Source organism: Oncorhynchus mykiss, chromosome 2 (assembly GCF_013265735.2).
Source record: "Oncorhynchus mykiss isolate Arlee chromosome 2, USDA_OmykA_1.1, whole genome shotgun sequence".
In the NCBI taxonomy this organism is placed as follows: Eukaryota; Metazoa; Chordata; class Actinopteri; order Salmoniformes; family Salmonidae; genus Oncorhynchus; species Oncorhynchus mykiss.
Genome location: NC_048566.1, coordinates 4,104,984 through 4,227,067, shown reverse-complemented (window position 1 = coordinate 4,227,067; position 122,084 = coordinate 4,104,984). Strand labels below are relative to the sequence as shown.

Genomic DNA, 122,084 nt, shown 5'->3' with positions numbered 1-122,084 from the left:
TATAAACAAAAAGCACCATAAATTATTCTCCTAAATATTATTTAAAAAAATAATTGTGCTGGAGGGGCCCGGGGGTACGGAGGTTGGTCAAAAGGCCACACCTGTCAGGTTATCTTGGCAAAGGAGAAATGCTCACTGAGAGGAATGTAAACAAATGTGTGCACAATTGAGAGAAATAAGCTTTTTGTGCGTCTGGAACATTTCTGGGATCTTTTATTTCAGCTCATGAAACATGGGACCAACATTTCACATGTTGCGTTTTATATTTTTGTAAAGTATTCAGACCCCTGGACTTTCTTCACATTTTGTTACACCATATTTTAAAATGGATTAAATAAAAAAATCCTCAGCTATCTACACACAATACCCCATAATGACATCACAATACCCCATAATGACATCACAATACCCCGTAATGACAAAGTACAGTTTTTTTTTTGTTAATTGTATCTAATGTATTAAATAGAACTGAAATAACTTTAAGTATTCAGACCTTTCGCTATGAGACTTGAAATTGAACTCGGGTGCATCCTGTTTCCATTGTTCCGTGATGTTTTTACAACTTGATTGGAGTCCACCGGTGCTAAGTTCAATTGATTGGACATGATTTGTAAAGGCACACACCTGTCTATATAAGGTCCTACAGTTGATAGTGCATGACAGAACAAAAACCAAGCCATCTGGTCAAAGGAATTGTCTGTAGAGCTCTGAGACAGGATTGTGTTGAGGCACAGATCTGGGGAAGGGTACCAAACATCTGCAGCATTGAATGTCCCCAAGAACAAAGTGGCCTCCATCATTCTTAAATGGAAGAATCAAGACTCATCCTAGAGCTGGATGCCCGGCCAAACTGAGAAATCGGGGGAGAAGGGCCTTGGTCGTGGAGGTGACCAAGAACCCGATGGTCACTTTGACAGAGCTCTGAAGGTAATCTGTAGAGATGGGAGAAACTTTTAGAAGGATAACCATCTCTGCAGCACTCCACCAATCAGCCCTTCATGGTAGAGTTGCCAGAAGGAAGCCACTCCTCAGTAGCAGGGACTGGGATCAAGGCAAAGATGAACGGAGCACAGTACAGAGAGATCCTTGATGAAAACCTGCTAAGGACCTCAGACTGGGGCGACTGTTAACCTTCCAATGCAGGAGTGGCTTCAGGACAAGTCTCTGAATGTCCTTGAGTGGGCCAGTTAGAACCCGATCGAACATCTCTGGAGAGACCTGAAAATAGCTGTGCAGCAACGCTCCCCATCCAGAGCTTGAGAGGTTCTCCAGAGAATAATGGGAGAAACTCCCCAAATACAGGTGTGCCAAGCTTCTAGTGTTATACCCAAGAAGACTCGATGCTGTAATCTCTGCCAAAGGTGCTTCAACAAAGTACTGAGTAAAGGGTCTGAATACTTATGTAAATGTGATTAGTTTTACATTTTTAATAAATTAGCAAACATTTCTAAAAACCTATTTTTGCTCTGTCATTATGGGGTATTGTGTGTAGATTGAGGGGGGGGAAACTATTTAATACATTTTAGAATAAGGATGTAACATAATATGGGAAAAGTGAAGGGGTCTGTATACTAGAGTTGGCTTTAGAGGCACTTATAAAGTCCACAAGCAACAGAACACGCCCCGTGACCCCTCGGCCAATCAGAACAATGAGACTTGGAGCCCCCCCAGACTTCTCGGCCAATCAGAGCAATGAAAGAGACTTGGAGCCCCCCAGACTTCTCAGCCAATCAGAACATCCATAGCTTACACATGACATTGGATTCTTACCAAGTCCAATCCCTACACCTACCATGTGCTGGAGGAGTGAGTGTAGCGCCCCCTAGTGTCAAACATAATGTACACTTTGAAATTGGACTTGGATATGGTCAGTCCAAGACTACATTTATGTCAAAATCAAATTGTATTGGTCACATACACATGTTTAGCAGGTGTAGTGTAATGCTTGTGTTTCTAGCTCCAACAGTGCAGTAATATATGACAATTTCACAACAATACACACAATACACACAATACACACAATACACAACAATACACACAATACACACAATACACACAATACACAACAATACACACAATACACAACAATACACACAATACACACAATACACACAATACACACACATCTAAAGTAATGGAATGGAATTAAGAATATACAAATATTTGGGCGAGCAATGTCGGAGAGATGTAACGGATATGAAACGGCTAGCTTAGTTAGCGGTGCGCGCTAAATAGCGTTTCAATCGGTGACGTCACTTGCTCTGAGACCTTGAAGTAGTGGTTCCCCTTGCTCTGCAAGGGCCGTGGCTTTTGTGGAGCGATGGGTAACGATGTTTCGTGGGTGACTGTTGTTGATGTGTGCAGAGGGTCCCTCGTTCGCGACCGGGTATGGGCGGGGGGACGGTCTAAAGTTATACTGATTCAGAGGCATAGACTAAAATACAGTTGAATAGAATACAGTATATATATATATATATATATATATACATATGAGATGAGTCATGGAAAATATGTAAACATTATGAAAGTGACTGGTATTCTATTATTAAAGTGGCCAGTGATTTCAAGTCGACAGTATGTATTTAGGCCAGCAGCCTCTAACGGGCTAGTGGTGGCTATTTAACAGTCTGCTCCCTCTGCTGTTTTCTGAAGTCCACGATCATCTCCTTTGTTTTCTTGACATTTAGTGACAGGTTATTTTCCTGGCACCACACTCTGAGGGCCCTCACCTCCTCCCTGTAGGCTGTCTTATCATTGTTGGTAATCCGGCCTACTACTGTTGTGTCGTCTGCAAACTTGATGATTGAGTTGGAGACATGCGTGGCCATGCAGTCATGGGTGAACAGGGAATACAGGAGGGGGCTGAGCACGCACCCCTGTGTTGAGGATCAGCGAAGTGGAGGTGTTGTTTCCTACCTTCACCACCTGGGGGCGGCCCGTCAGGAAGTCTAGGGGACATTTGCATAGGGTGAGGTTCAGACCCAGGACCCTGAGTTTAACCCTGAGCTTGGAGGGTACTATGGTGTTGAATGCTGAGCTACAGTCAATGAACAGCATTCTTACATAGGTATTCCTCTTGTCCAGATGGGATAGGGCAGTGTGCAGTGTGATTGCATCATCTGTGGATCTATTAGGGTGGTAAGCAAATTGAAGTGGGTCTAGGGTGTCAGGTAAGGTAGAGGTGATATGATCCCAGGCACAGGCCTGGATGTGACATCCAAAACCCAATTTTTCCATCCATTCCCATATCTATTTAAAGTTAAAGTCGAAAATGGCTCTAAAAGTCCTAACCTAACCTTAACCCTTACCTTAACCGTTTTAAATGTAAAATTCAATGGGTTAGGGACATACCGAGGAACCAAGATAGCACTGACCGAATTACAACCGGTTTCCGCGAGAGATTTTTTTTGTATTTGTAAAATGGCTATGTCGTTAATATTCATGAAAACAAAACTTTTATGTTTGGTCTTAATTTAAAGTTAGGGTTAGGTATAAGGTTAGCAGTGTGGTTTAGGTTAGGGTTGGTTTTAACATCTAATTTTAAGAAGTTACAAACAAGTAACCTAGTGATTGGAGCGTTGGACTCGTAACCGAAAGGTTGCAAGATCTATTCCCGAGCTGACAAGGTAAAAAATCTGTCATTCTGTCCCTGAACAAGGCATACCTGTTCCTAGGCTGTCATTGAAAGTAAGAATGTGTTCTTAACTGACTTGCCTGGATAAATAAAGATACAATTAAAATAAATTAAAAAGTTAAATTGTCGAAATGGGCGGGGTTTACGACTTTGTGTATTTGGTACGTAGTGACGACCGCTCAACAATCACAACACTTCGATCAGGAAAGTGTAATGGATTTACACTTCAGTCCAGCTGGTGGCGGTAATGCGCCTTTTGGTTGTCAACCGCCATTTTAAAATCACAAAACATGAAGAAGAAGAACTTTGAGCTGTCGCTCAGACGGAGAGGATATAGTTTCATGTTTTTGGAGCTCAACATTGACAAAAATGCTCATTTGAAACATAAATTATTCTTGCAAAGCTGAATGATAGTCTTTGGTAGCGTGCATATCTGGAAAAGGTGTTTGAGACGCTGATTGCATTGCACAGACAGCCGGCGGGGAAGAATGGCTGGAAGTGTTGTGTTAACTGGCTAACTGGCTAACGTTAGCACTAGTCAACTGACTGACTAGCTAGCTAAATCGCCACATTCGCTGCGCATGAACTCATTGCATTGGGATTTATTAGGACTGGAAATATATATATGTTTTTTTGTGGATACAGGAAGAACTTTCCAGTCCACACGACCATCGCGTCAAACCCGTAGTTCACGAACATGATCAAATTCATATACCGTATCAATGCATGAAGTCAAGATGAACAGGAAGAAGGACAAGGGATTTGAGAGCCCGCGGCCTTTTAAATTATAAGTCTTTTCTATGACCTTTGGCTTAGTTAGCTTTGCCCACACGTTTGTCCTTAAGTTATTACTTGGCACAGTATATAATACTGTATGTAGCGCCGTTATTCCTCAATGTGTTAACCTGTTATGTCATGTTTATTCCCACACGACTCACCAGGTTGTCTGCATCAACAACATCAACTTCCAAAGAAAGTCTGTGATTGTAAGTATATCGTAGTAAATATATTCGTTAACTATAGTTCCCCCAAGTACCAGCAATAAAATGCTAGTTATATCCCTGTTGTATCTGTAGAACCTAGCTGTAGGCTATATCCCTGTTGTATCTGTAGAACCTAGCTGTAGGCTATATCCCTGTTGTTGTATCTGTAGAACCTAGCTGTAGGCTATATCCCTGTTGTATCTGTAGAACCTAGCTGTAGGCTATATCCCTGTTGTATCTGTAGAACCTAGCTGTAGGCTATATCCCTGTTGTATCTGTAGAACCCAGCTGTAGGCTATATCCCTGTTGTATCTGTAGAACCTAGCTGTAGGCTATATCCCTGTTGTTGTATGTGTAGAACCTAGCTGTAGGCTATATCCCTGTTGTTGTATCTGTAGAACCTAGCTGTAGGCTATATCCCTGTTGTTGTATCTGTAGAACCTAGCTGTAGGCTATATCCCTGTTGTTGTATGTGTAGAACCTAGCTGTAGGCTATATCCCTGTTGTATCTGTAGAACCCAGCTGTAGGCTATATCCCTGTTGTATCTGTAGAACCTAGCTGTAGGCTATATCCCTGTTGTATCTGTAGAACCTAGCTGTAGGCTATATCCCTGTTGTTGTATCTGTAGAACCTAGCTGTAGGCTATATCCCTGTTGTTGTATGTGTAGAACCTAGCTGTAGGCTATATCCCTGTTGTATCTGTAGAACCTAGCTGTAGGCTATATCCCTGTTGTATCTGTAGAACCTAGCTGTAGGCTATATCCCTGTTGTTGTATCTGTAGAACCTAGCTGTAGGCTATATCCCTGTTGTATCTGTAGAACCTAGCTGTAGGCTATATCCCTGTTGTATCTGTAGAACCTAGCTGTAGGCTATATCCCTGTTGTATCTGTAGAACCCAGCTGTAGGCTATATCCCTGTTGTATCTGTAGAACCTAGCTGTAGGCTATATCCCTGTTGTTGTATCTGTAGAACCTAGCTGTAGGCTATATCCCTGTTGTATCTGTAGAACCTAGCTGTAGGCTATATCCCTGTTGTATCTGTAGAACCTAGCTGTAGGCTATATCCCTGTTGTATCTGTAGAACCCAGCTGTAGGCTATATCCCTGTTGTTGTATGTGTAGAACCTAGCTGTAGGCTATATCCCTGTTGTTGTATGTGTAGAACCCAGCTGTAGGCTATATCCCTGTTGTTGTATGTGTAGAACCCAGCTGTAGACGATATCCCTGTTGTTGTATGTGTAGAACCTAGCTGTAGGCTATATCCCTGTTGTATCTGCAGAACCCAGCTGTAGGCTATATCCCTGTTGTTGTATGTGTAGAACCTAGCTGTAGGCTATATCCCTGTTGTATCTGTAGAACCTAGCTGTAGGCTATATCCCTGTTGTATCTGCAGAACCCAGCTGTAGGCTATATCCCTGTTGTATCTGCAGAACCCAGCTGTAGGCTATATCCCTGTTGTATCTGTAGAACCCAGCTGTAGGCTATATCCCTGTTGTATCTGCAGAACCCAGCTGTAGGCTATATCCCTGTTGTATCTGTAGAACCCAGCTGTAGGCTATATCCCTGTTGTTGTATCTGTAGAACCCAGCTGTAGGCTATATCCCTGTTGTTGTATCTGTAGAACCTAGCTGTAGGCTATATCCCTGTTGTATCTGCAGAACCCAGCTGTAGGCTATATCCCTGTTGTATCTGTAGAACCCAGCTGTAGGCTATATCCCTGTTGTTGTATCTGTAGAACCCAGCTGTAGGCTATATCCCTGTTGTTGTATCTGTAGAACCTAGCTGTAGGCTATATCCCTGTTGTATCTGTAGAACCTAGCTGTAGGCCATATCCCTGTTGTATCTGTAGAACCTAGCTGTAGGCCATATCCCTGTTGTTGTATGTGTAGAACCTAGCTGTAGGCCATATCCCTGTTGTATCTGTAGAACCTAGCTGTAGGCCATATCCCTGTTGTTGTATCTGTAGAACCTAGCTGTAGGCTATATCCCTGTTGTTGTATCTGTAGAACCTAGCTGTAGGCTATATCCCTGTTGTTGTATCCGTAGAACCTAGCCACATGACTGAGAACCAAACATATTTCTACTGCGAGACATTGAAAACAACAGTAGAAATATGTGCAGTCTTAGTCATTTGGCCATGTAGAACCAGTCTAGTTTCTCATCCATGTCAACGGACACACCCCTCTATTTGACAGGGCTTTGTGGAGCTGACCATCTTCCCAACTGTGGTCAACCTGAACCGGATCAAACTCAACAGCAAGCAGTGCAGGATCTACAGGGTCCGGGTCAACGACCTAGAAGCACCATTCATTTACAATGACCCTACTCTAGAGGTCTGCCACCACGAGTCCAAGCAGTAAGTCCTCATACACACACGGTCAGGTATTCATAACTCTCCATGAAGGAAACAGAAAACACCAGTACATCTCCATCCTCCAGTACATCTCCAACAGTACATCTCCATCCTCCAGTACATCTCCAACAGTACATCTCCATCCTCCAGTACATCTCCAACAGTACATCTCCATCCTCCAGTACATCTCCATCCTCCAGTACATCTCCAACAGTACATCTCCATCCTCCAGTACATCTCCATCCTCCAGTACATCTCCATCCTCCAGTACATCTCCATCCTCCAGTACATCTCCAACAGTACATCTCCATCCTCCAGTACATCTCCAACAGTACATCTCCATCATCCAGTACATCTCCATCCTCCAGTACATCTCCAACAGTACATCTCCATCATCCAGTACATCTCCAACAGTACATCTCCAACAGTACATCTCCATCCTCCAGTACATCTCCAACAGTACATCTCCATCCTCCAATGTTCTCCTTGGTTCTTTCTGATGTTTTCTCAAGAAACAATGAATGGGATGTGTGGTTGTTTTATCTACCTTAGTGGAAGGCACACTTAAGTTGCTCTGGATAAGAGTTCCTGCTGAATGACATAAATGTGTGTAAAGTCGAGTGAGGAGGACAGGAGGAATCAAGGCGAAGACTTGAGATTCACCTCCTTGTATTACACAACTACTTTCAGAACACTGACCTGCAGTAAGTCCTCACCTCCTCCTCCTCTCTGCCCTGTCCCTTACAGGAGGAACCTGAACTATTTCTCCAGTGCCTACACAGCAGCAGTCAGTGCTGTGGACCCAGATGCAGGACACGGCGAGCTGGTCATCAAAGTCCCCTCGGAGCTGTGGAAGCAAGGAGACGGTAAATACAGGACCTCGTCTTGTTCCAGTCAAATGTTGTCTCTGAATCGGGTTCATCTACGTTATGACCTTCTTTGGTGAATGACTGGCCTCCGTTGCATCTGACTTGAGTCTTGGGACTTGAGTCTTGGGACTTGAGTCTTGGGACTTGAGTCTTGGGACTTGAGTCTTGGGACTTGAGTCTTGGGACTTGAGTCTTGGGACTTGAGTCTTGGGACTTGAGTCTTGGGACTTGAGTCTTGGGACTTGAGTCTTGGGACTTGAGTCTTGGAACTTGAGTCTTGGAACTTGAGTCTTGGAACGTGAGTCTTGGAACGTGAGTCTTGGAACTTGAGTCTTGGAACTTGAGTCTTGGAACTTGAGTCTTGGAACTTGAGTCTTGGAACTTGAGTCTTGGAACTTGAGTCTTGGAACTTGAGTCTTGGAACTTGAGTCTTGGGACTTGAGTCTTGGGACTTGAGTCTTGGGACTTGAGTCTTGGGACTTGAGACTTGGGACTTGGGACTTGAGACTTGGGTCTGTAGTTTGACTATAAAGGTTCAAGGTGTATTCTGATAGCCCGGTTGGTCCTCGATCTGTTTATATAATACCAACACACCAGGAACCAGGCTAATGTCCTGCGATGCTCTCAGCTTAATGCATATAGCATCAGGAAGCTTTACAGTATTGTTTATGTACAATTGAACTTAGTGCCCTGTAAATAAATGACTGTTTCTATGTCTTCAGAGATGAATGTGCTGAAGGTGTACATAGAGTTCTCTCTGGACCAGCCTAAAGGAGGCCTTCACTTTGTGGTGCCTGACGTAGAGGGGAGCATGGCTGAGAGAGGAGCACACGTCTTCTCCTTCGGATACCAGAACTCCACGAGGTGGGGAGGGAGACATGGATTGATGTCATATTGAGACTTTTATTCTCTGTGCTGTCTAGGCTGGCCTGGTGTATCTCTCTGTCATTCTCTCTCTCTTTCTCCCTCTCTCTTTCTCCTCTATCTTCTCTTTCTCTGTCATTCTCTCTCTCGCTCCCTGTTCTGTCTCTCTCTGAACTCTGCCTCTCTCTGTCATTCTCTCTCTCTGTCTCCCTCATTCTCTCTCTCTGTCTCCTCTCTCTTCTCTTTCTCTCTGTCATTATCTATCTCCCTGTTCTGTCTCTCTCTGTCATTCTCTCTCTCTCTCATTCTCTCTCTCTCTGTCATTCTCGCTCTCTCTCTCTGTCATTCTCGCTCTCTCTCTCTGTCATTCTCGCTCTCTCTCTCTCTCTGTCATTCTCGCTCTCTCTCTCTCTCTGTCATTCTCGCTCTCTCTCTCTCTCTCTGTCATTCTCGCTCTCTCTCTCTCTCTGTCATTCTCGCCCTCTCTCTCTCTCTGTCATTCTCGCCCTCTCTCTCTCTCTGTCATTCTCGCCCTCTCTCTCTCTCTGTCATTCTCTCTCTCTCTCTCTCTCTCTCTCTCTCTCTCTGTCATTCTCTCTCTCTCTCCTCTATGTAATACTATCAGATATGTTGTCACAAGCCTCGTCCTTTCTTGCTCCTTGACTCTACTTACACTCTTGTCCACCGGCCTTCCTCTCCCAGGTTCTGGTTCCCCTGTGTGGACTCGTACTCTGAGCTGTGCACCTGGAAGCTGGAGTTCACAGTGGATGCCTCTATGGTAGCTGTGTCCTGTGGGGACTTGGTAGAGACTGTCTATACCCATGACATGAGGAAGAAGACCTTCCACTACGTCCTCCCCATCCCCACCGCCGCCTCCAACATCTCACTGTCTGTCGGGCCCTTTGAGATCCTGGTCGACCCCTACATGCATGAGGTACTGTGTGTGTGTGGAAAAGCATTGCATAGAAACCCAGCATTACCCATCACAATGGATTTAGTTGATGCCAGTAGAGTAGTGAGTTCTGAAAGGAGAATGGATTTAGTAGAAGCCCGTAGAGTAGTGAGTTCTGAAAGGAGAATGGATTTAGTAGAAGCCCATAGAGTTCTGAAAGGAGAATGGATTTAGTAGAAGCCAGTAGTGTGTTCTGAAAGGAGAATGGATTTAGTAGAAGCCCGTAGAGTAGTGTGTTCTGAAAGGAGAATGGATTTAGTAGAAGCCCGTAGAGTAGTGTGTTCTGAAAGGAGAATGGATTTAGTAGAAGCCCGTAGAGTAGTGTGTTCTGAAAGGAGAATGGATTTAGTAGAAGCCAGTAGTGTGATCTGAAAGGAGAATGGATTTAGTAGAAGCCCGTAGAGTAGTGTGTTCTGAAAGGAGAATGGATTTAGTAGAAGCCCGTAGAGTAGTGTGTTCTGAAAGGAGAATGGATTTAGTAGAAGCCCGTAGAGTAGTGTGTTCTGAAAGGAGAATGGATTTAGTAGAAGCCCGTAGAGTAGTGTGTTCTGAAAGGAGAATGGATTTAGTAGAAGCCAGTAGGGTGTTCTGAATGTATTTAGTAGAAGCCAGTAGTGTGTTCTGAAAGGAGAATGGATTTAGTAGAAGCCAGTAGTGTGTTCTGAAAGGAGAATGTATTTAGTAGAAGCCAGTAGGGTGTTCTGAAAGGAGAATGGATTTAGTAGAAGCCAGTAGTGTGTTCTGAAAGGAGAATGTATTTAGTAGAAGCCAGTAGGGTGTTCTGAAAGGAGAATGGATTTAGTAGAAGCCAGTAGTGTGTTCTGAAAGGAGAATGGATTTAGTAGAAGTCAGTAGGGTGTTCTGAAAGGAGAATGGATTTAGTAGAAGCCAGCAGGGTGTTCTGAATGGATTTAGTAGAAGCCAGTAGGGTGTTCTGAAAGGAGAATGGATTTAGTAGAAGCCAGTAGGGTGTTCTGAATGGATTTAGTAGAAGCCAGCAGGGTGTTCTGAATGGATTTAGTAGAAGCCAGTAGGGTGTTCTGAAAGGAGAATGGATTTAGTAGAAGCCAGCAGGGTGTTCTGAATTGATTTAGTAGAAGCCAGTAGGGTGTTCTGAAAGGAGAATGGATTTAGTAGAAGCCAGTAGGGTGTTCTGAAAGGAGAATGGATTTAGTAGAAGCCAGTAGTGTGTTCTGAAAGGAGAATGGATTTAGTAGAAGCCAGTAGTGTGTTCTGAAAGGAGAATGTATTTAGTAGAAGCCAGTAGGGTGTTCTGAAAGGAGAATGGATTTAGTAGAAGCCAGTAGTGTGTTCTGAAAGGAGAATGGATTTAGTAGAAGTCAGTAGGGTGTTCTGAAAGGAGAATGGATTTAGTAGAAGCCAGTAGGGTGTTCTGAATGGATTTAGTAGAAGCCAGCAGGGTGTTCTGAATGGATTTAGTAGAAGCCAGTAGGGTGTTCTGAAAGGAGAATGGATTTAGTAGAAGCCAGCAGGGTGTTCTGAAAGGAGAATAGATTTAGTAGAAGCCAGTAGGGTGTTCTGAATGGATTTAGTAGAAGCCAGCAGGGTGTTCTGAAAGGAGAATGGATTTAGTAGAAGCCAGTAGGGTGTTCTGAAAGGAGAATGGATTTAGTAGAAGCCAGTAGGGTGTTCTGAATGGATTTAGTAGAAGCCAGCAGGGTGTTCTGAATGGATTTAGTAGAAGCCAGTAGGGTGTTCTGAAAGGAGAATGGATTTAGTAGAAGCCAGCAGGGTGTTATGAAAGGAGAATAGATTTAGTAGAAGCCAGTAGGGTGTTCTGAATGGATTTAGTAGAAGCCAGCAGGGTGTTCTGAAAGGAGAATGGATTTAGTAGAAGCCAGTAGGGTGTTCTGAAAGGAGAATGGATTTAGTAGAAGCCAGCAGGGTGTTCTGAAAGGAGAATAGATTTAGTAGAAGCCAGTAGGGTGTTCTGAATGGATTTAGTAGAAGCCAGTAGGGTGTTCTGAAAGGAGAATGGATTTAGTAGAAGCCAGTAGGGTGTTCTGAAAGGAGAATAGATTTAGTAGAAGCCAGTAGGGTGTTCTGAATGGATTTAGTAGAAGCCAGCAGGGTGTTCTGAAAGGAGAATATATTTAGTAGAAGCCAGTAGGGTGTTCTGAAAGGAGAATGGATTTAGTAGAAGCCAGTAGGGTGTTCTGAATGGATTTAGTAGAAGCCAGCAGGGTGTTCTGAATGGATTTAGTAGAAGCCAGTAGGGTGTTCTGAAAGGAGAATGGATTTAGTAGAAGCCAGCAGGGTGTTCTGAATTGATTTAGTAGAAGCCAGTAGGGTGTTCTGAAAGGAGAATGGATTTAGTAGAAGCCAGTAGGGTGTTCTGAAAGGAGAATGGATTTAGTAGAAGCCAGTAGTGTGTTCTGAAAGGAGAATGGATTTAGTAGAAGCCAGTAGTGTGTTCTGAAAGGAGAATGTATTTAGTAGAAGCCAGTAGGGTGTTCTGAAAGGAGAATGGATTTAGTAGAAGCCAGTAGTGTGTTCTGAAAGGAGAATGGATTTAGTAGAAGTCAGTAGGGTGTTCTGAAAGGAGAATGGATTTAGTAGAAGCCAGTAGGGTGTTCTGAATGGATTTAGTAGAAGCCAGCAGGGTGTTCTGAATGGATTTAGTAGAAGCCAGTAGGGTGTTCTGAAAGGAGAATGGATTTAGTAGAAGCCAGCAGGGTGTTCTGAAAGGAGAATAGATTTAGTAGAAGCCAGTAGGGTGTTCTGAATGGATTTAGTAGAAGCCAGCAGGGTGTTCTGAAAGGAGAATGGATTTAGTAGAAGCCAGTAGGGTGTTCTGAAAGGAGAATGGATTTAGTAGAAGCCAGTAGGGTGTTCTGAATGGATTTAGTAGAAGCCAGCAGGGTGTTCTGAATGGATTTAGTAGAAGCCAGTAGGGTGTTCTGAAAGGAGAATGGATTTAGTAGAAGCCAGCAGGGTGTTATGAAAGGAGAATAGATTTAGTAGAAGCCAGTAGGGTGTTCTGAATGGATTTAGTAGAAGCCAGCAGGGTGTTCTGAAAGGAGAATGGATTTAGTAGAAGCCAGTAGGGTGTTCTGAAAGGAGAATGGATTTAGTAGAAGCCAGCAGGGTGTTCTGAAAGGAGAATAGATTTAGTAGAAGCCAGTAGGGTGTTCTGAATGGATTTAGTAGAAGCCAGTAGGGTGTTCTGAAAGGAGAATGGATTTAGTAGAAGCCAGTAGGGTGTTCTGAAAGGAGAATAGATTTAGTAGAAGCCAGTAGGGTGTTCTGAATGGATTTAGTAGAAGCCAGCAGGGTGTTCTGAAAGGAGAATATATTTAGTAGAAGCCAGTAGGGTGTTCTGAAAGGAGAATGGATTTAGTAGAAGCCAGTAGGGTGTTCTGAATGGATTTAGTAGAAGCCCATAGAGTTCTGAAAGGAGAGTGGATTTAGTAGAAGCCAGTAGGGTGTTCTGAAAGGAGAATGGATTTAGTAGAAGCCCATAGAGTTCTGAAAGGAGAGTGGATTTAGTAGAAGCCAGTAGGGTGTTCTGAAAGGAGAATAGATTTAGTAGAAGCCCATAGAGTTCTGAAAGGAGAGTGGATTTAGTAGAAGCCAGTAGGGAGTTCTGAAAGGAGAATGGATTTAGTAGAAGCCCATATAGTTCTGAAAGGTGAATGGATTTAGTAGAAGCCAGTAGGGTGTTCTGAAAGGAGAGTGGATTTAGTAGAAGCCAGTAGTGTGTTCTGAAAGGAGAATGGATTTAGTAGAAACCCATAGAGTTCTGAAAGGAGAGTGGATTTAGTAGAAGCCCATAGAGTTCTGAAAGGAGAATGGATTTAGTAGAAGCCAGTAGGGTGTTCTGAAAGGAGAATAGATTTAGTAGAAGCCCATAGAGTTCTGAAAGGAGAATGGATTTAGTAGAAGCCAGTAGGGTGTTGTGAAAGGAGAATGGATTTAGTAGAAGCCAGTAGGGTGTTCTGAAAGGAGAATGGATTTAGTAGAAGCCAGTAGGGTGTTCTGAAAGGATAATGGATTTAGTAGAAGCCAGTAGGGTGTTCTGAAAGGAGAATGGATTTAGTAGAAGCCAGTAGGGTGTTCTGAAAGGAGAATGGATTTAGTAGAAGCCAGTAGGGTGTTCTGAAAGGAGAATGGATTTAGTAGAAGCCTGTAGGTTGTTCTGAATGGATTTAGTAGAAGCCAGTAGGGTGTTCTGAAAGGAGAGTGGATTTAGTAGAAGCCCATAGAGTTTTGAAAGGAGAATGGATTTAGTAGAAGCCCATAGAGTTCTGAAAGGAGAGTGGATTTAGTAGAAGCCAGTAGGGTGTTCTGAAAGGAGAGTGGATTTAGTAGAAGCCCATAGAGTTCTGAAAGGAGAGTGGATTTAGTAGAAGCCAGTAGGGTGTTGTGAAAGGAGAAGGGATTTAGTAGAAGCCCATAGAGTTCTGAAAGGAGAATGGATTTAGTAGAAGCCCATAGAGTTCTGAAAGGAGAATGGATTTAGTAGAAGCCAGTAGGGTGTTCTGAATGGATTTAGTAGAAGCCAGTAGGGTGTTCTGAAAGGAGAATGGATTTAGTAGAAGCCAGTAGGGTGTTCTGAAAGGAGAATGGATTTAGTAGAAGCCAGCAGGGTGTTCTGAATGGATTTAGTAGAAGCCAGTAGGGTGTTCTGAAAGGAGAATGGATTTAGTAGAAGCCAGTAGGGTGTTCTGAAAGGAGAATGGATTTAGTAGAAGCCAGTAGGGTGTTCTGAAAGGAGAATGGATTTAGTAGAAGCCTGTAGGTTGTTCTGAATGGATTTAGTAGAAGCCAGTAGGGTGTTCTGAAAGGAGAGTGGATTTAGTAGAAGCCCATAGAGTTTTGAAAGGAGAATGGATTTAGTAGAAGCCCATAGAGTTCTGAAAGGAGAGTGGATTTAGTAGAAGCCAGTAGGGTGTTCTGAAAGGAGAGTGGATTTAGTAGAAGCCCATAGAGTTCTGAAAGGAGAGTGGATTTAGTAGAAGCCAGTAGGGTGTTGTGAAAGGAGAAGGGATTTAGTAGAAGCCCATAGAGTTCTGAAAGGAGAATGGATTTAGTAGAAGCCCATAGAGTTCTGAAAGGAGAATGGATTTAGTAGAAGCCAGTAGGGTGTTCTGAATGGATTTAGTAGAAGCCAGTAGGGTGTTCTGAAAGGAGAATGGATTTAGTAGAAGCCAGTAGGGTGTTCTGAAAGGAGAATGGATTTAGTAGAAGCCAGCAGGGTGTTCTGAATGGATTTAGTAGAAGCCAGTAGGGTGTTCTGAAAGGAGAATGGATTTAGTAGAAGCCAGTAGGGTGTTCTGAAAGGAGAATGGATTTAGTAGAAGCCAGTAGGGTGTTCTGAATGGATTTAGTAGAAGCCAGTAGTGTGTTCTGAATGGATTTAGTAGAAGCCAGTAGGGAGTTCTGAGAGGAGAATGGATTTAGTAGAAGCCCGTAGAGGCAGGCAACCATGTTGGATAAAATATGTTGACATATACACTGAGTGTACAAAACATTAGGAACACCTTCGTCGGGACATGGACTCTACAAGGTGTTGAAAGTGTTCCACAGGGATGCTGGCCTAGGTTGACTCCAATGCTTCCCACAGTTTTGTCAAGTTGGCTGGATGTCCTTTAGGTGGTGGACCATTCTTGATCCACACGGGAAACTGTTGTGTGTGTGAAAAACCCAGCAGCATTGTAGTTCTTGACACAAACCGGTGCGCCTGGCACCTACTACCATAACACCGTTCAAAGGCACTTAAATCTTGTGTCTTGCCCATTCACCCTCTGAATGACACACATACACAATCCATGTCTCATTTGTCTCAAGGCTTAAAAATCCTTCTTTAACCCCGTCTCCTCCCCTTCATCTACACTGATTTGAAGTGGATTTAACAAAGTGACATCAATAAGGGATCATAGCTTCCACCTGGATTCACCTGGTCAGTCTATGTCATGGAACTAGCAGGTGTTCTTAATGTTTTGTCCACTCAGTGTATATTTAAGCAGATTTCCTTTCCACCTACGACCACTAGGTGGAGAATGACTCCTTATACTCTAAGTTGAAGCAGCGTCAAGGATGTGTGAATCAGTCTAGGAAACTCTGCGTGCGATGCTGACATATTGTCCAAGATGGTTTCTCTTCAAATATACGTTTGGAGAGAATAGAATACAACAGAAACAGAATAAGTGTATTCCCCCCCCCCCCTCGCTCGTCGGTAACCTAGGAGCTCGTCGGTAACCTAGGAGCTCGTCGGTAACCTAGGAGCTCGTCGGTAACCTAGGAGCTCGTCGGTGTTACTTGGATTTGTTTCCTAAGAACAGCGTGGTAACTGTGGGTTCTTATCCAGATTTCTAGAAGTCTGGTACAGAGAGATTATTGAAATGATATTTCATCATCGTATTCAGTACCAGGCATAAATTGAGCAAAGCTTTGGCATAGCTGAGAGTGTCTCAGAGGGAACCTCTGTAGTGTTGCTCCGTGGACACCTTTTTAAAGATATTTTTCCCTTTTCCCAGGTCACCCACTTCTGTTTACCCCAGCTCCTGCCCCTGTTGAAACACTCCATGTCCTACCTGCATGAGATCTTTGAGTTCTACGAGGAGATCCTGACCTGTCGCTATCCTTACTCCTGCTTCAAGACTGTGTTTGTGGACGAGGCCTACGTCCAGGTGTCCTCCTACGCGTCGATGAGCATCTTCAGGTGGCTACAGTCTCTTGTGTCTAGTCCTGATGCCGTTCTTCATGTGGCTTTTACTCTCCCATCAACAACACATTTTTACTTCGGAACGATGTTGCACAACGTTTGGATGTTTACATTGTATTGTGGAAACTTCTCACTGTTTGTTTTAACGTTTTACGTTTTCCCACGAGTTTGTCACTGAAAATATTTAGATTAGGAGGTCCAATTAAATTCTGATTTATTACGTCAATATTAAGTCGGTTAAGACCGTCACCTCAGGTGCTTTAGCAGTTTCCCTCGGTGACAAAGAACAGCTCTCCTCAACCATTCACTTCTCACTTTCACTTTTCATAATGCTGACTTGTTTTGGCACAAGTCAAACTGAACATGGTTTTTCTTCTCCCTTACCCCCTCTCGCTTATCCCGCTCTCTCTCGCCCTTCTCTCTCTTCCCCTCTCCCTTGCCCCCTCTCCCTTACCCCCTCTCCCTTATCCCTCTCTCTCACCTGTCTCTCTCCCTTACCCCCTCTCGCTTATCCCTCTCTCTCTCGCCCTTCTCTCTCTTCCCCTCTCCCTTACCCCCTCTCCCTTATCCCTCTCTCTCCCTTACCCCCTCTCCCTTACCCCCTCTCCCTTACCCCCTCTCCCTTACCCCCTCTCCCTTACCCCCTCTCCCTTACCCCCTCTCCCTTATCCCTCTCTCTCGCCCGTCTCTCTCCCGTACCCTTCTCTCTCTTCCCCTCTCCCTTACCCCCTCTCCCTCATCCCTCTCTCTCTCTTGCCCTTCTCTCTCTTCCCCTCTCCCTTACCCCTCTCTCTCTCTTGCCCTTCTCTCCCTTACCCCCTCTCCCTTACCCCCTCTCCCTTAACCCCTCTCCCTTACCCCCTCTCCCTTACCCCCTCTCCCTTATCCCTCTCTCTCGCCCGTCTCTCTCCCTTACCCGTCTCTTCCTCTCTCCTCTCAGTACTAATCTGCTCCACAGTGCCATGATCATAGACCAGACCCCCCTGACCAGACAGTGTTTAGCTCAGGCCCTGGCCCAGCAGTTCTTTGGCTGCTTCATCTCCAGGATGTCCTGGTGAGTAACGTACTGAGTAATACCTGACGGAATATAGTGGAGTGGTGGAGCGGCCTACAGACACCACACACACACACTCTCTCACACACACACACTCCCTCACACACACACGTCAAACGTAAGAAGCACTCCTGGTTCAACCTAGGAGCTCGTCGGTGACCTTGGAGCTCGTCGGTAACCTAGGAGCTCGTCTGTGGCCTTGGAGCTCGTCTGTGGCCTTGGAGCTCGTCTGTGGCCTTGGAGCTCGTCTGTGGCCTTGGAGCTCGTCTGTGGCCTTGGAGCTCGTCTGTGGCCTTGGAGCTCGTCTGTGGCCTTGGAGCTCGTCGGTGACCTTGGAGCTCGTCGGTGACCTTGGAGCTCGTCTGTGGCCTTGGAGCTCGTCTGTGGCCTTGGAGCTCGTCTGTGGCCTTGGAGCTCGTCTGTGGCCTTGGAGCTCGTCTGTGGCCTTGGAGCTCGTCGGTGGCCTAGGAGCTCGTCGGTGGCCTAGGAGCTCGTCGGTGGCCTAGGAGCTCGTCGGTGACCTAGGAGCTCGTCGGTGGCCTAGGAGCTCGTCGGTGGCTTTGGAGCTCGTCGGTAACCTAGGAGCTCGTCGGTAACCTAGGAGCTCGTCGGTGGCCTAGGAGCTCGTCGGTGACCTAGGAGCTCGTCTGTGACCTAGGAGCTCGTCTGTGGCCTTGGAGCTCGTCGGTGACCTAGGAGCTCGTCGGTGACGTAGGAGCTCGTCGGTGACCTTGGAGCTCGTCGGTAACCTAGGAGCTCGTCGGTGGCCTAGGAGCTCGTCGGTGGCCTTGGAGCTCGTCGGTGGCCTAGGAGCTCGTCGGTAGCCTAGGAGCTCGTCGGTAACCTAGGAGCTCGTCGGTGGCTTTGGAGCTCGTCGGTAACCTAGGAGCTCGTCGGTGGCCTAGGAGCTCGTCGGTGACGTAGGAGCTCGTCGGTGACGTAGGAGCTCGTCGGTGACCTTGGAGCTCGTCGGTAACCTAGGAGCTCGTCGGTGGCCTAGGAGCTCGTCGGTGGCCTTGGAGCTCGTCGGTGGCCTAGGAGCTCGTCGGTAGCCTAGGAGCTCGTCGGTAACCTAGGAGCTCGTCGGTGGCTTTGGAGCTCGTCGGTAACCTAGGAGCTCGTCGGTGGCCTAGGAGCTCGTCGGTGACGTAGGAGCTCGTCGGTGACCTAGGAGCTCGTCGGTGGCTTTGGAGCTCGTCGGTAACCTAGGAGCTCGTCGGTGGCCTAGGAGCTCGTCGGTGACGTAGGAGCTCGTCGGTGACCTTGGCGCTCGTCGGTAACCTAGGAGCTCGTCTGTGGCCTTGGAGCTCGTCGGTAACCTAGGAGCTCGTCTGTGGCCTAGGAACTCGTCTGTAACCTAGGAGCTCGTCGGTGGCCTAGGAGCTCGTCGGTGGCCTAGGAGCTCGTCGGTGGCCTAGGAGCTCGTCGGTGACGTAGGAGCTCGTCGGTGACCTAGGAGCTCGTCGGTGGCTTTGGAGCTCGTCGGTAACCTAGGAGCTCGTCGGTGGCCTAGGAGCTCGTCGGTGACGTAGGAGCTCGTCGGTGACCTTGGCGCTCGTCGGTAACCTAGGAGCTCGTCTGTGGCCTTGGAGCTCGTCGGTAACCTAGGAGCTCGTCTGTGGCCTAGGAACTCGTCTGTAACCTAGGAGCTCGTCGGTGGCCTAGGAGCTCGTCGGTGGCCTAGGAGTTCGTCGGTGGCCTAGGAGCTCGTCGGTGGCCTAGGAGCTCGTCGGTGGCCTAGGAGTTCGTCGGTGACCTAGGAGTTCGTCGGTGACCTAGGAGCTCGTCGGTAACCTAGGAGCTCGTCTGTGGCCCTGGAACTCGTCGGTAACCTTGGAACTCGTCGGTAACCTAGGAGCTCGTCGGTAACCTAGGAGCTCGTCGGTGGCCTAGGAGCTCGTCGGTGGCCTAGGAGCTCGTCGGTGACCTAGGAGCTCGTCGGTAACCTAGGAGCTCGTCGATGGCTTTGGAGCTCGTCGGTAACCTAGGAGCTCGTCGGTAACCTAGGAGCTCGTCGGTGGCCTAGGAGCTCGTCGGTGGCCTAGGAGCTCGTCGGTGACCTAGGAGCTCGTCGGTGACCTTGGAGCTCGTCGGTAACCTAGGAGCTCGTCTGTGACCTAGGAGCTCGTCTGTGGCCTTGGAGCTCGTCGGTGACGTAGGAGCTCGTCGGTGACCTTGGAGCTCGTCTGTGGCCTTGGAGCTCGTCGGTAACCTAGGAGCTCGTCGGTGGCCTAGGAGCTCGTCGGTGGCCTAGGAGCTCGTCGGTGGCCTAGGAGCTCGTCGGTGGCCTAGGAGCTCGTCGGTGGCCTTGGAGCTCGTCGGTGGCCTAGGAGCTCGTCGGTAACCTAGGAGCTCGTCGGTAACCTAGGAGCTCGTCGGTGTTACTTGGATTTGTTTCCTAAGAACAGCGTGGTAACTGTGGGTTCTTATCCAGATTTCTAGAAGTCTGGTACAGAGAGATTATTGAAATGATATTTCATCATCGTATTCAGTACCAGGCATAAATTGAGCAAAGCTTTGGCATAGCTGAGAGTGTCTCAGTATGATGAATCTGTGTATGTGTTTGGCAACGTGTCTACAGCTGGGGGGGGGGGGGGGGGGTGGGGGGGGCTCTTGGCAAAAGTGCTGCTGCTGTCAGTTGGGGAGGCTGAGGTTTCACGACGTCTTCAAAGGATCACTGCAAACAATGGACCCCCTGTCTTATTAAGTGGTTGAAACTAAGTCAGATGTGGAAGCTCCACTTAGTCTTATTTATTTTTCTTGTAGAAAAAAGCCCCAGTTGTGTAAGACCTCAGAGAAGTCGAACAGGCCTTTCTCTTTCTGATACAAAGACCCGTCAACCTGCTTGCAATTCATCTTGTGGTTTCATTTCTTTTCAAGCCTGCAATTGAAGTCAGCTTGTTTTCTGAAACTGCGCTCGTATCCAGCTTGTAAAGAGAGAGGTTTAGCACTTTCTGTGTGTTACAGATTTTCACATGATTTCATCTCATTACGTGAAGCTACGGCCAGTATTCATTAAATTAGTCTGAGTTAAACCACCAGGGTTGAATAAAGTATATTGTTTCTCTCTCTGTGTGTGTGTGTGTGTGTGTGTGTGTGTGTGTGTGTGTGTGTGTGTGTAATAAAAGGTAAGTTAGTAAATGCCTGCCAAACGGGTTAAAATGAAGACATTGTGTGTCGTCTGGCCCGATCGCCTTACCTGTTGTCTGGTCTGTGTTCTGTAGGGCTGATGAGTGGGTGCTGAAGGGGATCTCTGGCTACATCTATGGTCTGTACCTGAAGAAGACCTTTGGAGTGAACCAGTACCGCCATTGGATCAAAGAGGTAGGGGGTGGAACCAGTACCTCCACTGGGTCAAAGAGGTAGGGGGTGGAACCAGTACCTCCACTGGGTCAAAGAGTTAGGGGGTGGAACCAGTACCTCCACTGGGTCAAAGAGGTAGGGAGTGGAACCAGTACCGCCATTGGATCAAAGAGGTAGGGAGTGGAACCAGTACCTCCACTGGGTCAGAGAGGTAGGGAGTGGAACCAGTACCTCCACTGGATCAGAGAGGTAGGAAGTGGAACCAGTACCTCCACTGGATCAGAGAGGTAGGGAGTGGAACCAGTACCGCCATTGGATCAAAGAGGTAGGGAGTGGAACCAGTACCGCCATTGGATCAAAGAGGTAGGGAGTGGAACCAGTACCTCCACTGGATTTAGAGACACTGCATCTCAGTGCAAGAGGCGTCACTGCAGTCCCTGGTTCGAATCCAGGCTGTATCACATCCAGCTGTGATTGGGAGTCCCACAGGGAGGCGCACAATTGGCCCAGCATCGTTAGGGTTTGGCCGGGTTAGGCTGTCATTGTAAATAAGAATTTGTTCTTAACTGACTTGCCTCGTTAAATAGAAAATATACTGGTTATGCTGGTCCCACTGCTAAATAAACACACAACTATATTGGTTATGCTGGTCCCACTGCTAAATGAACACACAACTATATTGGTTATGCTGGTCCCACTGCTAAATAAACACACAACTATATTGGTTATGCTGGTCCCACTGCTAAATGAACACACAACTATATTGGTTATGCTGGTCCCACTGCTAAATAAACACAACTATATTGGTTATGCTGGTCCCACTGCTAAATGAACACACAACTATATTGGTTATGCTGGTCCCACTGCTAAATGAACACACAACTATATTGGTTATGCTGGTCCCACTGCTAAATAAACACACATATGAAGTGTGATTTTTCTCTCAGGAACTGGACAAGATGGTGGAGTACGAGCTGAAGATGGGAGGAGTTCTCTTACACCCGACCTTCGGCGGAGGAAAAGACAAGGACAAGTGAGAGCAGCTCCCTGTTGGTTCCGAATGGTCATTTAACATGGCTGATGTATTGCATGAGAACCACCTACTTTCAGTGTCAACACACTTTGATACGTGGCTCCAATGAGGGTGATGAATCTGTTTTTTAAACTGGGTGGTTCGACCCCTGAATGCTGATTGGCTGACCCGTATCCCACGGGTTTGACAAAACGTGTATATTTACTGCTCTAATTACGTTGCTGTCCAGTTTATAATAGCAATAAGGCACCTCAGTGGTTTGTGGTATATGGCCAATATACCACGGCTGTGTCCAGGCTCTCCGCGATGCGTTGTGGTCAAGAGCAGCCCTTAGCCGTGGTATATTGGCCGTATACCACACCCCCTCGTGCCTTATTGCTTAAATCACCTCTTACTTTCAGTGTCAACACACTTTGATTTGTGGCTCCAATGAGGCTGATGAATGTGTTGTCTGTTCTACCAGTCGAAAACCACCTAGTAGCGAGTAAATGACAGGTTAGACATTCCTGTTGCTACTGCTGTTGAGGGTGTTGGTCTATAAACCTGTATCTCTCACAGAGAAGTGGTGTTCTAGGTTTTAATTAAAAAACGCATATGCCGATGTAAAGATTTCCATCTCCCAACGCTGCCGGAGAGTAAAACAACAAGTGAAGAGTGGAGTTTATTCATTCCAGCCCAATAAACCGCTGGCACACTCTCAAGTGTTTGTCATAAATCAGACCTCTTTCTCTCGCTCCTTGAGTGGGCTTGGAGAGCTATCGACACGTTATGCCAACACGTACGCCTGTCTGTGTACCGCCTGTCAATGACTTGGCTAGTAACTTCACGTTGTAGTTTATCTTAAAGTTGCTACAGTTTACAAGCTGAGGAGAAGGAGGGAAGATGGAATGAGTTGTTGTTGAGAAGTAGATTTTATTTTCTGATTTTAATCTTCCTCTCTCTCTTTCTCCCCCCCCCTCTCATCTCTCTCTCTCCTTGTCCCTCACTCTCTCCCTCTCATCTCTCTCTTTCTCCCTCCCTCCCCCTTCTCATCTCTCTTTCTCCTCATCCCTCACTCTCTCCTCTCTCTCTCCCTCCTCTCTCTCCTCTCTTTCTCCCTCCTCTCCCTCTCTCCCCCCTCTCATCTCTCTTTCTCCTCATCCCTCACTCTCCTCTCTCTCCCCTCTCTTTCTTTCTCCCTCCTCTCCCTCTCTCCCCCTCTCATCTCTTTCTCCTCATCCCTCACTCTCTTCCCCCTCCCTCCCTCTCGTCTCTCTCTCTCTCCCTCTCTTAGCCCTACCCCTCACCTCCACTTCTCCATCAAGCACCCTCACACCCTGTCCTGGAAGTACTATAAGATGTTCCAGTGTAAAGCCCACCTGGTCATGAGGCTCATTGAGAACAGGATCAGCATGGAGTTCATGCTGCAGGTGAGCGATTTTATAATCAATTTAATAATCCATCCATCATCTAGTATGCAGGCTGGTTCTGGTAAACATCTGGCCACACGTGAAGTCTAGTTGTTTAAACACTAATACCTACAGGGATTCAACACTGGAGTTTATTAATACTACACTACAATGCAGAGTCTGGGTCATTCCAGTTCAACTACTACTTTCATGGAGGAAAGCATTTTCAATCCTCAAATCATCCGATCCCAGCTCTCCATCAGATCCCAGCACTCCATCATATCCCAGCACTCCATCATATCCCAGCACTCCATCATATCCCAGCACTCCATCAGATCCCAGCACTCCATCAGATCCCAGCACTCCATCATATCCCAGCACTCCATCATATCCCAGCACTCCATCATATCCCAGCACTCCATCATATCCCAGCACTCCATCATATCCCAGCACTCCATCATATCCCAGCACTCCATCATATCCCAGCACTCCATCATATCCCAGCACTCCATCATATCCCAGCACTCCATCATATTCCAGCACTCCATCAGACCCCAGCACTCCATCATATCCCAGCACTCCATCATATCCCAGCACTCCATCATATTCCAGCACTCCATCATATCCCAGCACTCCATCATATCCCAGCACTCCATCATATCCCAGCACTCCATCATATCCCAGCACTCCATCAGACCCCAGTACTCCATCATATCCCAGCACTCCATCATATTCCAGCACTCCATCATATTCCAGCACTCCATCATATCCCAGCACTCCATCATATCCCAGCACTCCATCATATCCCAGCACTCCATCATATCCCAGCACTCCATCATATCCCAGCACTCCATCATATCCCAGCACTCCATCATATCCCAGCACTCCATCATATCCCAGCACTCCATCATATCCCAGCACTCCATCAGACCCCAGCACTCCATCATATCCCAGCACTCCATCATATCCCAGCACTCCATCATATCCCAGCACTCCATCATATCCCAGCACTCCATCATATCCCAGCACTCCATCAGATCCCAGCACTCCATCAGATCCCAGCACTCCATCAGATCCCAGCACTCCATCATATCCCAGCACTCCATCATATCCCAGCACTCCATCATATCCCAGCACTCCATCATATTCCAGCACTCCATCATATCCCAGCACTTCATCAGACCCCAGCACTCCATCAGATCCCAGCACTCCATCATATTCCAGCACTCCATCATATCCCAGCACTCCATCATATCCCAGCACTCCATCATATCCCAGCACTCCATCATATTCCAGCACTCCATCATATTCCAGCACTCCATCAGACCCCAGCACTCCATCATATTCCAGCACTCCATCATATCCCAGCACTCCATCAGATCCCAGCACTCCATCAGATCCCAGCACTCCATCAGATCCCAGCACTCCATCAGATCCCAGCACTCCATCATACCCCAGTACTCCATCAGATCCCAGCACTCCATGATATCCCAGCACTCCATCGGACCCCAGCACTCCATCGGACCCCAGCACTCCATCGGACCCCAGCACTCCATCGGACCCCAACACTCCATCGGACCCCAACACTCCATCGGACCCCAACACTCCATCAGACCCCAACACTCCATCTGATCCCAGCACTCCATCGGATCCCAGCACAACATTGACTCTTCCCCTGTTCAGCTCCTGAGTCTGGCCAGTACAACGTCCTCCCAGAAGTACCAGACACATGTGGAGTCAGATACATGAACTAGATTATTCTGTTTCCGATCTGCTAGGTGTTCAACAAGTTACTAAGCCTGGCTAGTACAGCGTCCTCGCAGAAGTACCAGTCACACATGTGGAGTCAGATGCTGGTATCCACCCACAGCTTCCTCAAGTCCATCTCCAACGTGTCGGGGAAGGACATAGGACCCCTCATCAAGCAGTGGGTGTATCCTTTAACCTGTCAATCAGAACACTGGAGGGAGAGGTAACGTGACTATAACACTGTAATAGCAGATTAATGGTTAGGGCATAGGACCCCTCATCAAGCAGTGGGTGTATCCTTTCAGCTCCCTCAGCCTGCTTAGCAGAACACTGGAGAGACTGGCCTGGTTAGAATACTAAGAACTGACTGGCCTGGTTAGAATACTAAGAACTGACTGGCCTGGTTAGAATACTAAGAACTGACTGGCCTGGTTAGAACACTAAGAACTGACTGACCTGGTTAGAATACTAAGAACTGACTGACCTGGTTAGAACACTAAGAACTGACTGGCCTGGTTAGAACACTAAGGACTGACTGGCCTGGTTAGAACACTAAGAACTGACTGGCCTGGTTAGAACACTAATAACTGACTGGCCTGGTTAGAACACTAATAACTGACTGGCCTGGTTAGAACACTAAGAACTGACTGGCCTGGTTAGAACACTAAGGACCGACGGGCCTGGTTAGAACACTAAGAACTGACTGGCCTGGTTAGAACACTAATAACTGACTGGCCTGGTTAGAACACTAAGGACTGACTGGCCTGGTTAGAACACTAAGAACTGACTGGCCTGGTTAGAACACTAATAACTGACTGGCCTGGTTAGAACACTAATAACTGACTGGCCTGGTTAGAACACTAAGAACTGACTGGCCTGGTTAGAACACTAAGGACCGACGGGCCTGGTTAGAACACTAAGAACTGACTGGCCTGGTTAGAACACTAATAACTGACTGGCCTGGTTAGAACACTAAGGACTGACTGGCCTGGTTAGAACACTAAGGACCGACGGGCCTGGTTATAAAGCCCCTTTAAGCAGTGTAATAATTGAACCCTTCAACAGAAGGACCATATATATGTGTTTTGCATTTTCAGATGACTGATTTTGTGTCTTATAAGTTCACTGGAATGTCCAGAGTTGTCAACTGACATGGAAATGTATTGTACATATCACCAGTCAGCAGAAAGGTCTTGTCTGTTTATAGTCTGTATGTAATATCAATACTTTGAATGATTTAATATCCACTATACAACTGGAAATATACCATAGCACCAACATTTTCCAAAACCATTCCTGTGGTTATTACACTGCAGTAATTTAATGATTCACGCCCGATCGCTCTAGTTATTACGTTGAACTACCATTGTACCCCTGATTGGGATCAGTGCTGTAATTGTTTCAGTTTAGATATTAGCCTTAATTCAAGCCCACAGGGACCAGAGTGCGGTGGTGAAGTTCTTTGGCAGTTTTGCCTTCAACAGGAAACGGAACGTTCTAGAACTGGAGATTCGACAGGACTACACCTCCTCTGGAACACAGAAATATGTGGTCGGTCCTCTTTGAACTGAGTTGACTTTACTGGTGTGTGGGATGGGCCTTAGTTAGCACTTTTGGGACTATTCGATTGGTTCCATTGTACCAGCAAAGCTAAATCAAACTACCGCAAGTATTTGACATTTTGTTGTGTTTGACCCAAGTCTGAGATTTAGTAGTAAGGTGAATCACTGTCTTCGTTCTGTAGGGACCCATCAAGGTGACAGTCCAGGAGTTGGATGGGTCCTTCAACCACACGCTACAGATCGAGGAGAACAGCCTGAAGCACGACATCCCCTGCCACTCCAAGAGCAGACGGTAAACTCAAGCATCTTGTTTCTGTTATTACTAACACATTTCAATAAGCCTAATGTAATGCCATCTTAGCTGTAGTTTGGAGGACCAAGCCTAATGTAATGCCATCTTAGCTGTAGTTTGGAGGACCAAGCCTAATGTAATGCCATCTTAGCTGTAGTTTGGAGGATCAAGCCTAATGTAATGCCATCTTAGCTGTAGTTTGGAGGATCAAGCCTAATGTAATGCTATCTTAGCTGTAGTTTGGAGGACCAAGCCTAATGTAATGCTATCTTAGCTGTAGTTTGGAGGACCAGGCCTAATGTAATGCCATCTTAGCTGTAGTTTGGAGGATCAAGCCTAATGCAATGCCGTCTTAGCTGTAGTTTGGAGGATCAAGCCTAATGTAATGCTGTAGTTTGGAGGATCAAGCCTAATGCAATGCCGTCTTAGCTGTAGTTTGGAGGATCAAGCCTAATGTAATGCTGTAGTTTGGAGGATGAAGCCTAATGTAATGCTGTAGTTTGGAGGATCAAGCCTAATGCAATGCCATCTTAGCTGTAGTTTGGAGGACCAAGCCTAATGTAATGCCATCTTAGCTGTAGTTTGGAGGATGAAGCCTAATGTAATGCTGTAGTTTGGAGGACCAAGCCTAATGTAATGCCATCTTAGCTGTAGTTTGGAGGACCAAGCCTAATGTAATGCCATCTTAGCTGTAGTTTGGAGGATCAAGCCTAATGTAATGCCATCTTAGCTGTAGTTTGGAGGACCAAGCCTAATGTAATGCCATCTTAGCTGTAGTTTGGAGGATCAAGCCTAATGTAATGCTGTAGTTTGGAGGATGAAGCCTAATGTAATGCTGTAGTTTGGAGGACCAAGCCTAATGTAATGCCATCTTAGCTGTAGTTTGGAGGATGAAGCCTAATGTAATGCTGTAGTTTGGAGGATCAAGCCTAATGTAATGCTGTAGTTTGGAGGATGAAGCCTAATGTAATGCTGTAGTTTGGAGGATGAAGCCTAATGTAATGCTGTAGTTTGGAGGACCAAGCCTAATGTAATGCCATCTTAGCTGTAGTTTGGAGGATGAAGCCTAATGTAATGCTGTAGTTTGGAGGATCAAGCCTAATGTAATGCTGTAGTTTGGAGGATGAAGCCTAATGTAATGCTGTAGTTTGGAGGATGAAGCCTAATGTAATGCTGTAGTTTGGAGGACCAAGCCTAATGTAATGCCGTCTTAGCTGTAGTTTGGAGGATCAAGCCTAATGTAATGCCGTCTTAGCTGTAGTTTGGAGGATCAAGCCTAATGCAATGCCGTCTTAGCTGTAGTTTGGAGGATCAAGCCTAATGCAATGCCGTCTTAGCTGTAGTTTGGAGGATCAAGCCTAATGTAATGCCATCTTAGCTGTAGTTTGGAGGATCAAGCCTAATGCAATGCCGTCTTAGCTGTAGTTTGGAGGATCAAGCCTAATGCAATGCCGTCTTAGCTGTAGTTTGGAGGATCAAGCCTAATGTAATGCCATCTTAGCTGTAGTTTGGAGGATCAAGTGTCCCTCAGTTTATCTCCGCCTCCTTAGAGTTTGTATTTTCTTCCTGCTCCAGAAACAAGAAGAAGAAGATCCCTTTGATGAACGGGGAGGAGGTTGACATGGACCTTTCTGCTATGGAGTAAGACTGTATACTGCTCCCTCTCTCTCTCCTGTCTGCTATGGAGTAAGACTGTATACTGCTCTCTCTCTCTCTCCTGTCTGCTATGGAGTAAGACGGTATACTGCTCCCTCTCTCTCTCCTGTCTGCTATGGAGTAAGACTGTATACTGCTTCCTCTCTCTCTCCTGTCTGCTATGGAGTAAGACTGTATACTGCTCCCTCTCTCTCTCCTGTCTGCTATGGAGTAAGACCGTATACTGTTTTATACTGCTCCCATTCTTGCACTGATACTACAGGACTAGGGAGAGCAGCACTGATACTACAGAGCTGGGGAGAGCAGGACTGATACTACAGGACTAGGGCGAGCAGCACTGATACCACAGGACTAGGGAGAGCAGCACTGATACTACAGGACTAGGGAGAGCAGCACTGATACCACAGAGCTAGGGAGAGCAGCACTGATACCACATGACTAGGGAGAGCAGCACTGATACTACAGGACTAGGGAGAGCAGCACTGATACTACAGGACTAGGGAGAGCAGCACTGATACCACAGAGCTGGGGAGAGCAGCACTGATACCACAGGACTAGGGAGAGCAGCACTGATACTACAGGACTAGGGAGAGCAGCACTGATACTACAGAACTAGGGAGAGCAGCACTGATACTACAGGACTAGGGAGAGCAGCACTGATACCACAGGACTAGGGAGAGCAGCACTGATACCACAGAGCTAGGGAGAGCAGCACTGATACTACAGGACTAGGGAGAGCAGCACGGATACTACAGGACTAGGGAGAGCAGCACTGATACCACAGGACTAGGGAGAGCAGCACTGATACTACAGGACTAGGGAGAGCAGCACTGATACCACAGAGCTGGGGAGAGCAGCACTGATACCACAGAGCTAGGGAGAGCAGCACTGATACCACAGGACTAGGGAGAGCAGCACTGATACTACAGGACTAGGGAGAGCAGCACTGATACCACAGGACTAGGGAGAGCAGCACTGATACTACAGGACTAGGGAGAGCAGCACTGATACTACAGAACTAGGGAGAGCAGCACTGATACTACAGGACTAGGGAGAGCAGCACTGATACCACAGGACTAGGGAGAGCAGCACTGATACCACAGAGCTGGGGAGAGCAGCACTGACACTACAGAGCTAGGGAGAGCAGCACTGATACTACAGGACTAGGGAGAGCAGCACTGATACTACAGGACTAGGGAGAGCAGCACTGATACTACAGGACTAGGGAGAGCAGCACTGATACCACAGAGCTGGGGAGAGCAGCACTGATACCACAGAGCTAGGGAGAGCAGCACTGATACTACAGGACTAGGGAGAGCAGCACTGATACCACAGAGCTGGGGAGAGCAGCACTGATACATACTACAGGACTAGGGAGAGCAGCACTGATACCACAGAGCTGGGGAGAGCAGGACTGATACTACAGGACTAGGGAGAGCAGCACTGATACCACAGAGCTGGGGAGAGCAGGACTGATACTACAGGACTAGGGAGAGCAGCACTGATACCACAGAGCTAGGGAGAGCAGCACTGATACCACAGGACTAGGGAGAGCAGCACTGATACTACAGGACTAGGGAGAGCAGCACTGATACCACAGAGCTGGGGAGAGCAGCACTGATACCACAGGACTAGGGAGAGCAGCACTGATACTACAGGACTAGGGAGAGCAGCACTGATACTACAGAACTAGGGAGAGCAGCACTGATACTACAGGACTAGGGAGAGCAGCACTGATACCACAGGACTAGGGAGAGCAGCACTGATACTACAGGACTAGGGAGAGCAGCACTGATACCACAGAGCTAGGGAGAGCAGCACTGATACTACAGGACTAGGGAGAGCAGCACTGATACTACAGGACTAGGGAGAGCAGCACTGATACCACAGGACTAGGGAGAGCAGCACTGATACTACAGGACTAGGGAGAGCAGCACTGATACCACAGAGCTGGGGAGAGCAGCACTGATACCACAGAGCTGGGGAGAGCAGCACTGATACCACAGAGCTAGGGAGAGCAGCACTGATACCACAGGACTAGGGAGAGCAGCACTGATACTACAGGACTAGGGAGAGCAGCACTGATACCACAGGACTAGGGAGAGCAGCACTGATACTACAGGACTAGGGAGAGCAGCACTGATACTACAGAACTAGGGAGAGCAGCACTGATACTACAGGACTAGGGAGAGCAGCACTGATACCACAGGACTAGGGAGAGCAGCACTGATACCACAGAGCTAGGGAGAGCAGCACTGATACCACAGAGCTAGGGAGAGCAGCACTGATACCACAGAGCTAGGGAGAGCAGCACTGATACTACAGGACTAGGGAGAGCAGCACTGATACTACAGGACTAGGGAGAGCAGCACTGATACCACAGGACTAGGGAGAGCAGCACTGATACTACAGGACTAGGGAGAGCAGCACTGATACCACAGAGCTGGGGAGAGCAGCACTGATACCACAGAGCTAGGGAGAGCAGCACTGATACTACAGGACTAGGGAGAGCAGCACTGATACCACAGAGCTGGGGAGAGCAGCACTGATACATACTACAGGACTAGGGAGAGCAGCACTGATACCACAGAGCTGGGGAGAGCAGGACTGATACTACAGGACTAGGGAGAGCAGCACTGATACCACAGAGCTGGGGTGAGCAGGACTGATACTACAGGACTAGGGAGAGCAGCACTGATACCACAGGACTAGGGAGAGCAGCACTGATACTACAGGACTAGGGAGAGCAGCACTGATACCACATAGCTAGGGAGAGCAGCACTGATACCACAGGACTAGGGAGAGCAGCACTGATACTACAGGACTAGGGAGAGCAGCACTGATACTACAGGACTAGGGAGAGCAGCACTGATACCACAGAGCTGGGGAGAGCAGCACTGATACCACAGGACTAGGGAGAGCAGCACTGATACTACAGGACTAGGGAGAGCAGCACTGATACTACAGAACTAGGGAGAGCAGCACTGATACTACAGGACTAGGGAGAGCAGCACTGATACCACAGGACTAGGGAGAGCAGCACTGATACTACAGGACTAGGGAGAGCAGCACTGATACCACAGAGCTGGGGAGAGCAGCACTGATACCACAGAGCTAGGGAGAGCAGCACTGATACTACAGGACTAGGGAGAGCAGCACTGATACTACAGGACTAGGGAGAGCAGCACTGATACCACAGGACTAGGGAGAGCAGCACTAATACCACAGGACTAGGGAGAGCAGCACTGATACTACAGGACTAGGGAGAGCAGCACTGATACCACAGAGCTGGGGAGAGCAGCACTGATACCACAGAGCTAGGGAGAGCAGCACTGATACTACAGGACTAGGGAGAGCAGCACTGATACCACAGAGCTAGGGAGAGCAGCACTGATACCACAGGACTAGGGAGAGCAGCACTGATACTACAGGACTAGGGAGAGCAGCACTGATACTACAGGACTAGGGAGAGCAGCACTGATACCACAGAGCTGGGGAGAGCAGCACTGATACCACAGGACTAGGGAGAGCAGCACTGATACTACAGGACTAGGGACAGCAGCACTGATACTACAGAACTAGGGAGAGCAGCACTGATACTACAGGACTAGGGAGAGCAGCACTGATACCACAGGACTAGGGAGAGCAGCACTGATACTACAGGACTAGGGAGAGCAGCACTGATACCACAGAGCTGGGGAGAGCAGCACTGATACCACAGAGCTAGGGAGAGCAGCACTGATACTACAGGACTAGGGAGAGCAGCACTGATACTACAGGACTAGGGAGAGCAGCACTGATACCACAGGACTAGGGAGAGCAGCACTGATACCACAGGACTAGGGAGAGCAGCACTGATACTACAGGACTAGGGAGAGCAGCACTGATACCACAGAGCTGGGGAGAGCAGCACTGATACCACAGAGCTAGGGAGAGCAGCACTGATACTACAGGACTAGGGAGAGCAGCACTGATACCACAGAGCTAGGGAGAGCAGCACTGATACCACAGGACTAGGGAGAGCAGCACTGATACTACAGGACTAGGGAGAGCAGCACTGATACTACAGGACTAGGGAGAGCAGCACTGATACCACAGAGCTGGGGAGAGCAGCACTGATACCACAGGACTAGGGAGAGCAGCACTGATACTACAGGACTAGGGAGAGCAGCACTGATACTACAGAACTAGGGAGAGCAGCACTGATACTACAGGACTAGGGAGAGCAGCACTGATACTACAGGACTAGGGAGAGCAGCACTGATACCACAGGACTAGGGAGAGCAGCACTGATACTACAGGACTAGGGAGAGCAGCACTGATACCACAGAGCTGGGGAGAGCAGCACTGATACCACAGAGCTAGGGAGAGCAGCACTGATACTACAGGACTAGGGAGAGCAGCACTGATACTACAGGACTAGGGAGAGCAGCACTGATACCACAGGACTAGGGAGAGCAGCACTGATACTACAGGACTAGGGAGAGCAGCACTGATACCACAGAGCTGGGGAGAGCAGCACTGATACCACAGAGCTAGGGAGAGCAGCACTGATACTACAGGACTAGGGAGAGCAGCACTGATACCACAGAGCTGGGGAGAGCAGCACTGATACCACAGAGCTAGGGAGAGCAGCACTGATACTACAGGACTAGGGAGAGCAGCACTGATACCACAGAGCTGGGGAGAGCAGCACTGATACATACTACAGGACTAGGGAGAGCAGCACTGAAACTACAGAGCTAGGGAGAGCAGCTATGGCTGTTACCGAGCATTGAGAAACTAACCAACAACCCAGCAGGCAGATACAGCTGTCTTTACAACCCTCCTGCCAAGTCTTTGGCATCTTTAACATCACTCCAGACAGGCAGGCCTCCAACAACCCCTCTGGTGTGGTGTCGTCTGCCTGCTTCTCTCTCCACTGTTTAAACAGCAGCAGGTGTTCTGTTCTGTTTGGTTTAGATTTGGTCCATCCTACCCTCAGAGGCAACATCAGGCTGTAACTTCATTTCAGACCTATATCCTAGCCTCAGTAGTTTAGTCCTATCCTCAGTAGTTTAGTCCTATCCTCAGTAGTTTAGTCCTATCCTCAGTAGTTTAGTCCTAGCCTCAGTAGTTTAGTCCTAGCCTCAGTACTTTAGTCCTAGCCTCAGTAGTTTACGTCCTAGCCTCAGTAGTTTAGTCCTAGCCTCAGTAGTTTACGTCCTAGCCTCAGTAGTATACGTTCTAGCCTCAGTAGTTTACGTCCTAGCCTCAGTAGTTTACACCATACCCTCAGTAGTTTAGACCTACCCTCAGAGGGAATAAAGGATCTCGCCATTAAAATAATCAACATACTTCAGTTAAAAGTTTTAGTCAAATCAGTTGAATTCAGACAAGCCACCCTCCTCTTAGAGCCAGGTGAGACAAGCCACCCTCCTTAACTTAGAGCCAGGTGAGACAAGCCACCCTCCTTAACTTAGAGCCAGGTGAGACAAGCCACCCTCCTTAACTTAGAGCCAGGTGAGACAAGCCACCCTCCTTAACTTAGAGCCAGGTGAGACAAGCCACCCTCCTTAACTTAGAGCCAGGTGAGACAAGCCACCCTCCTTAACTTAGAGCCAGGTGAGACAAGCCACCCTCCTTAACTTAGAGCCAGGTGAGACAAGCCACCCTCCTTAACTTAGAGCCAGGTGAGACAAGCCACCCTCCTTAACAGACAAGTGTTCCGTTCGTTCCGTTCCATAAAGAACCTAAAACTTAACTCTGTTTCTCACGCAGTGCGGATTCTCCCTTGCTGTGGATCCGGATCGATCCGGACATGTCCATCCTGCGTAAGGTGGAGTTTGAGCAGGCAGACTTCATGTGGCAGTACCAGCTCAGGTACAGAACTCTTCACCTTTTACTTTTAGGACCTGGCCGTTGCATGGATCTTCATGTATTCTTGAGCACAAGTTAAAAAAGACCCTCCTTATTTACAAACATGACAAAGATGACTGCAGATCACGCAACAGAGTCGCGACTACAGATCAGGCCACAGAGTCGCGACTACAGATCACGCCACAGAGCCGCGAGTACAGATCACGCCACAGAGCCGCGAGTACAGATCACGCCACAGAGCCGCGACTACTGATCACGCCACAGAGCCGCGAGTACAGATCAGGCCACAGAGGCGCCGCGACTACAGATCAGGCCACACAGCCGCGACTACAGATCACACCACAGAGCCGCGAGTACAGATCACACCACAGAGCCGCGAGTACAGATCACACCACAGAGCCATGACTACAGATCACGCCACAGAGCCGCGACTACAGATCACGCCACAGAGCCGCGACTATAGATCACGCCACAGAGCCATGACTACAGATCACGCCACAGAGCCATGACTACAGATCACGCCACAGAGCCATGACTACAGATCACGCCACAGAGCCATGACTACAGATCACGCCACAGAGCCATGACTACAGATCACGCCACAGAGACGCCGCGACTACAGATCACGCCACAGAGCCGCGAGTACAGATCACGCAACAGAGCCGCGACTACAGATCACGCCACAGAGCCGTGACTACAGATCACGCAACAGAGCCGCGACTACAGATCACGCCACAGAGCCGCGACTACAGATCACGCCACAGAGCCGTGACTACAGATCACGCCACAGAGCCGTGACTACAGATCACGCCACAGACCCATGACTACAGATCACGCCACAGAGCCGTGACTACAGATCACGCCACAGAGCCGTGACTACAGATCACGCCACAGAGCCGTGACTACAGATCACGCAACAGAGCCGCGACTACAGATCACGCCACAGAGCCGTGACTACAGATCACGCCACAGAGCCGTGACTACAGATCACGCCACAGAGCCGTGACTACAGATCACGCAACAGAGCCGCGACTACAGATCACGCAACAGAGCCGCGACTACAGATCACGCCACAGAGCCATGACTACAGATCACGCCACAGAGCCATGACTACAGATCACGCCACAGAGCCATGACTACAGATCACGCCACAGAGCCATGACTACAGATCACGCCACAGAGCCATGACTACAGATCACGCCACAGAGCCATGACTACAGATCACGCCACAGAGCCATGACTACAGATCACGCCACAGAGCCATGACTACAGATCACGCCACAGAGCCATGACTACAGATCACGCCACAGAGCCGTGACTACAGATCACGCCACAGAGCCGTGACTACAGATCACGCCACAGAGCCGTGACTACAGATCACGCCACAGAGCCATGACTACAGATCACGCCACAGAGACGCCGCGACTACAGATCACGCCACAGAGCCATGACTACAGATCACGCCACAGAGCCATGACTACAGATCACGCCACAGAGCCGTGACTACAGATCACGCCACAGAGCCATGACTACAGATCACGCCACAGAGCCATGACTACAGATCACGCCACAGAGCCGCGACTACAGATCACGCCACAGAGCCGTGACTACAGATCACGCCACAGAGCCGTGACTACAGATCACGCCACAGAGCCATGACTACAGATCACGCCACAGAGCCATGACTACAGATCACGCCACAGAGCCGCGACTACAGATCACGCAACAGAGCCGCGACTACAGATCACGCCACAGAGCCGTGACTACAGATCACGCAACAGAGCCGCGACTACAGATCACGCCACAGAGCCGTGACTACAGATCACGCCACAGAGCCGCGACTACAGATCACGCCACAGAGCCGCGACTACAGATCACGCCACAAAGCCGTGACTACAGATCACGCCACAGAGCCGTGACTACAGATCACGCCACAGAGCCGTGACTACAGATCACGCCACAGAGCCGTGACTACAGATCACGCCACAGAGCCATGATAGCACATATAGATAGATCTGACATTTCAACATGGAGTTCAATGCAAGGTGTGTTTGTTTGTCCTGGTTGTATTCTTCATGGTTCAGAAGTATCTTCCTCAGGTACGAGCGTGACGTCGTGGCCCAGGAGGAGTCTATTTTAGCCCTGGAGAAGTTCCCCACGCCGGCCTCCCGTCTGGCCCTCACTGACATCCTGGAACAGGACCAGTGTTTCTACAAGGTCCGCCAGGGCGCCTGCTTCTGCCTCGCCAAGGTAAGAGGTCCGCCAGGGCGCCTGCTTCTGCCTCGCCAAGGTAAGAGGTCCGCCAGGGCGCCTGCTTCTGCCTTGCCAAGGTAAGAGGTCCGCCAGGGCGCCTGCTTCTGCCTCGCCAAGGTAAGAGGTCCGCTTCACCCATCCATCCATCTTTATCCCTCCATTAACCACGTGGGGTTTTAGTGTGATGAGTCCAGAGTTGAGCACATCATTCCTTTTATTTCTAAGCCAAGGGGACTGCTGTGGCAGGAGGCCACCCACCTTCCTAGTCTTCGTTCTTCTTTTAAAACCCAATTCGACAACCCCTGTAGAACGTTATCCTGTGGATTGTTTTTGCTTTATCCGTCAACCCCCCGCTCCCCCCCCCCCCCATATCCGATTTAATTTCCTCCATTTATAATATTGTCACCTGAATCCATATTTTATTTAAATGTGGAGTTACATGGTTATTTCATTTCATGGTTTCATTGGCTTCCAGAATTGAATTTAGCTAGTTGATGTTAACAGGATGTTAACAGGTACCCCTGATAGCCTTGGCAGGCCGGTGATAGGCTGTCTTTGTTGAATGAGTGGGAGCCGGCAGGAAAGGCTTAGGGGCAAGTCCCAAGCAGAGTCCACACACCCGCACTTAGATACACACACTCACATATACACACACCCACACTTAGATACACACACTCACATATACACACACCCACACTTAGATACACACACTCACATATACACACACCCGTCCACCCCAGGGCCTTGTGTTTACCTTGCTGAAAAATGACAACATCCTGACCGCTCGACCCAGCCCTGTAGGGAGACCCTCGGTTCTGTCCTTCTCTTTAATATCCTGCTGAGAGAGCAGGGAGACCCTCGGCTCTGTCCTTCTCTAACATCCTGCTGAGAGAGAGCAGGGAGACCCTCGGCTCTGTCCTTCTCTCTAACATCCTGCTGAGAGAGAGCAGGGAGAACCTCAGCTCTGTCCTTCTCTAACATCCTGCTGAGAGAGAGCAGGGAGACCCTCACCTCTGTCCTTCTCTCTAACATCCTGCTGAAAGAGAGCAGGGAGACCCTCGGCTCTGTCCTTCTCTCTAACATCCTGCTGAGAGAGAGCAGGGAGACCCTCAGCTCTGTCCTTCTCTCTAACATCCAGCTGAGAGAGAGCAGGGAGACCCTCGGCTCTGTCCTTCTCTCTAACATCCTGCTGAGAGAGAGCAGGGAGACCCTCGGCTCTGTCCTTCTCTCTAATATCCTGCTGAGAGAGAGCAGGGAGACCCTCGGCTCTGTCCTTCTCTCTAACATCCTGCTGAGAGAGAGCAGGGAGACCCTCGGCTCTGTCCTTCTCTAACATCCTGCTGAGAGAGAGCAGGGAGACCCTCGGCTCTGTCCTTCTCTCTAACATCCTGCTGAGAGAGAGCAGGGAGACCCTCGGCTCTGTCCTTCTCTCTAACATCCTGCTGAGAGAGAGCAGGTAGACCCTCAGCTCTGTCCTCCTCTCTAATATCCTGCAGGGAGACCCTCGGCTCTGTCCTTCTCTCTAATATCCTGCAGGGAGACCCTCAGCTCTGTCCTTCTCTCTAATATCCTGCTGAGAGAGAGCAGGGAGACCCTCGGCTCTGTCCTTCTCTCTAACATCCTGCTGAGAGAGAGCAGGGAGACCCTCGGCTCTGTCCTTCTCTCTAATATCCTGCTGAGAGAGAGCAGGGAGACCCTCAGCTCTGTCCTTCTCTCTAATATCCTGCTGAGAGAGAGCAGGGAGACCCTCGGCTCTGTCCTTCTCTCTAACATCCTGCTGAGAGAGAGCAGGGAGACCCTCGGCTCTGTGCTTCTCTCTAACATCCTGCTGAGAGAGAGCAGGGAGACCCTCGGCTCTGTCCTTCTCTCTAACATCCTGCTGAGAGAGAGCAGGGAGACCCTCGGCTCTGTCCTTCTCTCTAACATCCTGCTGAGAGAGAGCAGGTAGACCCTCGGCTCTGTCCTTCTCTCTAATATCCTGCTGGGAGACCCTCACCTCTGTCCTTCTCTCTAACATCCTGCTGAGAGAGAGCAGGGAGACCCCCGGCTCTGTGCTTCTCTCTAATATCCTGCTGAGAGAGAGCAGGGAGACCCTCGGCTCTGTCCTTCTCTCTAATATCCTGCTGAGAGAGAGCAGGGAGACCCTCAGCTCTGTCCTTCTCTCTAATATCCTGCTGAGAGAGAGCAGGGAGACCCTCGGCTCTGTCCTCCTCTCTAATATCCTGCTGAGAGAGAGCAGGGAGACCCTCAGCTCTGTCCTTCTCTCTAACATCCTGCTGAGAGAGAGCAGGGAGACCCTCGGCTCTGTCCTTCTCTCTAATATCCTGCTGAGAGAGAGCAGGGAGACCCTCGGCTCTGTCCTCCTCTCTAATATCCTGCTGAGAGAGAGCAGGGAGACCCTCGGCTCTGTCCTTCTCTCTAACATCCTGCTGAGAGAGAGCAGGGATACCCTCGGCTCTGTGCTTCTCTCTAATATCCTGCTGAGAGAGAGCAGGGAGACCCTCGGCTCTGTCCTTCTCTCTAACATCCTGCTGAGAGAGAGCAGGGAGACCCTCGGCTCTGTCCTTCTCTCTAATATCCTGCTGAGAGAGAGCAGGGATACCCTCGGCTCTGTGCTTCTCTCTAATATCCTGCTGAGAGAGAGCAGGGAGACCCTCAGCTCTGTCCTTCTCTCTAACATCCTGCTGAGAGAGAGCAGGGATACCCTCGGCTTTGTGCTTCTCTCTAATATCCTGCTGAGAGAGAGCAGGGAGACCCTCGGCTCTGTCCTTCTCTCTAACATCCTGCTGAGAGAGAGCAGGGAGACCCTCTGCTCTGTTACTTCCTAATGTAACAGGCTAGAAGCCAGTCTGCTAGAAGCCAATTGTTCTGAACTCTAGAAAATCTAATCATAGTTGCACTCTCTTGTCCCCTTGCAGTTAACTTTCAAATGAATATTACAACGTTTTGTCCAGGAAACCACCTTCAGAGTGTCATGTGTCATCCTAGTTAGATTACTAGCTAATACGTCTATTATTTAGTATCTTCTGTGTCTACATAGCGAACTCCACTGCTCTGTGACGTCCCTGTTCACCAGGATAGCTAGCTGTCACACATCAGCTCAGATAGAACAGGAGGAGGAGAGCTAGCTGTCACACATCAGCTCAGATAGAACAGGAGGAGAGCTAGCTGTCACACATCAGCTCAGATAGAACAGGAGGAGGAGAGCTAGCTGTCACACATCAGCTCAGATAGAACAGGAGGAGAGCTAGCTGTCACACATCAGCTCAGATAGAACAGGAGGAGGAGAGCTAGCTGTCACACATCAGCTCAGATAGAACAGGAGGAGGAGAGCTAGCTGTCACACATCAGCTCAGATAGAACAGGAGGAGGAGAGCTAGCTGTCACACATCAGCTAAGATAGAACAGGAGGAGGATAGCTAGCTGTCACACATCAGCTCAGATAGAACAGGAGGAGAGCTAGCTGTCACACATCAGCTAAGATAGAACAGGAGGAGGATAGCTAGCTGTCACACATCAGCTCAGATAGAACAGGAGGAGGAGAGCTAGCTGTCACACATCAGCTCAGATAGAACAGGAGGAGGAAGCTGTATCATGTGTTTCCTGTTTTAAACATTCATAGATCGCCAACTCCATGATGAGCACCTGGACCGGTCCTCCAGCCATGAAGTCTCTGTTCACCAGAATGTTCTGCTGTAAGAGCTGTCCAAACATCGTCAAGACCAACACCTTCATCAGCTTCCAGAGCTACTTCCTACAGAAGGTATCACACATCACCTTAACGTAGATCACGAGACTAAGTCTGTCTGTTTAAATATCTGATCAGTCATGGGATACCAGTTACACACTAGAGGTTTTTACTTCGTCACAGAACCTAAACCTTTAGGAAACAATGGCAGAAAAAATCTGAATCAGTTTCCTTGGAAATTGCAAGAAATCTGTAATGAGCTGTGTTTGATCTGTACCTAGACCATGCCTGTAGCCATGGCTCAGCTCAGAGACATCCAGAACCTCTGTCCCAAAGACGTCCTCAACTTCATCCTGGACCTCATCAAGTACAACGACAACAGGAAGAACAAGGTGAGATGGGGGTTTGTTTTGTTGTGACCAAAGATTAGAAGGGGACAGGGTGAAGGAGATGAACCGTTCAGAGAGTGTTGGACCAGGGGTCGCCATCGTTGGTAATTCTGTATGGTGTTCTGGAGTTGGTTGTGCTGACCACTTGCCCTTTTCTTTTTTTCCTAGTTCTCCGACAACTACTACCGTGCCGAGCTGATTGACGCCCTCACCAACTCCCTGACCCCGGCCATCAGCATCAGTAACGAGGTGCGCACCGTGGACAACCTCAACGGAGACGTACGCCTCATCCTGGAGGAGATCACACGGTCTCTTAACATGGAGAAACTACTGCCCAGCTACCGCAACACCATCACTGTCAGGTAGAGATAATCACTACTCTAGATACCCACTATACGTTATACTATATAAACTAAACATCCTGGAGGAGATCATCACTACTGCCCAGCTACCGCAACACCATCACTGTCAGGTAGAGATAATCACTACTCTAGATACCCACTATACATTATACTATATAAACTAAACATCCTGGAGGAGATCATCACTACTGCCCAGTTACCGCAACACCATCACTGTCAGGTAGAGATAATCACTACTATAGATACCCACTATATATGATACTATATAAACTAAACATCCTGGAGGAGATCATCACTACTGCCCAGTTACCGCAACACCATCACTGTCAGGTAGAGATAATCACTACTATAGATACCCACTATACATTATACTATATAAACTAAACATCCTGGAGGAGATCATCACTACTGCCCAGTTACCGCAACACCATCACTGTCAGGTAGAGATAATCACTACTATAGATACCCACTATATATGATACTATATAAACTAAACATCCTGGAGGAGATCATCACTACTGCCCAGCTACCGCAACACCATCACTGTCAGGTAGAGATAATCACTACTCTAGATACCAATATACTATATAAACTAAACATCCTGGAGGAGATCATCACTACAGCCCAGCTACCGCAACACCATCACTGTCAGGTAGAGATAATCACTACTCTAGATACCAATATACTATATAAACTAAACATCCTGGAGGAGATCATCACTACTGCCCAGCTACCGCAACACCATCACTGTCAGGTAGAGATAATCACTACTATAGATACCCACTATACATTATACTATATAAACTAAACATCCTGGAGGAGATCATCACTACTGCCCAGCTACCGCAACACCATCACTGTCAGGTAGAGATAATCACTACTATAGATACCCACTATACATTATACTATATAAACTAAACATCCTGGAGGAGATCATCACTACTGCCCAGTTACCGCAACACCGTCACTGTCAGGTAGAGATAATCACTACTATAGATACCCACTATACATTATACTATATAAACTAAACATCCTGGAGGAGATCATCACTACTGCCCAGTTACCGCAACACCATCACTGTCAGGTAGAGATAATCACTACTATAGATACCCACTATACATTATACTATATAAACTAAACATCCTGGAGGAGATCATCACTACTGCCCAGTTACGGCAACACCGTCACTGTCAGGTAGAGATAATCACTACTCTAGATACCCACTATACATTATACTATATAAACTAAACATCCTGGAGGAGATCACTACTGCCCAACTACCGCAACACCATCACTGTCAGGTAGAGATAATCACTACTATAGATACCCACTATATATGATACTATATAAACTAAACATCCTGGAGGAGATCATCACTACTGCCCAGCTACCGCAACACCATCACTGTCAGGTAGAGATAATCACTACTCTAGATACCCACTATACATTATACTATATAAACTAAACATCCTGGAGGAGATCATCACTACTGCCCAGCTACCGCAACACCATCACTGTCAGGTAGAGATAATCACTACTATAGATACCCACTATACATTATACTATATAAACTAAACATCCTGGAGGAGATCATCACTACTGCCCAGCTACCGCAACACCATCACTGTCCGGTAGAACAGAAGTTAGGATGAAGTGGAGTAATAGTGCATGGTAAATGTGGGTGGTAAATGATGGTGGTGCTGGTAAATGGTGCTGGTGGTAAATGTTTAGTGGTGGTAAATGTGGGTGGTAAATGGTGGTGTTTAGTGGTGGTAAATGTGGGTCGTAAGTGGTGGTGTTTAGTGGTGGTAAATGTGGGTCGTAAGTGGTGGTGTTTAGTGGTGGTAAATGTGGGTCGTAAGTGGTGGTGTTTAGTGGTAGTGGTGGTAAATGTGGGTCGTAAGTGGTGGTGTTTAGTGGTAGTGGTGGTAAATGTGGGTGGTAAATGGAGATGGTGGTAAGTGGTGGTGGTAAATGTGGGTGGTAAGTGGTGGTTGTGGTGGTGGTAAATGTGGGTGGTAAGTGGTGGTTGTGGTGGTGGTAAATGTGGGTGGTAAGTGGTGGTTGTGGTGGTGGTAAATGATGGTCGTAAAATGGTTGTGCTGGTGGTGTTTGGTGTCTGTTTTGATTGGCCGCTTTACATTGTGTTGATCGATAAAAGACCAAATAGTGGTTGACCCAAAGCGTCATTGTTGAGCTAGCTGGTGTGGAGGCTTTTTGGCCCTTGTACCCTCTCCCCAAATATTGCCAAACACGTCCCGTACAGGAAGCTAGTTGAGTGCCAGGGGAAACCTTCCCACCTGCATGATCTTATCAATCAAAATGCCTCAAAGGCACAATCTGCTACTTTGATTTACAGTTGTAGAACTCCAAATCTTTTAACCCTAAAGGGTATTGGTGCGTTAGAAATCAGGAACTTTGATTTAGGCTTATAGATGAGTGACCCCGCTCTTTCTCTCTCTCTCTCTCTCTCTCTCTCTCTCTCTCTCTCTCTCTCTCTCTCTCTCCTCCATCCATCTCGCTCTCTCTTTCTTTCTTCTCTCTCTTTCTTCTCTCTCCTCCCTCTCTCCGCCATCCCCCCTCTCTCTCCATCCCTCTCTCTCTCCTCCACCCACCCCCCTCTCTCCATCCCCCTCTCTCTCTCCTCCACCCACCCCCCCTCTCTCCATCCCCCTCTCTCTCTCCTCCACCCACTCTCCCCATCTCTCTCCAGTTGTCTCAGAGCTATCCGGATGCTCCAGAAGAATGGTCATATTCCCAGTGACCCCTCTCTGTTTAAATCCTATGCAGAATACGGACACTTTGTGGATGTTCGTGTGGCAGCGCTGGAAGCTGTGGTGGACTACACAAGAGGTATGCACCGAACTAGTCCTAGGGAAGTTAGTAGGACACACCCTATTCCCTATGTAGTGCACTACATTTAGCCAGATCAACGTAGGGTTTGAATTAGTCCCATAGGGCTCTAACCAGAAGTAGTGCACTTGACTATTTCCGCATTTTTTTTTACATTACAGCCTTATTCTGAAATGTATTAAATTGTTTTGTTTTCTCATCAATCTACACACAGTAACCCATGACGACGAACCAAAAACAGTTTTTTTTTTGACATTTTTGAAAATTGTAAATAAAAATAAATAACTATCACATTTGCATAAGTATTCAGATATTTTACTCAGTACTTTGTTGAAGCACCTTTGACAGCGATTACAGCCTCGAGTCTTCTTGGGTGTGACGCTACAAGCTCGGCACACCTGTATTTGGGGAGTTTCTCACATTTTTCTCTGCAGATCCTCTCAAGCTCTGTCAGGTTGGATGGGGAGCGTCCCTGCACAGCTATTTTCAGGTCTCCCCAGAGATGTTCGATCAGGTTAAAGTCCGGGCTCTGGCTGGGCCACTCAAGGACATTCAGAGACTTGTCCCGAAGCCACTCCTGCGTTGTCTTGGCTGTGTGCTTAGGGTCGTTGTCCTGTTGGAAGGTGAACCTTCGCCCCAGTCTGAGGTCCTGAGCACTCTGGAGAAGGTTTTCATCAAGGATCTCTCTGTTTGCTCCGTTCATCTTTGCCTCAATCCTGACTAGTCTCCCAGCCACTGAAAAACATCCCCACAGCCTGATGCTGCCACCACCATGCCTCACCGTAAGGATGGTGCCAGGTTTCCTCCAGACGTGACGCTTGGCATTCAGACCAGAGAGTTCATTCTTGGTTTCATCACACCAGAGAATCTTGTTTCTCATGATCTGAGAGTCTTTAGGTGCCTTTTGCGCGGGGTGGGGGACGGGACTGTTTTCGCTTTGTCATTATGCGGTATTGTGTGTAGATAAACATCTATGTAATCCATTTCAGTATCAGACTGTAACGTAACAACATGTGGAAAAAGGGATGGGGGTCTGAATACTTTCCGAATGCAAGGAGACGAGGTGCCATTTCACACACAGCCTAGTTCTCTGGGGTAGAACATCTTGACCCTAAATATCCATCCAGATGTCACCAGTCAGTCTGTTTTAATCTCTGGGGTTGAACATCTTGACCCTAAATATCCATCCAGACTGTCACCAGTCAGTCTGTTTAATCTCTGGGGTTGAACATCTTGACCCTAAATATCCATCCAGACGTCACCAGTCAGTCTGTTTTAATCTCTGGGGTTGAACATCTTGACCCTAAATATCCATCCAGACTGTCACCAGTCAGTCTGTTTTAATCTCTGGGGTTGAACATCTTGACCCTAAATATCCATCCAGACTGAATGGCACCTTTCTCAGTCATCAGTCTGTTTCACTCTGTGGGCTGTAGCTACTAGCTAGAGAGACAGCATCTCACCTGTAGAAGCAACATGCGCACACACACACACACACACACACACAAACTCCCTGCTATAAACCTCATTATAAACTGTGTGGTTCCAGCCCTGAATGCTGATTGGCTCACAGCCGTGGTATATCAGACCGTATAGTAGTAACATCACACTGACTCCTACCTAGAGAGTATCCCTTCTTGTTATAGTAGTAACATCACTCTGACTCCTACCCAGAGAGTATCCCTTCTTGTTATAGTAGTAACATCACACTGACTCCTACCCAGAGAGTATCCCTTCTTGTTATAGTAGTAACATCACACTGACTCCTACCTAGAGAGTATCTCTTCTTGTTATAGTAGTAACAACACACTGACTCCTACCTAGAGAGTATCCCTTCTAGTAGTAACATCACACTGACTCCTACCCAGAGAGTATCCCTTTCCAACACGCTCTGACTCCCACACACAATCCCTGCTGATGATTCAATTTGTTTATAAATCTCACAGCCCTGCCTGGCTGTCAGGACAGAGGTGTGTGTGTGTGTGTGTGTGTTAACATGCTGTCTATTGCTAGTTGACAGGAGCTCCGTGGAACTGCAGTGGCTGCTCAACATGGTCCAGAATGACCCGGCTCACTACATCAGGTACTGTGTGTTTTGTCTGTTGGGTTGGCGGCCTCATACATAAAGATGAATCATTATGTATTTATCTGGCTTCAGGATATGGGGACATTTTGTCTTCAGGCAGCAAGACAACGGGGTCGTTTATTTAGTGCTGCGTTAAAAACAAGGACTGTTACAGTGAATTTATCAACTGATTAACAAATTTAGACCCGTAGTCTGAGGAAATGTATTGATGATACTTCATGCTCAGCAGTTTGAATCTAAATATATTCATCCTGAAACATCCTGTTTCCCTTATTAGTGGATATTTGCCATGTCCCAGGAAAGGTGTTATGTGATGGTCTGTCCCAGGAAAGGTGTTATGTGATGGTTTGTCCCAGGAAAGGTGTTATGTGATGGTTTGTCAGGGAAAGGTGTTATGTGATGGTTTGTCCCAGGAAAGGTGTTATGTGATGGTTTGTCCCAGGAAAGGTGTTATGTGATGGTTTGTCCCAGGAAAGGTGTTATGTGATGGTTTGTCCCAGGAAAGGTGTTATGTGATGGTTTGTCCCAGGAAAGGTGTTATGTGATGGTTTGTCCCAGGAAAGGTGTTATGTGATGGTTTGTCCCAGGAAAGGTGTTATGTGATGGTCTGTCCCAGGAAAGGTGTTATGTGATGGTCTGTCCCAGGAAAGGTGTTATGGGATGGTTTGTCAGGGAAAGTTGTAATGTGATGGTTTGTCCCAGGAAAGGTGTTATGTGATGGTTTGTCCCAGGAAGGGTGTTATGTGATGGTTTGTCCCAGGAAAGGTGTTATGTGATGGTTTGTCCCAGGAAAGGTGTTATGTGATGGTTTGTCCCAGGAAAGGTGTTATGTGATGGTTTGTCCCAGGAAAGGTGTTATGTGATGGTTTGTCAGGGAAAGGTGTTATGTGATGGTTTGTCCAGGGAAAGGTGTTATGTGATGGTTTGTCCCAGGAAAGGTGTTATGTGATGGTTTGTCCCAGGAAAGGTGTTATGTGATGGTTTGTCCCAGGAAAGGTGTTATGTGATGGTTTGTCAGGGAAAGGTGTTATGTGATGGTTTGTCCCAGGAAAGGTGTTATGTGATGGTTTGTCCCAGGAAAGGTGTTATGTGATGGTTTGTCCCAGGAAAGGTGTTATGTGATGGTTTGTCCCAGGAAAGGTGTTATGTGATGGTCTGTCCCAGGAAAGGTGTTATGTGATGGTCTGTCCCAGGAAAGGTGTTATGTGATGGTTTGTCAGGGAAAGGTGTTATGTGATGGTTTGTCAGGGAAAGGTGTTATGTGATGGTTTGTCCCAGGAAAGGTGTTATGTGATGGTTTGTCAGGGAAAGGTGTTATGTGATGGTTTGTCCAGGGAAAGGTGTTATGTGATGGTTTGTCCCAGGAAAGGTGTTATGTGATGGTTTGTCCCAGGAAAGGTGTTATGTGATGGTTTGTCCCAGGAAAGGTGTTATGTGATGGTTTGTCAGGGAAAGGTGTTATGTGATGGTTTGTCCCAGGAAAGGTGTTATGTGATGGTTTGTCCCAGGAAAGGTGTTATGTGATGGTCTGTCCCAGGAAAGGTGTTATGTGATGGTTTGTCAGGGAAAGGTGTTATGTGATGGTTTGTCAGGGAAAGGTGTTATGGGATGGTTTGTCCCAGGAAAGGTGTTATGTGATGGTTTGTCCCAGGAAAGGTGTTATGTGATGGTTTGTCCCAGGAAAGGTGTTATGTGATGGTCTGTCCCAGGAAAGGTGTTATGTGATGGTCTGTCCCAGGAAAGGTGTTATGGGATGGTTTGTCAGGGAAAGTTGTTATGTGATGGTTTGTCCCAGGAAAGGTGTTATGTGATGGTCTGTCCCAGGAAAGGTGTTATGTGATGGTTTGTCCCAGGAAAGGTGTTATGTGATGGTTTGTCCCAGGAAAGGTGTTATGTGATGGTTTGTCCCAGGAAAGGTGTTATGTGATGGTTTGTCAGGGAAAGGTGTTATGTGATGGTTTGTCCAGGGAAAGGTGTTATGTGATGGTTTGTCCCAGGAAAGGTGTTATGTGATGGTTTGTCCCAGGAAAGGTGTTATGTGATGGTTTGTCAGGGAAAGGTGTTATGTGATGATTTGTCCCAGGAAAGGTGTTATTTGATGGTTTGTCCCAGGAAAGGTGTTATGTGATGGTTTGTCCCAGGAAAGGTGTTATGTGATGGTTTGTCAGGGAAAGGTGTTATGTGATGGTCTGTCCCAGGCAAGGTGTTATGTGATGGTTTGTCCCAGGAAAGGTGTTATGTTATGGTTTGTCCCAGGAAAGGTGTTATGTGATGGTTTGTCCCAGGAAAGGTGTTATGTGATGGTTTGTCCCAGGAAAGGTGTTATGTGATGGTTTGTCAGGGAAAGGTGTTATGTGATGGTTTGTCCCAGGAAAGGTGTTATGTGATGGTTTGTCAGGGAAAGGTGTTATGTGATGGTTTGTCCCAGGAAAGGTGTTATGTGATGGTTTGTCAGGGAAAGGTGTTATGTGATGGTTTGTCCCAGGAAAGGTGTTATGTGATGGTTTGTCCCAGGGAAGGTGTTATGTGATGGTTTGTCCCAGGAAAGGTGTTATGTGATGGTTTGTCAGGGAAAGGTGTTATGTGATGGTTTGTCCCAGGAAAGGTGTTATGTGATGGTTTGTCAGGGAAAGGTGTTATGTGATGGTTTGTCAGGGAAAGGTGTTATCTGATGGTCTGCGGCTGTGAAGTAACAGGATGTTAACCTCCACTTTCTCTATGTTCATTCAGACACAAGATCCTAAGCATGCTGGGTAAAAACCCTCCCTTCACCAAAGCAGCCGAGTCTCCACTCTGCAACGAGGCTCTGGTCGACCAGCTGTGGAAACTCATGAACTCAGGTGAGACCTTAGTGCATCTTAAATGGCACCCTATTCCCTATGTAGTGCACTACGTTTGACCGGAGACCACAAATCTTCTACATAGGGCTCTGGACTAAAAGTAGTGTACTATGTAGCAAATAGGGTGCCATTTAAGATCAGACCTAATTATTCAAACCTGATGAGACACAGTACAGACAGAGACCACCAGGCCTGGCTAGTCAAACCCCCACATGGGGCTGGTGTGATATCCACTCAGGCCTGGCTAGTCAAACCCCCACCTGGGGCTGGTGTGATATCCACTCAGGCCTGGCTAGTCAAGCCCCTACCTGGGGCTGGTGTGATATCCACTCAGGCCTGGCTAGTCAAGCCCCTACCTGGGGCTGGTGTGATATCCACTCAGGCCTGGCTAGTCAAACCCCCACCTGGGGCTGGTGTGATATCCTCTCAGGCCTGGCTAGTCAAACCCCCACCTGGGCTGGTGTGATATCCACTCAGGCCTGGCTAGTCAAACCCCCACCTGGGCTGGTGTGATATCCACTCAGGCCTAGCTAGTCAAAACTCCACCTGGGCTGGTGTGATATCCACTCAGGCCTGGCTAGTCAAAACTCCACCTGGGCTGGTGTGATATCCACTCAGGCCTAGCTAGTCAAAACTCCACCTGGGCTGGTGTGATATCCACTCAGGCCTGGCTAGTCAAACCCCCAACCTGGGCTGGTGTGATATCCACTCAGGCCTGGCTAGTCAAAACTCCACCTGGGCTGGTGTGATATCCACTCAGGCCTGGCTAGTCAAACCCCCAACCTGGGCTGGTGTGATATCCACTCAGGCCTGGCTAGTCAAACCCCCACCTGGGCTGGTGTGATATCCACTCAGGCCTGGCTAGTCAAACCCCCACCTGGGCTGGTGTGATATCCACTCAGGCCTAGCTAGTCAAAACTCCACCTGGGCTGGTGTGATATCCACTCAGGCCTGGCTAGTCAAAACTCCACCTGGGCTGGTGTGATATCCACTCAGGCCTAGCTAGTCAAAACTCCACCTGGGCTGGTGTGATATCCACTCAGGCCTGGCTAGTCAAACCCCCAACCTGGAGTGATATCCAGTCAGAGACGGAGTTACTGCCCACAAATCAAATCCATGTGTGTAATTAGCTAACCCCAACAGTAATTGATCAATGTTTGTGATGGTAAGAGTTGCACAACTGTCGAATTCGACGTTTGCACTTTAACCTCATAGTCTCGTAGTCATTGTATCGTTTCAAATCCAAAAGTGCTGGAATACAGAGCTAAAAACCCAGAAGACGTGTCACTGTCCCAATACTTCTGGACGTCCCAGAATTACATTATGTTCTCGGTCCTAACTTCAACTGTCTGTCTGACCCATTATTACACTACAATAACAAACTATAAGCAAATGTTCAGCGTGACATTACACGGACCCCCCCCCCCCCCCAGCAGGCTCATATAAACCTTGTTTCAAAAGGTGCCAAAACGTTGTGAAATGTCTTTTCAAAGAGAGAGTGACGTTTTCTCTTTAACAGTCAGACAGAGGGAGACAAACAGACAGACAGACACAGAAAGAAGGAGACAGACAGACAGACAGACAGACAGACAGACACAGAAAGAGGGAGACAGACAGAGAGACAGACAGACACAGAAAGAGGGAGGGAGGGAGACAGACAGACAGACAGACAGACAGACAGACAGACAGACAGACAGACAGAAAGAGGGAGACAGACAGACAGACAGTTTGGACAATGGATTTATTATGTGTTGTTGCATCAAACCAGTTTGAGCTGTAAACGGTCCTCCTCCCTTACAGAAATCTGTTATTTCAAAGACTTGCGTAACGTTTGGAAGAATTAGCACCTTTTTTCAAACAAGGGGGGGGGGTTGTAGATGTGATCTGAGGCGGCGCGACACGGGGGGTTGTAGATGTGATCTGAGGCGGCGCGACACGGGGGGGTTGTAGATGTGATCTGAGGCGGCGCGACACGGGGGGTTGTAGATGTGATCTGAGGCGGCGCGACACGGGGGTTGTAGATGTGATCTGAGGCGGCGCGACACGGGGGGTTGTAGATGTGATCTGAGGCGGCGCGACACGGGGGGTTGTAGATGTGATCTGAGGCGGCGCGACAGGGGGGGTTGTAGATGTGATCTGAGGCGGCGCGACAGGGGGGGGGTTGTAGATGTGATCTGAGGCGGCGCGACAGGGGGGGGGTTGTAGATGTGATCTGAGGCGGCGCGACACGGGGGGTTGTAGATGTGATCTGAGGCGGCGCGACACGGGGGGTTGTAGATGTGATCTGAGGCGGCGCGACACGGGGGGTTGTAGATGTGATCTGAGGCGGCGCGACACGGGGGGTTGTAGATGTGATCTGAGGCGGCGCGACACGGGGGGTTGTAGATGTGATCTGAGGCGGCGCGACACGGGGGGTTGTAGATGTGATCTGAGGCGGCGCGACACGGGGGGTTGTAGATGTGATCTGAGGCGGCGCGACAGGGGGGGTTGTAGATGTGATCTGAGGCGGCGCGACACGGGGGGGGGTTGTAGATGTGATCTGAGGCGGCGCGACACGGGGGGGGGTTGTAGATGTGATCTGAGGCGGCGCGACACTTGTTCTGTTTATTGTAGCTTACTATTTCATATGTTTTGAATGTACTTCTGTGGTTGGCTGTGACTGTTGGCAGTGGACCGTCGTTGTCGTTGCCAACCCAGTTTATGACTCGCCGTAATAAACCGTTGATAATCTGCCGGTTGTGTTGTTATTCCCAGCACCATAACGTCAGTGATTACATTCACACCGCTGTTATTATCATCTGGCTCGGAAAACAACTGACGAGGTCTTGCCAGGATATGTTATGTTACATTTAAACCAGTTAGTACCAGTTAATCTCTATTTTATCAGATGTTATGTACAGGATAACACTAACTATGACTGGAAACTGAATAAGCTACTGTAGTTTTATGCACAATGTGCATTTCTAGTTTTCTCAAAGCTTTTCTAAGACAAAGGCCCTGTTCCTAAACCGCTTCCTGTGTTTTTATGGATTTAACTAGACACGGTATCAGTGATTCCATTCACACCAATGGATTTAACTTGACGCGGTATCAGTGATTCCATTCATACCAATGGATTTAACTTGACCCGGTATCAGTGATTCCATTCATACCAATGGATTTAACTTGACCCGGTATCAGTGATTCCATTCATACCAATGGATTTAATTAGACCCAGTATCAGTGATTCCATTCATACCAATGGATTTATTTTGACCCAGTATCAGTGATTCCATTCATACCAATGGATTTAACTTGACCCAGTATCAGGGATTCCATTCATACCAATGGATTTAACTTGACCCGGTATCAGGGATTCCATTCATACCAATGGATTTAACTTGACCCGGTATCAGGGATTCCATTCATACCAATGGATTTAACTTGACCCGGTATCAGTGATTCTATTCATACCAATGGTATTACTACCACTGGCTTGGCTTAGAAAACAATTGTGAAACTTTACAATATTCTGAACATTACTTTTGTCCAGCTGTAAAGTTGGTTGAAGCTGTAAAGTTGAAGCTGTAAAGTTGAAGCTGTAAAGTTGGTTGAAGATGTAAAGTTGAAGATGTAAAGTTGAAGATGTAAAGTTGGTTGAAGATGTAAAGTTGAAGCTGTAAAGTTGGTTGAAGATGTAAAGTTGAAGATGTAAAGTTGAAGATGTAAAGTTGAAGATGTAAAGTTGGTTGAAGCTGTAAAGTTGGTTGAAGATGTAAAGTTGAAGATGTAAAGTTGGTTGAAGATGTAAAGTTGAAGATGTAAAGTTGAATATGTAAAGTTGGTTGAAAATGTAAAGTTGAAGATGTAAAGTTGAAGATGTAAAGTTGGTTGAAGATGTAAAGTTGAAGATGTAAAGTTGAAGCTGTAAAGTTGGTTGAAGATGTAAAGTTGAAGATGTAAAGTTGAAGATGTAAAGTTGAAGATGTAAAGTTGAAGATGTAAAGTTGGTTGAAGATGTAAAGTTGAAGATGTGAAGTTGGTTGAAGATGTAAAGTTGGTTGAAGATGTAAAGTTGAAGATGTAAAGTTGAAGATGTAAAGTTGAAGCTGTAAAGTTGGTTGAAGCTGTAAAGTTGGTTGAAGATGTAAAGTTGAAGATGTAAAGTTGAAGATGTAAAGTTGAAGATGTAAAGTTGAAGATGTAAAGTTGAAGCTGTAAAGTTGGTTGAAGCTGTAAAGTTGGTTGAAGCTGTAAAGTTGGTTGAAGCTGTAAAGTTGGTTGAAGCTGTAAAGTTGGTTGAAGCTGTAAAGTTGGTTGAAGCTGTAAAGTTGGTTGAAGCTGTAAAGTTGGTTGAAGCTGTAAAGTTGGTTGAAGATGTAAAGTTGAAGCTGTAAAGTTGAATGAAGCTGTAAAGTTGGTTGAAGCTGTAAAGTTGGTTGAAGCTGTAAAGTTGAATGAAGCTGTAAAGTTGAATGTGTTCTGACCCTGTTCCCCCAGGTACGTCTCATGACTGGCGGTTGCGGTGTGACGCGGTGAATCTGTACTACACTCTGTTTGGTCTGACGCGTCCCTCCTGCCTGCCCCTGCCCGAGCTGGGCCTGGTACTCAACCTCAAGGAGAAGAAGGCCGTGCTCAACCCCACTATCAAGCCTGAACAGGGACTAGACACCACAGAGATGACTGGCAACACCATGGGCGTTCATATCCCTGTCATGGGCTTCACTAGCAGTGTAACAAGAACAAAAAATACTAACGATTTAACCTTTTTAATATAATTAAGATATTTTAGTGGGGACTTGGGCCTTATTGTGTCTTATTAAATCTTCACCTAAAATCTTTTCTGTCAACCTCATCTGAGTTTTGTTCTAACACTAATTTCCCTTTCTCTCCCTCTATCTCTTCCCTCCCTCTCTCTCTCTCTCCCCTTCCCCTCTCTAGCTGGATGAGGGCCTGATCACCATGGAGACAGTGTCCAGCGTGTCTATGTCCAGTGGTGTGGCCCCGCCCCCTCAGGGTCTGAAGAGGAAGTTGGACAGTGTCGTTGGCCCGCTGGGCTCGTCCTCACCGGAGCCAGGCCAGGTCCTGCAGGAAGAGGACACCAGTAAAAAATTCAAGATCAGAGTAAGGATCTCGAGCACCGTGGGGAGGCGCTTTTACTGTTCTGGGCTTTCACTGCAGGCTTTACCCAATAGTGTGTGTGTGTGTGTGTGTGTGTTAATGTGTGTGTGTTAATGTGTGTGTGTGTGTGTGTGTGTTAATGTGTTAATGTGTCCATGTGTTAGTGTGTGTGTCCATGTGTTAGTGTGTTAGTGTGTGTGAAGCATTTCAGGCTTCCCTGAGGACTGAAGCGGTGCCACTGTGGACTCAGTGTGTCTGGGTTAATCTATCTCTTTCCTTTTAAACTGATACAATACAACTGGCGCAATCCCATAGCTGATCGTATTTGACTTGACGCAAATCACTGTGGGTTGTGAGGGTGTTGAATGATGATGATGTTTCAGTTCAACTCCATGGAGGAAGATCAGATGGTTATGACTGATGATGATGATGTTTCAGTTCAACACCGTGGAGGAAGATCAGATCAGATGGTTATGACTGATGATGAGGTTGTTGTTTCAGTTCAACACCGTGGAGGAAGATGAGATCAGATGGTTATGACTGATGATGAGGTTGTTGTTTCAGTTCAACACCGTGGAGGAAGATGAGATCAGATGGTTATGACTGATGATGATGAGGTTGTTGTTTCAGTTCAACACCGTGGAGGAAGATGAGATCAGATGGTTATGACTGATGATGAGGTTGTTGTTTCAGTTCAACACCGTGGAGGAAGATGAGATCAGATGGTTATGACTGATGATGATGTTGTTGTTTCAGTTCAACACCGTGGAGGAAGATGAGATTGACATGGAGAGTCCCCATGACAGCCAGGCGTTCATCCACCACCACCTCAACATCCTGGAGAGGCCATCCACACCAGGTCAGCACCCCGTCAAACATCCTGCACGTATCATTCTGCTTTCAGACAATCTAGTCCTTTTTTTTTCAAGAACACGATGCACTTCTAGCTGATTGGCATTCAGTACGTTAAATCCGTCTCTTCCTGTCTCCTCTCTCCCCTCCTCAGGTAAGGAACCTCCAGCCGTGGACCAGGCCGTCCTCTCCCTGCCTGTCACCCCCTTACCTTCTTCCTTCGGCAAAGAGTCCACCTCTTCCTCCAAACACAGCGGTGACCACCACCATCACCACCACCACCACGAGCACAAGAAGAAGAAGAAGAAGAAGCACAAACACAAACACAAACACAAACATGAGAGTAAAGACAAGGAGAGGGACTCCCATGCCTTCAGTAACAGCCCTGCTAGTGGACGCTCCGTGAGGTCTCCATCCATGTCTGACTAGAACACAGCTCTGCCTCCTGGTTGGTCCTTCAGTAACAGCCCTGCTAGTGGACGCTCCGTGAGGTCTCCATCCATGTCTGACTGAGCTGTGAAACATCATCCTCAAGACTAGACTCCAACTGTCAGTGGTTCAACTCCTCTGAATAGACCTTACTGGTTTGCTGCGTGTCAACTAGCCTGGAATCCACACTAAATATTGCTTGTTTCAGAGCTAAGTTTAGTTTGAATTTGGAAAATGGAGCAATATTCAGTGTGGATCCAGGGCTGGCCCTGCAGTTAGTGTAGGAATGTGTGTAGCCTAACCGACATTCTGTGACGTCTTCATTAACCACACAGAGAGGCAGACCTGTGGGCCTCTCCAGAAGGGAGCCCTTTGGTTTTAAAAGCATCCCAGTCTCCAATCACCTTAACCACACACATACACACCCACCACACACACACACTTCTGGCTGTGCCCGAACCTGTCTGTCTCCTACCATCATCAACAACATTTTCAGTTAGTGGCTGTGCGTCCTCACAAGGGAACCTCTTCAGCCTGTTGAACCTGGTCTCACAGACTGCCACTAGACTTTCCCCCACGTTGCCCTGGACATGGACTTACAGGTTTACTTTAACCCTGCAATTAAACTAAGAGGAGAAATTCCACTCTCGTTCAGAGACCCAATCAATTCAAAGATGGCAGAATCAAGAATGAGATGTTTCTAAACGTGTAGGATGTAGAATTTATAGTAAAATATAAATTGTCTCTAATTAGGCGGACCTGCAGTAGACCATGACTGTTTTGCGTTCTAAACCGCACCCTATTCGTTATATAGTACACTATGTTTGACCAGGGCCCATACGGCTCTGGTCAAAAGTAGTGCATTTTATTGGGAATAGGGTGCCATTTTGGATGTAGCCGTGACTAATAGCCTAATTGCTGCCCTGTATGACATCACCATACTGAAGAGTCATTGGGTTGTTCTATACCTGTTTCTATTGCATTCATATGGCACTGTTTCTAACCATGCATGTTTTAACTGTTGTTTTTACTGTTAAAGTCATTAGATTGTGTCCTTCTTGTCCCTCACCCAATCAGTAACTAGATTGTGGATGGTCTCCTTGTCCCTCACCCAATCAGTAACTGTTCTGTTCTTTATTCATGATGTACTCCAGTTGTGTTGGAACCTTTTCATCTAGGTTGGACATGACTACATTATCATAAAGATGTTGGAAAATAAACCTTCTGAAGTCAAGAATGTGTGTTTTTATTCATTTTCTTCAATTAACGCTCAATATATAACAACAATTACGCTTTGAAATGTTGTATACCAAGAATGTAATAACCAAGAGCATAAACTTTGAATAATTGCTCCCAACCACAAAAGGCAGAGTAACGACTAACGACTACCTCACTGCCCGGCCCAGTAACGACTACCTCACTCCCCGGCCCAGTAACGACTACCTCACTGCCGGCCCAGTAATGACTACCTCACTGCCCGGCCCAGTAACGACTAACCACTGCCCGGCCCAGTAACGACTACCTCACTGCCCGGCCCAGTAACGACTACCTCACTGCCGGCCCAGTAACGACTACCTCACTGCCCGGCCCAGTAACGACTAACCACTGCCCGGCCCAGTAACGACTACCTCACTGCCCGGCCCAGTAACGACTAACGACTACCTCACTGCCGGCCCAGTAACGACTACCTCACTGCCCGGCCCAGTAACGACTAACCACTGCCCGGCCCAGTAACGACTACCTCACTGCCGGCCCAGTAACGACTACCTCACTGCCGGCCCAGTAATGACTACCTCACTGCCCGGCCCAGTAACGACTAACGACTACCTCACTCACTGCCCGGCCCAGTAACGACTACCTCACTGTCCGGCCCAGTAACGACTAACGACTACCTCACTGCCGGCCCAGTAACGACTACCTACTGCCGGCCCAGTAACGACTACCTCACTGCCGGCCCAGTAACGACTACCTCACTGCCCGGCCCAGTAACGACTACCTCACTGCCGGCCCAGTAACGACTACCTCACTGCCCGGCCCAGTAACGACTACCTCACTGCCGGCCCAGTAACGACTACCTCACTGCCGGCCCAGTAACGACTACCTCACTGCCCGGCCCAGTAACGACTACCTCACTGACCGGCCCAGTAACGACTACCTCACTGCCCGGCCCAGTAAAGACTACCTCACTGCCCGGCCCAGTAACGACTAACGACTACCTCACTGCCGGCCCAGTAACGACTAACGACTACCTCACTGCCGGCCCAGTAACGACTAACGACTACCTCACTGCCGGCCCAGTAACGACTACCTCACTGCCCGGCCCAGTAACGACTACCTCACTGCCCGGCCCAGTAACGACTACCTCACTGCCCGGCCCAGTAAAGACTACCTCACTGCCCGGCCCAGTAACGACTAACGACTACCTCACTGCCGGCCCAGTAACGACTAACGACTACCTCACTGCCGGCCCAGTAACGACTAACGACTACCTCACTGCCGGCCCAGTAACGACTACCTCACTGCCCGGCCCAGTAACGACTACCTCACTGCCCGGCCCAGTAACGACTACCTCACTGCCCGGCCCAGTAACGACTAACGACTACCTCACTGCCCGGCCCAGTAACGACTAACGACTACCTCACTGCCCGGCCCAGTAACGACTAACGACTACCTCACTGCCGGCCCAGTAACGACTAACGACTACCTCACTACCGGCCCAGTAACGACTAACGACTACCTCACTGCCGGCCCACTAACGACTAACGACTACCTCACTGCCCGGCCCAGTAACGACTACCTCACTGCCGGCCCAGTGAAGACTACCTCACTGCCCGGCCCAGTAACGACTAACGACTACCTCACTGCCGGCCCAGTAACGACTAACGACTACCTCACTGCCGGCCCACTAACGACTAACGACTACCTCACTGCCCGGCCCAGTAACGACTACCTCACTGCCGGCCCAGTGAAGACTACCTCACTGCCCGGCCCAGTAACGACTAACGACTACCTCACTGCCGGCCCAGTAACGACTAACGACTACCTCACTGCCCGGCTCAGTAACGACTATCTCACTGCCCGGCCCAGTAACGACTAACGACTACCTCACTGCCCGGCCCAGTAACAACTACCTCACTGCCGGCCCAGTAACGACTACCTCACTGCCCGGCCCAGTAACGACTACCTCACTGCCGGCCCAGTAACGACTACCTCACTGCCCGGCCCAGTAACGACTACCCCACTGCCCGGCCCAGTAACAACTACCTCACTGCCCGGCCCAGTAACGACTACCTCACTGACCGGCCCAGTAACGACTACCTCACTGCCCAGCCCAGTAACGACTACCTCACTGCCCAGCACAGTAACTACTACCTCACTGCCGGGTAGTAACGACTAACGACTACCTCACTGCTCGGCCCAGTAACATCTTTCAGTGCTCTGGTTCTTGACCTAATCTCCTCACATGTCCCAAATTGGTGAGTTTCTTGTCATGTTTGCTCCGTTTCCATTTGAACTCAGTAATCACATTCTTGTCAGGTTGAGTATAATAATCTACTCTGGAATCTTCCCATATCTGCAACAATATACATTTTTACATTTGATTTGTTGTTTCCCTCATCAAACCCTGAATGACAAAACAAACGTATGTATTGGCAACAAACCAATGGCGCTCCAGTCCTCCACCGACTCTGCCAAATCCTGTGTGGTCTGTCCTGGAGGCAGAAAGCACCAGGGGTTAGTTATGGTACAACTCAGTCCAGTGTTAGAACCAGGGTTAGTTATGGTACAACTCAGTCCAGTGTTAGAACCAGGGTTAGAACCGGGGTTAGTTATGGTACAACTCAGTCCAGTGTTAGAACCAGGGTTAGTTATGGTACAACTCAGCCCAGTGTTAGAACCGGGGTTAGTTATGGTACAACTCAGTCCAGTGTTAGAACCAGTGTTAGAACCGGGGTTAGTTATGGTACAACTCAGTCCAGTGTTAGAACCAGGGTTAGAACCAGGGTTAGTTATGGTAAACTCAGTCCAGGGTTAGTTATGGTACAACTCAGTCCAGTGTTAGAACCAGTGTTAGAACCGGGGTTAGTTATGGTACAACTCAGTCCAGTGTTAGAACCAGGGTTAGTTATGGTACAACGCAGTCCAGTGTTAGAACCAGGGTTAGTTATGGTACAACGCAGTCCAGTGTTAGAACCAGGGTTAGTTATGGTACAACTCAGTCCAGTGTTAGAACCAGGGTTAGAACCAGGGTAAGTTATGGTACAACTCAGTCCAGTGTTAGATCCAGGGTTAGAACCGGGGTTAGTTATGGTACAACTCAGTCCAGTGTTAGAACCAGGGTTAGAACCGGGGTTAGTTATGGTACAACTCAGTCCAGTGTTAGAACCAGGGTTAGAACCAGGGTTAGTTATGGAACATCTCAGTCCAGTGTTAGAACCGGGGTTAGTTGGGGTATAAATCACACCAGTGTTAGTTTGGGTATAACTCACACCAGGGTTAGTTTGGGTATAACTCACACCAGGGTTAGTTTGGGTATAACTCACTCCAGGGTTAGTTAGGGTATAAATCCCACCAGGGTTAGTTTGGGTATAACTTGTTCCAGGGTTAGTTAGGGTTTAAATCCCACCAGGGTTAGTTTGGGTATAACTTGTTCCAGGGTTAGTTAGGGTATAAATCCCACCAGGGTTAGTTTGGGTATAACTTGTTCCAGGGTTAGTTAGGGTATAAATCACTCCAGTCTAGAGCAGACTAGGAGCAGGCATCACTCGGCAGAGAATCATGGTTCTTTGGAAATTGGTTCTGTAAGGCTTTATGATCCATGCAAATGCGTCGTGTGCGTCCGCATGTGTCCCTTTCCGTTTACAATGAGAACTTATGTTTCGCGAATAGGCGCCCATGACTATTATGCGTTTATTACTGGTTGTCAGATGTTTTCAGGGCTTTCAGCAAGGAAGTTTTACTCTCCTTTTGTTTTCTAAATCATTTGCAGTACAAGGGGATGATGATGATCATTTCAAAGTGGCGACCGATTTGAAAAGTATCAAAGGGTATTGTTATGCATTCACCGGGGTGGTCTCTCCTTGCATTCATTGTTTAGTATCCTACCGCGCACTGCGCGCAGTAAAATGAAACGGCAGCATAAGCACTTTTCCTTGATTTAGTGGATTGAGAGCTGGAAGGAAGCTCCCTTTGGCACCGTGAACAGGTGTTCATCTGAAATCACAAAACTTGGCCACCACACCGTTCTTGCGCTCAGTCTTAGTGATAGTCGGGGTGCAGTCAGGACGCACGGTAACGAACCGAACAGGGACCACTGCGATAAACACATGAATTCTGTAGGACGGACCTGACATAATGGGGAAATATAAGATATCATTTAAACAGGTATGATGGAAATAACCAAAGATGGTTTAGAAAACTCTGTGATATTACAATGTAGGATGTTCAAGAGAGAATACCTGGGTTATGATGGATTGTTCTGGCATGCTCCCCGCTATATTTACTGTGGGAGACTTGTCGTTATCGCCTCATATGTTTCACGTTTCATTTTATGTGACAATATTTTGTGGAATTGTATCATTTATCTGTTGTTTCGTTCATTTTCATAGATGTTCTGTGTCCTCTCCGTCGTCTGTGGTTCGGATATCTGCTCGGGGTATGTTTATGACCGCCCTGAAAGGTCTGTAGAGGCTGCTTCTTCAAGGACAGACAGTAAGCAAGATTGAACTGTTTTGCAATAAATATAGATATTTTGGGGGGACTTCCATCTCTCCCTTTCTCTATCTCTCTCTCTCTGACAATAGTTGATGGGTATTATTTTTGTCTATTACATTATTGTAATTGTGAATTTAAAAATAAATGTTTGTATAATGACATATTGGGTGTTCTGCACTAACATTGTGCATGGTATACTACAAGCACAGCTGAATCATTTTATCTGTCATTTAGTTACCAAAATAAGCTTTACAGTATATTTTGAAAAAGCCTTTATGTATTCTGGCTGTAAATGCATATAAAGCCAACTTTCCTTTTGCCATTTTAAACAAGTCAGACAGAAAACTGTCTTTGATTCCAGAGGCATTAAACTAAATCTTAAACTGACTTCGGGACAAAGTAATCAATCACTCCACATTTACCATCTAGATGATCTTTAAACATGAGCAACATACATTATACGGAACTCGCTATGTTCCCTGAGGTAACCGTAGCGATGGAATTTCAAAATGCAGTTTATTTGCACATCGTTTTCTATCAGATCTGTCTGCCAGTGTACACAGAACTAATAAGCAAAGAGCGTTTAAGTGTAACAAACCGATTACTGTTGTCCTTTTCGCTAGTGATTGGCCTGTTCGTGTATATTCGGGGTTTGTTTGCTCGGCTCTACCTTGTGTCAATATCAAGGGAGCTTTTCAGACGTTTCTGCTCCACATATTCTGACCTGGTCTGCATGTAAAAACTCAGAGGTTTGAAATATACTGTCGGGAAACTTGTCAAAGATCCCACTGCACAGCTGTGAAAGGACATTGTAGTCTTTCCTTCCCAGGTAGTTTGTTTCCTTTCATTCAGTTCATTCACTGTGTCTGGGATGGGTTTGACATCGAGTAAATTACTAGTTATATGCCTCATACAGCTATTCCTGTGCAGTAAACTGAGTTTGAATCTTCACAGAATTCGTCCACGTGCTTCTCCTGGCGTTGCCCAGGTTTTTCCTGCTGTGGGTTTGTTCCTGAATCCACAAGGAACATCTTATTGTGTACTGTATGTTACACTGGCTTGGTCCCCTCTGTTCCTCTCCCCAACCTCAGGGGAAACTTCCTCTCTTCAACCTCAGGGAAGAGTTTCTCTGCCCAACCTCAGGGAAGACGTCCTCTCCCCAACCTCAGGGAAGACGTCCTCTCCCCAACCTCAGGGAAGACGTCCTCTCCCCAACCTCAGGGAATACTTCCTCTCCCCAACCTCAGGGAAGACTTCCTCTCCCCAACCTCAGGGGAAACTTCCTCTCCCCAACCTCAGGGGAAACTTCCTCTCCCCAACCTCAGGGAAGACTTCCTCTCCCCAACCTCAGGGGAAACTTCCTCTCCCCAACCTCAGGGAAGACTTCCTCTCCCCAACCTCAGGGGAAACTTCCTCTCCCCAACCTCAGGGAGGTGTCCCTCTCCCCAACCTCAGGGAAGTGTTCCTCTCCCCAACCTCAGGGAGGTGTTCCTCTCCCCAACCTCAGGGAGGTGTTCCTCTCCCCAACCTCAGGGAGGTGTTCCTCTCCCCAACCTCAGGGAAGTGTTCCTCTCCCCAACCTCAGGGAGGTGTTCCTCTCCCCAACCTCAGGGAAGTGTTCCTCTCCACAACCTCAGGGAGGTGTTCCTCTCCCCAACCTCAGGGAGGTGTTTCTCTCCCCAACCTCAGGGAAGACTTCCTCTCCCCAACCTCAGGGAGGTGTTTCTCTCCCCAACCTCAGGGAAGACTTCCTCTCCCCAACCTCAGGGAGGTGTTCCTCTCCCCAACCTCAGGGAGGTGTTCCTCTCCCCAACCTCAGGGAGGTGTTCCTCTCCCCAACCTCAAGGAGGTGTTCCTCTCCCCAACTTCAAGGAGGTGTTCCTCTCCCCAACTTCAAGGAGGTGTTCCTCTCCCCAACCTCAGGGAAGTGTTCCTCTCCCCAACCTCAGGGAGGTGTTCCTCTCCCCAACCTCAGGGAGGTGTTTCTCTCCCCAACCTCAGGGAGGTGTTCCTCTCCCCAACCTCAGGGAGGTGTTCCTCTCCCCAACCTCAGGGAGGTGTTCCTCTCCCCAACTTCAAGGAGGTGTTCCTCTCCACAACCTCAGGGAAGTGTTGAGTAGTAGAGACATTTTTAAAACCCAAATAGAACTGTCTTACTAGCAGCTGTGGATCCATAGTGACTGAATCCATGCTCTATTTTCAATAGTGAAACAGAGCATGGATTCAGAGTATACTCCAAGCTTCTCTTGCAATAATCTCTCATAAAAAAAGGTGCTACCTAGTTTTCTCAGAGTATATCTCCAGTAGATGTTAACGGTTGTCTCTCTCTCTCTCCCTGACAGCTCCCTCAGTGGATATAAACGGTTGTCTCTCTCTCTCTTTCTGACAGCTCCCTAGGTAGATATAAACGGTTCTCTCTCTCTCCCTGACAGCTCCCTCAGTAGATATTAACGGTTGTCTCTCTCTCTCTCCCTGCCAGCTCCCTCAGTAGATATTAACGGTTGTCTCTCTCTCTCTCCCTGACAGCTCCCTCAGTAGATATTAACGGTTGTCTCTCTCTCTCTCCCTGACAGCTCCCTCAGTAGATATTAACGGTTGTCTCTCTCTCTCTCCCTGACAGCTCCCTCAGTAGATATTAACGGTTGTCTCTCTCTCTCTTTCTGACAGCTCCCTCAGTAGATATTAACGGCTGTCTCTCTCTCTCTCTCTCTCTCCCTGACAGCTCCCTCAGTAGATCTTAACGGCTGTCTCTCTCTCTCTCTCTCCCTGCCAGCTCCCTTAGTAGATATTAACGGATGTCTATCTCTCTCTCTCTCTCTCTCTCTCTCGCTCTCTGACAGCTCCCTCAGTAGATATTAAAGGTTGTCTCTCTCTCTCTCTCTCTCTCTCTCTCTCTCCCTGACAGCTCCCTCAGTAGATATTAACGCTTGTCTCTCTCTCTCTCTCTCTCTCTCCCTGACAGCTCCCTCAGTAGATATTAACGGTTCTCTCTCTCTCTCTCCCTGACAGCTCCCTCAGTAGATATTAACGGTTGTCTCTCTCTCTCTCTCTCCCTGCCAGCTCCCTTAGTAGATATTAACGGTTGTCTATCTCTCTCTCTCTCTCTCTCTCTCTCTCGCTCTCTGACAGCTCCCTCAGTAGATATTAACGGTTGTCTCTCTCTCTCTCCCTGACAGCTCCCTCAGTAGATATTAACGGTTGTCTCTCTCTCTCTTTCTGACAGCTCCCTCAGTAGATATTAACGGCTGTCTCTCTCTCTCTCTCTCTCTCCCTGACAGCTCCCTCAGTAGATCTTAACGGCTGTCTCTCTCTCTCTCTCTCTCTCTCTCCCTGCCAGCTCCCTTAGTAGATATTAACGGTTGTCTATCTCTCTCTCTCTCTCTCTCTCTCGCTCTCTGACAGCTCCCTCAGTAGATATTAACGGTTCTCTCTCTCTCTCTCTCTCTCTCTCCCTGACAGCTCCCTCAGTAGATATTAACGCTTGTCTCTCTCTCTCTCTCTCTCTCTCTCTCCCTGACAGCTCCCTCAGTAGATATTAATGGTTGTCTCTCTCTCTCCCTGCCAGCTCCCTCAGTAGATATTAACGGTTGTCTCTCTCTCTCTCTCTCCCTCTCTCTCTCTCCCTGCCAGCTCCCGCAGTAGATATTAACGGTTGTCTCTCTCTCCCTCAGTAGATATTAACGGTTGTCGCTCTCTCCCTGCCAGCTCCCTCAGTAGATATTAACGGTTGTCTCTCTCTCTCTGACAGCTCCCTCAGTAGATATTAATGGTTGTCTCTCTCTCTCTCTCTCTCTCTCTCTCCCTGACAGCTCCCTCAGTAGATATTAACGGTTGTCTCTCTATCCCTGACAGCTCCCTAGGTAGATATTAATGGTTGTCTCTCTCTCTCTCCCTGCCAGCTCCCTCAGTAGATATTAACGGTTGTCTCTCTCTCTCTCTCTCTCCCTGCCAGCTCCCTCAGTAGATATTAACGGTTGTCTCTCTCTCTCTCTCCCTTTCATCTCCCTCAGTAGATATTAACGGTTGTCTCTCTCTCTCTCTCTCTCTCTCTCTCTCTCCCTTTCATCTCCCTCAGTAGTTGTTAATGGTTGACTCTCTCTTTCATCTCCCTCAGTAGTTGTTAATGGTTGTCTCTCTCTCTCTCTCTCTGCCAGCTCCTTCAGACTCCCCGTGGATCAGCACGTCAGGATCCTGCAAGAACAGATGCTTTGAATTGGACGAGGCTGAACCTCCCAACTGCCGCTGTGACAACTTATGTAAAACCTATAACAGCTGCTGCCAGGATTTTGATGAGCACTGCTTGAGAACAGGTAAGCCTGAAGCCTGCCAGCCTGTCTGTCTGGGTTGGTGGTCCCCCCCTGCTCCCTTTCATGTTCCCTCAACATGGTGGTCTTACATCTCAGTTCAACCCCTCTTCCCCAGTCCAAGTTGTATATGTTCCAGAATGTTCAGTACGTTGTATTGCATCAATGTAGGGTTCAAAATGAACACACGCTTTACTTACTGACCATCACCATCTCTGTCAGTTTCTACCTCATGTATATGACCTTATGATGACTTGACTCATTGTTGAATGGGACACCCTGATGCAGTTCTAATGGGTTGTTGTTACCTATGTAACATCCTCTCTCATTAATTGATTGAATAAATGATTGATTGTGTCCAGAGGGAGGGTTTGAGTGCAGTAAGGAGCGCTGTGGAGAGACCAGGAAGGACCAGCATGCCTGTCACTGTTCTGAGGACTGTCTGGCCAAAGGAGACTGCTGTACCAACTACAAAACACTCTGTAAAGGTTAGACACTGATACTAGATGTCTCTCACCCTGATACTAGTGCTGCGTGTGCTTTAGCCAACCCTTCTGACTGTTGTTGTCATGACATACACTATCGGTCCAAAGCTTTACAACACCTACTCATTCAAAAGTTTTTCTTTATTTTTACTATTTTCTACATTGTTGAATAATAGTGAAGACATCAAAACTATGTAATAACACATATGGAATCATGTAGTAACCAAAAAAGTGTTCAACAAATCAAAATATATTTTATATTTGAGATTCTTCAAATAGCCACCCTTTGCCTTGATGACAACTTTGCACACTCTTGGAATTCTCTCAACCAGCTTCATGAGGTAGTCACCTGGAATGCATTTGGAATGCAACAGGTGTGCCCTCTTAAAAGTTAATTTGTGGAATTTATTTCATTCTTAATACGTTTCAACCAATCAGTTGTGTTGTGACAAAGTAGGGGTGGTATACAGAAGATAGCCTTATTTGGTAAACAGCCAAGTCCATATTATGGCAAGAACAGCTTAAACATGCATAGAGAAACGATAGTCCATCATTACTTTAAGACATGAAGGTCAGTCAATTTCAAGAACTTTGAAAGTTTCTTCAAGTGCAGTCGCAAAAACCATCAAGCGCTATGATGAAACTGGCTCTCATGAGGACCGCCACAGGAATGGAAGACCCAGAGTTACCTCTGCTGCAGAAGATAAGTTCATTAGAGTTACCAGCCTCAGAAATTGCAGCCCAAATAAATGCTTCACAGAGTTCAAGTAACAGACACATCTCAACATCAGCTGTTCAGAGACTGTGTGAATCAGGTCTTCATGGTCGAATTGCTGCAAAGAAACCACTACTAAAGGACACCGATAAGAAGAAGAGACTTGCTTGGGCCAAGAAACACGAGCAATGGACATTAGACTGGTGGAAATGTGATCTTCGGCCTGATGAGTCCAAATTGGAGATTTTTGGCTCCAACCACTGTGTCATTATGAGACGCAGAGTAGGTGAACGGATGATCTCTGCATGTGTATTTCCCACCGTAAAGCATGGAGGAGGAGGTGTTATGGTGTGGGGGTGCATTGCCGGTGACAATGTCTGTGATTTATTTAGAATTCAAGGCACATTTAACCAGCATGGCTATCACAGCATTCTGCAGCGATACGCCATCCCACCTGGTTTGGGCTTAGTGGGACTACCAATTGTTTTTCAACAGGACAATGACTCAACACACCTCCAGGCTGTATAAGGGCTATTTGAGCAAGAAGGGGGAGGATGGAGTGCTGCATCAGATGACCTGGCCTCCACAATCACCTGACCTCAACCAAATTGAGATGGTTTGAGATGAGTCGGACCGCAGAGTGAAGGAAATAGCAGCAAACAAGTGCTCAGCATATGTGGGAACTCCTTCAAGACTGTTGGAAAAGCATTCCAGGTGAAGCTGGTTGAGAGAATGCCAAGAGTGTGCAAAGCTGTCATCAAGGCAAAGGGTGGCTATTTGAAGAATCTCAAATATAAAATATATTTTGATTTGTTTAACACTTTTTTGGTTACTACATGATTCCATATTTGTTATTACTATTACTCTATAATGTAGAAAATAGCAAAAATAAAGAAAAACCCTTGAATGAGTAGGTGTTGTAAAACTTTTGACTGGTCATGTACCTCTCTGACTGTATCCTATATGGTGGTAGCGGAAGGTTGTATTGAACCCTCATATTAACTCTTAACTCTTTCTTTGTAAGGGGACACTACTTGGTTGCAGGATGACTGTGAAGACATTAGAACCCATGAATGTCCGGCTGGGTAAGAGATCCCATTTACACTCTTCAGACCTTTTTATAAAAAAAAACATTTTTTTGTTTAACCTTTCACAACTATTTCACAGCGATTCACAAAAAAAAAACATAAGAACATCAGAGATAGTCTCATGATCTTTTGTCCCCAGGTTTGTCCGTCCCCCTCTCATCATGGTGTCAGTGGATGGGTTCAGAGCCTCCTACATGAAGAGAGGAAGCACAGTGATCCCCAACATCGAGAAACTCAGTAAGATATTATGAATCATCCATAACAAGGCTTCATTTGAGAGGGGCTACTTTATTCACTTTATTAAACTAGGCAAGTCAGTTAAGAACTAATTATTATTTACAATGAAGGCCTACCCCGGCCAAACCCTAACTCAGACGACGTTGGGCCAATTGTGTGCCGCCTTATGGGACTCTCAATCACGGCTGGTTGTGATACAGCCTGGAATCGAACCAGGATGTCTGTAGTGACGCCTCTAGCACTGAGATGCAGTGTCTTAGACCGCTGCGCCACTCGGGAGCCCGTACCATTGCATCATATCTGTCTGTGCCTTTTTACCTCTAGGAGCCTGTGGTACCCATGCTCCTTACATGAGACCCGTGTACCCCACGAAAACGTTCCCCAATCTCTATACTCTTGCAACGGTACGTACTGGTCAATCATCCTTTTTTTTCCTCCTTGCTGAACTCAGCTGAACATTTTAGCTTCAGTTTTTCCGTAATGTAACATCCAGCCTCATCGGGTTAACACCTCCGTCCTGACCTCCTGTAGGGCCTGTACCCTGAGTCCCATGGCATCGTTGGCAACTCCATGCATGACCCTGTGTTTGATGCCAACTTTAACCTGCGGGGTCGAGAGAAGCTGAATCACCGTTGGTGGGGAGGACAGCCGGTGAGGCCCGACTCTCTCTGCTCTGTTCTGTGGTTCAGTCATACAGCGCCTTCACAAAGGATTCACACCCCGTGACTTGTTACACATTTCCTTGTGTTACAGCCTGAATTTAAAATGGATTCCATTCAGATTGAGTTTCACTGCCCTTCCACACAATACCCCATAATGTCAAAGTGGAATTATGTTTTTTGAAATGAATTACAAATGAAAAGCTGAAAGGTCTTGAGTCAATAAGTATTGAACCCCTTTGTTATGGCATAGATTACTTAACAAGTCACATAATAAGTTGCATGGACTCACTCTGTGTGCAATAATAGTGTTTAAAATGATTTTTTGAATGACTGCCTCATCTCTGTACCCCACACATACAATTATCTGTAAGGTCCCTCAGTCGAGCAGATTCAACCACATTACACCAGAGAGGTTTTCCAATGCCTCACAAAGAAGGGCTCCTATTGGTAGATGGGTAAAAATAAAGAAGCAGACATTGAATATCCCTTTGAGAATGGTGAAGTTATTAATTACACTTTGGATGGGGTATCAACACACTGAGTCACTATAAAGATACAGGCGTCCTTCCTAACTCAGTTGCCAGAGAGGAAGGAATCCGCTCATTTCACCACGAGGCCAATGGTGACTTTAAAACAGGTACAGAGTTTAATGGCTGTGACAGGAGAAAACGGAGGATGGATCAACAACATTCTAGTTACTCCACAATACTAACCTAAATGACAGAGTGAAAAGAAGGAAGTATGTAGAGAATACAAATATTCCAAAACATGCATCCTGTTTGCAATAAGATACTAAAGTAAAAAAAATGTGGCAAAGAAATTAACTTTATATCCTGAATACAAAGTGTTATGTTTGGGGCAAATTCAACACAACACATTACTGAGTACCAATCTCCATATTTTCAAGCATGGTGGTGGTTGCATCATGTTATGGGTATGCTTGTCATTGGCAAGGATTAGGGATTTTTTTAAGGATAAAAATAAACGGAATAGAGCTGAGCACAGGCAAAATCCTAGAGGAAAACCTTGTTGAGTCTGCTTTCCAACAGACTGCGAGACAAATTCACTTTTCAGCAGGACAGTAACTTAAAACAGAAGGCAAAATATACACTGGAGTTGCTCACCAAGATGACATTGAATGTTCCTGAGTGGCCTAGTTTTGACTCAAATCGGTTTGAAAATCTATGGCAAGACTTGGCAAGAAAATGGCTGTCTAGCAATGATCAACAACCAACTTGACAGAGCTTGAATATTCTGCAAATATTGTACAATCTAGGTGTGCAAAGCTTTTAGAAACTTACCCAGAAAGACACACAGCTGTAATCGCTGCCAAAGGTGATTCTAACACGTATTGACTCAGGGGTATGAATACTTGTATAAATGAGATATGTCTGTATTTAATTTTCAATTAATTTTATGAAATGTCTAGAAATCTGTTTTCACTTTGTCATTATGGGATATTGTGTGTAGATTGATGACCACTTTTTAGGCTGTAACAACAGAATGTGGAATAAGTTAAGAGGTATGAATATTTTCTAAAGGCACTGTAAGTCACTCTAGAAGCCCCCATCCCATTCTAGAAGCCCCCATCCCATTCTAGAAGCCCTCCCTCCCATTCTATAGGCCCTCCCTCCCATTCTATAGGCCCTCCCTCCCATTCTAGAAGCCCTCCCTCCCATTCTAGAAGCCCCCTCCCATTCTAGAAGCCTCCCCTCCCATTCTAGAAGCCTCCCCTCCCATTCTAGAAGCCCCCTCCAATTCTAGAAGCCCCCCTCCCATTCTAGAAGCACCCCCCTCCCAAACTAGAAGCCCTCCCTCCCATTCTAGAAGGCCTGCATCTGTGTTCTATTTGCACAGTAATGGCCTTACTGACAGCTGGCCAGGTTTGCCTCTCTCTCTCTCTCTCTCTCTCTCTCTCTCTCTCTCTCTCCTTCCATATGAGACTGTTTAACTTGGCTTTGAGTATGAATGTTGTAAAACTAGTGAGTAGTGTTTAAAAGTAATAACCGTCCATTTCAAGTTGAGACATTGAATTGGAAATGGCGTCAGCCTTGCAAATGTACTGTAGTGGTTTAAGGTCACAAACGCTTTTGAAGAACCTTTGTTGACGAAAATTGATTTTCCCATTGTCCTTAAAGGTGTTATATGCCATTACATGATAAATGATATTGTCTTATATCACAGTTTTACAGATAATTTACTGTGGTTATATTCACTTTTATTCTTGTCCTAGATCTGGATTACAGCAGTGAAGCAGGGGGTGAAAGCTGGCACTTTCTTCTGGCCTGTGTAAGTCTCTCCCTCTCTCCCCCACACCCTTTCTGTCTGTCTACCTCTCTCGCTGTCTCTGTCTACCTCTTTATCTCTCTCTCTCTCTCCTACTGTCTACCTCTCTGTCTCTCTCTCTCTCTGTCTGTCTACCTCTCTCGCTCTCTTTGTCTACCTCTCTGTCTCTCTCGCTCTCTCTGTCTACCTCTCTGTCTCTCTCTCTCTGTCTACCTCTCTCTCTCTCTCTCTCTCTCTGTCTACCTCTCTCTCTCTGTCTACCCCTCTCTCTGTCTGTCTACCTCTCTCTCTCTGACTACCTCTCTCTCTCACTCTCCCCCTAACCACCACCTCCCCTCTCTCTCTCTCTGTCTGACTACCTCTTTCTCTCTCTCTCTCTCTCTCTCTCTCTCTTTCTGACTACCTCTCTCTCTAAACTCTCCCCCTAACCACCACCTCCCCTCTCTCTCTCTCTGTCTACCTCTCTCTCTCCCTCTCTACCTCTCTCTCTCTGACTACCTCTCTCTCTAAACTCTCCCCCTAACCACCACCTCCCCTCTCTCTCTCTCTGTCTACCTCTCTCTCTCTGTCTGACTACCTCTCTCTCTCTCTCTCTCTCTCTCTCTCTCTCTCTGACTACCTCTCTCTCTAAACTCTCCCCCTAACCACCACCTCCCCTCTCTCTCTCTCTCTCTCTCTCTGTCTACCTCTCTCTCTCTGTCTGACTACCTCTCTCTCTCTCTCTCTCTGACTACCTCTCTCTCTAAACTCTCCCCCTAACCACCACCTCCCCTCTCTCTCTCTCTCTCTCTCTCTGTCTACCTCTCTCTCTCTGTCTGACTACCTCTCTCTCTCTCTCTCTCTGACTACCTCTCTCTCTAAACTCTCCCCCTAACCACCACCTCCCCTCTCTCTCTCTCTGTCTACCTCTCTCTCTCTGTCTGACTACCTCTCTCTCTCTCTCTCTGACTACCTCTCTCTCTAAACTCTCCCCCTAACCACCACCTCCCCTCTCTCTCTCTCTGTCTACCTCTCTCTCTCTGTCTGACTACCTCTCTCTCTCTCTCTCTCTGACTACCTCTCTCTCTAAACTCTCCCCCTAACCACCACCACCTCTCTCTCTCTCTCTCTCTACACCACATCTGAAAAAAATCTGTTCAAGGCCATTTGTATCGTATTCCCCTCTTCTCAATGTAAAGATATTATGTCCCACAAACTTTATCACCTCACAGCTCACAGCCTGTCAATATACTCCTCAGAATTCTCAAGTAGTGCTTAGCGATTAACTGACATTTCGTGATTTTTTTGGGTTATTAAACAACTAATTAGATCAACATCGATTCAATTACTTGAATTAAATTTAGTAAATTTGTTTTGTGAGCCCAACGCGCTGTTTCTCTGGGGAGAAATCAAAATCATTCATGAGATAAATCAAGAACTATGTGGGATGCTGGGTTGAAGGGAGATGTAGTTTTCATTAAGCAAATATTCAACCTTGTTAAGCGCAGAAACGTGGTAAATAACTATATTGACCATAATACATTGCACCTGTTTTTTCTGGGTCAGGCAGAGAAGATAATACTCTTTTATGCCTGCTACATTAGGTTAGATACACACAGACCGCATGAGAGATGAATGGACACAACACACCGAGAGAGATAGAGATAACATTAGATGGTCTGTCTGTTTGGTTGCTACTGCCTTAGCAGAGATGAGATGATGACTTTAAGGAATGAAAAATACAAAGTAATATACGAATATTGTATTATTTCATAGTAATTTATTTTTAATTTTTAATTGATGTCTACCCTATGTGGACTTGACAGAGACAATGGAATATTTCAGTGTTTTGGAAATTTAATGTTAACTACTTTTGGCTTTGGAATTTCCATTAAAAAGCTAAATTGTTTTTGTAATTATTTTATAATGCATTTAATGTAAAAAAAATTATGATATCAAAACTGAAATTGAAAAAGCGTGATATTTTTAAATGGACCTAGAAAAGCATTAGTGGCTCAGCACTACTCTCAAAGACAAAACACTACTCTCAAAGACAAAACACTACTCTCAAAGACAGTCTACTCTCAAAGACAGTCTACTCTCAAAGACAAAGCACTACTCTCAAAGACAAAACACTACTCTCAAAGACAGTCTACTCTCAAAGACAGTCTACTCTCAAAGACAAAACACTACTCTCAAAGACAGTCTACTCTTAAAGACAGTCTACTCTCAAAGACAAAACACTACTCTCAAAGACAAAGCACTACTCTCAAAGACAGTCTACTCTCAAAGACAGTCTACTCTCAAAGACAAAGCACTACTCTCAAAGACAAAGCACTACTCTCAAAGACAAAACACTACTCTCAAAGACAAAGCACTACTCCCAAAGACAGTCTACTCTCAAAGACAGTCTACTCTCAAAGACAAAGCACTACTCTCAAAGACAGTCTACTCTCAAAGACAGTCTACTCTCAAAGACAGTCTACTCTCAAAGACAAAACACTACTCTCAAAGACAGTCTACTCTCAAAGACAAAACACTACTCTCAAAGACAGTCTACTCTCAAAGACAGTCTACTCTCAAAGACAAAACACTACTCTCAAAGACAGTCTACTCTCAAAGACAAAACACTACTCTCAACGACAAAACACTACTCTCAAAGACAGTCTACTCTCAAAGACAAAACACTACTCTCAAAGACAGTCTACTCTCAAAGACAAAACACAACTCTCAAAGACAGTCTACTCTCAAAGACAGTCTACTCTCAAAGACAGTCTACTCTCAAAGACAGTCTACTCTCAAAGACAAAACACTACTCTCAAAGACAGTCTACTCTTAAAGACAGTCTACTCTCAAAGACAAAACACTACTCTCAAAGACAAAGCACTACTCTCAAAGACAGTCTACTCTCAAAGACAGTCTACTCTCAAAGACAAAGCACTACTCTCAAAGACAAAGCACTACTCTCAAAGACAAAACACTACTCTCAAAGACAAAGCACTACTCTCAAAGACAGTCTACTCTCAAAGACAGTCTACTCTCAAAGACAAAGCACTACTCTCAAAGACATTCTACTCTCAAAGACAGTCTACTCTCAAAGACAAAACACTACTCTCAAAGACAGTCTACTCTCAGACAGTCTACTCTCAAAGACAAAACACTACTCTCAAAGACAGTCTACTCTCAAAGACAAAACACTACTCTCAACGACAAAACACTACTCTCAAAGACAGTCTACTCTCAAAGACAAAACACTACTCTCAAAGACAGTCTACTCTCAAAGACAAAACACAACTCTCAAAGACAGTCTACTCTCAAAGACAGTCTACTCTCAAAGACAAAACACAACTCTCAAAGACAGTCTACTCTCAAAGACAAAACACAACTCTCAAAGACAGTCTACTCTCAAAGACAGTCTACTCTCAAAGACAGTCTACTCTCAAAGACAAAACACTACTCTCAACGACAAAACACTACTCTCAAAGACAGTCTACTCTCAAAGACAAAACACTACTCTCAAAGACAGTCTACTCTCAAAGACAAAACACAACTCTCAAAGACAGTCTACTCTCAAAGACAGTCTACTCTCAAAGACAAAACACAACTCTCAAAGACAGTCTACTCTCAAAGACAAAACACAACTCTCAAAGACAGTCTACTCTCAAAGACAAAACACTACTCTCAAAGACAGTCTACTCTCAAAGACAAAACACTACTCTCAAAGACAGTCTACTCTCAAAGACAAAACGCAACTCTCAAAGACAGTCTACTCTCAAAGACAGTCTACTCTCAAAGACAGTCTACTCTCAAAGACAAAACACAACTCTCAAAGACAGTCTACTCTCAAAGACAGTCTACTCTCAAAGACAAAACACAACAGAAAGTGTTGCCATTATATTGTCATAACACGGAAACTACATGGACATGTTCTTGTTTAGTTGTACTCTGGCTAACATAACGCGTTGCAGGCTGCTAAAAAAACACAATGCATCACACATTCATAAGACACAGAGGCCTTTGAGGCAGACTTCAGTTCAGAGGCGTACAGACCTAACTGTTTTGAGAGCAATTTGACTCAAATCGGCCTTTTAACGTAAAACGGGGTGCCTGCATGTGAACTTGGCCAGCTGGGGGGGGGCTCCTTCAAAAGCAGTGACAAAGTGCATTTCAAGGTGCACTTCCTGAGGTGGGGGGGCAGGGCACTGAGGAGGAGGAGGGGGGGACCAGGGCACTGAGGAGGAGGAGGGGGGCCCAGGGCACTGAGGAGGAGGAGGGGGGGCCCAGGGCACTGAGGAGGAGGAGGAGGGGTCACTTTACAGTACAGTATAAGACTGTATTATTTAACCAATGAGGTCTGGAGATGACGGGGAGTTGTGGTTGTAGCTTTGTGGAGTTTCTGTTAAGACCAACTCCAGGGAGGTCTTAACCAACACCAGAGGGGTTGAGAAGAAGAGAATCCCCCCTGTAGTGATTTAGTGGGATAAGATCTACCCCCTTCCATGCTCCCCCACATGTCAAGCCCCAGTTAGAGAGGCAAACCCTGGGGTTGATGGTTGGCAGCTGTGCCTAGTGGGCTGGAGGATGGAGGTCTGTTCGTGGCCCACAAAATAGGAACAGGGCGGAGGCTTTGAGGTTCAAAGACATCCAGGGGGGAAGGAAAGGGATTATATAGGCCTGTTATGTCTTTAGTGGTTCTAATCTGGTGTAACCCAGGACTATATAGGTCTGTTATAATGTCTTTAGTGGTTCTAATCTGGTGTACCCCAGGACTATATAGGCCTGTTATGTCTTTAGTGGTTCTAATCTGGTGTACCCCAGGACTAAATAGGCCTGTTATGTCTTTAGTGGTTCTAATCTGGTGTAACCCAGGACTATATAGGTCTGTTATAATGTATTTAGTGGTTCTAATCTGTTGTACCCCAGGACTATATAGGTCTGTTATGTCTTTAGTGGATCTAATCTGGTGTAACCCAGGACTATATAGGTCTGTTATAATGTCTGTAGTGGTTCTAATCTGGTGCATGACTATATAGGCCTGTTATGTCTTTAGTGGTTCTAATCTGGTGTACCCCAGGACTAAATAGGTCTGTTATAATGTCTGTAGTGGTTCTAATCTGGTGTACCCCAGGACTATATAGGCCTGTTATGTCTTTAGTGGTTCTAATCTGGTGTACCCCAGGACTAAATAGGTCTGTTATAATGTCTGTAGTGGTTCTAATCTGGTGTACCCCAGGACTATATAGGTCTGTTATAATGTCTGTAGTGGTTCTAATCTGGTGTACCCCAGGACTATATAGGTCTGTTATAATGTCTGTAGTGGTTCTAATCTGGTGTACCCCAGGACTATATAGGCCTGTTATGTCTTTAGTGGTTCTAATCTGGTGTACCCCAGGACTAAATAGGTCTGTTATAATGTCTGTAGTGGTTCTAATCTGGTGTACCCCAGGACTATATAGGCCTGTTATAATGTCTGTAGTGGTTCTAATCTGGTGCATGACTATATAGGCCTGTTATAATGTCTGTAGTGGTTCTAATCTGGTGCATGACTATATAGGCCTGTTATAATGTCTGTAGTGGTTCTAATCTGGTGTACCCCAGGACTATATAGGCCTGTTATAATGTCTTTAGTGGTTCTAATCTGGTGTACCCCAGGACTATATAGGCCTGTTATAATGTCTGTAGTGGTTCTAATCTGGCAGTTTTCCTGGATGCAAACAGAAAGGATAAAATGTGGTGTTGTAATACACAGTAAAACATTGATACACAGCCTCCCAGACACAGCCTCCCAGACACAACACCCCAGACACAGCCTCCCAGACACAGCACCCCAGACACAGCCTCCCAGACACAGCACCCCAGACACAGTAAAGCCATTGATACACAGCACCCCATACATTTTGTTCAGTGATCTCCATTTTGTCCTCCATATAATGAACTCATCTGATGTGTCTTTCCAGGTCCATCCCGTTGGAGAGGAGAGTCCTGACCATGCTACAATGGCTTCATCTGCCAGACGGAGAAAGGTAAAGTCAGCTTCTTTTATCCTCTTCTTTAGGCTGTTACTATCTGCAATGATATACCAGCAGTGAAACACCCATCCTCTACATGCATCCAAGATGGCCGCTCTATGCTTAGCAGCAATCTCCATCTGACTTTGAGTAAGTAACTTTGCTGCCATATCCTAGGCCTGTATTTGAGACCTGGGGGTGGTAGAGGATACACATGGCCAACCTGAGATTCCCTTCCACCTGTGTTGTTTCAGGCCGTATGTTTACGCCATGCACTCCGAGCAGCCGGACACCTTTGGCCACAAGCTGGGGCCCATGAGCACTGAGGTGAGCTGGAGGCTGGGGGCTGGAGGCTGGGGGCTGAGTATGGAGGCTGGAGGCTGGGTCTAGGGCAGGGGCTGGAGGCTGAGGTCTGAGGCTGGAGGCTGAGGCTAGGGCTGAGGCTGGGTCTAGGGCTGGGGGCTGAGGCTGGGGGCTGAGGCTGGGTCTAGGGCTGGGGGCTGAGTCTGGGGGCTGAGGCTGGGTCTAGGGCTGAGGGCTGAGGCTGGGTCTAGGGCTGGGGGCTGAGGCTGGGTCTAGGGCTGGGGGCTGAGGCTGGGGGCTGAGGCTGGGTCTAGGGCTGAGGCTGAGGCTGGGTCTAGGGCTGAGGCTGAGGCTGGGTCTAGGGCAGAGTCTGAGGGGGAGAGACAGTTGTGGTTCAGACTACCGGGACCTGAGTATGTGTTAAGCAGCACTCACGACAGCAGCACTCATGCCAGATGGAGCTAGTTACATACAGAACAATCTACAACACTGTAGTAAACACTGGCTTTCTGTTTCAACTGTCCAGCCATAGCAAGGCCTCAAACAAACCCAGGCATGTACATGCATGACTTGTACAGTGTGGAATTGATTAACCATTTACTAGAGATTTTGTATTTCTAGTCAAATTGTATTTGTCACATGCGCCGAATACGACATACCTTACAGTGAAATGTTTACTGACAAGGCCTTAACACCAACAATGCTTAATTAAGAAGTTTTAAGAAAAATAAGGGTTAATAAGTAAAAAATAGAGAAATAAAAGTAACAAATAATTAAACAGTAGCAGTGGGCACCACTCTGTACCGTAACACCCTGTATATAGCCACCACATTGACTCTGTACCGTAACACCCTGTATATAGCCTCCACATTGACTCTGTACCGTAACACCCTGTATATAGCCTCCACATTGACTCGGTACCGTAACACCCTGTATATAGCCTCCACATTGACTCTGTACCGTAACACCCTGTATATAGCCTCCACATTGACCCAGTACCGTAACACCCTGTATATAGCCTCCACATTGACTCTGTACCGTAACACCCTGTATATAGCCACCACATTGACTCTGTACCGTAACACCCTGTATATAGCCTCCACATTGACTCTGTACCGTAACACCCTGTATATAGCCTCCACATTGACTCTGTACCGTAATACCCTGTATATAGACTCCACATTGACTCAGTACCGTAACACCCTGTATATAGCCTCCACATTGACTCTGTACCGTAACACCCTGTATATAGCCTCCACATTGACTCTGTACCGTAACACCCTGTATATAGCCTCCACATTGACCCAGTACCGTAACACCCTGTATATAGCCTCCACATTGACTCTGTACCGTAATACCCTGTATATAGCCTCCACATTGACTCTGTACCGTAACACCCTGTATATAGCCTTCACATTGACTCTGTACCGTAACACCCTGTATATAGCCTCCACATTGACTCAGTACCGTAACACCCTGTATATAGCCTCCACATTGACTCTGTACCGTAATACCCTGTATATAGCCTCCACATTGACTCTGTACCGTAACACCCTGTATATAGCCTCCACATTGACTCTGTACCGTAACACCCTGTATATAGCCTCCACATTGACTCAGTACCGTAACACCCTGTATATAGCCTCCACATTGACTCTGTACCGTAACACCCTGTATATAGCCTCCACATTGACTCTGTACCGGTACCCCCTGTATATAGCCTCCACATTGACTCTGTACCGTAACACCCTGTATATAGCCTCCACATTGACTCAGTACCGTAACACCCTGTATATAGCCTCCACATTGACTCTGTACCGTAATACCCTGTATATAGCCTCCACATTGACTCTGTACCGTAATACCCTGTATATAGCCTCCACATTGACTCTGTACCGTAATACCCTGTATATAGCCTCCACATTGACTCTGTACCGTAATACCCTGTATATAGCCTCCACATTGACTCTGTACCGTAATACCCTGTATATAGCCTCCACATTGACTCTGTACCGTAACACCCTGTATATAGCCTCCACATTGACTCTGTACCGTAACACCCTGTATATAACCTCCACATTGACTCTGTACCGTAACACCCTGTATAGATCCTCCACATTGACTCTGTACCGTAACACCCTGTATATAACCTCCACATTGACTCTGTACCGTAACACCCTGTATAGATCCTCCACATTGACTCTGTACCGTATCACCCTGTATATAGCCTCCACATTGACTCAGTACCGTAATACCCGGTATATAGCCTCCACATTGACTCAGTACCGTAACACCCTGTATATAACCTCCACATTGACTCTGTACCGTAACACCCTGTATATAGCCTCCACATTGACTCTGTACCGTAACACCCTGTATATAGCCTCCACATTGACTCTGTACCGTAACACCCTGTATATAGCCTCCACATTGACTCAGTACCGTAACACCCTGTATATAGCCTCCACATTGACTCTGTACCGTAACACCCTGTATATAGCCTCCACATTGACTCTGTACCGTAATACCGTGTATATAGCCTCCACATTGACTCTGTACCGTAACACCCTGTATATAGCCTCCACATTGACTCTGTACCGTAATACCCTGTATATAGCCTCCACATTGACTCTGTACCGTAACACCCTGTATATAGCCTCCACATTGACTCTGTACCGTAACACCCTGTATATAGCCTCCACATTGACTCTGTACCGTAACACCCTGTATATAGCCTCCACATTGACTCTGTACCGTAATACCCTGTATATAGCCTCCACATTGACTCTGTACCGGTACCCCCTGTATATAGCCTCCACATTGACTCTGTACCGTAACACCCTGTATATAGCCTCCACATTGACTCTGTACCGTAACACCCTGTATATAGCCTCCACATTGACTCTGTACCGTAACACCCTGTATATAGCCTCCACATTGACTCTGTACCGTAACACCCTGTATATAGCCTCCACATTGACTCAGTACCGTAACACCCTGTATATAGCCTCCACATTGACTCAGTACCGTAACACCCTGTATATAGCCTCCACATTGACTCTGTACCGTAACACCCTGTATATAGCCTCCACATTGACTCAGTACCGTAACACCCTGTATATAGCCTCCACATTGACTCTGTACCGTAATACCCTGTATATAGCCTCCACATTGACTCTGTACCGTAATACCCTGTATATAGCCTCCACATTGACTCTGTACCGTAATACCCTGTATATAGCCTCCACATTGACTCAGTACCGTAACACCCTGTATATAGCCTCCACATTGACTCTGTACCGTAATACCCTGTATATAGCCTCCACATTGACTCTGTACCGTAATACCCTGTATATAGCCTCCACATTGACTCTGTACCGTAATACCCTGTATATAGCCTCCACATTGACTCAGTACCGTAATACCCTGTATATAGCCTCCACATTGACTCTGTACCGTAATACCCTGTATATAACCTCCACATTGACTCAGTACCGTAATACCCTGTATATAGCCTCCACATTGTTATTTTACTGCTGCCGATTGTGTTATGTTCAGTGTCTAATAATGATGAGGTATTTTGATGCTCTGTATGGGGATCAATACTTCTATGATATCCCCTGATCGTTGTGATTGCTGTGTGAATATTGACCAGTGTATTCTGTGCTGCAGCTGAACAACCCTCTGAAGGAGATTGATAAGATAATTGGTCAGCTGATGGACGGCCTGAAACAGATGAAACTCCACCGATGTGTCAACATCATCATGGTGGGAGATCACGGTACTGCTGCACAACCGCCTTGACCCCTGACCCTAACCCTGGTCAATACATACCAACCCTGGTCAATACATACCAACCCTGGTCAATACACACCAACCCTAACCCTGGTCAATACATACCAACCCTAACCCTGGTCAATACACACCAACCCCAACCCTGGTCAATACACACCAACCCCAACCCGGGTCAATACATACCAACCCTGGTCAATACATACCCAACCCTGGTCAATACACACCAACCCTAACCCGGGTCAATACATACCAACCCTAACCCTGGTCAATACATACCAACCCTGGTTAATACATACCAACCCTGGTCAATACATACCAACCCTGGTCAATACATACCAACCCTAGTCAATACATACCAACCCTGGTCAATACATACCAACCCTGGTCAATACATACCAACCCTGGTCAATACATACCAACCCTAGTCAATACACACCAACTCTACCTAGTCAATACACACGCTGGGGGGGGGGGGGAAATCACATATCAGTTATCTTTCCAAGAAAATGTACTTCCTAAATATGATTAGGCTATAGTTTGCTACATTGCCTATAGATAAATAAACATTGATCACTCATATTAGTCTCCGTCTGAAAATCGTCCCACTCATAAAAGGGAGGTAAGAAAACGTAGCTCTAGAGAAAGTGAAAGTCTCTCCAACTCAGGTCTATTTAAAGTACGCCTAGCCTATTGGCTGATATATGCCAGTAATACCGATAGCCTAATATAATGGTCCACGTGAGAATCTCTGGTAATTGAAATGATTTCTTAGGTTATTTTTGCGCATTTTGATATTTCCTACAGGGCGCACAATTTACTGCAACCATGGCTGGCAAGTGAGCTGAGTCGTCACATTCGTCTAAAATAACATGGCAGTATTGCGGTTGGGTTCGGGACCAGTTCTTGCGTTAGCGGATGGGAGTCGGACAGAAAGCCAGCGGGTGTGGGCGGGATGAATAAATCAGTCCTCCGCAGACCTCTAGACCAGGGCTGTCAAACTCATTCCATGGAGGTCCTAGTGTCTGTAGGTTTTAGTTTTCTCCTTTCGTTTAAGCCCTAGACAACCAGGTGAGGGGAGTTCTTTACTAATTCGTGACCTCAATTCATCAATCAAGTACAAGGCAGGATCAAAAACCCTCAGACACTCGGCCCTCCAATGGAATGAGTTTGACATGTGCTCTAGACGATGTCCAATTCTCTCTGACTATAGACAATCAAGTCACCTTCTTCTTCTTCTTCTTCTTCGTATTCATTCTGCAGTGATTTAAAGTCTGTTCTGAACATGTGTTCCTCAGGTATGGAGGAGGCTCACTGTGACAGGACAGAGTTCCTCAGCTCATACATGCCTGCCACTGTTGATGACATCATCCTGATCCCCGGCTCCCTGGGCAGGATCCGCTCCAGGTACCCCAACAACTCCAAATGTGAGCGTTTGGTTTGTTTGTCTGATTGGTGTATTGATGTATTGATTGATTGACCATTTAAAAACACAATACTGTATTGAAGAACATGCCTTAATAAAATCATTGAGGATTTAATCAACTACAAAATCAGAGACCTATTTCTAATGTGGTCCTCATAGGCTGCGTTTAGACAGGCAGACCCATTGTGGTCCTCATAGGCTGCATTTAGACAGGCAGACCCATTGCGGTCCTCATAGGCTTCGTTTAGACAGGCAGACCCATTGTAGTCCTCATACGCTGCGTTTAGACAGGCAGACCCATTGTAGTCCTCATAGGCTTCGTTTAGACAGGCAGACCCATTGTGGTCCTCATAGGCTTCGTTTAGACAGGCAGACCCATTGTAGTCCTCATAGGCTGCGTTTAGACAGGCAGACCCATTGCGGTCCTCATAGGCTTCGTTTAGACAGGCAGACCCATTCTGGTCCTCATAGTCTGCATTTAGACAGGCAGACCCATTGTGGTCCTCATAAGCTGCGTTTAGACAGGCAGACCCATTCCTCCAGTTACTGGAAAGTGTGTAGAGAAAGACAGAGTACTGTATCTCGGTGACCCTGATCCTTGACTGGGTGACATGGCCAGGTCAGTCGAGACCAAAACAATAACATAACTTTAGCATGTATCTTTCTGCTCAGAAGAGCACGACTCCTCGTCCCCAGACTAGGTTGATGTGTCCCTACTGATCCAGTTATGGACTGCGTCCTCGGTAGTACGGTAGAACGAGGCACATTTCCTAACAGTCGACAGTCAATCAGAACACTGTTTGTCTTTTTTCAGATGATGCCAAATCTGTTATTGCAAATCTTACGGTGAGTATTATACATGTTGTATTTCCATACACATTGTCTTCTCTATAAGTCATTGTTCTGACCAATATTCATACCCGTGTTGTGGTGTCAGAGGTTGAGGTGAAAAATACAGAATTATAGTTTATGAAATAGGGGTGATAAAGTTGTACTACAGAGCACCTGGAATCGTGTTGTTCTGCCCCCTCAGTGTAAAAAGACAGAGCAGCACTTCAAGCCCTATCTGAAGCAGCATCTCCCCAAGCGCCTTCACTACGCCAACAACAGGAGAATAGAGGAGATCCACCTGTTAGTGGAGAGGAAGTGGCATATCGCAAGGTTATACCCTCTCTGTCTCTTTGTCTCTGTCTCTCTCTGTCTCTGTCTCTCTGTCTCTCTCTGTCTCTCTCTCTCTCTCTCTGTCTCTCTGTCTCTCTGTCTCTCTCTCTGTCTCTGTCTCTCTCTCTCTCTCTCTGTCTCTCTGTCTCTCTGTCTCTCTGTCTCTCTCTCTCTCTGTCTCTCTGTCACTGTCTCTCTCTGTCTCTCCCTCTCTCTGTCGCTGTCTCTCTCTCTCTCTCTGTCTCTGTCACTGTCTCTCTCTGTCTCTCCCTCTCTCTGTCTCTCTCTCTCTCTCTCTCTCTCTCTCTCTCTCTCTCTCTCTCTCTCTCTCTCTCTCTCTCTCTCTCTCTGTCTCTCTCTTTTTCTCTCTCTCTCTTTTTCTCTTTCTCTTTCTCTCTGTCACTGTCTCTCTCTGTCTCTCCCTCTCTCTGTCTCTCTGTCGCTGTCTCTCTGTCTCTCTCTCTCTCTCCCTCTCTCTGTCTCTCTCGCTCTGTCTCTCATTTCGAAACAGACATAGACCACAGATTTTTTGCTATGGTGTGTCCTATTGGTGGTGTGTCCTATTGGTGGTGTGTCCTACATGTGGTGTCCTACATGCTGTGTCCTATGGGTGGTGTCCTACGGGTGGTGTCCCACATGTGGTGTCCTATTGGTGGTGGTGTCCTATTGGTGGTGGTGTCCTATTGGGGGTGTGTTCTATTGGGGGTGTGTTCTATTGGTGGTGGTGTCCTATTGGGGGTGGGCCCTATTGGTGGGGGTGTCCTATTGGGTGTGTGTCCTATTGATGATGGTGTCCTACTGGTGGTGGTGTCCTATTGGGGGTGTGTCCTATTGGGGGGGGGGGGGGTGTCCTATTGATGGTGGTGTCCTATTGATGGTGGTGTCCTACTGGTGGTGGTGTCCTATTGATGGTGTGTCCTATTGATGGTGTGTCCTATTGGGGGGGGTGTCCTATTGGGGGGGTGTCCTATTGATGGTGTGTCCTATTGGGGGGGGGGGTGTCTTATTGGGGGGGGTGTCCTATTGATGGTGGTGTCCTATTGATGGTGTGTCCTATTGGTGGTGTGTCCTATTGGTGGTGGTGTCCCATTGGTGGTGGTGTCCTATTGGTGGTGGTGTCCCATTGGTGGTGGTATGCTATTGGTGGTGTGTCCTATTGGTGGTGTGTCCTATTGGTGGCGTGTCCTATTGGTGGTTGTGTCCCATTGGTGGTGGTGTCCCATTGGTGGTTGTGTCCTATTGGTGGTGGTGTCCTATTGGGGGTGTGTCCTATTGTACCCTGTTCCTGGAGCAGGCAGTGTCTGTTAACATGAACCTGGACAGACTCTGTATGTTGGTCATCATCAGTCCCAGTGTTGGTCAGACCCAGTGGAAAGTTGTCAGTCACTGTGTAAACACGTGAGGTAATGCCTGTCTGTCGCGGACGACAACTGAAAACAAATCAATGTTTGAAGGACAGAGAGGAGAGGGCTGGTTCAGAATATGCCTGCTCCTTGGGGACGTCACCCTGTTTGAGTTGGCATGCCACAGAGCTCCATGGGGACGAACACCCTGTTTGAGTTGGCATGTCACAGAGCTCCATGAAAGAGATCTTTGAGATCCCTCCTCCTGCCTGCTAAGATATAGACTAGTTTAAATCGCTGGCACCATGAGTTGTGAACTTAATGCTTTCTGAGTGAGAAATTCTTACCCCTCCAGCAGCTTTGCAGCTAGCAGAGTAAAACTGTCTCTTAAATTAAATACCCAAATTAAATGAAATATTTGTTAGCCATTTTCCCTGCCCGTTGGTGATTTTTCAGGCTCTACGTGCTTGTGGGTTGTCCCCTACACAGACACCACTGACTGTAGTGTTTAATGCAAACTTCATATAAAAAGTGTCTGTTTTCCTTTTACATGGCTTTACAGGGAAATGTGGTGGTGTCGGGTCGGCCTTGGAAAAAACTGAATCCTTTACACTTGGGTTTATAAGGATTTCAGTGTGTTACTGTGTATGTAGGGCTGTATCTGTGTGGTCTGCTTTGAATCAAATCAAAAAGTTATGAAAATCAGACACAGTGTCCTTGAATGTTTATTTAGGCTGCATATAGTCTTCATCCCGGTGAGGAATTGTAGATAGTTAATATTATTAAAACCATCAATTGTCTGATGTTGGATTTATTTTTTTATTTTTTTTTGCATCATGCTGTCTGTTACAGGAAGTCTCCAGAAGGAGGAAAGAGGCACCCTGGGAAATGTGGTTTTGCAGGAGATCACGGTTATGACAACAAGATAAACAGCATGCAGGTATGTTAGTTTTTATCCTCATCTTGATTGAAGTGTTCTCGTTGCCATAAATGATTAATCATGACCTTCATCCTGTTCCTGTTCTTTAGACCATTTTCTTTGGATATGGACCTATGTTTAAATTCAAGACCAAAGTGCCCGTTTTTGAAAACATTGAACTTTACAATGTCATGTGTGGTAAGGCATCTTCATTATTGTTTTTTACTTGAGGGAGGCATACAGTAGCACTCATCAGCCCATACTCATACGTTATGGACAGTGAAGTTGTGTTGCATTGACTTGAGATCTTTTACTGTAATCGTAACAATACAATACTTTATTGTCCATTTTCATGGGATAGACCTGCTTGGCCTGAACCCTGCCCCTAACAACGGGACTCATGGCAGTCTGAACCACCTGTTGAAGAGCCCGGTCCACAAGCCCACCGTGCCAGAGGAGGTGTCTAAACCCACCATCTCAGGTCCCATCATTACTCTGACCGATGATTTAGGCTGCAGCTGTGATGACAAGGTCAGCTACAGAACAGCATAGCTCTTATAGCCATAGAGATAGATACTGTATCACTGTAGAGATAGATACTGTAGAGATAGATATTGTATCACTGTAGAGATAGATACTGTAGCATTATAGAGATAGAGACTGTAGAGATATATACTGTATCACTGTAGAGATAGATACTGTATCACTGTAGAGATAGATACTGTATCACTGTAGAGATAGATACTGTATCACTGTAGAGATAGATACTGTAGAGTTAGATACTGTATCACTGTAGAGATAGATACTGTATCACTATAGAGATAGATACTGTACCACTGTAGAGAAAGATACTGTATCACTGTAGAGATATATACTGTATCACTATAGAGATAGATACTGTAGAGATAGATACTGTATCACTATAGAGATAGATACTGTAGAGATAGATACTGTAGAGATAGATACTGTATCACTATAGAGATAGATACTGTATTACTGTAGAGATAGATACTGTAGAGATATATACTATAGAGATAGATACTGTAGAGCTAGATACTGTATCACTATAGAGATAGATACTGTAGAGATAGATACTGTATCACTATAGAGATAGATACTGTATCACTGTAGAGATAGATACTGTAGCACTATAGAGATAGATACTGTATCACTATAGAGATAGAGATAGATACTGTATCACTATAGAGATAGATACTGTAGAGATAGATAATGTATCACTATAGAGATAGAGATAGATACTGTAGCACTATAGAGATAGATACTGTAGCACTATAGAGATTGATACTGTTTCACTATAGATATTGATGCTGTATAAACTGTAGAGTTAGAAACTGTAGAGATAGAAACTGTAGAGATAGAAACTGTAGAGATAGATACTGTTTCACTGTAGAGATAGATACTGTAGAAACTGTAGAGATAGATACTGTAGAAACTGTAGAGCTAGATACTGTAGAAACTGTAGAGCTAGATACTGTAGAGATAGATACTGTAGAAACTGTAGAAACTGTAGAGATAGATACTGTAGAAACTGTAGAAACTGTAGAGATAGATACTGTAGAAACTGTAGAAACTGTAGAGATAGATACTGTAGAAACTGTATGTATCTCTATGGCTCCCACCACAGAACTAGAATGAGATTGTATTTTTATGGCTTTCACAGCCGTAGACAGACTGATATTGAAGCTTTTGGTTTTTATATCAACTTGATATTTGCTTCAATAAAGTAAATCCGAATGATTTCTGCATCTCAAGAAATAGACTACATGTTGTTATATTGATCTGTATAGCGTGTGTGTTTGACCTATGACCTGACTGATATCTGTAGCACTGGGCATTACTACATGTTGTGTATTTTAAGTGTCTAAACTGGTTTCTGTGTCTGCCACTGACTGTTGTCTCTGTAATCCATAGCTACTGTTACACATTCTCATGCTTGTTTGTTTGATTCCCTCTTCTTCTTATTTCTGTCTGTGAAGTCCTCTTGCTTCTGCAGAGATTATAGATGTTTTTGCAAGAGATTTTCACCTTCAATCTTTTGCAGTTGCGTTCAAAAAATAGGGGGCAGAGAGCATTGAAAGTCCCCGTTGTAAGAGGCTATAACCTGGAGTCACTGTGGCTCTGTCTCTTACAGAACAAAGTGGAAGAGCTTAATCAGAGACTGAGGCAAGCTGTCGATGGTACGTCTCTCTCTCTGGTCCACATCGTTGGTCTTATGACTGAGTAGTAGTAATGCTAATACCTGTGTAATAACACTAATTACGGCCGCCAACAATGTTGTTATTAACATTTTATTACATAGACGTGTCAGTAAAGGGTTGTATTATGTCCTATTTCTCATATCACTATTGAATATCCTCTCCAGAGTCTTGTTACCAGCTTTTAGGATGATGGTCTTCTCTTCCAGACAGCAAGAACCTCCCTCATGGTCGCCCGGCAGTTCTGTTCCGTACTAAATACAGCATTCTACACCACAGTGACTATATCAGTGGGTACAGTGAATCACTGTCTATGCCCCTGTGGACATCCTACACAGTCTCCAAACAGGTATGTCAAACAGGACACAGCATCCTACACAGTCTCCAAACAGGTATGTCAAACAGGACACAGCATTCTACACAGTCTCCAAACAGGTATGTCAAACAGGACACAGCATTCTACACAGTCTCCAAACAGGTATGTCAAACAGGACACAGCATTCTACACAGTCTCCAAACAGGTATGTCAAACAGGACACAGCATTCTACACAGTCTCCAAACAGGTATGTCAAACAGGACACAGCATTCTACACAGTCTCCAAACAGGTATGTCAAACAGGACACAGCATTCTACACAGTCTCCAAGCAGGTATGTCAAACAGGACACAGCATTCTACACAGTCTCCAAACAGGTATGTCAAACAGGACACAGAATTCTACACAGTCTCCAAACAGGTATGTCAAACAGGACACAGCATTCTACACAGTCTCCAAACAGGTATGTCAAACAGGACACAGCATTCTACACAGTCTCCAAGCAGGTATGTCAAACAGGACACAGCATTCTACACAGTCTCCAAACAGGTATGTCAAACAGGACACAGCCTACATGTTTCCTGCCTGGTTTATTTTGATATCAGCTATATGCTATTTACTGTGTTTATAACTGATGTTTGACAAGGGAAAACAGCTCCTTCAATAATCCTCTCAAGATAAACCCATGGACTGGTACATACCTCGTCAATACTTTATGTTGACTACTCATTTCAACATGGACTGGTACATACCTCGTCAATACTTTATGTTGACTGCTCATTTCAACATGGACTGGTACATACCTCGTCAATACTTTATGTTGACTACTCATGTCAACATGGACTGGTACATACCTCGTCAATACTTTATGTTGACTACTCATTTCAACATGGACTGGTACATACCTCGTCAATACTTTATGTTGACTACTCATTTCAACATGGACTGGTACATACCTCGTCAATACTTTATGTTGACTACTCATTTCAACATGGACTGGTACATACCTCGTCAATACTTTATACTGACTACTCATTTCAACATGGACTGGTACATACCTCGTCAATACTTTATGTTGACTACTCATTTCAACATGGACTGGTACATACCTCGTCAATACTTTATGTTGACTGCTCATTTCAACATGGACTGGTACATACCTCGTCAATACTTTATGTTGACTGCTAATTTGAACAGTTGTCTAATTTATAGTCTCTAAAGCAGGGCTCTTCAACCCTGTTCCAGGAGAGATAACCTCCTATAGGTTTTCACTCCAAACCCTGTTCCAGGAGAGATAACCTCCTATAGGTTTTAACTCCAAACCCTGTTCCAGGAGAGATAACCTCCTGTAGGTTTTAACTCCAAACCCTGTTCCAGGAGAGATAACCTCCTATAGGTTTTCACTCCAAACCCTGTTCCAGGAGAGATAACCTCCTATAGGTTTTCACTCCAACCCTGTTCCAGGAGAGATAACCTCCTGTAGGTTTTAACTCCAAACCCTGTTCCAGGAGAGATAACCTCCTATAGGTTTTCACTCCAACCCCCTTCCTGGAGAGATAACCTCCTGTAGGTTTTCACTCCAACCCGGTTCCTGGAGAGATAACCTCCTGTAGGTTTTCACTCCAACCCTGTTCCTGGATATATACCCTCCTGTAGGTTTTAACTCCAACCCTGTTCCTGGAGAGCAGGAGGTGATCTCTCTAGGAACAGGGTTGTAGTTAAAACCTACAGGAGGGTATCTCTCCAGGAACAGGGTTGGAGTTAAAACCTACAGGAGGGTTTCTCTCCAGGAACAGGGTTAGAGAGACCTGATCTAGCGTATTGTCAGTGACTACAGTCTACATTGGTCTAACGTTGACTACAGTCTACAGTGGTTTAATGTTGACTACAGTCTACAGTGGTCTAACGTTGTGATTGTGTTTTCCAGGTAGAAGTAACCCCTCTACCAGAGCATCTGACTAACTGTGTCAGACCTGACATCCGTATCCCTCCGGGCTTCAGCCAATCCTGCTCCAACTACAAGGCGGACAAACAGATCTCCTTCGCCTTCCTCTACCCTCCACGTACGTCCTCCATGTTCTCTCCTGTCAGATCCCCTATGGTTGACCAGCGGCTGGTTGCACCAGCTTGACGTGCGCCTGGTTCTAACACCACATTCGACTTAGCATTCAAGACCACCTTTGGAACTCCCAGCTGATGCAACCGGTTCATGTACAGTCGTGGCCAAAAGTTTTGAGATTGACACAAATATAAGTTTTCATAAAGTCTGCTGCCTCAGTTTGTATGATGGCAATTTGCATATACTCCAGAATGTTATGAAGAGTGATCAGATGGATTGCAAAGTCCCTCTTTGCCATGCAAATTAACTGAATCCCCCAAAAAACATTTCCACTGCATTTCAGCCCTGCCACAAAAGGACCAGCTGACATCATGTCAGTTATTCTCTCGTTAACACAGGTGTGAGTGTTGACGAGGACAAGGCTGGAGATCACTCTGTCATGCTGATTGAGTTTGAATAACAGACTGGAAGCTTCAAAAGGAGGGTGGTGCTTGGAATCATTGTTCTTCCTCTGTCAACCATGGTTATCTGCAAGGAAACACGTTCCGTCATCATTGCTTTGCACAAAAAGGGCTTCACAGGCAAGGATATTGCTGCCATTAAGATTGCACCTAAATCAACCATTTATCGGATCATCAAGAACTTTAAGGAGAGCGGTTGAATTGTTGTGAAGAAGGCTTCAGGGCGCCCAAGAAAGCAAGCGCCAGGACTATCTCCTAAAGTTGATTCAGCTGCGGGATCGGGGCACCACCAGTACAGAGCTTGCTCAGGAATGGCAGCAGGCAGGTGTGAGTGCATTTGCACGCACAGTGAGGCGAAGACTTTTGGAGGATGGCCTGGTGTCAAGAAGGGCAGCAAAGAAGCCACTTCTCTCCAGGAAAAACATCAGGGATAGACTGATATTCTGCAAAAGGTACAGGGATTGGACTGCTGAGGACTGGGGTAAAGTCATTTTCTCTGATGAATCCCCTTTCCGATTGTTTGGGGCATATGGATAAAAGCTTGTCCGGAGAAGACAAGGTAAGCGCTACCATCAGTCCTGTGTCTTGCCAACAGCAAAGCATCCTGAGACCATTCATGTGTGGGGTTGCTTCTCAGCCAAGGGAGTGGGCTCACTCACAATTTTGCCTAAGAACACAGCCATGAATAAAGAATGGTACCAACACATCTTCTGAGAGCATCTTCTCCCAACTATCCAGGAACAGTTTGGTGACGAACAATGCCTTTTCCAGCACGATGGAGCACCTTGCCATAAGGCAAAAGTGATAACTAAGTGGCTCGGGGAACAAAACATCGATATTTTGGGTCCATGGCCAGGAAACTCCCCAGACCTTAATCCCATTGAGAACTTGTGGTCAATCCTCAAGAGGCGGGTAGACAAACAAAACCCCACAAATTCTGACAAACTCCAAGCATTGATTATGGAAGAATGGGCTGCCATCAGTCAGGATGTGGCCCAGAAGTTAATTGACAGGATGCCAGGGCGGATTGCAGAGGTCTTGAAAAAGAAGGGTCAACACTGCAAATATTGACTCTTTGCATCAACTTCATGTAATTGTCAATAAAAGCCTTTTTGACACGTATGAAAAGCTTGTAATTATACGTCAGTATCCATAGTAACATCTGACAAAAATATCTAAAGACACTGAAGCAGAAAACTTTGTGGAAATTAATATTTGTGTCATTCTCAAAACTTTTAGCCACAACTGAACTATAGTTTACAACGCAGTAACAATACATGAAACAATCTAAATTGTACTGTACATTAACATTTTGGGGCGGCACATTTTGGGGCGGCAGGGTAGCCTAGTGGTTGCTTCTTTTTGGACTAGTAACCGGAAGGTTGCAAGTTCAAACCCCGGAGCTGACAAGGTACAAATCTGTCGTTCTGCCCCTGAACAGCCACTGTTCCTAGGCCGTCATTGAAAATAAGAATTTGTTCTTAACTGACTTGCCTAGTTAAATAAAGATAACTAAAATAAAACACTGATTTCCACCATTTATTGTTTCATCTTTAGAGCTGGCTCCGACCCAAGACGGCAAATTTGATGCAGTCCTCATCACTAACACCGTACCCATGTACCCAGCATTCAAAAGTAAGTCAAACATTTTCTAAAACTACATGGCATGTCAAATGTAATTCATAGGCCACAGTCACATGTCATCACCAGTCAACAGAAACCACACTGACAAGATGGATTGATGGGACTGTGTCCTGGGGTTTAGTCCTGTTTTCACTTAGTCTACATTAAATGTTTGAGGAAGTAATTACGTTGACTAACGACCTGCAGACCCAACAACGAGAGGGACTTAAAAGGAAGTGTGTGTGTGTGTGTGTGTGTAGCGTGTGTAGCGTGTGTGAGTGTGTGTGTGTGTGAGTGTGTGTGTGTGTGTGTCTGTGTGTGAGTGTGTGTCTGTGTGTGAGTGTGTGTGTGTGTGTCTGTGTGTGTGTGTCTGTGTGTGAGTGTGTGTGTGTGTGTGTGTGTGTGTGTGTGTGTGTGTGTGTAGTGTGTGTGTATAGCGTGTGTGTGTGTGTGTATAGCGTGTGGGTCGACAGTTTCGGGGCGGTCAGTTCTATGACCCTCCAATGTTAAACTGTGCCACTGTGTACTTGAGGAATGTCCACACCATTAAAATCCCCTCCAGAAATGTATATAGGTACACACAACCCCACCTCCTCTCCATAATGTACACACTTCAAATATATATTGCTTTCCCTCTGAGGCCTGGGTTGGAGAGGATGTTAATGTATGTTTCCTCATGGTTAGAGGATGTTTTCCTGACTGGGTAGATGTCGTGGTTTCCTCATGGTTAGGGCTGGGGATGTTTTCCTGACTGGGTAGTTGTCATGGTTAGGGCTGGGGATGTTTTCCTGACTGGGTAGTTGTCATGGTTTCCTCATGGTTAGAGGATGTTTTCCTGACTGGGTAGATGTCGTGGTTTCCTCATGGTTAGGGGATGTTTTCCTGACTGGGTAGTTCTCATGGTTAGGGGATGTTTTCCTGACTGGGTAGATGTCATGGTTAGAGGATGTTTTCCTGACTGGGTAGATGTCGTGGTTTCCTCATGGTTAGGGGATGTTTTCCTGACTGGTTAGATGTCATGGTTTCCTCATGGTTAGGGGATGTTTTCCTGACTGGGTAGATGTCGTGGCTTCCTCATGGTTAGAGGATGTTTTCCTGACTGGGTAGATGTCATGGCTTCCTCATGGTTAGAGGATGTTTTCCTGACTGGGTAGATGTCATGGTTAGAGGATGTTTTCCTGACTGGGTAGATGTCATGGTTTCCTCATGGTTAGGGGATGTTTTCCTGACTGGGTAGATGTCATGGTTTCCTCATGGTTAGGGGATGTTTTCCTGACTGGGTAGATGTCATGGTTAGGGGATGTTTTCCTGACTGGGTAGATGTCATGGTTTCCTCATGGTTAGGGGATGTTTTCCTGACTGGGTAGATGTCATGCTTAGGGCATGTTTTCCTGACTGGGTAGATGTCGTGGTTAGAGGATGTTTTCCTGACTGGGTAGATGTCATGGTTAGAGGATGTTTTCCTGACTGGGTAGATATCATGGTTTCCTCATGGTTAGGGGATGTTTTCCTGACTGGGTAGATGTCGTGGTTAGGGCTGGGGATGTTTTCCTGACTGGGTAGATGTCATGGTTAGAGGATGTTTTCCTGACTGGGTAGATGTCATGGTTAGGGGATGTTTTCCTGATTGGATAGTTGTCGTGGTTTCCTCATGGTTAGGGGATGTTTTCCTGACTGGGTAGATGTCGTGGTTTCCTCATGGTTAGGGGATGTTTTCCTGACTGGGTAGATCTCATGGTTAGGGGATGTTTTCCTGACTGGGTAGATGTCATGGTTTCCTCATGGTTAGAGGATGTTTTCCTGACTGGGTAGATGTCATGGTTAGAGGATGTTTTCCTGACTGGGTAGTTGTCGTGGTTTCCTCATGGTTAGGGGATGTTTTCCTGACTGGGTAGATGTCATGTTTTCCTCATGGTTAGGGGATGTTTTCCTGACCGGGTAGATGTCATGGTTAGAGGATGTTTTCCTGACTGGGTAGATGTCGTGGTTTCCTCATGGTTAGAGGATGTTTTCCTGACTGGGTAGATGTCATGGTTAGAGGATGTTTTCCTGACTGGGTAGATGTCATGGTTTCCTCATGGTTAGAGGATGTTTTCCTGACTGGGTAGATGTCATGGTTTCCTCATGGTTAGGGCTGGGGATGTTTTCCTGACTGGGTAGTTGTCATGGTTTCCTCATGGTTAGGGGATGTTTTCCTGACTGGGTAGATGTCATGGTTTCCTCATGGTTAGGGGATGTTTTCCTGACTGGGTAGTTGTCATGGTTTCCTCATGGTTAGGGGATGTTTTCCTGACTGGGTAGATGTCGTGGTTTCCTCATGGTTAGGGGATGTTTTCCTGACTGGGTAGTTCTCATGGTTAGGGGATGTTTTCCTGACTGGGTAGATGTCGTGGTTTCCTCATGGTTAGGGGATGTTTTCCTGACTGGGTAGATGTCATGGTTTCCTCATGGTTAGGGGATGTTTTCCTGACTGGGTAGTTGTCATGGTTAGGGGATGTTTTCCTGACTGGGTAGATGTCATGGTTTCCTCATGGTTAGAGGATGTTTTCCTGACTGGGTAGATGTCGTGGTTTCCTCATGGTTAGGGGATGTTTTCCTGACTGGGTAGTTGTCATGGTTAGGGGATGTTTTCCTGACTGGGTAGATGTCATGGTTTCCTCATGGTTAGAGGATGTTTTCCTGACTGGGTAGATGTCATGGCTTCCTCATGGTTAGAGGATGTTTTCCTGACTGGGTAGTTGTCATGGTTTCCTCATGGTTAGAGGATGTTTTCCTGACTGCGTAGATGTCATGGCTTCCTCATGGTTAGGGGATGTTTTCCTGACTGGGTAGTTCTCATGGTTAGAGGATGTTTTCCTGACTGGGTAGTTGTCATGGTTTCCTCATGGTTAGAGGATGTTTTCCTGACTGGGTAGATGTCATGGCTTCCTCATGGTTAGAGGATGTTTTCCTGACTGGGTAGTTGTCATGGTTTCCTCATGGTTAGAGGATGTTTTCCTGACTGGGTAGATGTCATGGTTTCCTCATGGTTAGAGGATGTTTTCCTGACTGGGTAGATGTCATGGTTTCCTCATGGTTAGAGGATGTTTTCCTGACTGGGTAGATGTCATGGCTTCCTCATGGTTAGAGGATGTTTTCCTGACTGGGTAGATGTCATGGTTAGGGGATGTTTTCCTGACTGGGTAGATGTCATGGTTTCCTCATGGTTAGAGGATGTTTTCCTGACTGGGTAGATGTCATGGCTTCCTCATGGTTAGGGCTGGGGATGTTTTCCTGACTGGGTAGATGCCATGGTTTCCTCATGGTTAGAGGATGTTTTTCTGACTGGGTAGATGTCATGGTTTCCTCATGGTTAGGGGATGTTTTCCTGACTGGGTAGATATCATGGTTAGGGGATGTTTTCCTGACTGGGTAGTTGTCATGGTTTCCTCATGGTTAGAGGATGTTTTCCTGACTGGGTAGTTGTCATGGTTTCCTCATGGTTAGAGGATGTTTTCCTGACTGGGTAGTTGTCATGGTTTCCTCCTGGTTAGAGGATGTTTTCCTGACTGGGTAGATGTCATGGCTTCCTCATGGTTAGAGGATGTTTTCCTGACTGGGTAGATGCCATGGTTTCCTCATGGTTAGAGGATGTTTTTCTGACTGGGTAGATGTCATGGTTTCCTCATGGTTAGGGGATGTTTTCCTGACTGGGTAGATATCATGGTTAGGGGATGTTTTCCTGACTGGGTAGATGTCATGGTTTCCTCATGGTTAGGGGATGTTTTCCTGACTGGGTAGATGTCGTGGTTTCCTCATGGTTAGGGGATGTTTTCCTGACTGGGTAGATGTCATGGTTTCCTCATGGTTAGAGGATGTTTTCCTGACTGGGTAGATGTCATGGTTTCCTCATGGTTAGAGGATGTTTTCCTGACTGGGTAGATGTCATGGCTTCCTCATGGTTAGGGCTGGGGATGTTTTTCTGACTAGGTAGATCACATGGGCAGAAACAACCAGCACTACACTTTAGTTTCAGAACCAAATAGAAGGTAATGGGATGTTTTCCTGACTGGGTAGTTGTCATGGTTTCCTCATGGTTAGGGGATGTTTTCCTGACTGGGTAGATGTCATGGTTTCCTCATGGTTAGAGGATGTTTTCCTGACTGGGTAGTTGTCATGGTTTCCTCATGGTTAGGGGATGTTTTCCTGACTGGGTAGTTGTCATGGTTTCCTCATGGTTAGAGGATGTTTTCCTGACTGGGTAGATGTCGTGGCTTCCTCATGGTTAGAGGATGTTTTCCTGACTGGTAGATGTCATGGTTTCCTCATGGTTAGAGGATGTTTTCCTGACTGGTAGATGTCATGGTTTCCTCATGGTTAGAGGATGTTTTCCTGACTGGGTAGATGTCATGGTTTCCTCATGGTTAGAAGGTAATGGGATGTTTTCCTGACTGGTAGATGTCATGGTTTCCTCATGGTTAGAAGGTAATGGGATGTTTTCCTGACTGGTAGATGTCATGGTTTCCTCATGGTTAGAGGATGTTTTCCTGACTGGGTAGTTGTCATGGTTTCCTCATGGTTAGGAGGTAATGGGATGTTTTCCTGACTGGGTAGTTGTCATGGTTTCCTCATGGTTAGGAGGTAATGGGATGTTTTCCTGACTGGGTAGTTGTCATGGTTTCCTCATGGTTAGGAGGTAATGGGATGTTTTCCTGACTGGGTAGTTGTCATGGTTTCCTCATGGTTAGGAGGTAATGGGATGTTTTCCTGACTGGGTAGTTGTCATGGTTTCCTCATGGTTAGGAGGTAATGGGATGTTTTCCTGACTGGGTAGTTGTCATGGTTTCCTCATGGTTAGGAGGTAATGGGATGTTTTCCTGACTGGGTAGTTGTCATGGTTTCCTCATGGTTAGGAGGTAATGGGATGTTTTCCTGACTGGGTAGTTGTCATGGTTTCCTCATGGTTAGGAGGTAATGGGATGTTTTCCTGACTGGGTAGTTGTCATGGTTTCCTCATGGTTAGGAGGTAATGGGATGTTTTCCTGACTGGGTAGTTGTCATGGTTTCCTCATGGTTAGGAGGTAATGGGATGTTTTCCTGACTGGGTAGTTGTCATGGTTTCCTCATGGTTAGGAGGTAATGGGATGTTTTCCTGACTGGGTAGATGTCATGGTTTCCTCATGGTTAGAGGATGTTTTCCTGACTGGGTAGTTGTCATGGTTTCCTCATGGTTAGAAGGTAATGGGATGTTTTCCTGACTGGGTAGTTGTCATGGTTTCCTCATGGTTAGAAGGTAATGGGATGTTTTCCTGACTGGGTAGTTGTCATGGTTTCCTCATGGTTAGAAGGTAATGGGATGTTTTCCTGACTGGGTAGTTGTCATGGTTTCCTCATGGTTAGGAGGTAATGGGATGTTTTCCTGACTGGGTAGTTGTCATGGTTTCCTCATGGTTAGGAGGTAATGGGATGTTTTCCTGACTGGGTAGTTGTCATGGTTTCCTCATGGTTAGAGGATGTTTTCCTGACTGGGTAGTTGTCATGGTTTCCTCATGGTTAGAAGGTAATGGGATGTTTTCCTGACTGGGTAGTTGTCATGGTTTCCTCATGGTTAGGAGGTAATGGGATGTTTTCCTGACTGGGTAGTTGTCATGGTTTCCTCATGGTTAGAAGGTAATGGGTAACCAACTATAAACTGAACCTACCGTAAATATAATACAATATAACATGCACTTTAGCATAGAAGCGCTGCTTGTTGGGTATTACTGAACGCTTTATCAACGTTTGTTGGGTATTACTGAACGCTTTATCAACGTTTGTTGGGTATTACTGAACGCTTTATCAACGTTTGTTGGGTATTACTGAAAGCTTTATCAAGGTTTGTTGGGTATTACTGAACGCTTTATCAACGTTTGTTGGGTATTACTGAACGCTTTATCAACGTTTGTTGGGTATTACTGAAAGCTTTATCAACGTTTGTTGGGTATTACTGAACGCTTTATCAACGTTTGTTGGGTATTACTGAACGCTTTATCAACGTTTGTTGGGTATTACTGAAAGCTTTATCAAGGTTTGTTGGGTATTACTGAACGCTTTATCAACGTTTGTTGGGTATTACTGAACGCTTTATCAACGTTTGTTGGGTATTACTGAACGCTTTATCAACGTTTGTTGGGTATTACTGAAAGCTTTATCAAGGTTTGTTGGGTATTACTGAACGCTTTATCAACGTTTGTTGGGTATTACTGAAAGCTTTATCAACGTTTGTTGGGTATTTTCTGAAAGCTTTATCAAGGTTTGTTGGGTATTACTGAAAGCTTTAAAGGTTTGTTGGGTATTACTGAAAGCTTTATCAAGGTTTGTTGGGTATTACTGAAAGCTTTATCAAGGTTTGTTGGGAACTACTGAAAGCTTTATCAAGGTTTGTTGGGTATTTTCTGAAAGCTTTATCAAGGTTTGTTGGGTATTACTGAAAGCTTTAAAGGTTTGTTGGGTATTACTGAAAGCTTTATCAAGGTTTGTTGGGTATTACTGAAAGCTTTATCAAGGTTTGTTGGGTATTACTGAAAGCTTTAAAGGTTTGTTGGGTATTACTGAAAGCTTTATCAAGGTTTGTTGGGTATTACTGAAAGCTTTATCAAGGTTTGTTGGGAACTACTGAAAGCTTTATCAAGGTTTGTTGGGTATTTTCTGAAAGCTTTATCAAGGTTTGTTGGGTATTACTGAAAGCTTTAAAGGTTTGTTGGGTATTACTGAAAGCTTTATCAAGGTTTGTTGGGAATTACTGAAAGCTTTATCAAGGTTTGTTAGGTATTACTGAAAGCTTTATCAAGGTTTGTTGGGTATTACTGAAAGCTTTATCAAGGTTTATTGGGTATTACTGAAAGCTTTATCAAGGTTTGTTGGGTATTACTGAAAGCTTTATCAAGGTTTGTTGGGTATTACTGAAAGCTTTAAAGGTTTGTTGGGTATTACTGAAAGCTTTAAAGGTTTGTTGGGAATTACTGAAAGCTTTATCAAAGTTTGTTGGGTCTCAACCAGTCATCACCTTCTTCTATTGATCTGGCTATTCCAGGAAAGACACAACAGGGGTAAAGGTCTGATCCTGTCTTACCTCAGCCCTAACATACAGGGGTGTAGATCTGATCCAGTCTGTCCTCACAGCCCTAAACATACAGGGGTGTAGAGCTGATCCAGTCTGTCCTCACAGCCCTAATATACAGGGGTGTAGATCTGATCCAGTCTGTCCTCACAGCCCTAAACATACAGGGGTGTAGAGCTGATCCAGTCTGTCCTCACAGCCCTAAACATACAGGGATGTAGAGCTGATCCAGTCTTACCTCAGCCCTAAACATACAGGGGTGTAGATCTGATCCAGTCTGTCCTCACAGCCCTGAACATACAGGGGTGTAGAGCTGATCCAGTCTGTCCTCACAGCCCTAATATACAGGGGTGTAGATCTGATCCAGTCTGTCCTCACAGCCCTAATATACAGGGGTGTAGATCTGATCCAGTCTGTCCTCACAGCCCTAAACATACAGGGGTGTAGAGCTGATCCAGTCTGTCCTCACAACCCTAAACATACAAGGGTGTAGATCTGATCCAGTCTGTCCTCACAGCCCTAAACATACAGGGGTGTAGAGCTGATCCAGTCTGTCCTCACAGCCCTAAACATACAGGGATGTAGAGCTGATCCAGTCTTACCTCAGCCCTAAACATACAGGGGTGTAGATCTGATCCAGTCTGTCCTCACAGCCCTAAACATACAGGGGTGTAGAGCTGATCCAGTCTGTCCTCACAGCCCTAACATACAGGGGTGTAGATCTGATCCAGTCTGTCCTCACAGCCCTAAACATACAGGGGTGTAGATCTGATCCAGTCTTACCTCAGCCCTAAACATACAGGGGTGTAGATCTGATCCAGTCTTACCTCAGCCCTAAACATACAGGGGTGTAGATCTGATCAAGTCTGTCCTCACAGCCCTAAACATACAGGGGCGTAGATCTGATGCAGTCTTACCTCAGCCCTAAACATACAGGGGTGTAGATCTGATCCAGTCTGTCCTCACAGCCCTAAACATACAGGGGTGTAGATCTGATCCAGTCTTACCTCAACCCTAAACATACAGGGGTGTAGATCTGATCAAGTCTGTCCTCACAGCCCTAAACATACAGGGGTGTAGATCTGATCCAGTCTGTCCTCACAGCCCTAAACACACAGGGGTGTAGATCTGATCCAGTCTTACCTCAACCCTAAACATACAGGGGTGTAGATCTGATCCAGTCTGTCCTCACAGCCCTAAACATACAGGGGTGTAGATCTGATCCAGTCTGTCCTCACAGCCCTAAACACACAGGGGTGTACATCTGATCCAGTCTTACCTCAACCCTAAACACACAGGGGTGTAGATCTGATCCAGTCTGTCCTCACAGCCCTAAACACACAAGGGTGTAGATCTGATCCAGTCTTACCTCAACCCTAAACACACAGGGGTGTAGATCTGATCCAGTCTGTCCTCACAACCCTAAACACACAGGGGTGTAGATGCTGCAGAGTTGTAACAGTTTGCCTCTCTCTCTCTCTCTCACTCACTCACTCACTCACTCACTCACTCACTCACTCACTCACTCACTCACTCACTCACTCACACTCACACTCACTCACACACACTCACACACACTCACACACACTCACTCACTCACTCTCTCTCTCTCTCTCTCTGTATCTCCTTCAGGAATATGGAGCTACTTCCAGAAGACTCTTGTGAAGAAGTATGCCATGGAGAGAAATGGGCTCAACTTAATCTGTGGGCCCATATTTGACAACGACTACGATGGCCTGAGAGACTCGGCAGAGAAAATTAAACAGTAAGGGCTTTTGATCTTCACTGACATACAGGCTACATCCCAAAAAGGCCCCTATTAGAGTGCACTATTTTTGATCAGAGCCCCTAATTCCCTTTATAGTGCACTACTGTTGACCAGTGCTGGTCAATGGTAGTGCACTTTAACCTCTACGGGATTGATGTCCGGTTGAACTAACATGCGCTAATTTGATTAGCATGACATTGTAAGTAACAAGAACATTTCCCAGGACATAGACATGTTTTTTTATTGGCAGAAAGCTTAAATTCGTGTTAATCTAACTGCACTGTCCAATTTACAGTAGCTATTACAGTGAAAGAATACCATGGTATTGTTTGAGGAGAGTGCACAGTTATATACTTGAAAATGTAGCAAAACAATTAGGCGCATCTGAGCAGATTTGATACAACATTTTGAACAGTAATGCAATGGTTCATTGAATCAGTCTAAAACGTTGCACATACACTGCTGCCACCTAGTGGCCAAAATCTAAATTGCGCCTAATCTGCAGTAATACGTTGTGGCCTTTCTCTTGCATTTCAAAGATGACGGAACAAAAACACATGTTTTTGTCAGATCTAATGTGTTATATTCTCCTACATTCCTTTCACATTTCCACCAACTTCAAAGTGTTTCCTTTCAAATGGTATCAAGAATATGGATATCCTAGGCCTCCCGGGTGGCGCAGTGGTTAAGGGCGCTGTACTGCAGCGCCAGCTGGGTTCGCGCCCAGGCTCTGTCGTAACCGGAGGTCCGTGGGGAGACGCACAATTGGCCTAGCATCGTCCAGGTTAGGTCGGTAGGGATATCCTTGTCTCATCGCGCACCAGCGACTCCTGTGGCGGGCCGGGCGCAGTGCGCGCTAAACAAGGTTGCCAGGTGTATCTTCCGACATATTGGTGCGGCTGGCTTCCGGGTTGGATGCGCGCTGTGTTAAGAAGCAGTGCGGCTGGTTGGATTGTGTATCGGAGGACGCATGACTTTCAACCTTCGTCTCTCCCGAGCCCGTACGGGAGTTGTAGCGATGTGACAAGATAGTAGCTACTACAACACCACAAAATTGGGGAGAAAAAGGGGTAAAATTTTTAAAAAAAAGAATATGCATGTCCTTGCTTCAGGTCCTGAGCTACAGGCAGTTAGATTTGAGTATGTCATTTTAGAGGAAAACGTAAAGAAAGGGTCCGACCCGTAGGAGGTTTTTTAAAGGAGCAGGGTTTCATTTGGGAAGCAGCCACAATACAACATAGTACTGTACTTCTCAATGTCTCAATGTCAGACTCAAACCTCGTTTTGCACCTTAATGATTTGGAACAGTCGATGTTTCTCTTTCCTTTCCTGCAAAAGGTCAATATTCTATTTCGTATTTTACTCATTCGTCAAAGTAGAGGCAGGGGCGGCAGGGTAGCCTAGTGGTTAGAGCATTGAACCGGAAGGTTGCAAGTTCAAACCCCCCAAGCTGACAAGGTACATGTTGTCGTTCTGCCCCTAAACAGGCAGTTAACCCACTGTTCCTAGGCCGTCATTGAAAATAAGAATTTGTTCTTAACTGACTTGCCTAGTTAAATAAAGGTTAAATTAAAAAATAAAAATAGAGGCAAATTAAATGTATTGTCATGGAAATGATCCAGCAAAATGTAGTTGTAGGGCCACCTAGTGGCTAAAATCGGTCATTACAAATATCTGTACTTCTGGTTCCATTCAATCATCATGGTCATAATGTCACTGAACCTCACATAGAGCCTTCATGTGATTGAATGTGTGTTCTCTGTCTGTGGGACTGTGCTGTCTCATAGTCACTGACTGTCCTCTGGCTACATGTGTGTTCTCTGTCTGTGGGACAGACCCTCTCCTGTCTCATAGTCACTGACTGTCCTCTGGCTACATGTGTGTTCTCTGTCTGTGGGACTGTGCTGTCTCATAGTTACTGTGTGTTCTCTGTCTGTGGGACTGTGCTGTCTCGTAGTTACTGTGTGTTCTCTGTCTGTGGGACTGTGCTGTCTCATAGTTACTGTGTGTTCTCTGTCTGTGGGACTGTGCTGTCTCGTAGTTACTGTGTGTTCTCTGTCTGTGGGACTGTGCTGTCTCGTAGTTACTGTGTGTTCTCTGTCTGTGGGACTGTGCTGTCTCGTAGTTACTGTGTGTTCTCTGTCTGTGGGACTGTGCTGTCTCATAGTTACTGTGTGTTCTCTGTCTGTGGGACTGTGCTGTCTCATAGTTACTGTGTGTTCTCTGTCTGTGGGACAGACCCTCTCCTGTCTCATAGTTACTGTGTTCTCTGTCTGTGGGACTGTGCTGTCTCATAGTTACTGACTGTCCTCTGGCTACATACAGTCTACCATGAATAAATATTCAACCTCCTTTGGTGATCTTCACATGTATTTTGCCTACAGGTATGGAAGTGGTTCAGGGCCCATTCCAACCCACTACTACTGTGTGATAACCAGTTGCCTGGACTTCACCCAGGCTGAGGACATCTGTACTGGACCTCTTAGCAGCTCTGCCTTCATCCTACCACACCGCTCAGACAACGACGAGAGCTGCAGTGTGAGTCCCTGGCTACGTCCAAATGACATAGGGCTGCTACATAGGGCTGATACATAGGGCTGATACATAGGACTGCTACATAGGGCTGCTACATAGGGCTGCTATGTCCAAATGACATAGGGCTGCTACATAGGACTGCTACATAGGGCTGCTACATAGGGCTGATACATAGGACTGCTACATAGGGCTGCTACATAGGGCTGCTACATAAGGCTGCTACATAGGGCTGCTACATAGGGCTGCTACATAGGACTGCTACATAGGACTGCTACATAGGGCTGCTACATAAGGCTGCTACATAGGACTGCTACATAGGGCTGCTACATAGGGCTGCTACATAGGACTGCTACATAGGGCTGCTACATAGGACTGCTACATAGGACTGCTACATAGGACTGCTACATAGGACTGCTACATAGGGCTGCTACATAGGACTGCTACATAGGGCTGCTACATAGGGCTGCTACATAGGGCTGTGATCAAAGGTAGTGTATTGTGTAGGGAACAGGGTGCTATTGCCTCACACACAGAGACATTGTGAGACAGAAAGAGACAAGAAAGGGCCAACCAGTGAAGAACAAACACCACTGTAAATCCAACCCATATTTATGTTTATTTATTTTCCCTTTTGTACTTTAACTATTTGTACATTGTTACACTGTATATAGAAATATGACATTTGAAATGTGTCTATTCCTTTGAAACTTGTGAGTAATGTTAATTTGTTCATTTCACTTTTGTCTATTTCACTTGCTTTGTCAGTGTAAACATGTTTCCCATGCCAATAAAGTCCCTTGAATTGAGAGAGATCTCAGAGCATCATGAAATGTGCAGGTAGCTGACGTTGTGTGACGTTGTCTTCGTCCCCCCCAGAGCTCTGAGGACGAGTCTAAGTGGGTAGAGGATCTGATGAAGCTGCACACGGCCCGGGTCCGAGACGTGGAGATCCTCACGGGCCTGGACTTCTACCGTCGGACTAGCCGGAGTTACCCTGAAATCCTCTCACTGAAGACTCACATGCACACGTATGAGAGCGAGATCTAAACCACTGTCTCCCTACCCTCTCCTGTCAACCTACCCTCTCCTGTCCACCTACCCTCTCCTGTCCACCTACCCTATCCTGTCCACCTACCCTCTCCTGTCCACCTACCCTCTCCGGTCTACCTACCCTCTCCTGTCCACCTACCCTCTCCTGTTTACCTACCCTCTCCTGTCCACCTACCCTCTCCTGTCCACCTACCCTCTCCTGTGTCCCTACCCTCTCCTGTTTACCTACCCTCTCCTGTCTCCCTACCCTCTCCTGTTTACCTACCCTCTCCTGTTTACCTACCCTCTCCTGTCTCCCTACCCTCTCCTGTCTCCCTACCCTCTCCTGTCCACCTACCCTCTCCTGTCTCCCTACCCTCTCCTGTTTACCTACCCTCTCCTGTCCACCTACCCTCTCCTGTCCACCTACCCTCTCCTGTCTCCCTACCCTCTCCTGTTTACCTACCCTCTCCTGTCCACCTACCCTCTCCTGTCTCCCTACCCTCTCCTGTTTACCTACCCTCTCCTGTCCACCTACCCTCTCCTGTCTCCCTACCCTCTCCTGTTTACCGACCCTCTCCTGTCCACCTACCCTCTCCTGTTTACCTACCCTCTCCTGTTTACCTACCCTCTCCTGTTTACCTACCCTCTCCTGTCCACCACAGCTCCGATGGTCTGGTGTATATTTTTGAATATGTCGTGTTGTGTTTTTCCACATGTATTATTCTAAATGTTTATTCATGGCTGTTCTGTTCCTCTGTAATGGAACACATTTCCTGTCCCTCTTTATGTTTGTGTTTTTTGATGATTAACAAGCATGAATTTAATTATTTGTTGTTACTTGTATTGATAATGTGGTGTGTTGTTGTTGTGTGTGTGTGTGTGTGTTGTATGTGGTGTTTCTGATGAATGTCTTGCTGGTGATGGCTGAGAGTACTGTGTTAATAATAATAATAATCAGCTCTGTCTGTCTGTACTGTGAACAGTAATAATAGTGAACCTGTAGTGGTGACATCCTTTTAAATATGTCCCGGACAGCTGTGTGATCCACTTATTTATGCCTGATGTTTTAATCCAATAAACCTTTTTTGTACGACCTCGTCTGTCATTGCGGCGTATCGGGGAAGTTGGCAGCGAGGCCAGAGGTCATTGCTGCTCAACCTTGTTGGTTTGATTTAATGCTAACGATATTAGCATTATGAACATCAATCGATTAAGGCTGTTCCTGTAGTTGGGAGATTTCATTTCAGTAATAAATGTGTGTTTGAATGGGTTTGGTGACAGGCTCTAATGGGCTCCCGAGTGACACAGCGGTCTAAGGCGCTGCATCTCAGTGCCAGAGGTGTCATTACAGACACCCTGGTTCGAATCCAAGGCTGTATGTATTACAACCGGCCGTGATTGGGAGTCCCACAGGGTCGGCGCTCAACTGGCCCAGCGTCGCCCGGGTTTGGCAGTCCCACAGGGGCGGCGCTCAACTGGCCCAGCGTCGTCCGGGTTTGGCCGGGGTCGGCCGTCATTGGGAGTCCCCTAGTGCAGCGCTCAACTGGCCCAGCGTCGTCCGGGTTTGGCCGGTGTAGGCCGTGATTGTAAATAAGAATTTATTCTTAACCGACTCGCCTAGTTAAATAAAGGTTAAAAAAAATTGAAATGGCAAGAGATACTGACAGGCTATTAACTTGTAGTCTACATGCTACAGAAATGTCTACCTACAACATTCCTCCAAGGATGAAATCTAGGAAGTGCATCTGGTCTGACTCAAACCTGCTAATCTCAGTGGACGCTTCCCCAGACCTACAATAAAGGTTTGAATCGAGGCACATCGGATTACACTGCAAACACCCGTCTGTCTGTCTCAACACTACAGCGATGATATACTGTAGTGTTCTCAGTCATTTATCTCAGTGCCAGAGACGAGAGAAAATTGATTTTACCTGGCTGTCTGCCGGTAAATGACTGGACACCCTGTGCGTCCTGAGTGGTAACCTATTCTCTACACAGGCTGCGTTTACACAGGCAGCTCAATTCTCATATGTCTTTCAACCAATCACATCAGATCTCTTTCAGAGGTGATCTGATTGGCCAAAAGACCAATTAGTGGGAAAAGGTTCAGAATTAGTCTGCCTGTGTAAACGCAGCCATGGTGCATAGTTTTGACCGGGGCCCATAGGGATTCTAAATCAACGTGCTTGTGTGTAGCAGGTGGAACGGCACATTGACGCAACGCCGCTGGCAACGCGACGCTTCTGTCGGAGCTGTGATGTGCTGTACTTTTCCAATTAGCTCTACAGACCACCGGGAGACGACAGTGTGCCGGACCAGGGATACCGCAGTTACGGTCATGGATCACTTTTACTCTGGATAGGAATAACAATAGAGGTCATGTTTTCTTATACTTTCCTGCACTTCTTAAATATCCCACAAGGTGTCGCTGTTTGCTGTATAGTGGTTTTATACACCCGTTCTGGGAGAGCTTTGAGCGTTCAGTGATTTCACAGACTTATAAGCGTTGGAAGTTAGAACCCACCATAGTCTCTAAAAGTCATTAAGCATTTTATGTCGCATTCATTCGACGGGGTTGTCACTAAACTAACTATGCATTAACCTTATATGAAAAGGTGTTGTGACTCAGTTTTTAGGTCAATTTAATGTACATCAACTGTTGTCTAAAAATCTATCTACACGGTATATCATGACGGTTGGAATAAAGAGAAACAAATCAGAAGTTATAGAAAATATACATATTTAATGTCAAATCATGAGTAAGTACAGTATTATTATATCGACCGAAAAGGCTGAGCGAAACACAACCAGAGTAGACGTACAGACACTATATAGAATTCATATTTACATTCTGTTTACAAAGACGTACAGACACTATATAGAACTCATATATACATTCGGTTTACATTCGGTTTACAAACACATACAGACACTATATAGAATTCATATTTACATTCTGGTTTACAAAGACATACAGACACTGTGTATTTAATACACGCTGGCGCCAACTATACAGTAAAGTATTCACATAACGTGTATCTTTCTACAAGAGACCATAGGAGGAGTAGAAAATTAACGTTCTGTTTTTAAGGAAAATCTACATTGCGTCGCAGTCAATGACAGTATATATCAGAACTGGGTGACATATATATATATATATGCCAAAGACTTTGGAGGTGCACTTGACTTAACTTGACTTAGCTTGACTTAACTTGACTTAGCTTGACTTAGCTTGACTTAGCTTGACTTAGCTTGGTTTGGCTTGACTTAGCTTGACTTAACTTGACTTAGCTTGACTTAGCTTGACTTAACTTGACTTAGCTTGACTTAGCTTGACTTAACTTGACTTAGCTTGACTTAGCTTGACTTAGCTTGACTTAGCTTGACTTAACTTGACTTAGCTTGCCCTGTACAATGCAACCAATGGAATAGTCTCATAAACTGCCAACTCCACCCACAGCCTGCACACTGGTCAAGTTAAATCATCTCGAGAGTTTTGACACATGTATTTGACCCAGGTCTGACGTGTAAGTGGGGCGGGGCTTAGTGGGGCGGGGCTTAGAGGTCCAAGAGCGGAGACTTACAGGCTGTTGAAAGCGGCAGTACATTATGAAGAACAACCTTTTTGACCTGGCTGTCGACATGACTGTTGTGTGGGCCAAGACCGGGTTGACTGGAGAGCCTGGGAGAGGGCAAGAGTCTGCAAACATCTACAAGGTCAAAGGTCAGAGGAATGAGGGGGGGGGGGGGGGATAGAAACACAGGTTTTCACCAGAACAAATACAACAGTGAGCAGGTGTTGCTTTCACCAGACATTTTCTTTGTGATGTGCAGCTGGAGAGTTGTTGGACGTGCAGCTGGAGAGTTGTTGGACGTGCAGACATTACACTTGAAAAGATTATAGGTGGTCTAACCGCTATTTCGGAAATGCCTCTGGAACAGTCAGAGAATGTCTAAAACGGACCCAGGAGCTGTGTATGATCTCCTGAGGCCGCTTGAGTCAGAGGCTGTTTAAAACTGACCCAGGAGCTGTGTATGATCACTGAGGCCCTTTGAGTCAGAGGCTGTTTAAAACTGACCCAGGAGCTGTGTATGATCACTGAGGCCATTTGAGTCAGAGGCTGTTTAAAACTGACCCAGGAGCTGTGTATGATCACTGAGGCCCTTTGAGTCAGAGGCTGTTTAAAACTGACCCAGGAGCTGTGTATGATCACTGAGGCCCTTTGAGTCAGAGGCTGTTTAAAACTGACCCAGGAGCTGTGTATGATCACTGAGGCCCTTTGAGTCAGAGGCTGTTTAAAACTGACCCAGGAGCTGTGAATGATCACTGAGGCCATTTGCAGAAAAGGAAAACTCTGTCTTTAACGTTTCCAGTTATATCAGATTCAGAAAGCATGCTCATCTATTCTGTAAAGGTAGCTAAGTGCTGACTATGAGAATCTCAATTGCATACTCCTCGTGTCCTCTCTCCTAATGCCCTCTTTCCTCACTCTCTCTCTCCTCGTACCCTCTCTCCTCGCACCCTCTCTCCTCGCCTCCTTCTCAAAACCCATTGGAGGAGAATGTCAGAGGGGAGGGACATCTGGCTTTCTCATCCAATGGGTTTTGAGAAGGAGGCGAGGAGAGAGGAACGCGATAAGTATGCAATTGAGATTCTCCCTCCTGAGACCAACCATACACCTTCAGGGAGATGTTGTCAAGAACATTTAGAGTTACGAACATATAGAGTCACCCGACTACAGTACAGTACAATACTACTGTCACGGAGGAACAGGAGAAACTGTCGTTGTGTCTGTGGTAACAGCGTTATAACCTGTAACCGCTGTAGACCAGGTCTGATGGTCGATACACGACGTTGTCTCTGGGACAGTGGTAGTGACAGGCGCAGGTGTTGATGAACATCACGGGTTTCTTGATGGCTTTACCCTGAGCACATTGGAACTCTACCTGCGCTGTCTCGGTGCTGTGGGGGGTGCAGCAACGCCCGTCCGTACACACACCACAGTACCGGGGCTTGTAGGTCAGCACGCTGGTGCAGTTCTTATAGCTGAACCGGACGGGTTTCACCGCCTTCCTCATCCTCAGGCACTTGCTTCCTCTCTGAGGATTTAGAGGAGGAAATGGTTGTCAGTCGACGAAACACTGGAACACTTCTGGCGTGTATTTTGTCAGAGCGCTTGTGAGTTTTGTTAGTCGGAAGATTTGCATTTAGTCTGAATGGCAAGTTGAACTTGAACTTCGATTCTGCTATTTAAATTTGTGATGTATTTTCCCTCTACAACTGTGATTTGGTTTGTATTATTAGTACAGTAACAGTGGGTTGAGTATCCTACCTTAGGAACATCCTACTGCTGGTATTAGTACAGTGACAGTGGGTTGAGTATCCTACCTTAGGAACATCCTACTGCTGGTGTTAGTACAGTAACAGTGGGTTGAGTATCCTACCTTAGGAACATCCTACTGCTGGTATTAGTACAGTAACAGTGGGTTGGGTATCCTACCTTAGGAACATCCTACTGCTGGTATTAGTACAGTAACAGTGGGTTGAGTATCCTACCTTAGGAACATCCTACTGCTGGTATTAGTACAGTAACAGTGGGTTGAGTATCCTACCTTAGGAACATCCTACTGCTGGTATTAGTACAGTGACAGTGGGTTGAGTATCCTACCTTAGGAACATCCTACTGCTGGTATTAGTACAGTAACAGTGGGTTGGGTATCCTACCTTAGGAACATCCTGCTGCTGGTATTAGTACAGTAACAGTGGGTTGAGTATCCTACCTTAGGAACATCCTACTGCTGGTATTAGTAGAGTGACAGTGGGTTGAGTATCCTACCTTAGGAACATCCTACTGCTGGTATTAGTACAGTAACAGTGGGTTGGGTATCCTACCTTAGGAACATCCTACTGCTGGTATTAGTAGAGTGACAGTGGGTTGAGTATCCTACCTTAGGAACATCCTACTGCTGGTATTAGTACAGTAACAGTGGGTTGAGTATCCTACCTTAGGAACATCCTACTGCTGGTATTAGTACAGTAACAGTGGGTTGAGTATCCTACCTTAGGAACATCCTGCTGCTGGTATTAGTACAGTAACAGTGGGTTGAGTATCCTACCTTAGGAACATCCTACTGCTGGTATTAGTACAGGAACAGTGGGTTGGGTATCCTACCTTAGGAACATCCTACTGCTGGTATTAATACAGTAACAGTGGGTTGAGTATCCTACCTTAGGAACATCCTACTGCTGGTATTAGTACAGTAACAGTGGGTTGGGTATCCTACCTTAGGAACATCCTACTGCTGGTATTTGTATAGTAACAGTGGGTTGAGTATCCTACCTTAGGAACATCCTACTGCTGGTATTAGTAGAGTGACAGTGGGTTGAGTATCCTACCTTAGGAACATCCTACTGCTGGTGTTAGTACAGTAACAGTGGGTTGAGTATCCTACCTTAGGAACATCCTACTGCTGGTATTAGTACAGTAACAGTGGGTTGAGTATCCTACCTTAGGAACATCCTACTGCTGGTGTTAGTACAGTAACAGTGGGTTGAGTATCCTACCTTAGGAACATCCTACTGCTGGTATTAGTACAGTAACAGTGGGTTGAGTATCCTACCTTAGGAACATCCTACTGCTGGTGTTAGTACAGTAACAGTGGGTTGAGTATCCTACCTTAGGAACATCCTACTGCTGGTATTAGTACAGTAACAGTGGGTTGAGTATCCTACCTTAGGAGCATCCTGCTGCTGTTTGTCGCAGGGCCTGACGATGCACAGACGCGTCTGCTTGACCATCTCACAGCGGGGGTTCTTGTTGGTGACCCGGGTGGAGATGCTCATGCCACAGGTCCGAGAGCAGGCGCCCCACTCCGTAGTCTGCTCTATGCAGTTAGTACTGGGGTCCCACGAGTCAAACCCCACTGTCTCCTCCTGTCTGTAGGCTGTACGGGAGGACAGGGAGAGACACACCGGATGAGACCGATGTTGTTGCCATGGGAAATACAGATGCACGCTAGATTGATTGATGGACGTAAGAATTACTGGGCAGAAGTGCATAAGAGGAAACTTATGTTTGGCTGGTATTGGGATCTGTGTGGTTTGCATAATTAATTCCCCTACATTGGTGTATAATCGGTATTCAGGTAATCCAATTCACAGTTCTATCGGAATTTCTTTAGGTGCCTAAAGTCCATTGATCACAGATTAAGAACGATCCAAGGTACATCACATTCCAGAGAACACGAAATGGAATGTTTTGGCTCCAGAGGTCTACACAGAGGCTTCCGGGGATAAATCAACTTGCTCTGTGAGTCTCTCTCGCTCTGTACTCCGAGGCTATTCAGCATTTCCCTTCCCTTCACACAGAGCCAGCCACAGGTCAACCTAGAGGCATGCCAGAATCTGTCTCTTGACTTTGTGGCTTGCACCAGAGTACCAGTCACGTCAGAAGCAGAGAGAAGTAGAGAGAGGGGAACTGCGTCCCACGTGGAACCCTATCTGCTGTGTAGTACACTAGAGACTGTTATTTTACTGCTGCTCTTTAATTGTTATTTGTTATTTAATAATGTTTTACTTATCTATTTTTTACTTAACACTTATTTTTCTTAAAACTGCATTGTTGGTTAAGGGCTTGTAGGTAAGCATTTCACTGTAAGGTCTACTACACCTGTTGTATTCAGCATTTCACTGTAAGGTCTACTACACATGTTGTATTCAGCATTTCACTGTAAGGTCTACTACACCTGTTGTATTCAGCATTTCACTGTAAGGTCTACCTACACCTGTTGTATTCAGCATTTCACTGTAAGGTCTACTACACCTGTTGTATTCAGCATTTCACTGTAAGGTCTACTACACCTGTTCTATTCTGCATTTCACTGTAAGGTCTACCTACACCTGTTGTTTTCAGCATTTCACTGTAAGGTCTACTACACCTATTGTATTCGGCATTTCACTGCAAGGTCTACCTACACCTATTCTATTCGGCATTTCACTGTAAGGTCTACCTACACCTGTTCTATTCTGCATTTACTGTAAGGTCTACCTACACCTGTTCTATTCGGCATTTACTGTAAGGTCTACCTACATCTGTTGTATTCGGCATTTACTGTAAGGTCTACTACACCTGTTCTATTCGGCACATGTGACAAATAACATTTGGATCTGATTTGAGTGCAGATAGACTGAGTGCTTACCAGCCATGGCGAAGCTGCCCAAGGCACTGGCCTCTGGTTGGGGCTCACATACCCACTTCTCACAGCACTCCCCTGGGACCGCCACCTTCCTGGGTAGAGGGCAGTCTGGGCCCGGCAGCATCACGTCCAGGTTGCAGCGGGGCACGCAGGCGATCTGACCGTCCCTGCAGGTGCACTGATACTTGCAGCTGGGGAAGAAGGTCTCTCCGTTCTGGTACACTGAACCGTCCAACAGGCAGATGTCTCCCTCATGTGCTGTGGAAGAGAGGAGGACACAAGAAAAGCACTAATCATTATTTAACATTTTTAATTTCCAATACTCATATCTGGATAAAATCCAAGTGTAAGTGTTTGTGTCTAGAAAAGAATGTGAATTGTCATCATCATCATCATCATCATCAATAGCTCTTAGATAGGGAAGGGGTCCCCGCTGCCACTCTTCGATTACCTTTGACCTTTTTCAAAAGGAGGCGAGAGAAGACGAGAGGTACGCAGGAGTTGAGCAAATCCAATTGAGACCAGGCCAGGGAATCTACCCCGTTCTGACACCTACACTAGAACATCACTGGTTCAATATAATTAACAAATGACTCACCGACACAGACACCTGTCCTCTGGTGTACATCGGCCGTGTAGTCGCAGTTCAGACCCCTGTGTGTATCACAGGGACTTATTTCCGAGCACGCCTCTCCTTTCTGCCTCGCACAGACCAGACAGCATGCGCAGTCATCCAGAATCAACTGGACCCCGGGGGCGCACAGCGGAGGCTCCTGCGGACAGAGGCACCTTGTCTGACACACCTGCGCCAAGATCTGGGAGCAAATCTGGAGGAAAAAAGGGAAACTGTGTTCAAGTGTGACTTTTCAAAGTTGTTGCTCCTTGCTTTCATATTCTTCACATAATATAGTTTGGATGAGCCTACTCTGTAACGTTAAATGAATTTATTTACCTGTGTTGAAATATAGAAAACGAAAAGGGTTCTCTCTGCAAGCTTAGACATCCTGATTCAGTGAAAGGTAGTTTTCTCTTTGTAGAATTTTCCCTCCTTTGTATCTTGCTGAAGCTCTGTAAATCCCTTTGGCGTGCTTCAGAAGTGTGTGCAGAGCCATTTATAACGGTCCTGTCTAACGACACAGTGACGCGTGAAGGAGGAATGGAGGAGGGGAAGGAGGAGGGAGGGGAAGGAGGAGGGAGGGAGGGAGGAGGGGAAGGAGGAGGGATGGGGAAGGAGGGAGGAAGGGGAAGGAGGAGGGGAAGGAGGAGGGAGGGAGGAAGGGGATGATGGAGGGAGGGAGGGAGGTGAGGAAGGGGATGATGGAGGGATTACCCCCCTGGCCCTGGTAGAGTCTGGGAATTCTGACATCTGATTGGATCAGGATGAGACTCACATTTTCCTGTTAGATCCTGAGTTCTTCGCACACAGAGGAAGGCTACGTTACTAGTATTTAGAACACATAAGCTCATTTGACAGTTTTACTGCTGCTATTCATATCAATAATCAACATTTCTCATTATCATTCAAATGAACCTACTTCAAACTAGTTCCTCCGTTCCCTGATTTTCATTATTGTGCTCATTACATCTCTGGAATTAAAATAGTTCTAGTTTGATTGCAGAATAGATATCACACTGGTCGATCTAGTTTGATTGCAGAATTGATATCACACTGGTTGATCTAGTTTGGCTGAGGAATTGATATCACACTGGTCGATCTAGTTTGGCTGAGGAATTGATATCACACTGGTCGATCTGGTTTGGCTGAGGAATTGATATCACACTGGTCGATCTAGTTTGGCTGCAGAATAGATATCACACTGGTCGATCTAGTTTGGCTGCAGAATTGATATCACACTGGTCGGTCTAGTTTGGCTGCAGAATAGATATCACACTGGTCAATCTAGTTTGGCTGCAGAATTGATATCACACTGGTCGATCTGGTTTGGCTGCAGAATTGATATCACACTGGTCGGTCTAGTTTGGCTGCAGAATTGATATCACACTGGTCGATCTAGTTTGGTTGCAGAATTGATATCACACTGGTTGATCTGGTTTGGCTGCAGAATAGATAAACCAGTAAAGCCCCTCTTCCACGATGGTGGTTCCTTAGATGTCAGTCGGCAGTCAGTGGGCAAGAGGTTTCTCTTTGGAACGTTTGCTGGCTGCATAATTACAAATCTAGGGGGAAACTTAGATGGCTACTCCATCTGGGTTTTATCTAACGAGTTATGGTGTGGTGGGTGCCTCTGCCTGAAGTAGGACAAATGAGGCAACTGGCTGAATCAGCCCACATGAGTGACATCACCACTGTGTTTGCCAGTGTTTTAAAATACCATGTCTGAGTCTCAAACGGCACCCCAGTGTCTTCCAGTGTTGTTAAGCCTGGGCATGTTCTTTACCCCTCTGTCTGACACATAGACCGTTGAGATTTGTGTCAGGGACTTGGTCAGTTGGAGATGGGGATTTGTCCAGTTGGAGATGGGGATTTGGCCGGTTGGAGATGGGGATTTGTCCAGTTGGAGATGGGGATTTGGCCGGTTGGAGATGGGGATTTGGCCGGTTGGAGATGGGGATTTTGGCCGGTTGGAGATGGGGATTTTGGCCGGTTGGAGATGGGGATTTTGGCCGGTTGGAGATGGGGATTTTGGCCGGTTGGAGATGGGGATTTTGGCCGGTTGGAGATGGGGATTTTGGCCGGTTGGAGATGGGGATTTTGGCCGGTTGGAGATGGGGATTTTGGCCGGTTGGAGATGGGGATTTTGGCCGGTTGGAGATGGGGATTTTGGCCGGTTGGAGATGGGGATTTTGGCCGGTTGGAGATGGGGATTTTGGCCGGTTGGAGATGGGGATTTTGGCCGGTTGGAGATGGGGATTTTGGCCGGTTGGAGATGGGGATTTTGGCCGGTTGGAGATGGGGATTTTGGCCGGTTGGAGATGGGGATTTTGGCCGGTTGGAGATGGGGATTTTGGCCGGTTGGAGATGGGGATTTTGGCCGGTTGGAGATGGGGATTTGGCCGGTTGGAGATGCGGACTTGGCCGGTTGGAGATGGGGACTTGGCCGGTTGGAGATGGGGATTTGGCCGGTTGGTGATGAGGACTTGGCCGGTTGGAGATGAGGACTTGGCCAGTTGGAGATGGGGACTTGGACAGTTGGAGATGAGGACTTGGACAGTTGGAGATGGGGACTTGGACAGTTGGAGATTTGGGATTTGGCCAGTTGGAGATGGGGATTTGGCTAGTTGGAGATGGGGACTTGGACAGTTGGAGATGGGGACTTGGCCAGTTGGAGATGGGGATTTGGCCAGTTGGAGTGGGGATTTGGCCAGTTGTAAAGTATTGGGCTGTGTAGTGTGGACATCACTGATGACCTTGGTGGTGTAATGTAAGACTCAGGGGAGTTCATTAGCATTGGCTGTTTCCCAAATGGCACCCTTTTCCCTATATAGTGCACTACTTCTGACACTATGGGCCCTATGGGCCTTGGTCAAAAAGTAGTGAACTATGTAGCAAATAGGGTGCCATTTGGGATACTACAGTGCCTTGCGAAAGTTTTCGGCCCCCTTGAACTTTGCGACCTTTTGCCACATTTCAGGCTTCAAACATAAATATATAAAACTGTATTTTTTTGTGAAGAATCAACAACAAGTGGGACACAATCATGAAGTGGAACGACATTTATTGGATATTTCAAACTTTTTTAACAAATCAAAAACTGAAAAATTGGGCGTACAAAATTATTCAGCCCCTTTACTTTCAGTGCAGCAAACTCTCTCCAGAAGTTCAGTGAGGATCTCTGAATGATCCAATGTTGACCTAAATGACTAATGATGATAAATACAATCCACCTGTGTGTAATCAAGTCTCCGTATAAATGCACCTGCACTGTGATAGTCTCAGAGGTCCGTTAAAAGCGCAGAGAGCATCATGAAGAACAAGGAACACACCAGGCAGGTCCGAGATACTGTTGTGAAGAAGTTTAAAGCCGGATTTGGATACAAAAAGATTTCCCAAGCTTTAAACATCCCAAGGAGCACTGTGCAAGCGATAATATTGAAATGGAAGGAGTATCAGACCACTGCAAATCTACCAAGACCTGGCCGTCCCTCTAAACTTTCTGCTCATACAAGGAGAAGACTGATCAGAGATGCAGCCAAGAGGCCCATGATCACTTTGGATGAACTGCAGAGATCTAAGCTGAGGTGGGAGACTCTGTCCATAGGACAACAATCAGTCGTATATTGCACAAATCTGGCCTTTATGGAAGAGTGGCAAGAAGAAAGCCATTTCTTAAAGATATCCATAAAAAGTGTCGTTTAAAGTTTGCCACAAGCCACCTGGGAGACAAACCAAACATGTGGAAGAAGGTGCTCTGGTCAGATGAAACCAAAATTGAACTTTTTGGCAACAATGCAAAACGTTATGTTTGGCGTAAAAGCAACACAGCTGAACACACCATCCCCACTGTCAAACATGGTGGTGGCAGCATCATGGTTTTGGCCTGCTTTTCTTCAGCAGAGACAGGGAAGATGGTTAAAATTGATGGGAAGATGGATGGAGCCAAATACAGGACCATTCTGGAAGAAAACCTGATGGAGTCTGCAAAAGACCTGAGACTGGGACGGAGATTTGTCTTCCAACAAGACAATGATCCAAAACATAAAGCAAAATCTACAATGGAATGGTTCAAAAATAAACATATCCAGGTGTTAGAATGGCCTTGTCAAAGTCCAGACCTGAATCCAATCGAGAATCTGTGGAAAGAACTGAAAACTGCTGTTCACAAATGCTCTCCATCCAACCTCACTGAGCTCGAGCTGTTTTGCAAGGAGGAATGGGAAAAAATTTCAGTCTCTCGATGTGCAAAACTGATAGAGACATACCCCAAGCGACTTACAGCTGTAATCGCAGCAAAAGGTGGCGCTACAAAGTATTAACTTAAGGGGGCTGAATAATTTTGCACGCCCAATTTTTCAGTTTTTGATTTGTTAAAAAAGTTTGAAATATCCAATAAATGTCGTTCCACTTCATGATTGTGTCCCACTTGTTGTTGATTCTTCACAAAAAAATACAGTTTTATATCTTTATGTTTGAAGCCTGAAATGTGGCAAAAGGTCGCAAAGTTCAAGGGGGCCGAATACTTTCGCAAGGCACTGTATGTGTGCCTATAAGTCAACATGATGAGCTTGCTTTGAATGGTGGCTGTGCAGTGTGCTTTGTAGTGGCCAACCAATGTCTTTTATGGGGTCCGATTCTGATCTCTGAAGGAACTAAACTTACGGTTACCGATATACAGGTCTCTGCCAACATACTGTTTTACAGTTGGGGAAATGAAAAAGTGAAAGCATTTTCCACACTGAGTCCTCAGAAATTCTTATCGAAAAGAGCCAATTGTCCAAGAAATATGTTTCAAAGGTTGATTTCTTCTTTTATGGCAATAATAACAATAATGACAGTAATAACAATAATAACAATAATAACAATAATAACAAGAACACATCATGAGAATGACCCCGTGTTCAGACCACCATGAGATTCTCTTTTCTCATTGAATTTATTGAACAAAATCAAATCTAATCAAAATGTATTTGTCACGTGCGCCGAATACATCGGTTATCGCTGGAATTATTGATATATATATTGATCTACACGGACGATCATTTACATGAAACGACACATATCATTCGGGCTCTAGTTGACTGTTGATTTTCCACGTGTCCGTTTTGACCCTTTCATACAGGGCTAGATTTGATTGGCTGATTCACAGCAGCTGCAGATAACAGTAAAGGTTTGATTGGCTGATTCACAGCAGCTGCAGATAACAGTAAAGGTTTGATTGGCTGATTCACAGCAGCTGCAGATAACAGTAAAGGTTTGATTGGCTGATTCACAGCAGCTGCAGATAACAGTAAGGTTTGATTCAATTCCTATTTTGGAGTCCAGCTCTGCATTCCTCCCATTCTTTCCATGAAACACTGTTTCCATTCTTCATTTATCACCAGTCATAATAATTAATGAAATATCTCGGCTATCACCCCTACACCTAAAACAATGCAGCGTCCAATTCCTTCCACCCCTAGGCTACGTCCCAAACAGCACCATATTCCCTACGTAGTGCACATATATATATGGAATAGGGTGTAATTTTGGGACACATATCTCCCGATTCATGCTCCCGCCAGAAGGAGCAGCTGCTGGAAAAGCATCTTATTAATGTGACCTGAGATTCAGAGCGGCTCTCTCTGCTGCTGCTGTCAGTGACTTGATTCACTGCTGGTCAAATAGTGTTCTCTCTGGAAGTTGAAAAATGTCAGACTTCACAGTTGTGTGTTTGCTGACTGGGTCTGGTGCATTCCTCTGGAGCGAGACCATGAAAACTCTACGTCAAAGCCATCCACGCCGGGAGAGAAACTTGGAGAAATGTAAAATATTATTGTATTGTAATTGAGAATGTAAATAGAATAGAAAATACATTTTCTAGTCCTTCTGTATGTTGATGCCCTGAACTAGTCCTTCTGTATCTTGATGCCCTGAACTAGTCCTTCTGTATCTTGATGCCCTGAACTAGTCCTTCTGTATGTTGATGCCCTGAACTAGTCCTTCTGTATCTTGATGCCCTGAACTAGTCCCTCTGTATCTTGATGCCCTGAACTAGTCCTTCTGTATCTTGATGCCCTGAACTAGTCCTTCTGTATCTTGATGCCCTGAACTAGTCCTTCTGTATGTTGATGCCCTGAACTAGTCCTTCTGTATCTTGATGCCCTGAACTAGTCCCTCTGTATCTTGATGCCCTGAACTAGTCCTTCTGTATGTTGATGCCCTGAACTAGTCCTTCTGTATCTTGATGCCCTGAACTAGTCCTTCTGTATGTTGATGCCCTGAACTAGTCCTTCTGTATCTTGATGCCCTGAACTAGTCCTTCTGTATGTTGATGCCCTGAACTAGTCCTTCTGTATGTTGATGCCCTGAACTAGTCCTTCTGTATCTTGAGGCCCTGAACTAGTCCTTCTGTATCTTGATGCCCTGAACTAGTCCTTCTGTATGTTGATGCCCTGAACTAGTCCTTCTGTATCTTGATGCCCTGAACTAGTCCTTCTGTATGTTGATGCCCTGAACTAGTCCTTCTGTATGTTGATGCCCTGAACTAGTCCTTCTGTATCTTGATGCCCTGAACTAGTCCATCTGTATGTTGATGCCCTGAACTAGTCCTTCTGTATGTTGATGCCCTGAACTAGTCCTTCTGTATCTTGATGCCCTGAACTAGTCCATCTGTATGTTGATGCCCTGAACTAGTCCTTCTGCATGTTGATGCCCTGAACTAGTCCTTCTGTATCTTGATGCCCTGACCGTTCTGTATCTTGATGCCCTGAACTAGTCCTTCTGTATCTTGATGCCCTGACCGTTCTGTATGTTGATGCCCTGAACTAGTCCTTCTGTATGTTGATGCCCTGAACTAGTCCCTTTGTATCTTGATGCCCTGAACTAGTCCTTCTGTATGTTGATGCCCTGAACTAGTCCCTCTGTATCTTGATGCCCTGAACTAGTCCTTCTGTATGTTGATGCCCTGAACTAGTCCTTCTGTATGTTGATGCCCTGACCTAGTCCTCTGCATGTTGATGCCCTGAACTAGTCCTTCTGTATCTTGATGCCCTGACCTAGTCCTCTGCATGTTGATGCCCTGAACTAGTCCTTCTGTATCTTGATGCCCTGAACTAGTCCTTCTGTATCTTGATGCCCTGAACTAGTCCTTCTGTATCTTGATGCTCTGACCTAGTCCTTCTGTATCTTGATGCCCTGACCTAGTCCTTCTGTATGTTGATGCTCCCCTGAACTAGTCCTTCTGTATGTTGATGCCCCCCTGAACTAGTCCTTCTGTATGTTGATGCCCTGATCGTTCTGTATCTTGATGCCCTGAACTAGTCCTTCTGTATGTTGATGCCCTGAACTAGTCCTTCTGTATCTTGATGCCCTGAACTAGTCCTTCTGTATCTTGATGCCCTGACCTAGTCCTTCTGTATGTTGATGCCCTGAACTGGTCCTTCTGTATTTTGATGCCCTGAACTAGTCCTTCTGTATCTTGATGCCCTGACCTAGTCCTTCTGTATGTTGATGCCCTGAACTAGTCCTTCTGTATTTTGATGCCCTGAACTAGTCCTTCTGTATGTTGATGCCCTGAACTAGTCCTTCTGTATGTTGATGCCCTGACCTAGTCCTTCTGTATCTTGATGCCCTGAACTAGTCCTTCTGTATCTTGATGCCCTGAACTAGTCCTTCTGTATCTTGATGCCCTGACCTAGTCCTTCTGTATCTTGATGCCCTGAACTTGTCCTTCTGTATCTTGATGCCCTGAACTAGTCCTTCTGTATCTTGATGCCCTGAACTTGTCCTTCTGTATCTTGATGCCCTGAACTAGTCCTTCTGTATCTTGATGCCCTGAACTAGTCCTTCTGTATCTTGATGCCCTGAACTTGTCCTTCTGTATCTTGATGCCCTGAACTAGTCCTTCTGTATCTTGATGCCCTGAACTAGTCCTTCTGTATGTTGATGCCCTGACCTAGTCCTTCTGTATCTTGAGGCCCTGAACTAGTCCTTCTGTATCTTGAGGCCCTGAACTAGTCCTTCTGTATCTTGATGCCCTGAACTAGTCCTTCTGTATCTTGATGCCCTGACCTAGTCCTTCTGTATCTTGATGCCCTGAACTAGTCCTTCTGTATCTTGATGCCCTGAACTAGTCCTTCTGTATCTTGATGCCCTGACCTAGTCCTTCTGTATCTTGATGCCCTGAACTAGTCCTTCTGTATCTTGATGCCCTGAACTAGTCCTTCTGTATCTTGATGCCCTGAACTAGTCCTTCTGTATCTTGATGCCCTGACCTAGTCCTTCTGTATCTTGATGCCCTGACCTAGTCCTTCTGTATCTTGATGCCCTGAACTAGTCCTTCTGTATCGTGATGCCTTGGCCTTTCTGTATTTTCTATGATGTAACACAGAAATATTTATTAGCAAAACAACAGAGCGATTAAAAAAAAAAGTGTTTTATGTGTACTCATTGACTTGGATAATTAACCTTGAATTATTAACAAAATAGCCTAGTGAAATAGAGGATGATTTGTTCAGGCTCTCTATCTCAGGCCTATGTATTTAGGTGATCTACTGTATTTCCTACTGTAATAAGCTATAATTACAGTACCAGGAAAAACCCAGAGCCAAATCAGTTTGCTCTCATTATGTCAAATCTAGTGGATTTGTGTATCAGTCTCATACAACATTATATCCTGTGGTCACCAGA

The 122,084-nt window shown here is 46.2% G+C and overlaps 3 protein-coding genes across 5 annotated transcripts; 2 read left to right on the top strand and 1 right to left on the bottom strand.

Annotated features, from left to right (window-relative positions):
* Positions 1-3,863: 3,863 nt before the first annotated feature.
* On the top strand, positions 3,864-56,325 carry taf2 (TAF2 RNA polymerase II, TATA box binding protein (TBP)-associated factor). 2 transcript variants are annotated; one of them, XM_036935463.1, is made up of 27 exons: positions 3,875-4,421; positions 4,566-4,620; positions 6,813-6,973; positions 7,718-7,836; positions 8,562-8,703; positions 9,406-9,637; positions 16,156-16,340; positions 17,284-17,397; positions 20,622-20,721; positions 21,648-21,733; positions 23,007-23,142; positions 24,900-25,054; positions 26,307-26,421; positions 26,615-26,724; positions 28,300-28,365; positions 34,141-34,242; positions 36,339-36,489; positions 40,115-40,255; positions 40,462-40,572; positions 40,738-40,931; positions 43,645-43,784; positions 45,798-45,867; positions 48,601-48,710; positions 53,190-53,422; positions 53,631-53,813; positions 54,567-54,669; positions 54,817-56,325. In XM_036935463.1, exons 1-27 carry the CDS (start codon positions 4,357-4,359, stop codon positions 55,089-55,091), a joined length of 3,654 nt encoding a protein of 1,217 aa, XP_036791358.1. In that variant the 5' UTR covers positions 3,875-4,356; the 3' UTR covers positions 55,092-56,325. The 2 variants fall into 2 exon arrangements, with proteins under 2 accessions (XP_036791363.1, XP_036791358.1); XM_036935468.1 differs by lacking the exons at positions 54,567-54,669; positions 54,817-56,325 and adding an exon at positions 54,312-54,365 and having other exon boundaries at positions 3,864-4,421.
* Positions 56,326-60,043: 3,718 nt separating this feature from the next.
* Positions 60,044-104,758, top strand: enpp2 (ectonucleotide pyrophosphatase/phosphodiesterase 2). Of its 2 annotated transcripts, none has more exons than XM_036935449.1 (25): positions 60,044-60,476; positions 60,701-60,803; positions 64,961-65,116; positions 65,473-65,598; positions 67,335-67,395; positions 67,538-67,635; positions 67,960-68,039; positions 68,167-68,286; positions 70,531-70,586; positions 76,520-76,585; positions 76,825-76,897; positions 80,546-80,654; positions 81,964-82,092; positions 82,906-82,937; positions 83,125-83,252; positions 85,448-85,535; positions 85,625-85,712; positions 85,876-86,045; positions 87,577-87,712; positions 87,940-88,079; positions 89,974-90,109; positions 92,124-92,201; positions 100,900-101,032; positions 103,420-103,573; positions 104,447-104,758. In XM_036935449.1, the coding sequence occupies exons 1-25, from the start codon at positions 60,447-60,449 to the stop codon at positions 104,615-104,617; spliced, it is 2,661 nt and encodes an 886-aa protein (XP_036791344.1). In that variant the 5' UTR covers positions 60,044-60,446; the 3' UTR covers positions 104,618-104,758. The 2 variants fall into 2 exon arrangements, with proteins under 2 accessions (XP_036791344.1, XP_036791351.1); XM_036935456.1 differs by having other exon boundaries at positions 87,667-87,712; positions 104,447-104,756.
* Positions 104,759-107,325: 2,567 nt separating this feature from the next.
* LOC110507036 (CCN family member 3) lies at positions 107,326-113,946 on the bottom strand. The gene is made up of 5 exons (XM_036935442.1): positions 113,751-113,946; positions 113,397-113,625; positions 112,802-113,056; positions 111,336-111,547; positions 107,326-109,702 (listed from the first exon to the last, which is right to left on the bottom strand). The coding sequence occupies exons 1-5, from the start codon at positions 113,799-113,801 to the stop codon at positions 109,409-109,411; spliced, it is 1,041 nt and encodes a 346-aa protein (XP_036791337.1). The 5' UTR covers positions 113,802-113,946; the 3' UTR covers positions 107,326-109,408.
* Between the last annotated feature and the right edge of the window lie 8,138 nt (positions 113,947-122,084).

Excerpts from the sequence above, each read along its gene's own strand:
- enpp2 (XM_036935449.1), top strand. The coding sequence starts at position 60,447 with ATGGGGAAATATAAGATATCATTTAAACAG. Across the intron at positions 68,287-70,530 it reads GTTGGTGGGGAGGACAGCCG|ATCTGGATTACAGCAGTGAA; the intron begins GTGAGGCCCGAC and ends TTCTTGTCCTAG. Across the intron at positions 103,574-104,446 it reads ACAACGACGAGAGCTGCAGT|AGCTCTGAGGACGAGTCTAA; the intron begins GTGAGTCCCTGG and ends CGTCCCCCCCAG.
- taf2 (XM_036935463.1), top strand. The coding sequence starts at position 4,357 with ATGCATGAAGTCAAGATGAACAGGAAGAAGGACAAGGGATTTGAGAGC. Across the intron at positions 36,490-40,114 it reads CCTGCTTCTGCCTCGCCAAG|ATCGCCAACTCCATGATGAG; the intron begins GTAAGAGGTCCG and ends AAACATTCATAG. Across the intron at positions 45,868-48,600 it reads GACCCGGCTCACTACATCAG|ACACAAGATCCTAAGCATGC; the intron begins GTACTGTGTGTT and ends ATGTTCATTCAG.
- LOC110507036 (XM_036935442.1), bottom strand. The coding sequence starts at position 113,801 with ATGTCTAAGCTTGCAGAGAGAACCCTTTTCGTTTTCTATATTTCAACA. Across the intron at positions 113,057-113,396 it reads GAGGACAGGTGTCTGTGTCG|CACATGAGGGAGACATCTGC; the intron begins GTGAGTCATTTG and ends TCTCTTCCACAG. Across the intron at positions 111,548-112,801 it reads GGGCAGCTTCGCCATGGCTG|CCTACAGACAGGAGGAGACA; the intron begins GTAAGCACTCAG and ends CCTCCCGTACAG.